The sequence below is a fragment of the Micrasema longulum genome, unplaced genomic scaffold (genome assembly GCF_059751315.1).
Source record: "Micrasema longulum isolate JH-2025_06_02 unplaced genomic scaffold, ASM5975131v1 h1tg000846l, whole genome shotgun sequence".
Lineage (NCBI taxonomy): Eukaryota > Metazoa > Arthropoda > Insecta > Trichoptera > Brachycentridae > Micrasema > Micrasema longulum.
Genome location: NW_028278038.1, coordinates 195,324 through 339,502, shown reverse-complemented (window position 1 = coordinate 339,502; position 144,179 = coordinate 195,324). Strand labels below are relative to the sequence as shown.

Sequence of the window (144,179 nt, the reverse complement as noted above, 5' to 3'; positions counted from 1 at the left end):
GATTTAAAGTTCTCATTTCAGTATGTAGTATAATATCTTGTGAACATATGCTCTCGCTGTTTGCATTACGTCACAAATGTTATTTTAAACCTTTGCTTGAATGCAATGCTGAATTTAAATGGCATTACAGCCCTGAAATTCAAAGCCATGTGCCGTGTGCACTCTTCACACGCTTCAATGGCGGTAAAGTACCCCAAAAGAGAAGAGAACGAGAGCTTTACAGAATTTTAATTCTGTTGAAATGCATTCATTTTGTTTTGAATGAACAAAATACGTTTTCTTCAGCTTCAAAGGATTTTTTACTGAAGTAGATGATTTTTCTTTACTTCACTCCCTTAAAAAGATTATTTTTTATTCGTAAAGGAATATTTTTGGGATAAATTTTGAGTGTAAATAAAATATTTACTTTAAAATGTTTTTACTATCTGCCTGTGTGAAAAACTTACTTAAGTAATGCATAATTAAATTTAAGAAATGGTTATTATTATTTTATTTTTATATCAAGTGTTTTATACGAGACCAGGAAAACAAAACGAATTTAGTTTAGGAACAGTAATAGAAATTTGTTATCTTAAAGTTGCAGACGCCGTAATGTCGTAAATTGTGGCATTTTTTTAATATCAGACAGAAGTAAGTTAATAAATAAAATAAAACAAACCATGCATTAACAGTTTCTAGAAACATTATTCCTGAAATAAAAAAAACATTCGAAATTGAAGTGACCAATTATCTGCCTACTTATATCACCCCTGTTAGCACATAATGAGTAGGCGTTTATTTTTTAAAACCATTTCTTTTATCAGACAATGACTATTTTTTGTGTGTTTATTTTAATACTTGAATTTTTAGTGATCTCACCGAGAATCGAAACTGAAACTCTCCATACGTGAGGCAAACGTCTTCACTACTTTACCATAGGAGCCGGTGGATTTATGCGTATTACATTTTTTCTCAACTGGAAATTTTTACATATTGCTTTTTGTATTGTAAATAAATAGTTAAAAAACTGATTTTTTGTTTACTTTACAAGAAAACATTACTTATGTTTATATATTTCATTTTTTTTTATTTTTATATTTTCTTGGGATTAACTCAAACCTTTTATTTTGAAGGCCATTTTTATTTATTTATTTTATTTTCAATGAGCTGGAAATTAATCATTATTAGAAAATGGGAATCAAGTTAGGATACAGTAGGAATCAAACCACGGACCTGTGATACGTGAACCTAAGACTTTAGCTACGGGACCACAATCCGATTCATATAAATGCGCACCTATGCATTGTATTTGGTAAAATATTTGTCATTACAAAAATACGGAAATCGACCCAAACAATATTGTGTCAAGTTAATAATAATAAAAACTAATATTTTTCGGCAAAAACAAACAAACACAGGATATTATGAAATTAAAAAACAAAGAAAAATAAATATAACGAAAAAAAAAAAAAGATAAATTTGTTATTATCAGTACTTTACTATCAGTTCATGAATTTTTTTGGTAACTTTTTATATTTATTTTATTAGACTTGTTTGCTGTGTACTTGAAAAAATGAATATTACAATGTATTATAACCTATTTTTTAGCAATTTTTTCCCATAATTAAAATCAAGAGAATATTTTAAATAATCCCACTTCGCCTGTTTATCTGAGAGAGCTCTTAGAACCTCTTTCACAACACGGACTATATCTTCGTTCTAGTAACGAGAGAACCCTTTTAATACCCTGTCATCGCATTTTTGGCCTCCTCTTTTACAGTAGTAGCCGCTTGATTGTGGAATAATCTACCCACTTATGTTAGACACCTTCTTTATTTACATTTAAGTTAAGATTAAAATGTCAGTATCTAAATATTAAAATTGTTCCTTTATCCTTTTTCTTTCCTTCCGATCCCCTCTCCTCTCTTCATAGTAAAGTATTGATTTCTTATTTTTTTTTGTTTTGTTAATCTACGTTTTTATTTTTTATATAAATTTGTTAGTTTCAATATGTCCATGTATTTGTAATTTTCTCAAACTAAACGGTTAGGATAGGTAGGAAGAAAATGCCTTAAGGTTATATGCCCACCCTTTTATGTATATACATTGTATATGTATATAAAGTGTTAAATAAATAAATAATTTATTATTATTATCAAAAACATTTTTCACTTTGTGGTATGACATTTTAAACTTATTTGTTCATACATTTGTATAAACCACTTTATTTTGTATTATTACACTTCGACCGGTTTCGAGGTTACTACCTCATCGTCAGGAATTTAACTAACTTATAATTACACGCGTTGCTATTTATATAATAAAATATTGTATAAATAGCAACGCGTGTAATTATAACTAAGTTAAATTCCTGACGATGAGGTAGTAACCTCGAAACCGGTCGAAGTGTAATAAAAAAAATTAAAGTGGTTTATACAAATTTATAAACAAATAAATGTGAATAAATAATTGTTTTTTATTTAAAAAATAATAATAACTCCCTACGACTCTATTTTAGAGCCTTTCTAGTAGAGAACAAAGAAAAGGTTATGGTTAGAAACTACAATAATATATCATAACACTCAGACTTGTTAGAGAAAAATATTTCTTGGATATGTTTTTTTGCAACGGGCTGGAATCGAACCCACGACACCAGTTCCACAGTTGGAAGTCTTATTAACTGCATCACGAAGCCTATAATCTTTCACAGCCTCTGGACACCTGAGGAGTAAGAATGATCACCTTACCTTCATGTAGCATTTACCCCCGGCATCATTGTTTGCGGAAAAATATATAATAATCATTGGAAAAGGTTTGATACCTTTGAAAATCTCATTAACAGAAAATGATAATCATAATTTTAAAACCCTTCAATGAGGAAATTCATTGTTTTTTTCAAATATCTATTTGTTTTATTTGTTAAACAAAGACTATTAAACAAAGCAAAAAAAAATTAATCGTATTATCAGCAATAAGATTTTTTTAATTTTGTATTTCTGAAATAACTTCGCGTGAGACGTCAGGGGTTTTTCGCTGTCGGTTCTCCCGATTGGTTCGTTTACGGTAAGCAAACCGGATAACCTTCATAGCTCTCATATCACTGGTATTTATGCTTTATTAAGTCAGTTTATAAAATCTTAATAACTAATATTAACTTTTCAAAACATAATAATTTATTTTTTATTAATTTTTCAATAAAATATTTTTCCTAAATATTTTGACCTTTTCTATCTCCTGTATTTCTTCAGGTAACTCATTGTACAGCTTCAATCCCTTGTACAATGAGTTTTAAGATTCTGTTTTTCTCATTTTTATCCCTTGTTTCATATGTATGACATTGTTGGTTAAATTTCATGATTGTTTTTATTTTATTCATCCTCTTAATTATTTTATGTATAAAAATTGTTACATTTTATTTAATTTGCTGCTTTACTGTGAGTAAGCCGATTTTTCATGCATTATTTCTACATAAGTATACATATTTCTTTTGAGTGTAATTCTCGTCGCCTTATTTCGAAGAATTCGTTTATTTTTAATTTCTCCTTTATTGCATAAAAAAATAATAGAAGAACAGTAATTAATGTGTGGACATGTGATTGTCTTATATATAAGAACACTCCTCTTTACATCTACGTCGTTGTTGTGAGTTCAAAGTAGTGTATTTATTAAAATATTTTTTATATTTTTTTGTACATTTTCAAAAAACTATGCGTTACAATTGAATGCTCTAATTTTTACCACGCGCAAGAAAACATTTTTTATATCCAATTTCCTGTAAGGCTGAAATTCCTTTTAAATGAATTGAAATTCAGACTTTACCTTACTACATTACAGAACTTATCGAATTTATAAGAACAGTTAGTTGATGAGGATACATTGTTCAACTTAATCGAGAAGATGCCTGAAAAGTTGGTTTTGACTTATTTTTACTAAAAAGCGTTAAGTAAGAAAAACAATATAAAAAGTATAATTATAAGCACAATTCCATATTCACTCCCTAGTTGGAGAATATGGTATCACGGTGTTAGGTATCTCTGCCGGCTACCAGCGTCTGTGCATCTGCCCAAGCCAGGTTCGCTTCCCGTAGTTCTGTGAACTGTCGATAAACAGTCAGCAGCGGACGTCCACGCGACATGTTATCGACAGGTTTAAGATAATGGTTTATAGACTAAGCAACACTAACCATTTGTTTTAAAAAAAACTTTTATTAAATTCCAGCCTTTGTTAATTTTCGTAAAATTCAAGAGCTGCAACCTTAACTGATTCGGGTGAGAATAATCTGAATGAATTATTTCACCTACTAGGCAACACATTGCCTAGAAATAGTTTTCATTTTTTTATTTCTTCTTAAAACCAGTTGGTAGACTTCCATACTTTGTTCTGTAAAATGTTATCTGTTGTAATAACGTCGGCGATACTGCAATACAGCGTTACTTTAAAGGCAGAAGTGGCTAAAAAGCGTGTTGTTACTTACGATTGAAATCAAATAAAATTACCAAAATGATAATAATAAAAATAAAAACAATTTAAAACAATTATCAAATTCACCATTTAACCTAGGTTTGAACATCCATATATTTTTTTTTTTCATCTATTGATTTAAGTTAAGTAAAAGAGCACAAACATTTGGGTACACTCAAAATATTTTTCGTTAAAGTTTTTAAATACACTACATTTCATTTTGTTTAAAGCTGGTGAGGACTGGAATATGAAAAAAAAATGTTTACGAATAAATTCATTTAACTAATTGTTTTAAAAAAAATAGGTTTTCGTAAATCATTCAAAAAAATAATGACATTACAGTTTGTAAGATAACCAATATGGATTACTTTTTAGGTCTCCATCGCTTTTGTGAAACCTATAACTCGTATCTGTTATATCATCATCTATATTTGTCAGTAACAACCAGCGGGTAACATTTTAAGTACTAGGCAACACAATTTTTTTATAAAATCAAAACATTGGTAATTAAGTTACGTTTTTTACGCAAAAACAAGCCGCTTTATTACGTATAGCATTGGGCCAAAGCCGCACTGACATAATAATTTATACATATAGGATGTATACAAAAAGGCGTCTGATGAGATGCTTGGAGTAAGTTGGCCAAAGTTCTAAATGTAGGTAAATATGTTCATAAGACGAGGGCAGGTAGCTATATATAACAAACTTGTACCTTCACTTCAGAACGTCGGAAGTTTCTTGAATATTGCTCGTTTGCGCAGTTCACGAATCAACTCACATTTAATAAATAACATTGTTTCTGAACTTTTCAAGCGTTCTTGGTTAATCCATCATGTTAATTTACAGCCTTTTAAATGTGCATTTACTTAAATCTTACTCTAAAGATGGTATTATTGTCTTCATTTTATTTAAATAAATAATGTTCCTAAGGCGAGAGTTTTATTGTTTACTTTAGAATGAAAACTTCAGAGCTACGGAAAATTGGAAATCAAAAAAGTATTTCATTGTACTGTGAAGTTTCTCAAAAATATACATTTTTTTCAATTATAAATGGTTGTAAACTTATAATATTAGAAATCAAACACTGATTTGAGTCTACTGAACACTTGATTTTATTTTTACAAATATAAAAACAAAAACTTCGTGACAATTGTTTCGCCTTGTTAGGGCATTTTTAAACGAATGCGAAGATTAGATGGATTGAATGTCCTTATATAGTTATATAATTAAGGTACTTAAGTAGAAAATAAAAATAATATTATAAACTATAGCATGTACATTAATCATAATTGAGGGAAAAACCAATGGTTAAGGGCGAAGCTAAGTGTTTAATAGGTAATGGGCAATTGAGGTATTTATATTTGAATTTCGGGAAAAATATAACAGAGTAAGTATTTATTGACATACAAGTATGTATTTTGAGATAATTACTGAAGCTTTATAGTTTTGTAACTTGAGATAATTGCTATCGAAAAAATATAAATAATATTATAATAGGTTGCTGTACATTTTAATTTTAAAACGTGATTGAAATATTATGAGGAAATTGATATAAACATAAATGTATTGTTATACAATATTTCAATTTTTAATAATTTTTTAATGAACATGATTCATCTATTAGTTACGCGTCATATAAGCGTGTACAAAAATTAACAAAGTGAAGAATAACAGTCTTTTTAAATACATTTAATAGTGGTGAAGATATTAGGTTGGTTTGTTCATTTATTATTTTAAAATTAGGTTTATTTAGATATTTATTAATTTCCGATTGTTCAAAATTATTAAGTTAACGCCTTTTGCTTTCAACATGTGATGGAATATAATATTATAAGTTTAAATATGGAGTTCTACAAAATAAACACCAAATCAATGAATCAATCAAAAATGGTTTTAATAAAAATGAACCTCCTTGAATCGTCACAGGTTCATGTGAACAATAACCAATCAATTTTTGCATTTTTTTGTGTTGTGATAGATCACCAGTTTCAGAGTAGCCATGTTTTTTATGTTTAGTGTGTTTTTATAGGTACAGGGCTCTCTTTTTAAATGCCAGGAAAACTTAACGCCTAGATCTCGCAACTTCACGGACGGTGTAATTTCTAACCTATAAAAAATCATAGCGATGAAAATACGGTATAAAAAATACAAATAATGACATTGATATTTTTTGTTGATATTTCTTAATAAAACTTCATAGCTAATGATAATGATAAAATTCTTGTTAAAAACGTTTTACCATTTTGTTTATATTTAAGTGCACTTTTTTGCACCTATGCACTAATAGTGCATAGGGTACACCATTGCAGCGTATGTTGACCATTTTGTTACATGGAGGTAAAATGATCAGTCTCATGATTCAGGTGCCGGTCTAGGGACTATGAAATATTCGAATGTGGAAACACCCTTTTAAATAAATATTTTATATCAATTTTATTGGGAATCGAACTTGCATAGTAAGAAAACATGCCAACTATTGCACCACAAGGTCAAACTTCATATTTGGAATAAAACGAAAAAAACTTAATGAGTGTTAAGATCTTACATATTTCATATATACATATTTGAAAAATATAAAAAGTTGGAAGTAATATTTACAAATCAATTCTAATTAAAAAAAAACACTGTTTTTCAAACATTTCAGATTTTTGGTTAATCGGTTATGATAATTCACAACATTTAAAAACTAGGAAGGACCAGGCGAGCAACTAAGTTTCTAGGTTTTTTATCAATAAAAAACTGCAAATACAAACATTTGTTTATTCAAAGTATCACCCCTTACTAGTTAAACATTTGTGCCACCTCTCTGGCAATACGCGAATACCGTGACGATAAAACAATGCCGTCTTTGGACCAAAAGCATTCATTCAATTAATTTGCACTCCTTCAAAATAAGCGTAGCCCAGCTAAGCTATTAGCCATCGACCAGAACAAGTAATAATCAGCAAGGTCCAGATCTGGCCAAAACGGCGGGTGTAGTAACAGATCCCATTCCAGTGATTTTATGGTGTCCTGGACGACAAAAGTGCAATGGCACGGTGCGTTGTCGTACTGCAACATCACTCCTTCGTGTCTCGTGTCCCAATTCTGGGCATTTTTCGAGCAATGCATGATTCAAATTGATTACTTGGTAAGGTTACCCATTGACAGTTTTGTGGAGAGCAAAACCAAAAACCTTGAGATTGACGGGTCCAAACATTTAGTCCGCTGCAACGTCAACTCGGACAAGATATTTAACGCCGTGTATCGAAGAAAACTCATTACATTTTATCATGGCATTCCATGTTGCCCGGCCACTAGCTCTCCGCCAGTGTTTGCTATTATAAATCCCGTCTGTACAAAATAATAGGATGCAACTCATGTGGAAATGCGTAATAAATAACTTCAATTGAATGAAGTTATGCAGAAAACATCCAGCCATAGAAAAGTGAAACTGTGATAATAGCACTTTTGTGAAAATGGTGAATAATCGAATTTACAAAACAGTTAGAATGTTTTTCGACTTTGATTAACAAAAAAAACATTAGTTTTTTTTATATAATAAACAAGAATGCAATTATGTATTTGACCAGTTTTATTGATATTTAAAGTACCGTAAGATTTTTCTAGTTTTGTTGGTCTTTTCTGCAAATTGAAAAATGCCGTTTTTGAAATTGACACCATTTTCAAAAGGTGATTTTTACAGTTTTTTTGGGTGTAAGCGATCTGGCTGGTTTTATCAGAACATAGAATTGACTTTACTGTACCCGATAACATCAATATTTAATTTTTACAAAATTGTGGACTGGCTGCTTTCCGCAAAACTACGTTCAATTGTAATCCATCTTTTTCATTTAAACTCAAATCAACTCACGCGCACCCATCCTATAGTTTCACTCGTTTTCAGCAGCTCATAGTACACGATTCCTTTCTGAACTCACCAAGCACAGATATTGATAATTCATTGATAATTCATCCAACCATCCAATTTCTAAAAAACATGCCGTCTTTCGTTCGATGTTACACCGATTGGAATGGAAGGTCAATACTTTGCGTATTACGGTGATTGTAAAGGTGAAAGTGTATTTTAGTATTTGCATTTTGGTGTAGTGAGTGTCCGTCAGGACGAAGAGACGGGTACGTCTTGAAACCGGTAGACATAAAAAGTATGTAAGTTCTTATATTTGATAACATTTATTAAAATGTTTGACTACAAAGTTAATGCTTTGATCATAAATAACAGTTTTTTAAAAATGTCCCATTAAGGCAAAACGACTGTCCGATTTATATATCCCGAAGGAATGTGCAAGTTTGTGCGTAAAACCAGTGTTCCATTGAATATTAAATTGCGAAAATATTATTTTGTAAAATAATATAACGCTTTGTTATTGTAAACGTTTTCTTTACTAAGATCCGGCATGGTAATTATGGCGTCAAACAAAAGTGAAATCGTGTTTTAAAAAATATTTCAAAAAGTTTGGTTAAAAACTGTTATTGGATTGAACTAATTAAGCGTACGGAAAGCTCTCCCCGGCTTTTTTAGGCATTCGAGTGGCGGACAAATTAAGCAAGGTGATTTATGGTGTTTTCCTACAATACTGCTTAAATCGCAAAAAAATATCAAAGTGGGACTGAGGAGCGTGTTCGATCTGATATTCTACCTATCACTTTCTTAATCAAGGTATGATTTATATCTGTAATAAACGTAACTAATGAATTCAATTATCAGCGACTCGTTAAATAACAGCTCTGAGTGTTAGTTACAATTCCATCATTATTTTCACGTCAGATTTTTACTAACGCTTTTTTTGATACGATCTTAATTCAATTTTTACAACAAAAATATGCATCTTTTTTAGGTGATCTCGTGTAAGTTGGATTCGTTCTGACGCTTTGGCTACCATTGCCGGAGCCATCTTCAGCCAACTTCATGTTTTGTAGAAAAAATATGTGTTTCCTTCTTCTTCAGACTTATTTACTTCACTGATTGATTTTATTTATTTATTTAGTTATGACAAACTACAAGGTTTTTAGACTAAACATATAACACTATATTAAATATTATGTTCCCAATCAGCAAAAGTGCTATTACGGGGGATATTATATATAATAACACAATAGTTAAAATAAAAATTCAATAAAATAACATCTTATGTCACTCGTCACACGGGCTGTTAGAGCTGTTTTATTTTGGTGTTTTTTAAGTACAAACATGTTTTGTATATTTTTTAGATCATTAGAAAGTGAATTGGAAAAATTTATTGCTCTATACAAAAAACTGTTTATTTTCTGTTGGTCCTAGGTTGTTCGCAAGTTAAATTATTTGATGCTCTTGTATTTACTTTTTGTATGTAGTAATTAAAATAATATTTAATAATGTCTTTATTTTATTTTTTTTAATCTTAAATATCATTTATATTTTGTCTGTGTAGATCAATTTCTCTGGATTGAGCATTTTTGTGATTCTATATAAATCTGTGGTTCTAGTTTATTTATTAAAAATAAATGTTACTTTAAGTGATTTATTCATTGTTCTTTGTATTGATTCTTACATATGTTTACTACATTGCGACCATATTATTAATCCATATACAAATTGTGGAAGTATAAAAGCATTGTATATCATTAATTTTGTACTTTTGTAACAGACATCTGTTCTTCTCATTATTCCGATAATTGGACCTAGTTTTTTTATAACTGCTTTGATATGTTTTGTCCATGCTAATTTTTCATCCACTTCCAAACCCAAGTACATAATTTTTTCTATGTTTTTAATTTGTTCATCTTTAATTATTAGGTTAACTTTTATAGGGCGTTTGGTTTTTTGTTTTATTATCATATATTTAGTCTTATTTGTATTTATTGTTAATTAGTTATTATCTAACCAGTACATAAATTTATTCAGATCCTCATTGATGTTGCTTTGCAGTTGGGTTTCATTATCACCACTTTATATCAATAAAGTATCATTTGCATATACAAAATACCTCCCTGATATATTTGAATGTCTAAGGTTATCAATATACAATAAATACAATAGGGGGCCTAATGTAAACCCCTGAGGGACCCCTATAGTTATAGGTATTTTATCACTCATATTATTAAGATTCTTTTTCATTGCCTTTCTTCCTTTTGTATAGCTATCTATAAGCTTTAAAAAATTTCCCCTGAAACCCAATCTTAATAGCGAGCATAATAAAATGTCATGATCGACAGTGTCAAAGCCTTTAGATAAGTCGATAAAAGTTGGAATCACGTATTTACCTTTTTCTAATTAATAATTTATGTACTTCATAGCGTCTACTAACATTGCTGTCGTATTAATATTTTTCTGAAAATTATATTGGTATGGATTGAAACCTCCATTCTTGTTAATAAATTCGACAAATCTATAAAGGCCTTTTCCAAACGTCTCCATTCCTTTTTATCACCTGCTTTCATTATTTGTGTTTTACTGGTTATAAAAATAATGCCATTGACCCTTTGAAAGCCCCACCCACTTATCCGGATCTATTTTAAAAGCCTTGTGGCCTCGTTTTAGATCCGCACATTGCAAAAACAATCATTTTTTTTACAAACAGTTCTTGGTTTTTAAAGAATTTACATCTACTCCTTAAATGCCTCTTATCGCCATCAGAGCAACCTTAGGATATACAGTCAATTTATCTGTCACCCTTAATTTTATTTTCCCAATTCTGACGGTTATAAACCAAGACTGACATTGAATTACGTGTATAATCATCAGAAAATGTGTTCAAATTTTGAATTAAAAAGTTTACATAATTTTTTTAAGAAAGTAAAATTATTTAACTTTGTATTTTTAAACGTAATCTAATAAAGAAAAAAATATTCACGAATTTCTTAGTGTATTTTTTTTTTCTGTTTACTTATTAGTCATTTGGTATGATTATTAGGTTTGCTTATTTTCGTGGCTTATTTTTTTAATGTACAGCATTAAACGTATTTTTAATAATAACCTTTATATATTATTATTTTTTTTATTAATTATTTTAATGTTTTGTTGTTTTGACAATAGACATAAGAGGTATAAAAAAAAAGAATAACTACATGGTCATTTAATAAATATTAACAAAAAGATGAGTAAACCAAAAATCCCACAAAGACATGGCCTGTTTGTGGATATGCGAGAAATGTTGCTTGCTGAAAATGATTTTTTTCTTTTGTAATTAATAGACAGATTTTATATTTTAGAATAAGAAAATCTTCTGTAAAATATAAAGGGGTACTTTTTTATTTTAAAGTTATTGAAAAATAAAATAAATAAAATAATTCCTTATTACTAAAGGGCAACAAAATATATGACAGAAAAAAAGAGTTCATATTTTTAGTTTGAATCCAGGATAGTGCGTGTTTTTTTAAGGAAGAAAATTTTGAAAATTTGGGATTACGAAATATTATCAGTAAAAAACGAATTAAAAAATGTTGACCCTATAAAATATGAATGTCTCTGTGCTAGCCTCGTTTCACAAAGTGGTAATTCTAGCGCACGAATCCTTCTTAGACTTGATATATATTTAAATTACTAGTAAATACATTTTGGTTCTTAAATATATGATGATGTTCTTCGACGATTTGGGGACCATGAGTTGAAGTACTCTTTTATGGTGGAGAGGACTCAAAAGGAATTTTTTCGGTTTCTCCACATGAGGGTTTGCGGATATTATCCATGGCTTTGTCCCACTGAGCTCCTCCAGGGTATGCTTGGTTACAGCAGTTTAAAGGCCAAAAATAATGTGTTTTTATCTACGCACTTCTTTTGATTATGCGAAGCATCAGCTTTTATGTTCCGGATAATAATCTTAGACAGCGTCAGCATAGACTGTTTCACATTCCGATATACAGGACTAACCTGTCAATGATTATGCCTGTTGGAAGGGTATCTCTGTGTTGAACAATATAACTTTGGACATAGACATTTTTCACGTCTCTGACGGATTTTTTCGTTACAAGATGCTCTTACTTGTTTAACATATTATTCTCCGGATAATATGTATACTAATGTGTTATTTTTATAAATACCTAATTTTATCTTATTCTTCGCATTATTGCTAAACGTATGAATTAAGACATTCCATTTTGACATTTAACATGAATTTCAAAAGACTTGATATATTTAAAACTCCATATAATAGATACAGAAGAGAACTAACAAACTTGATTCAAAATAATTGAGAATATACGGTGTCTTTTTTGCTCTTTATTTCTCGTCATTGAATCAAATGCAATTTTCCACTCCTACTTTCCTTCATTCATCCTTTACCACTCCAAATCAATTTCCTTCTTTTGCTTTCCACCATCTTTTTGTTTTGTCTCAATGTTCTCTCCTTTATTTTAATGTATTTGAATTAAATTGTTTCAATTACTAATCATATTTTTTTATAAAGTTTAAACCGCCCCTTATCTTCGCCATATTTTATTACAATTAAGAGAATACTCTTAATTGCATGGCAGACACTACTGTTTATATGTGTTTATTTTATTTTCTCTATGTACAAATTTAATAATTTAACCTGTACTTCTATTTGTATTGTTTATAAATAAATCGCAATAAAAAAAATATTATTTAAAAAACAATATTTAAAAAACTGTATTAATATAAATATGTAGAAATACGGAAATACTTTAGAAATTAATAAAATTTCACAGAGTAGAAACTATTTATAAAATAAATTGTATTTTACAAATTTATTAAAAAAAATAAATTGAAATGAATATGTCACTCAAATACCAAAATAATATAACGATCCTCGGATTCTACACAAGTCATGGTCAAAACAGCTATGTCACCAAAGGTGTCAAAAATTACAATAATCTCCCAATGAACTAAAATATCAATAATGACGGACAAAAAAATTATGAAAAAAAACAATACTTCTGCTCCCAAAGAAAAAAACGAATTATTAACAAAGGCAGTATAATTTTCTGGACCCTAAGCTATACAACTTTTTAAGTATGGACATTTCGGTAAAAACAATGTTTTTAAAACTCTTGTCCTTTAATGGATTGCTAAAAATACTATACAGGAAGCGGAGGAATATGTTTCACATATCAGTATATAATTTTAATTTCTTGAAAATCTTTTCTTATTATATGAATGTACGTAGGTTTTAAAATCTTTTTTAATTTTTTTTTTTGATTTTTTACACAAAAATTTATGTGAAAGTGTGTACTTTTATGATGGTATAAAATAAATAATACACTGACACTCCGGAACGTGCCTGCGGGCCAGTGGAGTGGCTACATCCATAAATAAAAAGGAAATTATATTAAATGAACCTATTGTTTTCACATTTTTTTTGTTAACTATGTATTTGTATTATATATTGGATTAAACAAATAAATAAAAATATAAAATAAATTCAAAGTAAATTTAAAGAAATTGAAAAACATGTAAAAAGTGCTTTCAATTTTAGTGAGTATAATTGCTTTATTATTTTCTTTTGTATCCTATAAGTTTTTTTTTTCTCACCTACTAGTATATTAAAAATTATATAAATTCTAACAAAAAATAACTATAACAGTGTAAGTCACTAACTAAGCGCAGGAGTTAGTCTCTTTTTTTGGTGAGTTGCAGTTACAACATTTACTAGATGTATTAAAGTAGATTTGTATAGATTAAGAAAAACAAGTACCATTTATGAAATATATTATTTATATAAAAATAAATAATAAAAAAATAGGAAATCAATTTATTTTTAGTAATTGGACTCATATTTCCGAATACAAAGTACTTTTTTATAAAAAAAATAGTAAAAATGTATGTTTTGTTATTCAATAATCCTTTGCTTTTGTTGACAACTTTACCGAATCCTATTTCGCAATTATTTTATCAAACGAGTTTCCTAAGAATGGTTTTGATCTGAAATAATCGCTGCTTTAACATTTAATCCTCGCTTAACTCTAAGTATATAAGCCAGGAAATCGCTATCGTTCCCCGTGTCACTTGTTGTACATCCCTAAAACTCTAATATCGACTTAAATTTTCACTTCAGGTTTTTCTCGCCACTTAAAGTTTTACGTTCTCCATTTTCAGGTAGACAATTATACAAGGGAGGAATGCGGCCGGAAGCTAAGTGACGTCATTACAAGATGTCGCCCCGTGGAGATACTTCCGGTGTCAGTGTAAGGCGCGAACTGCCATTAAATGGTCGGGGTTCGAAATAAATGCGGGAAAATTAAACGACGCCATTTTGTCGTTAGCGCAGATAAATGGATCTTGACTTTTATCTGGTTTATCGCCCCTACCGATTACATACTGTAATATACACTTACTTGTACATTTTGTTTATATTTTTCATTTGAGAAGATGCTTTTTCTTTTTTAAATTGAATTTATAATAACAAAAACACTCTTTTGATAATGTTTAAACAGAAAAACCAAAGTGAGATTCGTAGATTTTAAAGAAAACGAATGAAAACTGCAAATCCGAAGATTTTTATTATATTTTCCTTTTTAAGAAATTTTATATTTGCGTTCTTATTATTAACTCAATTTTGTTAATAACAAGAACATTTTCAACGAGTTGTATACAATTTACTATTAGAAAATGGAAATCAAGTTAGGGTATAGTTTGGTCTAAACTTCGGACCTCTGGTCCGTGAGTTCGGAACGCTTATCACGGGACTACAACCTGTTTTAATAATAAAACCTGTTAACATCTCTAAATTAAACACAATTAAAACTTTGTGGGCAAAACATGGAACTAATATACAATGATTGAAACCCCAGATAGCAAAAAAGCTGGAAAAAGTATGTGAAAATACGTCAAATGAAGAGGTTTTAAAAACTACTATTGGAAATTTAATTTTAACACTGCTGCCTTGAATTGCTGCTGTCGTTGAGGCAAAAATAGGGGCCACGAGATTTGACAAAAAAAAATTGTTTGACTTAAGTTGTTTATTGACCATTCCAAATCCAACCTGAAAATGCCCATTGGAGATAATAAGCGCTCATTGATGTAATAAATAAGTAGGAGTGGTTGAGAATTATGTGGATAAGCATTGTTAAAATACTGGCACAACTTCAACAACCTTTTTACCCACAACCACTGTTCACTTCTTACCTAAGTATCCTTTGACCATCTGTCACAATAAGACCTCGTGAAGTCAATCACGCGTTTATTTTGTTGAACGTGTGCCGCATTATAGACTTCGTTTCCACCAACCACCAGTGTTCAGATTCAGATTGGAGGCCTGTCCTAGTGTTGGTGCCGCTCGCAATCGACCAGTCGGACCACCGCAATTCTATCAAGGACGAACCAGGTTAGTGGCATCTATCCTAATCCATCTCATTCGTTGGGATTGTGACCGATTGACACTACATACAGCATATCAAGGAAATAAACTTATTTTTTTAAATTGAAATACAGTTTACTCCATTACATAAGATCATAGAAGCCCTATAGATTCGCCCCTCGCAATTTTTTGGACCGCATCCACGTAGAAATTTATTCTCCTGCCAAGAAATGTACCAAGTATTTATAATTTATGTTTAAATATATGTTATGTTATCATTAAAATGTTTGGTATTTTATGAAGATGTTTTATAAATTATTACAATTGAATAAAAGTTTTAAAAACTGTCTGTTTTTCAAATTAAAATTTCTAACAAATGTTAATGCTAGCCAACCTTATGTTATATTTTTAAATTATGTGGAGACTGATCTACCTATTTAAAAAAAAAATGTCGAATTTACACTTAATGCCATTTCTGAAAAATCTTAAAATAGAATATGATGCCACTTCTGAAACCACTTCTGTAGATTATATATTATAAATGTATTTTAGCACCTTACTAATTTCTAGAAAAGTTACAGGAATACATAAAATGGAAATTACAATAAATAATCTCAATACTTTCCTTTGCGTACCTATTTACAAAACTTAGCATGCTAATGCGTCGAAGTTTGTGTGTTTTGGGCTAGAAGTCAGCCAGGACACAGGTGCGGCAAAACACAGCTTATTTCATGAAACTTTTGGATTGATTGCTCGGGAAAAACTTTTATTTGCTCCAACTTAAATAATGGATTGTGGGATTTCCTATTTCTAGCGGGAACTGACTTTGAGCTAAATCTTTTGTTAGCTTTTAAGGCTGCCTTATAAATAAAATATTTTGAGTATATCCAAACGTTTTCAGATCAATACTGAAATTTAACCCTCATTTGATTTTTACCAAAAAAACCGATATCTAATAATTAGATAGACTAATGAATTTTTTGTATTTAAAAAAATTAAAACATATTTTTTCGAGCACAGATACTCAAGCGAAGACAACACAGTTTAAAAAAAAGGAAAATCGCATAAATAATAAAAACCAACAAGAAAAATTCAACATACGTCATCAGAGAGAAAACGTCAAATGATGTAAAAGTACGTCCGCCTTGGCTATCATCCAACTTCATAAAATCGTGTAAATTTTGTTTAATCCTGAGTGCAAAATAGAACCAGAACCCTGGTCTAGTGTTTCTGACTCGATGGATAATGTAAGATAAAAATCCTGAAAAAGATAAACGAGTGAAGGTAAGTAAGCCTTGTTTTGAAGTGTTTGCCGCGTCCGCCTAATGTGCTTGAGATTCTTGCTTCGATTTCTGGCAGAACGGACGTGAAGTATTGATTTTAAAAATGATTCTACGCTACAATGTTTCGTTGATGATAATGATAATTGAATTTAGTCAATTAATCGAACGCCAATGCTAAAATGCTCTTTCTCAATTATGTTTGTACTATTTTTGGGGCATTTGTTATTTTTGACGCAAATATCCAATACGCAATAACTTAATTATATGATCATTTTTAAGGCGGTTGCATTTTTTAACACTAAAATGTAATTACTTTATGGGGTAATATTTTTTTTAGATTGTTGCTTTTCTTTATACCAAAATGCAATTATTAATTTATTGTGCACTATTTAAATGTGCTGTTTTCGTGATGTTTAAATAGTATTTTAAGTGTGATGTAAATATCTTATTAGTGCCTTGTAAAAATTATAAAGACGTTGATAATATTTTTTCTTATAGATGATAAAAAAATAAAAATTGTTCACGCTTAACATTTAGAAAGGGACATTTTGTAATGAGCCAAACAATAATATTGTAGAATTTAATAAATGTTAAATTAATAATATTTTTTTTCTGATAAAAAGAATAACTGTATTTTGAGTGAAAACATATTTGAATTCCATTTTCTAGTAAAATAAAATAATCTAATGGGTTAAAGGACACAAAAAAAATAAAATCAAAATAACTGTATCAAAAGCTCGTAACAAATTAGTTAAACCATTTCGGTTACCTTCCCAGAAGTTTGGGCAGCACAAAAAAGCTTTTAATTTTTACAAATGTCAAACGCTAAAATCCACCCTTAGCTTGCTATGTTAACAACACAAAGAGGTATTGTAAACTTGTTATCCTTGTGGGCGAAGGCTGTACGTGATTTTTTTCTTCTGGTAAAATTTATGAGCAAGATTATCCTCATTATAAAAAAGCATTTTTCATTCTCTTACCCCTAGGGGTGAAGTGGGTAATATTAAAAACTTTAAACTCTGAATCTCGGGGTGGTTTTTTTTTCACGAAATTTTGGCTCGCATTTTGGATATCAATTTTGAATTATTTTTTGATTTTTGATAAAGAAATTTTATGAATTTCACAACGCTTTACGCTTTGCGTTGATCTTGTTGTTGACATTTGGTTTTCAAGCTCATTGAATAGGTTAAAAGGATTTTTCGTAGCCTTGCATATTGCACTTCGGTAACGTCTAATTAAAAAAAATTTTTGAAGGTAAAAATGAAATTTTAAACACTTTGGAAATATTCGTTATTTTATTTTATTTTATTTTTATTTTTATTGAAATAAACGGCACTCAGTGCCTTTTACATATTTGTTACAAATACCATTAAATATACATAATTATAATTGTTATAAGTCATACAGGGCATTTATAATAATATTAATAATTAAGAAAGTCTAAAAAAGGTAAACTATTAAAAAAAATACTATATTACCAATTATAGAATTATCGATAAGAATGTGAATTTGGTATTAGAAAAACTTTGAACCAGTTAAAAAAAAAACTAAGAAAACAATTTTGAATAACATTAAATGATAAAAAAATAATTTATTTGTATTTTTATTTAAAACTAATACTTGGGTAAAAAGTATATATATATGTTTTAAAATATATAATGATATTAGAAAAAAAATGATGAAAATAAAGATTTTGTACTTATATATATATTCAAGAAAAGAAACGAAAAATGAAAAAAAAACACTAATAAAAAAGTTAAAACAATTTTAAACAATAGTAACAAATAATTATCTCGAACTATTACCAATGAAATACGGGAGAAGAGCCGTTTTCTATGTACTAAATTTCATGTGAAATGAGTTACCAACGTCCTGGTACTCTTTGCCTAGAGTGTGACGTCAATTGATGACTTCATGTTTACCATATTTATTTATTTTTATTTATTTTCTTTTATTTAGGAAACATACAGTACAGTTACAAAGTTTAATATTTTTCATAATTAGACTTAATTCTAATGGACCAGTGAAGTTTCCATATTATAAAGCAATTATATGTAAGGTTTATTATGAAAGTATAAAAAAGAGAAGGAAAAACAAAAACATAAATGAAAGTTATTTTTATCTTAAGGATCATTATCAAAAAAATGTTCTTTGGGTTAACTAATGAGTTGATATAATGCTATTTTAATGAGTTTAAGTATTTGATTTTATTTTTAGCGTCCCATCCTTTGTGAGTGTGGTTTTGTAAATAATACGTATAACTTTGAATTGTCTATCCTTACCTCTGTTTTGTATAATACATTTAACTCTTTAAAAAAGATACCAGTCTCGAAGATGTCGCGAAAGCGATGAAACCGGTCACTGGATATTCCAAATTTGTGGATTAAAGTATCACTCGTGTTTTATTTATATAATAAATTACAATGAACTTCCATCGAGAATTTTCACTTACAAACTTAAATGTTTTAAATGAAAGTTGTTTAAAAATTAAAATTTAAGTGAAAAAAAGAGATTTTAAAGTTTGTAGTTTGTAGTAATTATATGATATCGAAGTATTTTTGCCACAGTATTGGTAGGTTTTCCAAGTTGTCCTTTTCAGTACATTAAAATTAATTAGTAATAAAATTGCAGGAGTGTCAAACATAGAATGGATAATTTTATATAAATTTAATAAATCAGTTATAACTCTCCTATCCCTTAGTCTTAATATTTTTAAAATAAATTGTAATAAATTATAATTTAAAAATTCAAAACCAACACGTTTTTAAAATGAATCAATCGTAAACACTTTTTAAGTCCTAACTTCGTAAAGCGCCGTATAAAGGTGCGCCAGTAGGCCTTACAATATTTGTTATTCATAATGCGTTGAACGCGAAAAAAGTATTAAAAGGATGTAAGTTTCTTATTTATGTACATGTTACTAGGGCGTATGTTTTGCTCCAATTTTCTTAAGTTATAATAAAACGCAGTTGTTTTTCATGTATCATCAAACAGTGTGTTTATTATTTTCATTTTTCTGAAACAGTGTTTGATGCGGCAATGTTTAATGAAAGACTGTTTGTTTAAAGAAAACACAATTTAAAAAGCCATTTAAAATAAAAGCGTCAAAATATATAGCACCTTTTAATACAAATTTATTGCAAACGAGAGTGAAAAATATGTTTTGACTCTATAGGGTCTTGAAAGGGACCGGTCTTTTAGCCATTTTACTCACCATGTTAAATCAAAAATTTGATTTTGCAGAGTTATATAAAAGTTTTGGTTAAAAAAAAATAGAAGCAGGACTGTGCAACTCTGGAACAAATATTATTTGAATGAGCTCACAGAACACGTAACTAAAATGCTCCTTCCTATAAGTTTTGATGACTTTAATTTTAAAACAAAGCAAAGTTTAAGATTCAAACTCACACAAATCCTCACGGACCATATCTGAAACTTTCCAAAATCAATTATTGTACTTATGATGACGAAACTCCCGAAGTTTTTTTCCGAATTGTTGATGCATTGCCCTCTTTTCAGCGCCGAAAGGCAATTCAGAGACGCGATGCAGAAGTGTTGGTAAAGATCAAAGGTACATCTATTCCGCAATAAGTCACTTTAATTTATGACAAAATGTAGTATTTTAAATGAATAGGATAGCAGTAGACTTATTTTGTCACAATTTTGTTTCGTAAGTTCGTTGGTTCGTCATAAATCCATCTTATTCTAACGCAATCAAAACCATGTCTCGCTTTCGTTTCCTTTCATACGATACGAATAAATTGACGAAACGAATCAGTTACAGCATAAGGCTACAGGTAATAAGGGGAGTAAATGATTACAAGATACAAAAAGCCATGATCTTTTCAAGTGAAATAAAAGGCCTTTTAATGTTTTTTAATAGCCTGGCTTTTCTTAAGTTTTTTATTGTTTTCTCTTAATTAGACAAATGCGGTGAAGCTCTTGTAAAGGTTAACAGCTGGAATTTTCTCCTATTTTCAACACTTTCCAGATAAAAGTACCCAGGAAATAAAATACAATTTCGAAATATAAACCTTGTTCATTATTAATCAAGGTCAACGATACTCCAACCAACATATTCACAAATTATTTATGTATTTCTTAACATCTGTTTTCTTTTTATTTATTTTACAAGTGAAAAGAAAGAGCTCAAACCTTTATTAATTATTATAACGGGTAACTTTTAAAGCTTTTTTTTTCTCCTTCTTTCTTCTAACATAAAACCTCAAGGGCTTTAAATTGCGTCAGATTAATCTGACTGAATTATAAAATCTAACTCAAGGAACGGCTTTTGAATCTTTTTATATGATTTTACTTCTTTTTAAACCCAATAGTTCGTGTATAAAACCGATTCAAAACAATTTTGTGCCAAAACACTGCGGTGTATACAAATACGAGTAGAACTGATGTGAGTAAAGAGAAAGATTAAACAAAGTCTGGATGATTGAATATAAAAAGCCTTAAAATCAATGTTTTAAAAACCTTTTGTGCGGATGTTTGTGAACACATTTCCAAATAAAATACACACTTATAGGGAGTATTCTTGATACTCTCATCGGATCTTTATTTTTTTAGTAAAATTACTAAATACAGTAACTTAAATAGAGTTCCGGGTTTAACAGCCTTCTTTCTCTCCCGAGGATGCGGCGTTTTTACAATATCTTAATATTTTCTGCTTTCCTGGGTTAATTTTATATTTCTTGTATTTTAAACTTCAAGTTCACGTTCTCAACTTTTTCACTAAAATTGGCTCGTTCCAAAGATATACATGCACTAAACGAGCGGCGAGCCCACACAAGCCCAAATTTAGACCTCCTCGGCGCTGTGAAGTCACCTAGCAAGCTCCGCAAACTCTATTTCCAGCGGTTGATAGAACGGCTATCCAGTCATAGTTTTAGATATTCTGTAATAGGAAAATATCACATGCTACGAACACCAATAAAAATATATGAAATAGATCAAAATAATAATTGTAAATTCAAAATCCATATGGATATTCAATTGTAAATTTCAAATCAATATGGATATTTTGGAGAAATGTTTTCATTTAAAAATGTAAAAAAGAAATTTAATATAAAAACTTTCGTTGAAAAACGCGACGTGCTTGGCTTTGGTTGTTGTAACGTCAATATTCGTGAATCGAGTTGTAGTCCCGTGGCTAGTGTTGCGGACTCGCAGATCAGAGGTCCGAGGTTTGTACCCCACTCTACTCCAACTTGATATCCATTTTATAATAGTCAGTTATTTACAACTCGTTGAATATGGCCACCAAAATTGAAATATTTCTGTAATTTATAAGAACGCGAATATTTCGTTTACCTTTAAAAAAAAATTGTTCCAAACAAAATTTAATGGCTAGGAACAAATAGACATGAATTGTGAAGTGTTACGGGCGTGGCCGAAGGAATGACCGTTTTGGCGGAAATTCAAAATTACAAATTTATCAAAAGTACCTTTTACGCTTATAATAAAATTAGCAATTTTTTTATTTTATTTACAGTACTTTATAGAACTTGATTATTTCAAAAATGTAAAAAACACCTGATACTTCCCTATTCTCACAGTTTATGCACACGAAGCCCTAAAAAGAATAACAATATTGGTCGCGGCAAAACTTAACATGACACCGAGAACGAACCATAAGATGTTCATTCGCAGTCTTAGCTCTCGCAGTTAATTTATTTTTATTTTTTATTACTTTGTTTATTTTATTCATTATTTTACTTCGTTTTTCACTTTGTTTTTTTCTTTTTACCAGATATTTTGCTACGTTTTTTTTGCTATATACATGAATTTTTATTGCTATGACCATAAATATGTTTCTGACTATGTATTTTTTTTTACGACGTATTTAATTGGATTTTTAAATATGTTTCTAACCATATACTTTGTCTTTACTACGTATTTTACTGAGTTTCAAAATATTTTTCTTCTCTGTTTTTCACTACATACTGTTTCTGTTTATTGAGTGCTGTTTTTTTTTACTGTCTTAGAACGGATAATTAACCTTAGTTAAATGGTCAAAGCAACTTTGTATAAATTATCATTTTATGTTTATAATGTGATGAAAATAATAAAATAAATAAGTCACATCAAATGTGTAGCTTTTTATTTCTTGTATAATAGAACAATAAAAGACAACTGGACATACAAACATAGATGGATAATGATTAAAAATAAACTATGAAAGCCGACTTAAGGTCAGTTGCATCGAAAACAGTTAAGTTAAATGATTTTTAAATTTTAATTATTGTTACATTTTCGTCAAAACGACAAGAGTTCTCACGAAAAAAAAAACAAAATAGCTTATTTTGCACATTTTGACAAACACGCAACAATTATTAAACTTGAAACTTTATGTAACTTCACATTTTTTATGCAACAGGCCCAAATAGGTAGATGGTAAATAACTTTTCAGTTCCGTCAGCGAATTATAAAAAATATCCTTATCTTTCGCATTGTCTTTGTTAACCTTATTGTACTGCCTCCCCATGGCATAGAAGGGATTATGATACCCTGTATTTGATCAAAAGTACTTAAGTAAAAAAAACACAATAAAATGGGATTCAAAAAGCATTCAAAGAATATTTGTTGAAAACATTATTATTTCCAAAGGACATGTACGGAGCACGGATCCATTCTTTTTTGTTAAAGGGGACGGAACGTTTTTTTATTTATTAAAAAAAATACATATTATTACTACTACTACTACAAATCTTACTACTTCTACCATCACGCCGTTTCTCCGTAGGTCTAAGCAAAGATAATGGACCGCTACGCACGCCTATTTTGATTAACATCCCTTCCACATTTATACATCTTGTCATACATGCCTTTTGGTTTTGTTTACTTTTGACATGACCAGATTAAAAATTTTAATTTATCTGATCATGCCACGTCTTCCTTGGTTATCATTGTCTCATTTTACCGTTAGTTTTCACCATAAATACTTGTTTTACCATTCTTTTGTCGTCCATTTGTTTTACATAACCAAATCATTTCAAAAACCCCCTTTTAATCTTATCAATTAAACTTGACTTAGATTTACACTCTTGGTTGATTATTTCATTTGTAACCCTGCCTTATGCGTGATTTTCCACACATTCGTCAAAAAACCGAGTGAACGCGGTTTAAATGCGATTTCTTTAACGAAAAACATATGAGTAGTATATATAACTTCCAATGATCAAAGCTTACCCAGAAAATGGCTCCTGCAAAAGTAACCGAAAGGTAGGAATGAATCCAACTTACATGCGATTACTCGAAAAGATACATATTGGTTACTCCCTATAAGATTTCGGAAAAACTTCTTTATGGAAAATAATACAAAAACATTCGTTTATCGACATGTTTACACTTTTGCATTCAGTGATTGTGAACAAAAGAGAAATTAAACCCATGAAAAATAGAAAATTAACAGCTCAATAAGAAAAAATACATCAACAAACTATAATCATTTTTAAAAATATCAAAAATTGCGTAAACAAAATAAATACTACCTAGATCGACCAAAGCAACAACTTTTATTCTTAGTCACTCTTAATAAAATACTTTTTTAACTCCCACGCTCTGTTCCTTTTTTTGAATTTAGTACTTTAAATCTTTGTAAAAATTTATAAAACCCTTTGAAACCTATTTGATGCAAGGATCAAGTACCAAACTTCAACAAAGAACTTATATGGATTTGTTTGTTTTTTTAAATTTTTTACGTCCACGATATATCCACGGGACCACAGGCTGGTTTAAATTTACCGAAAATTTCATTCGACATCGCTCCAAAATCATAACACTAGCGCCACCCTTGTCCCGCGATTAAAGCTCGAAGCTTGAGCCATTGCGCGCTCAAAGGAGCGCATGCGTATACCACCCCACAAAATCGGTCCCATATTCATAGTCAGTATACAACCCTCTACCGTTCTAGATGGTTGTTAAGACGTTCTACTGTTGAATTTTACAAACGTCATTCGCTGTTCTACAGATGTAATACTAGAGCAAACGAATTGAAATCATAAATCAATAGAAACACAAGTAAAATAAATATAACATACTAATTTATTCCCGTAAGAAACAGTTTTCCGATTTTCTTAGATCTCGTCTTATTACCAGTGCGTACTTCCTTAATTCTTAGTGTTTAAAAGGCAAAGTAGTGTTTGGGTATTTTTTTTTAAAATTGTGACATGACGTTTTTTATATTATCTAGAATTTTTTAATAAAAGTGGAAAGTGTCACAAGCAAAAATTCCATTTATTTTGATGTATTGTTTTTTGTGAAATGTGAAGGAAATTTTAGTTAAGGAAATGAAAAACTAAAGCGTGGATGGTACGTATTTTTTTTGTTTTTATATTTGTTCTAAATAAAGGTACACATTTAATTATATAATTTACGTCTTCCGATACTAAGAACATTAAAATCATCATTTCCCTTTATTCATCCAGTGGTGCATAGGGTACTATAATAGTTAACAAAATTCTGCGCATTTTTATCACCTGTTACATAAAGGTAAGGTGATCAGTCTTACGCTTCGAGTGCCAGTCCCGGAACAATGAAATATTACAGTACAATTAATCTTTCCAATTAATGTTTCGTTTTTACTTTACCTGGAAACGAATCCAGAACTTTAATAATAGCTGACGAACTAGGCGAACTTATTTCCAGTCGATTGGTCTTTTAGGATTTTAACCTGAGAGCGCCCATTGAATCAAAAACACTCGTCCAGGGTGCTGGATCTATTTCAAATACATAAGTGTATTTAGTATTTGCCTGGACGCAATGTAATAAACAGTTTATCAAAAAGGTATATAAAAGAAGGAAAACAAAAAAAAACACAAAAAATTAGATTTTTCTCAAGTCTGCGTATTCTGTGCCGTAATTTACCAATAAAAACTCTAGGTTTGGTTGTAGTACAAAAAAATTTTTATCAGACTTACGCATTATGGATCAATCTAGAAAAATATATGCTTTAAGTTGATGTGGTATCTTCCTGTCTTCAAATATTTGAATTGTTTTAAATGCAAAGATCTTCCTTTTTTTTATTTGTCATATAAAGCTTTTTAAAAACTGATTTAATGTTTTAATCTTGGGTTTTCTTCGGTTTTCTCAGTTTTATTATTTTGCCTGAATATAATATATGTTCCAACAGACACTTATGACTAGCCATTAACCAGTACGAACATAGGCAGATTGTTATCAAAAGGCGTATAAAAGAATCACTTTAAAAAGGAATTCAAAATAATAATAAATTAAATGAGTGTATCAGTTAAATTTTAAAATAAAATGCAAATTTTTCAGAATACGGTTTTGAAATCTAACAGACTTTGAAAAAATACAATTTATAACATTTCTTGGTTTAAATTATAACAAAAAGGTTTCAAACTTTTTACCACGCTCTTTCTTGTACCATTTTTAATATATTCACAAGTTGTACACAATTATTTTTTTATACTTACGCACCCACACACACGCACCCTCTCCTTCATTCATTTACGCATACACACATTAACATACACATGAATACAAACGTCACACACATACAATTACGTTAGCTCTTTTCTTATATATTATGTGTTATTAGATTTACAATGGATTTTTTAAATTAGCTTAAGTATTGTTAATATTTTTCTGCTTATTTTGTTTATGTAATAGCTGTAAAAATCCCAAATAAAATAAAATAAATTCAAAAACATTTTGAGTTTATTTAAATGTTTGCAGGCAAAAACTGGATTTAACCTCCAAAGGGGTTATTAAGGTTAACATAAACAAGAGATTGAGAACATTTTAGAGGAGAAAGTATGGCTTATGACTTTTCATTGAATGGTAAAGTCCAAACAAATGTTTATCGCAAGAGGCTAAACTAGCAGTTTACAATGGAGTTCTAGTGCCGATTCTTATGTATGGAAGCAAAGTTTGGAATTGGAAAAATGATGATGAAAGTAGGTTTAATGCTGTTAAAATGCGATCCCTCAGGCAAATGTGTGGTAAAATGATGTATGATAGGTGCACAAATGTCGAGATCCGTGAACTGTGTAAGGCTGAGATATGCATTATCGACAGAATCAAGAAAGGGGTGGTGCGTTGGTTTGGACATGTTGTAACGCTTATGGTCAGTTCCGCATTTCAGCGCCACATTGTAACGCTAAAGCTCGTCCCACGCATGTCGATGCTAATAAGACCACCTATATGGTATGGACAGCCGCTGAACAAAAATCAACCATATAAATCTAGCTCACTTGCAAATGGGTATAGACAAAATCACAATCTTATCCTAGACCATGAAAGGGTTGTTTCTTCAAAACGTATAATCGCGCTATTATAAATAAAGATTACTACTTACGTTTTGCTAAGAGACGTCCATTTTAATGAGAAATTACATCTTTGATCTTTTTCTCCTTGTGTCAATCAAATCACGCCCGCTGAGCTTGTTTCGTCACGGTTTTATGTTCTCGAAAATTCTTTACAAGTCTCACAGTGTTGATATTCTCAGAAATTACAATTCGCGTACCGGCGATGTGTAAAACGTTCACAACCACATAAATTAAAGTACCTACGCGTCGAAATTTACTCGTTACAATGCAGAGCGAATGAACAGCGAAATAATGGCTAAAATGATCTACGATGCAAGTGTTAATGAATGCAGAAAACAAGGAAGACCAAGAAAGACATGGCACGATCAAGTCTATCAAATACTTGAAGATGGACATGTCAAAAGTAGGAATGAATTTAGAGAAAGCAAGGTATGTATGCAAAGATAGAGTGATATAGCGTTGATGTAGCGTTTTATCATATCTGCATACCTCTTCGGGGAAACGGCATGAACTGTTGTTTGTTTGTTTGGTTTAAGTGACCATTTTAGATGCTGCGTAACATTTACCATCATGGCTATGTTTGAACATCGATACTTCTTCGATTCTTTTATCTGGTAATTTTTGTCAAGTCATAGACCTAAAACCTTTATTCATGCTGGCTAGATTAATCTGACTGAGTTATTTCACCTACGTACTAGGTAACGCCTGAAATAAATTTCCATTATTTAAACATGGCCATTTTTGTAAAATTTACCACAAGGGTGTTATCCAATAAATATCTTAACACATCTTGCAGTTACAAGACGCATGGATGGTGAGAATTTTTAATTCCTCGTTTCCAAGTATAATTGATTTAAATCACAAATGGAATCTAGATTATAATAAGTCTTGCAGCTATAGAGCGCATGAACGGGTGGTTTAATTCTTGAACCCATTGACAGTATTTATTTTTTGTTGATATGTCAAGCACAAGCAATAATAAAAATGCAACTGTATCCAGAATTGTTAAATGTTGTAAGGATTTCAAACTTAAGAAAATCGTCTGCATTTTGGTACAATGCACACTCTTATATTGGACAGCGAATACGCAAAGAAAAAATGATTTTTTTGGTCATTGTTATGCTGTAATATATTTTTTGTGTAAAGCAATCGATAAAGACAATTTACAATTATCCATCACTCAGTTCATAGGAAAAATATGTGAGTGGATGGCTGAAAATCGACTTATCACATTTGCATTTGATAATATACCCAATGTTAAGTTTTGAGGTGTTCACATTGACGCTAAACTTTCACTTGTAAAGCAAATCAGCAGTCAGTACATGTTTTTACTAGCCAAGGTAAGTTAAGCGTATCCGAAAACATTGACATTGACACGAAAAATTGAGGCCCGTCAGTTGGTGAACGCATTCGTGATATGAAGAGTCGGTTTACTTAAATAAAAAAATGTGCGGTTGTTCATTTCATTCTGCATGCAGCTACCAGGTTGGTGTATTAAAATACAACCACATTACACCATGGCTGCGAATTCTTCATTTCTACTTTTTTCAAGAAGGGTCGAGTACATGCCGCAATGGCTTACGTTAAGGATATTATTAAAAATTGTGAATATATTAAGGAACTCTTCGTTCCAGACGAGCTGGCAGATAGGTGCCTAACTCTCCGCTCAGCCTCCTGTTGTAGTAGGGAAGGTGATTCAACCGCATTTACGTGGCTAAAATTCCAAATTTGACAAAATGGCTTTTGCAATAGCCGGACCAGACCTTTGGCGTGAAACGCTCTTCCTCCAGAAGTTTGAAATTGTACAACAGTATCGTTTTTCAGAAAAAAAAAACTTGTTTATTTGTGAAATCGTTTCCTGAATTGAAAATTTTTGCATGTACAAACGTTTTATGTGTATAACATGATTTTTAAAATTTAAAGAGTAACTAAGAGTTGACCCATATGAGAAGGTTAAATGCAAAACCACCACTTTGCATTATGACTATTTATAGGAAGATCAATAAAAACCAGTACCCAAATGACTTTTTTTTAAGTTTGGTTTTGTACCCAAAATAAAACACATTTGTTGGATTTTAATTCTACTTTATTTTTTAAGATAAACAAAAGGGTATATTGTGACGCGTTTCGTTTTGTTAGGGTATTTTCAAAAGTTTCAAATATTTCAAACGTTTCAAATGTTTAATATATCCTTACAATACAAAACGCGTCACAATATATACCTTCTTGTATATTTTTGTTTTCTTGTATATTTTTAAAAACAAAGTAGAATAAAAATCCAATAATCGTGTTTTGTTTTGGATACATTACCAAATTTAATGTGGAATTCTAACACCTGCGTACACAATAAATATTTTTTTAAAGTTCTATGTGCACATTTAACACAAAATGAAAAATATTATCGCGCTACCTGTTATACCACGCACAAGCTGCACATTGAATTTAAATGTTTTTTTAGTAATCACGATTATGTAGAAAACTAAAGTGAAGAAGTCAATTTTTTTTTGAGGGACACAGAGAAAACAAAATCATTTTTTTAAAGGTAATATGGAAGTCTGGGCATTTACAGGGCTTATGACATGACGTTGGCAGATTTAAGTGGCCACTTTTGTGAAGTATAAGAGCTGAAAATTTTACACAAGTCAACAGATGGAAGAGTTCGGGAAACGTGGATGTTTAAACAAAGGCAGAATGGTAAATTAGCCAGTCAAACCAGCCAATGACAAGTCATAAGCCCAGTAAATGCTTAGACGTTTTATACTCAAGGCGCGACGTGTTTGCCCAGAGTATTTTTAATTGTTCCAAACATTTGTAAATTAACACAAAATTTCAACCTCTTAGTTTTTCAACAATATTTTGGTTTTGTCCAAATTTTCGCACAAAAGGACTGGTTTTAATTCCCTAGGGAGCTGTTAATATAACAGACAGAGTTAAAGAACATTTTAGAAAAAGTAATCTTGAAGTCTAAGCATCTACAGGGCTTTCGACCTGTCATTGGCTGGTTTAAGCGGCCACTTCTGGTTAAAGTGGAAGGAATATAGATGGTCAAATATGGGTGGAATGGTGAATGTTACACAGTGTGAAAAGTGGCCACTTAAACCAGACAATGACAGGCCATCAGCCCTGTAGATGCAAAGAATTCTTTTTTACCTTCTCTAAAATGTTCTTCATCTCTGTGGCTATAAGTTTTTAATTATAACAAATTACTAAACAACCAAAATCAAAAATTTGGCGCATGCAATTATTACAAAATAGTTAAAATAAATAACCTGCTCTATCGGACTTTTACAAACCGTGATATATATTTTTCTTTTACTAAGATTCAATTAATCAAACGATTTTAATATCCAACTTGTTATTCAAAACATTGAGAAGATAGTACGGATATCTTGTAATTTATTGTTAACATAGCTTCTCCTAATTCTGATTAATTTTAAGGGCTCGAACTATGAGCTTTCACCTTTCTTTAGCATTCCTTCCCCCTAAACTTACTTAACTTCGTGTTTGAAACAATAATTATTGACTGTCATTATTGAGGTATTGCAAAATGAATAATATTTGAATACCTTTTACTGAACAAAAAGGAATTATTCGAAAAATTAATATTGTGTTATTATGCTGTTTCTCCCTTGTGTGGCTGAAAAATAATATAAAAATAAGTGTATGAAAAAAAATCAGAAGTCTAGACGAGTGTTTTTAACTACATGGTTACAATTGGAAAAAAAACATGAAAAATGAAATCGAGCAATGTACTGTGAAGGTGTTATAAATTCTTGTCTACTTTGTTGTAAAATAATGAAGGAAATACACAATTAACTAGCTTGTTGTAATTTTTTTGTTGTTATGTTCTCTTCATTTGGAGAAAACCGTGTCAAAAACACCTGTGTAAAAACCGAATTTTATAAATCCAAATAAAACTAATGTCTAGAATAATGTCAACGTGACTATTTATTTTATTTTTTTGTACATAATGTTATTTGTACATTGGCGAGTTTATTACAAAATGGTAATTTCTTCCAATCAACCCATAAAATGAAAGTTTAATTTTTATAATTCAAGTTACAAATTATGTTCAATAAAAAATAAAGATTAAAAAGCTTAAAATATATAAAAATAGAAATCGACGTATTATTTTATAAATTACCTTAAAACAATAATATTTTTCAATGGGAAAAAGGAATAAGGAAAAAAAAGAACGTAGTAGAGATTAAGGAAGAGAATGGAGATGTTTCTTCAGACGTGATTTAAACAAAGATACTGTAGTAACATCTTTGATGCTGGATGAGAGATGATTTCACAGTCGAGCCGCATAAACACTATATGAGTTAGAGAAGAAAGAGGAATTGTGGATGAATATAAAGAGAGTGAATTGAGAATTAGAATGAAGAGGTAAACAATGAACTAATAAGCGTTATTTTTTTTCACGCAGGTATATAGGAGCGTTAGGACTATGAAGTAAATTAAACAGAATTGAGAGGGAGCGATAGTCTCTCCGCTGTCTAATTTTGAGCCATTTCAGTTGTCTACGATAATTAAAAATGTAGTCATATTTCCTTAGACCAAAAGTGTACCTGCATGTTTTCTGAAGTTGTTTAAGTTTATCGAGTTGCTCACAGATTAAATCAGTCATGGAAACATCAGCGTAATCTAGAATGGGTAGTAGTAATGCCTGTACTAGAGTGCATTTAGTATTAATAAGTAAATTTTTTTGCAAACTTCTAAGTGAGCGTAGGCTAAAAAATATTTTGTGATTTAATTAATTAATATGAGCTCACAAAATTTTAAACTTAAATATGATCATGAAATCTTGGCAAATCTCTAAAAAAAACTAAAATCATCTTTAATTTTACTAACCTTTAAAAATAATTCTGTAATCACAGTTTTTTAAGACAGGTGCCAGAAAAACGAAAATTAATCACCCTTTCTTAAAATTATAAAAGCTTATTTTACGTCAAGTTCTTATTTAAAAATATCTCATTAACATTTTTATACGAAGGAAAGAGCTTTCAATTAGTCATGAAATTATGAAAATCCTCCAAAGCTCCGGCCAACGGCGCGGCGTTTACTATCACTTTTACCTGCGAAGGATGAAGCTTATTATTAATATTCTAAGCAAGGGAGTTTATTGAGTTTTAACAGTGCGCTTAATAGAATGCTGAACTAAAAAAAAAAAACAAGTTTTCTCGAATATTGTATTCCAATATTTCTACTTGCATTTTTTCTTAATGAACCTTAATAATTTATTTTACATATTTGCAAATCAAAGAGAGATAGAGAAGATAAAATGTGTTTTTTGATGCAAAAAATCATTCCTTTAAAGAATTATATTATCACAACACAAATCGATAAAACAAAAAACAAAAATAAAACTAAAAATGTTATAAACTCAAATATATCACATCCAGTAATTGAAGCCTTAGGCTGATCGCCTTGTTTTCATGTTACAAAGACTTTTGGCAATTGATATACCAGTGCAGTAATTTATGTATGATTATATGGAAGGAATATGAGAATTGAGTGAATTTTTTGGCTCAACACAGGACCAAATTCTGTTCTCACCGCCAATTCCCCGTCAGAGTAGGTAGAGAGGGTGGACCGTTACATACGTCTATCATGACATACATTTCTTGTTTTTTTCTACATTCGTACATATTTTTATACGTGTCCTTCAGTTGTGCCTGCTTTTAACATAGCTAGACTTGAATTTTTTATTTATCTGATCATGCCACGTTTTTCTTGGTCATCGACGTACTACGTTGCAATTTATTCTCGCCATATATATTTGTTTCACCATTCCGTCATCCATTCGTTCTACATTATTTAATCATCTAAGACACCCTTTACAAATTTTATCTACTAAACCTATCTTTGATTTGCATTATTGTCTAATGCCATCATTTGTAACCAAGCAATGCATTCATTTCTCACAAATTCATCGAAACCTCGTTTCAACCGCATTCACTCTACTTTTGTTTTTTCTTTATCAATTTCATGTTTCACTTTCAAACATAGGTGTTAGGATTAAAACCCCGTCGTGCACCGCCAGTCTAGCTTCAAATGACATATTTTTTATTGGCAACAATAATAGTATATAAAAAAATAATCTTTACTCGTCTTTACTATCATATTACAAATGGTTTGTGGTTCCGTGGTAGTGTTAAAAATATGTCATGGATCAAAGATCTGAAGTTCAAATCCTATTCAACTACACTTCGATTCACCTTTTTCTGTAAAAGTTGTTTACGACTTTCAGGAAATTTTAAAACAATTAAATATACTGAATAATAACTGTACAGGTGATTATTTGAACTTTACAAATCAGTTATTTTTAGTGGTTCGATGTGATTTTTAAGTGTTTTATCCAAACAAATGTAAATTAACAAATTACCAAAGGAATTGAGAATACCTTAAATAAGGGAATACGGAAGTCAACAAATGGAAGGATTGAAGAAATATGGATGTTCAAACATAGGCAAAATGGTGAATGTTACACAATGTGTAAAGTGGCCACATAAACCAGCCAATGACAGGTCATAAGCCCTGTAAATGCCTTGACTTCCATATTCCCTTATTTAAGGTATTCTCCATCCCTGTTGTAATTTGTTAATCTTAATGACCCCCGGGGGGGTGAAATCCAGTCTTTTGTCTATGAACATTTGGACAAACTCAAATATTGTAAATGTAAATTACTTTTCTACCGATTACCTGCAGACTTACGCAGTACTCCAAGAAAAATACATTTTCACTAAGACGCGCGTTATTCAAAACATGTATTAAATCTCTTTTCTGTTAACAATTTTTGTCATTCAAACTACAGAGATATATAATTTGTGTATGATTATTTTTTTTTTATCACTATCTAAAATACAACAAAAATAGTTAATTGTAATTTTACAAAAATGACGACGTCGTATTTTAATTAAGGCGAAAATGTTTGGGTCAATATCATTATGTTAACAATTAAACAAAAAAAAAAAAAAATTAGTGCTTCTATGGTCACCAAGAATGTCACTCACTAAAAAATATTTAAAAAGATATTTATTAAATAAACTTGACGAGATAGGAAATTTGGAATGGAATGGAATACTCGCATAAAGTATATTGAAAAGCATATCGATTTTTCAAAATCCCGTTTTAAAAATTGTACCCGTCATAAATAACAAAATGACTCCATTTAACCCTAGAATTTGTTATTTTTAAGGCGATTGGATCGCAAACCTTCGGAAATTTAGACTAAAGTAGCGTGTCAAGGAAACATTAAGCAGGGCAAATTGTTGGGAGAATCCGAATATATTTACTATTAACACCTTCAATGGAATTTTCCACAAACTAGGTATTCCATTATCAAAGCCTTTTTCGGAACTACAAAGGTATGAAACTCTGAAGTTACGGTTATTTCGTATACAGTATGAATAATTCATTTTCTTTCGCTGTTCTGGGGCAAAATGCCCCGTAATCTTTGTTGCAAATTTAATTGTGCCTCGAAATTATGTGCAGTTATCAAAATTGTACTCCATAAATGTTTCTGTGTGTGCTGATATATCTATTTGAATATTTTTAATGTTTGTAATAAAACAGTACTTACAACACATTATTTTTGATGCAGCATTTAATTTTCCATTCGGTTTCAGCAAAAAGAAAAATAAGGGTAGATGTTTAAAAATATTATCACACGCCATGTGCAATACAAACGACTTTTAATTTGTGTTTTTTTTTCGGAATATATACTTGATAAACAACTTAATTTTTTAATTGATTAAAATCATGTTTTAACGGGGCCAGTTAAAAAACCTTCACAGCGCTTTCCAAAAATGACACAAGTTGCATTAAATTGAATTTAACTTTAAATTTAAGTAATGCATTGATGTTTTCAAAACAAAGGTACTTGTGGGTTAATCAAAATTATTTAGAAAGCAGGTGGGTTTAAAGTTTTTCTTTTACGAAACATCATTTCACTCTTACCGTCTTGCACATTTACTGGGAAAGCATTCCATGCCATGGACCTTACAATTCCGAACGCGAGTTCAATGTTTTAGCGAGCAATACTTGAAAATATGTAGATGATATTACAAAATATCATAGTGACTTATGTCAGCATATAATATCAGCAGCGGAAGAAGTCATTTGGCTAGAATAATTATTAAATATCTGATCTACTAAAATACTTCTTATAAGTAATAATTATTATAAATTTATTCTATAGTTTTTTATTTATTTTTAAACGTTTTGTAATTAGGTTAAAGTGCGGATAGTTGCCCCACATTTCATCAAATGAATGTAAAACGTGCTTGTGATCAAATAAATTGAAAATAAATCCATACTTCGTGTTACATTAAAACAAACTCAAATATATATAAGTGAAATGTATTGAAACGACTGTATGCAAATGCAGGATACATTTTATGCAAGTACTTATTTTAGCCATATGTCCTCCTGAGTACGATAAGATGCCCCACTTTTGTATTAAAAGACGACCTTATTCAAAACAGTTGTTTTAAGGACATACCAAATAAGCATCTCATGAAACTGTAAAAGAATCATTTTAATCAAACTACAGATATTATAACAGAGATTGTATTTATTGGAAACATATTTAGGTTAATTAAAAAAATAATAAAACTTAACTTGTTTTCTATACCAAAAGTTTAAAATGTTGTTAATAATAAATTTAAATGCAAAGTAAAATAGATTTTATTAATTGTTTTGATTTATCCAGATTTGAGTAATAAACATCAATCAGCACTACATTTTTGGCAAAAAATATTCTTTGTGCTTACGAATGTTTTTTTGATGAGGAAAAAATCTTTGTTTTTCTAATTTTTGTATTTTATCATCTTAACATATTTTTTTGTTGAATCCTCCAAGCTTATACAAAAACGAATTGCCTGTATTGATTCATCTTGTCAACGTTCTTGATGTACTGTTACAAGTTTTCTTTACTTGATTAGCTCCCATTTCACTATTCCGATTTTTTTTCAAAAAATTTACAAAACTTAACTTTGGTTTGTAAGATTTCCGTATTTAATAACGCGGCGTATTGTTTTTTACAATTAAAATGATGTTTATTTTAAATGAGGCATCTTTCCATATATCATATACTTACACAATTTAACTAATAAACTAATATTATTTATTATTTTATTTATTTAAATTTTTATTCCAGTAAAATGGCTATAAAGTGCAGAGCCAATTCTACCATATGAACATATAAACATGAACATAAATATAAATATAAATATAAACAAAAATATAACAATAAACATAAATATAACAATAAACATAAATATAAACATAAAATAAAATTTTATATTGCAGCACTTATGGTGGTCTTAACATATCGCGCCATCGCTTGAACAACGGTGATTGGATCCACTCTGCAGTGGCTTGGAGAATTTCGTTATTAGATTTTTTTAGGCGTTCCCATAGGCTCCAGGCTCTTTGGCGAAGCAGGGTAGCGAAGGTGTTTATTCGTCCAGCTGTAAACATTTCAGAGGCACTGCAGTACCTGGGCAATCCGAATAATTGTCGGTATGAGTTGTTATATGTGATCCTTAATTTATTCCACGCTCCTTGCGTATAGTTGTTCCAAAGTTCCGCTGTATACATGGACGTCAAATACGAAGTAAATATGATTTTCTTCTAATACTCCGTTGGTCCCTTTTTCTCTTATATCACTCAAATTACATACATTAATATAATTATTATGAATCAAATTTCTCTTTTGAAATTTGTATTACTACTAAAATAACTTTAATGAAATTTTATCGACTGATCTTGGTTTAAAATCTTCTCCTTATATTGCTTTTTCAAATTTTAAAGATTACTTGCTATACTTGTTATTCTTTCTTTATTTTTTCCTTTTCTCTGCTGCATTGGCATGTTTTTATACGTTTACAACTCCTTTTAATTACTTAAATTATATGTGTAAATAAAATCAGTATATTGCTGCTCTTACTATAATGTGTCATTAATTTTGAAGATGTTTTTTAAATTGACCTAAATTTACTATCTTATATTTCACTTAAAGATTCTTCTCATCGTTTCTTTGAATCCCTTAAAATAAATATCTGTATATTTATGTTTTTCCTTTTTTTTTAAAAATGTTATTACTATTTTATTTTATTTTTACATCTGAGCATGTTTTTCATTCTTTATTTCAATTCTTAATTTTTAATTACCCTTACAAATTTTCTTCATTTTTAATATTATTTCCATTTGTAAATACTCACTACAAACTACAAACTTTAAAATATCTTTTTTTCACTTAAATTTTAATTTGTAAACAACTTTCATTTATGTTTTTCGAATAGGAACAACTTTTTGTCTATTATTATTTTATTTATATATTAAATATTTTATTACTTCAAAACATGAAATGAATAAGCAGAGTAATTAAAACATGATTTGCAATTTGTGATATTTGTAGAAATCTCGCTACGCTAAGTTTTATTTCTGCTATCAGAAATCTAAGACACAGCTTTGTCACTCTATATGTTTTAATAATGTTTTGCAAAACCATATCATAAACGAGAAATTACTTTGTTCAACTATTATTCAGAGAATTTGAAGCTTGAGCATTGAATGCTTATAACGTCATCCAGCTTTTAAAAAAGGCGAATTTTGTTTTTTGACGAAATTGAGTTATGAATATTAAAAAAAAAAAATCAAATATAATTATATAAGAAATGAGCGTTATACTGTCTTAAGATAATAATGTAAAAATACAATTTTTTTAAATATTTAATTCAGATAAAAAAAATACAAATTTACGATATTGCTATTAAATACGATTTTTGTATTAATTTAACACATATATTAACAATAACGTTTCTCGCTTCGTAGAAGAAAAAAACAATGCAGAGTGATGTCTTACAGTTATTTTTTTATTTCAATTTCAATTATTAGTTTAACATGTAAATTGCAAAAAAAAAAAATTAATTTTGTTTTTAGTCAGCGCTATAAAAAAATATGCATTTAAATTTTCGGATCAATCTTAAATATATCGTTTTTCTGACTGCAGTTTTTCTTCCTTCGTTCATTTCATCAAATAAATAATACAGTAAGATTATTTTCAATAATCTCTTAAATCTTCGAATTCGAGAAACGCCCTATTGAAAGATGGATGATAATATGGGCGTCAATTCTGTCTATGGTAATGAAATAAAGCGAAGTGCAAATCGTATAGTGGTAGGTTTGTTCCCATAGAGAAACTTGGTTTCCAAACTTTGAGTAATATGGACAAATGGTAAACTTGCTAAATATTTTAGTGAAGTTTAAGTTGAAACTATGTAGGTACAACAATGTTACAGAGTAATTAGAAAGCACTTTTTTTTTTTTTACTAAAATCTGTGTCCGGCGGATGAAGAATACAGTTTTGTGTGTGAAATAGAACCAGAATCTTGGACGAGTATTTTCGACTTGAGGGCTTTTCTCAAGTAAAAACTCCGTAAAAAGAAATCGATTGGAAAAAAGTCCGCCGTAAAAAAGAACTTAACGCTTTCGTTTATTATGCTTGAGGTTCTGGGTTCGATTCTAGAGATGAACCACATAAAATATTTGTTAAATATATGTTTTTACACAGTAAGTTCATAAAGGGGATGGTTTAGTCTGTTATGTTATCTGAATAACAATTGGCATTGACAAAGGGGTTAGTATTTTAAATTTTAGTTTTTTACTATCAGGGGCGAATTCTTTTAATAACCAATTATAATTATGAAAAAATATGTCACAAGCCATAGTTTGCATTTCTTGCTTCAGTAAATTTGCATTATATTTAGTTATAAAACTTCATTTCGTACAGCAATTTAGTGCGCCTCTATCGGCCGAAATTATTACTATTGGATTACAGGAGCTTGCGCAGCCAAAGATAAAACATGAATTTTATTACGTTTTTAACGATTACGATACGATTACTGTTTAATCTTGCAGCTTTCCTTAATGCAATTTAGTCTTTTGGCACTTATTCATAAGGGCTATTATTCTTTAAAATAAAACCGTTTGACTTAAGACCGTGCAAGGGAGGTAACATTATACGCACCGGTTATATGTGAGAAAGAAAAGTAAGATTAGAATAATTCTTGGCAAGTCTTGTTTCAAGCTTTAAAAGTGAGTTTATTGTAAAAGAATTCATGTTATAAGCTGACGTTTTAATCCTTAATATAACCGTTTCAGTAAAAATCCTATGATGGATTTTGAAAAACAAAGATTCGCTAAACAAAAAATGAACTGTACATGAGAAATAAAATGTTTTTATGCAGACAATGACAGTGCAATTTTAGTTTATTCTTCAGTACCTGCTTAAACTTTAAAAATATGTTTGAGTTATGATAAAAACGTTACTTGTAAATAAATAGTAAATAATGCTAACAGTAAATATATGTAAAGAATTACACAAAGTATAATTTACATAGTTTCGTGAATAATAAAGTGATATAAAAATCGATGAATTAATGATTCTATAGAGGAAATAAATGTTTTTTTTACTGGACTGTAGTGCTGGGTGAGGAATATTTAAAAAAAAAATAGTTTTGATCATTATTCACTCGGCAATAGTGTTTTATTAAGACGAGTTACAATAGTCGCAAGTGTGAAAATATAAATCGGTACGCTAATGAAGAATTCAATTTTATTTATTCCGTTTTTTGTCAGCTAGTTTAATACATGAATAAGCAGCGTGGGTGAATCGTTTGCTTTGTAGTAACTAGGGTTTGGGCTCGTATAATTTATATTTAGATATGAGGACTCACCCGTTTGCCAATTCTTACTTTTGCCCAACCTGCTATCGTCTCAAAGACAGTCCAGAAGATAAATAATGCATTTCCCGTTCGTAAACATCAAAATAATCAAAACATTAAAAATACTGATTATTTTTTATTGACGGGATTATTGCCAAATGGCAATTATTCCCAACCAACCAATGCATAAAAGTTTAAATTATATAATTCAAGCAACAAAATTTAATCAATAGAAAATAAAAATTAAAAATGCTAAAGATATACAAAAATGTAAATAACTGTATTTGTAAATAAATTATCTTAAATCAATACTTTTTCTCAAAGAAAAAGGGGAATAAAGAGGAAAGAAGGACGGAGAGAAGATTAAATAAGAAAAAGGAGATGTTTCTTCAGACGCGATTTTAACAAAGATACTGTAGTAAGATATTTGATATTGGATGGAAAATGATTCCACAGTCAAGCCGCACGGACACTTAATGAGTTAGAGAAGAAAGAGAAATTATCGATAGGTATAAAAAAGAAGAATTGATTACCTAGCATAGATGTCAAATTACTGACCCTCATTTCTTACTAGACATGAAAGAATTAAGGTCAGTTTCATTTCGTTTTCGCACGCTTTTTAACTAAATTCTACATTTTACTCTAAGTGTAATAGAACTACATGAAAGCATTGACACAATTTCAAAACTGCTAATGTTTTCAAGCGATCGACTCGTAAGAGGATGGCCACCTGCTTTAACATCCTTAATGGAGCCAACGGTTTTGAATACACTAATTCAATTCTCCACAGCGTACATACGCTGATTTAAATGATTTAGGCGGTCGAAATTATTTTACAGTGCATTTTGACTTTGAATTATATTTTTTTGTGTAAAGTATTGCCTTTTGTAAAATTAGAATGTTTTTTTCGCAAAAAAGTGAAATGAAAAACAAGTGAACGTAAAAAACACAAAATTAATTTTTAATGACAAATTTCACGAACAAAAAAATATTTTAGGCACAAACTAATATTTTAAATGCAAATGCGTATTTTTGATTTGATTATTCATTAATAGATAATTCTTGATTCGTGTCTGATATATAAAATTCGATATTTGGGTCAGCTGGTAGAAACAAATTGATTATTTTAGGGCAAAATGATCTTGGTTTATTTTTTTTTGTTTGTTTCGGGCTACTTAATAATAATGAGTCTAAACTTAACAGTAGTCGACTGTATATATCAAGGTTACATTCCTCCCTCAAGAACATTCTTGTGTAGTTTTCACGGTATAACCAAAAGTGCTTATTTCAGGCTTCTTCTGCCTCTTATGACAACTGTCCTATGGGTATTAAGGCATTTTCAATTATTACTTCTAACCAAGTTTCATTGGTTTTGAGAAATAATGCTTCTTTTTATGTGATTAAGTCTATTTTTTTTTATTGGTGTTTTTAAGTACGCAAATCTTTGTTTTGAAGTGCGTAAATTATCTAATGTATCTAATGTATCCATTACTTGACAAAAGGTGATTTTCCAAATATGTATTTACTTTTTTCATCAAAATTAGGCAAATATTGCTGTTGTATTTCATCGTTAAGATATTTACGTCTCACTGTTTTTGTAACCGAGGTACCGAGTGTACCTAAAATAATAAAAAATCGCAGTTTATTACATTTTAAACAAAAGTAGTTTTTTTATGTCATCCTTACTCGACCATCCGCAGATATTCAAACTCAAATTTGAAGTAATTATTTAGCCTAATATATAAAATATACTACACAATAACAAACACTACGCAATAAGAGGTGATAATATAACAAAATGTCTTATAAACATGAAAATAAAAAAATAAAAATCATCACAAAACAACCTTTTTATGAAAATCTACAAATAATATAAAATAAAGTTAAAAATCATGTAAAAGTATAAAGAAATATAAATTATTATCGCATTTATTTGAATCTATTACAATAATTTTAAAAGTTGGGTGGACATCACAAAATGTATATTTGTTTAAACGTTTACACGGAGCGCTAAGAACAATGACGACTTGCACGCGAGACGACCAAGTTTCGACGAAGTTTACGACCGGCTGATTCTTAAAAATCAATGTTTGTGCAACGGATCAAGAAAGTGCATAATGATGATTAAAAAAAAATAAGGTTCGACACATCAAACCATATCTGTAAAGTTTTCACGATTTCCGTGGGTAGTGAATTTTCACAATTCCTTTGCATTGCTCGACTAAAACATACTGTATTACTAAACTCCAAATTTTTTTATGATAATTGCAAAATATTTACGTTCCATGTTTGACACAACAAAAATTATTTGAAATTCAAGTAAATTTTGAGACACCCTTTATATTCGTATAATGTAGTTAGCTGTTTTCAGTGTATAAATGATTTTATTATATTGGACGTCCCAGAAGTTTTGTTACTTAGCGTTTATCAAAATAAAGTATTCTCTTGCACATTATAAGGAGTTTATTATTAATCATGTTACTTTGATAACTCTTACAATAGTCGAAATATAAATAATATAAATGCAGACAACACTGATTGAATCTAGTCGTTTTAACGAAGGCGAATTGAATTAACGTTTGCGTTGAATGTCGTTAAGTGTTTCGTGTTGGTCAACCGGTACCAATGCTGAACGGAAAGAGACTGATTTACGTTTCCGTTTTACGGCAGTTGGTGACGTTTTGGTTTGGCGTGTTGGTGAGCCTGATACTTGTGCCTAAAACAATTATATATTTTTTTTGGTTACGATAAAACCAAGTGACTGATGAAAAGCTTAAATAGTTTGATGAAACTGAATACATAATTTTATTAATAATAATAAAAGCAATTATGTTTTTCATTCTACAGGAATTAATTAAGGCTTGAAAGGGTTAAAAAAGAACAAATACTGTTTTCTATTTTCACGGTCATTAACCCATTGTCTAAATAATTATTGTCATTGTTTCAGAAAATTCAGCAAGAGAGGTGGCCAGGGATGTTGCGCTGGGGGGGCGGGGGCGGGGTACTGTGCAGGGGGATGCCCACGCTTTCGCCCTTATATTTAATCATTCTCGTTATAAGCACAGGTAATTTCATAATAATGAGCCCATTTTCTAGATTAATTATTTACTAACTGTAAAATGATTCTAAGTGTCCGAATGGAATGAAAAATACGGTTCATGGCGTGAAAAATAATAAGACTCCTTGGCATGTCTCGACTTCGTTTTGTAAAGTCGTTCGTATTCCATACAAATAAATGTCCTGCGCTTAAGCTCATGTTGCATGGTTTAGAAAATAGTATCAAATCTTGCGCAAAATTTGTTTGACTTAAGGATAGCTCAAAAAAAGAGAAGTCAAATAAAATGCATATTTCAATCCCAATTTTAAAAAAAGAATATTAAATAAATCAACAATGGGCAACATTAGTTGAAAATGAGTAGGCCGTACGGTAGGATGTCAAAAAGAATCAATTAAAAAAAAAACTTTCTGTAACTTACTTGTTTTATCTATGGTTTGTTTGGTTTGTTTTTCATTTTGATTTTGGAGTAGGATTTTGGATTTGTAAAAATAATAACGATGCCACGTCACCATAGACTAGGAGCTTGTCCAGAAAGGGCGAATTAGCTGCGATTCTCTCGTGCGTAATACGCACGAGTGTTGCGTTGAGAAGGAGCGTACCAACGCGCGAGCATTTGGGGACGAAGTTGTAGAAAATATGAAGTTGAACGAAGCCCATTTGATATTTGCACTTGCTCTGGATTTCACGCGTCAACTCGACGCAACAAAAGGTCATCAAGCGCGGGTCGAGAGTCTGGCAAAGTGCACGCGATTTACGCGCGTATTTTGAATTCGCGCGATGCTTGTGGACGCGATGTATTGGCGCCTAGTATCTTGCTAACGCGCAAATGAACTTACGCGAAACGTTTCGCGGCGAGTTCGCCCTTTCGGATCGTCGTATTTTATTCCGTGATAGTTTGAGAACGGGGATTGATAAAAGCTATGTATCCCTATTCATCATGATGAAGGTTTGTTAAGGAATAAAGGAAAAAATGACAGTTAGTTACCTACGAATTGAAATGCAATAGACTCTGCACTTCAAAGATGTCTTTTAAATTATGCGACTTTGATTTAACGATAATTTTATAACCGATAACATTATTCTATTCTAATGATGTAATAACTTATATTTCCATATAAGTTATTAATTAAAAAAATACTTGGTACACTTCCACTTATTTATTTTGACCAATTAGCGCTTTCACCCTCTAATGGGCATATTCAGACGGGTATAAGAAATATAAGTTATTACATCATTACAATGGAATTCCATCGAGAATTGTAAATAAATACTTTAAATGAAATAATTATTCTATTCCATAAATTTGAAAACAAATGGTCGTTGGGTTTGGGTAGAGAAAAGTCAACAAAAAAATTTAAACTCGTTGATGAACAATAGTATAAATATTACAACTAGTTTAACAACAACACTAAAAGGTAGTGATTTTATTTATTTAATTTTATTGAACAAATTAACGGACCATGTCCAATTTAAACTTATCGTAAAATGAAAAACAATAATATTACAGTAACAAATAATAGAATCAATACAACAAAAAAAGGAAAGACAATTTAATACATTAAACAGGCATTATGGAATCCAGGTTAAATTTACAAATATACAGTCAATATATTAAAAATAATTTTTCAGTCTATTTGGAAAAAAAAAACTTAATTTACAATCAAAACAAATTAAATCTTGATTTTCATTTACAAATCTAATCATTCTGGGTAGAGGCGCATGGAAACCATAATTAGTCTTATGATGACCGAGGAACAGAATTTCATTATTTCTCAGTCTACGTGAAGGAACATTAATAGATATTTGTTGGAGAATAGTAGGTTCATCAAATAAACTATTAGGTATTTTAAACATGCAAATTAAATCAACATGAAATCGACGTTGTGAGAGACTGGATATATTCAAGAAAAGTTCCATGTCGGTATAGTTATAGTTATCTTTTGTGACTCCTAGTTTTTATGCAATTTGTCTTATAAATTTATGCCCAACTATTATATTATTATTTACAATTTATTATTATTTTTCAATGCATGTAAAAATATCTGCCTTAAAACAGGATATACCAACTAAGCAGACAAAACACATTTATGAGAAATTTATGGCAACAAAAATAAAGTAGATCATAGGAATAGTTATGGTTACTTTTGTGTAAGTATGATGTCACGTAAGTCTACATAGAATACAAGATTTTACATATTATCTCTCTAAAAAACCAAGAAGTTTTTTTCTATAACAGGCTTTATTAATACAAACACATTATTAAATTATGGGAAATAGACCGCAAACAGTTTATAAACAGTTTTAAAATACATGCTAATTTTTTTGTTTTTAAATGCACGTCTTTTATAAAATCTCGTATTTCGAACATCAATTTATTAATTTTTTTTAATTACGTTATTTATAGCTCGAAAATAATTAAATATTTTTTTTCGTTTTTTTTTTAAATTTTTTTTTATTCAAAATAAAATAGTGGTACTTATTGGTATTTTCAAAATTTAAAACAAGCATTATAATCAAACCACAAAAATATTTAAATAAAAAATAACTTAATTGCTATCATAATTTTAATATTGAGTCTGGTAAAGGAATGGTTATTTTACATAATCAAACGGGTGACAGCTCTACGAAAAACTGATTCCCAGAAGTCATTTTTTGGAAGTAATTCCTCCGAAAAGGGCGAAATTTCTCAAAAATGACAAAATATGTACCAACAGTGATTTGTTACATCGAAAATGCATTTTCATATAAGTGATATGTGAGTTATTTGGACTTGGATAAATTTGAAACTAAAAAGAGCTACGATAGAATCGATGCATATTTGGAGGACAAGACAGCGAGACATTAGATTGGCGATTATTGATTTTATTTAATTAGTTTTAGTTTTTTGATTTCCATTCGTTTGATAAGTTTAATTTACTGATTATTGAAATTTTTTTCAACAGAGAGAAAAAACATTTTTCAGAAGGGTATTTTTTTTTTTATTTTTTATTTTCTTTTATTCAGGAAACATACAGTACAGTTACAAAGTTTAATATTTTACACAATTGGACTTAATTCTAATGGACCAGTGAAGTTTCCATATTAAAAAGCAATTAAATCTAATGTTAATTATGAAAGTGTAAAAAAGAGAAGGAAAAAGAAAACATAAATGAAAGTTGTTTAAAAATTTAAATTTAAGTGAAAAAAATATATATTTTAAGGTTTGTAGTTTGTAGTGAGTATTTACAAATGGAAATAATATTAAAAATGAAGAAAACTTGTAAGAGTAATTAAGAATTAAGAATGGAAATTAAGAATGAAAAACATACTCAGATGTAAAAATAAAATAAAATAGTAATAACATTTTTTTTTAAAAAAGGAAAAACATAAACACATATTTATTTTAAGGGATTCAAAGAAACGATGAGAAGAATCTTTATGTGAAATATGAGACAGTAAATTTAAATTTAGGTCAATTTAAAAAACATCTTCAAAATTAATGAATGGAAGTATGGGCATTTACAGGACCTAACCTGTCATTGGCTGGTTTAAGTGCCCACTTTACACACTGTGTAATATTCACCATTCTGCCCATGTTTGAACATTCACATTTCCTCAATTCTTCCATCTGTTGACTTTTGTGAAGTAAAAGAGCTGAAACCTTACTTCATTAAAATCAACAGATGGAAGAGTTGCGAAAATGTGGATGTTCAAACATGGGCAGAATGGTGAATGTTACACAGTGTGTAAAGTGGCCACTTAAACCAGCCAACGACAGGTCATAAGCCCTGTAAATGCCTAGACTTACATATTCCCTTTTTTTAAATGTTTTCCTTCTCTGTTGAAATAAATTTAAATATGCATAACTCCCTAGGGAGGAAATCCAGCCAGTCTGCAAGCATTTGTATATACTCGAACATTGTACTAATTACTGATTTATATTTTAATTATTTATATTTTATTGATTTATATTTTATAGGTATAAAGGGTTAGGACAAAGGGTGTATGTAACATGACGTTACGACACCGTTTACGAAGGAGTTTCACATTGATCATTTAATGCCACAATATTTTTAATTCGGGTAACTCTGCGTTCTTTGAAAAAATACTCAATTGGATAAAGGAAGTAGAATGTAGGAAAATAACCTACTTAGTACTGAAAATTCCCCACTACACTCTTGTCAGATACTTGTAAAATTTCAAAGTGGGTTAAACCCCTCAAACTAGAGTCAAATGGCTTGAAAAGCGATTACGACGAACTATTCTGTCTCGAGTTCTAACTTGTTGTGAGCAAGATCTCCGAGGAAAGGTAAAATGAAGGATATTGGATTGAGTAAAGAAAATGTCATATAAGTTACTTAAAATAAAACTTAAAGCAAAACTTTTCGTGCAAGATAAAAACAAATGACATAACTAATCGTATTTCAATATTAAAAAATATTACTTATTTTAAAATACTACAAATAGTTTTAATGTTTAAAAATGTGACTAATCGTCTTATTGCTTTGTGTCCAAGTGAATGAAGAATACAGTTTTGTGTGTAAAACAGAACCAGACTCCTTGGAAGAGTATTTTTAATTCGATGAAAAGGATGTTGAGTAGGAATAAGTGACCTGTGTAGTGGTTGGCGCGTTCGCCTACCATTTTTAAGGTTTTAGGTTTGATTCCTGGCAGAATGAACGTGAAATATCGATTTTTCAGGACGTATAAGCTTTAATTTTTCATTGTTTTTGGACTGGCACCTGAAGCGTACAACGTAACAAAAATGATCTAAGTACACCATAGTTGGAGTATCTAATAGAGTGCTGATATTATTATGATTAAGATGATCGTGAAAAAAAAATCAGCCGCTGTTTATTTTTCAGGAAGAGGGATCAAAAATAGTAATGTTTCAATTATTGTAATTAAATGGGCTCAAAGCTTGCGTTTGGCATGCTTATCAATGGAAAAATATGAAGTAAAATCCAATTTCGCATCATTTGTTAGCGATAAGGGTCTAAAATTAGGAAAAAAATACAAAAAATGCTGATTTAATTTTTTTAAACATAACACACAAATATATCGGTACATTTATATATTTAATATCATCTAAGTTTTGTCTAAAATGTCGAAATTAGAGCAGAATGCAAGGCTGAGTTAAGCATTATCGACAAAATTAAGAAAGGTCTTTTGCGATGGTTCGGTCATGTGGAGCGAATGAATGATGAAAGAACGGCTAAAAAGATTTATGATGCGAATGTGTCTGGTTGTAGAAGTCGAGGAAGGCCGAGAAAGACATGGCATGATCAAGTACAACAAATTCTTGAAAGTGGTCATGTGAAAAGTCGGAATAATCGACGTGCGTGCATGAGAAGATGTATGAATGTGAAGGAAGCAAAGGAAGTGTGCCAGGACAGAGTGGTGTGGCGTTCTATCCTCTCTGCCTACCCCTCTGGGGAAATGGCGTGATGGTTAGTTAGTTAGTTAGTTAGTCTAAGTTTTTCGTTTAAGTTGTCCGGTGACATATAAAGTTATCTTGAGTATACGCAAAAGGCAATTTTTTTTTATTCGTTTATTCTTGTCATAAATCCAAATTGTAAAGAAAATATATTTTGGACAATTATTTTTTTTAATATCGCAAAATCTTAGTTTGGATTGGAAATAATTTAAATCTTGGTGAGGTTTATTTGAAGCGCAATGAACAATATTTTTTCTATGACAAAACGGTCGCGTTCAAACAATTCCAGCAACGGCGTGTTTTTCTGACATTTAATAACCCCTGCAATCCCATCTGCTCTGTGACCCATTTAATTTTCAGAAATAAGTGTGTTAATGATACCTGAGGCAGGTGAGAATTGTTACTAATATTACCATCTCCACGTACCGTGAGCCGTTTACGCGACGTAAATATTTTACGAAGGAGTGGCGTAATGTTTAACAATGCTTAGCGCGTTTAATTTTACGCGGGACCCAAAGGGTTCATGACAGAGAAACGACTTAGGTACTGTTAGCATGTTTCATTTTTATTTTTTGTATAAATTACATGTCCTTTTAAAAGAGATAGACATCAGTAAGAACTTGAATCGTTTATTTATTTTTTGGAAAACATTTATAAACATAAACTATTTATATACTATATTCATAATTATTTTTATTTTGTTTATTTTTATTTTTATTTGGGAAATCAACAGTTCTACATACATATTTTTAGTAAACGAACAGATATAGTGTATCAACTCAGAACTAATAACAGATTTCCACAAAGTATACAAAGTTAGTAAAGAAAATATATTACATATCAAATAAATACATACAATTTATGCAAATAAAAATGTTATTTTCATGTACTCAAGAATCAAAGATTTTTAAAATATTTATTTTAAGAACATTAAGTTACTGTAAATGGGGCGGGATAAGGACAAGAATGCTTGAAGAGAGGATAAGGAGGGGAGGGGAGATGTACATTTTGATTATTATAATGTCTACAAAGTTACAAAATACATTTTTAGTGTAAATTTTAAATCTGACAGAGTGATGTTTGTGTAATCTATATTTTTAAATTTTGTATTGTACATTGAAAAAGTCCTACGAAAAAAAGCATTTTTAACAAACGATGTTTTACTTATTGGTACATGAAACAGGTGATACCGTCTACAAATCCTGGCTGGCACATGTATTGTTATTAAACCAAGCAGCTCTGTACAGTCAACCATTCCTGTCATAATTTTGTAAAGCAGTAGTTGGTCCGCACACACTCTGCAGTATTGTAGAGAAATGATTCCATGGAAGGTGGAGGCAGTGAGAGTAGATACATAAGAAATACTGGTTTTGTATTTAAGGTACTTTATAATTTTTTTTTGAATATTTTCTATTCTACTTATATACATGGCATACTGGAGATTTCATATCTGAGAGGCGTATTCCAAACGGCTTCTGACAAATGTATAATATAATGAAACTAGGGCCTATAAGTACTCACAATTTAAATTGCTATTGAGAAATGGATAGTGGAGGTGGGTTGCGCACGGATCGATGAGTGTATCAAGCCAAATAGGTAAAATGTGTGTACTGTTTATGAAATTTGAATGTTTTTTATTATTTTTTTTGTTTATATTGTTTTTTTTATTAATGGTAATTAGGTTAATTAGATTAATTACGTTTTTTATTATTATTATTATGATAACTTTGTTAAACAACTAATTTAAGGCATGTGCCACATTTTGTAAAATGTTTCTCTTGGCACGGGACACCTCAGTGAGGGAACATTTTTCTCTATGAAAAAAAGAATACAAACAATGTGAAACTTTAAATAAATAAATTAGATAAATATACATATAAGGGGGGGCATATTGCCTTAAGGCAATTTCTTCCTGCCAACCCAAACGTTCAGTTTGAGAAAATTACAAGTAAATGGACATTTTCTTTCTTTTCATTTCTTTTCTGCAACTAATGGTTCATAAGGCACTGTTTTAGTACACCAATCGCAGCGTATCTTGATCATTTTTCTTATATGAAGGTATGATGATCAGTCAATATTCAAGCGAAAAAACACCTTATAAAATAAATATTTCATGTCAACCATATAGGAAATCAAACCCGAAATCTCTTGCATGGCAGGCAAACGCGCTGACTACTACACCACGAGGCCGACTTGAATATACTCTAGGTAATTGATTTATTCATTCAAAATAACACTCGTTTACATATAAATTAACTTATTAAGCCTTTTTAGGCTGTACCCGGGATATACAAAATCTTATGATTTTACCCAAAATCTTTATGAACTATTACAACTGTCACCAAAATTCTCTTGAAAGGTCCAAAAAAATTTTTTACGGTAAATAAATTTGAAACTTAGAATCAGTCATGAACTTTTAAATTACGATTTTGTACTAAAGACATTAAGTTTGTTAAAACTTAACGATAGAAGAAAAATTATAGACCTTTTAAATTTATTCAAAATTGTAAATTCAATATGGGATTGCCCTGATCTTTTATCTGTCGTCAACTTCAGGGTGCCTGGAAGAATGACTAGACAGGTGTCACCGTTTTGTAGCAATAATTCACGGACAGTGTATACTTGTAATGCCGTATTAAATAGACTTCATGAACTCGGCAATAGTTATTCCCAAGTATCTGATATATTTAGTGTAGGGTATTGTTCCTATAGAACAAACCTTTTGAACTTTTTCAAAGATGGTGAATGGTAATTATATTTATTTATTCATGCATTTCTTATACAATTTTTTGTTCACTTTGCCTAGCTGTGTGAAACAGTACTTATGATATCCTTGTTGTTTTACTGTAGAATGTTTTATTATTTAAAATTTCTACTGAATATGCTGTATAATTTTTACGCTAATTTTTTAAATATAAATATTGTATAATTTTTGGTTTAACTTTTTTTTATAAATCTTGGGTAGGTATAAGGTTTTTCGTGTTAAAAAAAAAAAAAATTGCCAAATATGTTAATATTATTAATGTTTGTAACAGTCAGATTTGCCGTTTATGTTTATAACCAAAAAATAAATAAATTTAAACAAAAATGAACTAAAAATCTTCACTTTACTATAAAAAAGGAGAGGGGATGGTGATATACGTTTACGTCTCTAAACAAGTAGACAGAAAATTTGGTAAGTGTTATGTACAAACATTTGCGAACATTAATTACAAATTTTAACCGCAACGTTTAAGCTTTTAATTATTTTAAAAATTATCTCCTATAGTTATTATAAAATTTGTATTCTCTTTTCAAATAACACCTCGAAAATGCACTGTCGTATATCTAAACTTGGCTATTTTGAGTTATGAATACTGTTTAACCACATTTTTTCCTTTTAAGGAGAACACTTACGTATCTTTATGTTTTTTTATCGAGATACATGAAGTATATCACAAATTCAGTATTTTTTTTAATCACTTAAGTCAAATGTTGAAAAAAAACACAGTGTTTTTTCTCATATTTTAACACAAATGAGAAATCGCCATAAATATACTGGGCATTATTAAGTCAATACATGTATACATTAAGTTAAAAACATTTATAATTTTTTTAAAGTTTGTTGCTCTTCAGCAAACCGGCAAACTTTGACAAAACACATTGTACTCTTGGGTGCAAAATCTGAAAGAGCTTTATTTTAATTTGAGATAAATTACTGCCCAATTTCAAACATATTTATCTGTAAATGTCATTCCAAGGAAGAGATTTAAAAAATAAGTATATTTGCTGTGTACGTATAACACTCTTTTATGTAAATTGTTTAGTCAGAATCAAGTTTATCATCCTTCATATTTTATCACAAAATTGATTGCCCATTAAAATTACTCTTTGGCATGTGTTGATATGCAGAACTCAACATAATAGAGTCGTATAATAAATACTTGAGGCAAATACATGACAATATTCATTTATCTAAAATTATTTTTCCTAAGACTTACCGCTGACATTTATTCCGATTGAGCAGTTCTCAAACTCATAAACTTCCTTATCTTTAGAGAAAAGCATAGCTCAATATTAATATAAACATGCGAACAACAATTGCCTCGAATTGTGTATACTAATAACCACCCGGAGAAACGAGTTTTATTTTTATTGCCTGTTTTATCGCTTAAATAATTAAAAGTGTTATGATTATTTCATTTTGATGAAATTGCTTTTATGATCGGAGTTGAATTATCCCGGTGAAACAGGCGTGCTTAAAAAACACATTTGCTTTCTAAAAAAACAAAAAAAAGAATAACATTGAAATATTTTAAAAAAACATTGTTTTTAAGTAATTGTTATTTTGGCTTCGTGGATGTTGTAGTTAGCGCGTTTGCCTTAAAAAAAGTATTTGGTTGGATTCCCGTCACGGTGAACACGCATTATTTATTAAAAAGTGTGTTCGTTCTCTACTCACTGATCATCATACCTTCATGTAAAAAAATAAATAATAATGATACCCTGGGATTGGTGTATCAATGCAGTGCTCTATGCACTACAAGGTGAGAAAATAAATACAGATGATTATATTATTTAATCAAAAACTGACCAGTTTCGACCAGTTGTAGTTTGTTTATGTAAACGTATAAAGTGAAGTTGAAATTAGATTATTTTCTGTTGTTGTAAAATAAGACAGGGTGGGCAAACTATTGAAAATATCTTTTTTTTTTGTTGTCTAATTTTAAAAACCTTAACCTAATTGTAAAACCTTTATCCCAGTTTCAATGTTAACTTAAAAAAATATGTACAATATCCCTTTCTTGAACGTCTTTTATGAACGTCTTGAGTTTGAGTATTTAATGTAGATGTTATTTGAAATAAATGAGTTGAATAGAAATTGTAAATATTTTCTATCAGACGTCTTGCGATTTTGAAAAAATGATACCCTCTCTTTTTTCATGCTAATAATCCTCCGTTAAAGAGGCTAAGCTGATCATTTCTTTCGAAATTGTTAAAATTGTTTTTTTTTGTTTAACTTTATCAAATAAAAAAAAAAAACATTATGCTTTGTTACATAACTTATAATTTTGATTAAATCATAAATAAAAAAATCACTTGTTACGTTTTGCGTTATTTATTTTGATAAACGAACTCTTTTGCCTTTTAATTGAAAAATAACCAAAGATTACTTTATTGATGATTTCATCACAATTATTTACCATAGAGTTTTTTCAGAAAATATTGATGAAAATGACCAATCAATTCAGATTCAATTTTTTATTGATTTTTTTCAAATTAACTATATTCACTCTTTTCATATATAATGGTTGCAAAAACTGTATTTACTTTTACCAAATTCAGTTTCAAAAGTTAATGTACATTGAATATAATTTTTGTACATTAAATAACATTGTTTAAGACTAAAATCAACAGATGGAACAATTGAAGAAATCTGGATCTTCAAACATGGGCAAAATGGTAAATTGTAAACCGGCCAACGACAGGTTATAAGCCACGTAGAGATCCATGTTTCCGTCTCCAAAATGTTCTCCATTTCTGTTGAATATAGTAAGGTAAGGTATTATTTTTTTTTTTTAAAGAAATATTTGCGTTCTTATGATTTACCAAAATATTTAATTTTAAGGACCATTTTCAACGAATTGTAAATAACTCACTATTAGAAAATGAAATCAAGTTGGGGTAGAGTGGGATTCAAACCACAGACCTTTGGTCCGTGAGTCCAAGACACAGGACCACAACCCGATTCATTAACATAAAAATCAGATAAAAAGCAGTCAAATCAAATAGTTGATTTAAAAATTTGTTTTGATTACCTTGTCTACTGTTTATCGACTAAATTCATACAGTTTTAACAGAATTAATGACTTGCAAAATCGTCCATTTCATTCAAACGTATGAATTCAAAGTCGCTCGCGTACTGTGTCTTAATTTTTATAGTCAGTAGCACCCTATAATTCTGTTCCCGGCAAATACTATTACTCTGGGAGGGTAAAGTCTGTTTTATAATGATCAAGCTTCGTGCTACTTTATTTTGAAACATAGATGTTGTAAGAATATATATCAATTCATTGTTCTCAATTTGTTGCAACAGAAGAAAAACATTTTTGAGAAAGGAAAATGGAAGTCAAGGCATTTACAGGGGCTAATGACCTGTCGTTGGCTGATTAGGTGGCCACTACACACAAAGCAGAGCAGCCCACCTGCAAACATTTCGACAGACTAAAACATTTCTGTTCAAATCACTATTATTCTATTTTTATTACAAATATCAGCACGTAAGTGTTCATTGTAACACTTAGATGTCTTCATGTTTTTAGGTGATTGATTCTGTCGGCTTACAATTCACTTTTTTTTAACATTATTACTATTATTTCCTAGCCGCCCTTAATCTACGTTCTACCTTCTATATATATATATGGATAAATATAATCATTATCTCGTCATCCAATTGTTCAAAACAACTAAACAAAATTTATGATTTTTTTTCTTATCTTATTTGTATTCAATTTGGATTAGCGTCTGATTTCATTTTATCACCGTCATACATCGATTTCCCACATCAATTACAGCAAAGAACTTAACAACTGTTTTGAGACGGTATAATCAACTATTTGAGGTATCTGAAACTATTTTTAACTAAAAAATACTACCATATATGTATGTGCATATATACTTTTAAAATATGTGTATTTTTTATTCGACATCAACTCTCTTACAAAATGTTGGCAAAAAAAACATAAATCTAACATTGGCTCTTTTAGACCCAAGACGCAGAGTTTACGACGCGTTTCTGTATGTTAGCAGTTCTTATTCATATAAAACGGACTTTAGTGGTAGTCCCGGCTACCTCTACATAGGGTGAATAAATAACAGGGCTGACTATAGGAGTTGAATAATTCAAGCTTTTATGATTTACTAGTCTGAACACACGCCGCTGTATAATTATGTTTCGGTATAAAAAATCCACCCGCAAAATTTAGTTTTCACGAAAAATCCCTTTTACCTTGAAAGAGTTATGGCTATATTATTTTCACACAACGCGGACCATTTGTTCACATTTGGCTTTAAGCAGTAATACATTTCGATTACGTCAGAAACGGTTTTTAAATTTTGTTTAACTCTGTATCAACGGCGGCGCGGGCGCAAAGAAAAAGACTAAATCACTTTGGTGAATTTCTCAGGAGATAAATGTATTTTTATTTAAAACATTCAAGTTTGTCGGTGAAAACTGTTGTTGGAAGTTCAACTTTATTTACTATGGATAAACAAGTAGAGTTGAATCCAAAAATTTGGAATGACAAGTGACCGGTTTTACCGCTTTCGCGATATCTTCGAGGCTTAATTATGTAACAGTAATTGGACAGGTTCTTTTTTATAATTCAAATGTCAAAAATTTAAGACAGATTATTTTTTGTTCCTGAGAATTTGTAGCCAGAACGTAAAATATTGAACACATGTTAGCAGATTGTGTAAATTAGATATATTGTAATATTTTATTTTATTTTCTTCTTTTCTTTTTTTCTTCCTTTCTATTATTATTTTTTACTTTTTTTATTTTATTTGTCCACTTTCGGTCTTAAAAAGAACATGTGGACTCAATCAGATGCCTCCAGGGGACCTTGTTGCTTGCTAGTACTCTCGCCTGCTCGTATGTCAATCCCGTGACCCTAAGTTGCGATGAATAAGCCAAGAGATCATCATCACCGTCTTTCTAGGACGGCTGAATCCCACAAGTGTGATGAAGACACAATTCGGGTGAAGGTTCTCCTGAGGCGTCCGCAGCATGAGCCCAAACCAGGTCCACTGCCAAACTCTTACAACGCTCGTTATAAGATACTGTTGCGTGTATTCCCGAACTTCAATGTTACTCATGAAATCGAAACCTTATGCCTAATTCAAGAATTGACTCTCAAAACTTAGAAGTTTGGTGTTTTGAGTTTAAGTAAGCACCTAAGCATTTGCACCTATATAGAAAAACTGGTATTATAGAATAGTCAAATAATCGGCATTTTGTTTTGACCGGGCTAAAGTTCTAGACAGTGAACATCGTGTTAAAAGTTTCTGTGGCAATTTTTAGGCTGGTTGAGAGCTACTTGTGCAGGCTACCGTGCTCAGTTATGTGAACTCATTAGTTTTAAAGGTTGCCAATTTTCTAGATTTTTTGCCCAATTTTATAGACAAGACAGGATTTGTTACACATCGTTGGAATATTATTTGTTTTGATATTAAGATCCAAACGAGCGGAGCTTTCATGCAGTTTGTCAACAATTTCCTGAATTGATAGTCCAGCAGATAATTCAAGAAGAACCACACCGTCTGTGTATTTAAAGTTACACAACTTTAGAGGAGAGTTGACTTCTATGCCTTAGTCAAATATATACAAATATACATATAAATTTGGATAATTTATATAGCGCCATATTTGCGAAAATCACCTCAAAGGCGCTGTACAGTAAATAAATATTCCAGCGCGTCTTGCAGCTACAGAGCGCATGGACAAAAATAAATCCAGCCGATATTTTTTTTTTTATTTGACAATGAAGTTAAGAGTTTTAGTGATATATTTTAAAATGAAATAAAAAACAAATTTATAAAAATAGAAGTAAGAGTATAACAAGTCTTGCAACTACTGAGACATTTACCAAATTTAGATATTTGATAGTTGATAACATTTACCTATTGAAGCTAGATTACTAATCGTCTTGTAGCTACAAAGTGCATGGAAGAGAGAAATTCTAGCAAATTAAAATTATTAATAAGTCTACAAAATGAACATCGAACATAATAATATATTTTTTAAATGTTCATTCTTAAAAGTGATTATGATATATAGGAGCTAGATGACAACACGTCTTGCAGCTGCAGAGCGCATGGACAGTAAGAAATCTAGCCTCTATTTCCATTTTTTTCACAATGAAGTTAAGAGTTTTGGTGATATTTTAAAAAATGAAAAAAAAAAACAAATTTATAAAAATAAAAGTCAGATTACAGCACATCTTGCAGCTACTGAGCGTTTGGACGGTTGGAATTCTAGACCCCATTTACTGTGAGATGGTACTGATTTGTTAAAGATAAAATGCATAAGTGTGTTAATTTGTTTAAATGGAGATAGAAAACAATTAGACATACTCAAAACATTGTTGATTTTCATCAATGTGATTTATGACGGAGCGAGTAGAGAATAACTCTGCCTCGCTCCAGTAAGAAATATTTGGTATCAGTTTATTTTGAAGCATTGATAAAAAAAAGCTGTTTTCTGAATCCAGTCTTAATATTAAATTTATTTTAATAATTTTACAAGAAGTTATTATTATTAATTATTTTATTTACAAAAAAACATATTTGCGTTCTTATGATTTACCCAAATATTTCAATTTTGGGACCATTTATAATGAGTGGTAAAAAAACTCACTAATTGAAAATGTGAATCAAATTAAAGTATAGCGGGGTTTGATCCTAATCTTTGAGTTTGCAGAACCCCCGACGGGACTACAACTCGGTATATGATATAAATAATAAACACAACTTAAGTTATTCACGTTGACGCCAATATTATATTAATGTGCCAAAATTTAATACTTAGCATATTGAAAAAAGTTATTTTTATCAGGGAATTTTTTTTTTATCAATTTTCCAGACGAAATAAAAATTAGCAATGTCGTTTCTAAATTTAAACTAAACCTTAAAATATTTGTTTATCAACCTCTTTAATTAAATGTTGCTTTTACTTTATTTATTTTAAAATTAAAGAAATATGTTTTTTCTTTTTGGAAATGTTTTTTCTACAGTACTTGAAGTTTTTTTGTTAAGTAACTTGAAAACCTTATTTTATAATTTTTTCACCATGTTGTATCATGTATGTGGATAGATGTGTATGTGCGTGTGAGTGAGTGTGCGTGTGCGTACATACATGCGTGTGCACGCTTGCTCATTTGCATGCATATGTATATGAACTTATTTATAAAAAAAAGTTTTGTACACGTTGATTTATTTTTTTAAAATATATGTGTATTTTGTACTTAAATTATTGATATTGCACAAGCACAAGCACAAGAGGTTGCTTCTTTTTTGGTGTGGTATTTTGTTTTGTTTTTTTGTTCCTGTACTTCTGCTTTATTATGTTTTTCTTTTTGTTAACATGTAGTAACTTTATATTTTATTAAATAAAATAAAATACTCAATAAAAAAATGTCAATAAATATTTAATTATAATTTTAGTTGATTCAACAAGGAATATTTATAATAAAAACGTAGTCAATCATAACGAGTACATTGTTATATAAGTAATCAATAAAAAATAAATTCATTCTTAAGTTATTTCAGTTTGGCGTGTTAATTAGTGTAGGTACCATAACAAATTCTACCAATTTTTTCAAAGAAAATGAATTTTCTTCCCCTATATATTTCAAATTCCATTATTTGTTTGCATTACACTTTGTAGTCGCGTGACAACATTTAGCTCGAGTGCTTTTCTTACGTACAGTTTTGAATAATTTACTTTTTTGATAAGACCTGCGTAGTTAGGGGCGGAATTTATGCGGGAAGAATATAATTAATTGGTCCTATTAAAGCGACTTTTACAAGTTACAGGCACAAACTGTTGCATTGTTTAATAAAGCATTAAAGAGCTGGCAATTTATATCGTGACAACCGAAGAAAGCACAATAATAATATAATCATCATCATTATTCCATGTCCGCTCCCTAGTAGGAGCATATGGTTTTTTTTTATTGTTTTTTACAATATACATAAGAGGTAAAACAGAGTTAAAAAAAAATAAAGGACAATTACATAGCAATGAAATACATATTAACAGTAAAAACAGTAAACGAAAAATCTCACAAAGGCATGGCCTGTTCGTGGGTATTCAAGAAATGATTATAAATATTTTTTCCTACAATAAATGAGCAGGTATAATATTTTTGTGTCATATCTTCTTTTTGTGGTGCCTTGTTAGGTTCTCCTGACGTTGGCGATCACTATAGAGAAAGCATCTCGGTCCTGCGCTACTCCGCAGCCAGGACAACTGCTTATATCCTCGCCAAAGAGATTCCTGGGAAAAGATTACCGGAGTGGTTTCCCGTTGCCTCCTCTGGTGGATTTTTCTCTTTGGGTTACCTTCTCCTAGCTGGTTGTTTATTATTAGAAAGAGAAAAGAAAATACTCTGGAAAAGATTACAAGGTATTTTTTTATTTTATAGTATCCACAAAGAGCCTCCATGAATCTCAATTGGCTGACAACTTCTTCGCGTCCTCCTAAGTCAGGTTCTCGTCCCTAAGTTTTGTCATAAACTGCAGACAAATAGTCAACAGTAGACGTCCTGGATGTCAAGAACCTAATACTTTGTAAAGTAGACAAGCGTGCCTAAGGCTTTCAGGAAGCATCCGTAGTATATGGCTTAGCCAACCATATCGCCTCCGCTTGACGACGGTTTTAACCGGAGTTTGTCCGTTCTCTTATATGCTTCATGAAGGTCCATGAAGAAGTGTAGAAATTGAAAAAATAATATTTTCAGGCGATGCCTAGTATGTAGGTGAAATAATTCAATTAGATGAATCTCACCAGCATAAATAAAAGTTTTAGCTAAAGAGCTTTGCAAGTTAAAGAACTTCACAAACATCAACAGATGGAAGAATTGAAGGAATATAGATGTTCAAATATAGGCAGAATGGTCAATGTTACACAGTGTGAAAAGTGGCCACTTAAACTAGCCAATGACAGGTCATAAACCCTGTAAATGCCTAGACTTCCATATTCCCTTCTCAGAAATTTTTTTCCCTCTCTGTTGAAATAAATTTAAATCAAAATATTTGTATTATTTACTTATTGATCCCCCTTATCTACTTAAAGGCTTCCATTCCGTGTGCCATCTAGACTGACCAGACAAAATTTTCTGTTTTACACAGACAACGAGTCAACGAACTATTCAAAACATAAACAATTCTGTTTGATTGTAATTTTTTAAGAAATATTATTTTATTCTTTGTCAAAGGCGTAATCCGTCAAAATAAATAAATATCTAAGTATGCCAAAAGTATAACTACAGGTTTACCGAGGCTGATAATTTTCATGACAGTGAACGTAAATTTAAGTAAAATGTAGGAATGTTGATAGAAGCAGACAAATCGTATTATTTTTTACATATTTTTTATTTCTTACCTTTTACATTTATTATATTCAACATAATTTTAATTGTCTTCAGTAAAAAAACATTTTTTTGTTTGTGCCTGGGTGTTCTACGCTAATATACAAAGAAATCAAGTATATTTTGTACACTTTGTTTGTTATTTATAACAAATAAAATAAAATTAATAAATTATTTTGTTTTACAGTAATAACTGAATCAATAAAATAATCGTTTCATTTATTTTTATTTGTTATACGCGACAGTTTTTCATCAAACTAATGGTTATGTAGCGTGCAAGGAGTAGCTGCGATAAATCCCTTATTCTTATCATGCACTGCATACAATTTATTCTGAACCGACATGTGACATGAAGAGTGAAGGATTAAATATAATACACATATTCTTCCGTCATGAGCAAAAATACAGTTTTTTGTTAAAAACCATATATTGAGTTAAAAATGAGGTGTTGTACAAGCAATTTGAAACCATTTGGTATATAGTAATGAGCAGTAAAAAAATGTTTTAGTTCGAAAAACGATATAATGTTTTTCACAGTTTTTAATTTATTTTGGCAATAACACAATATCTAGAGATCCATCAACAAAAACTCTATGACATACACAGGTTTTATGCATTCTATACATTTGACATGCTTTGTTTTTGCTTGTGATTATTAACAAAAAAAAAATTTAATTTGAAGTTGATAAATTCTAAAAAGTTTCATGTCTCAAAATATGCCTTTAGCAAATAACTGCCTTTTAGCTATAAATGACAGTTTTGTTCAATTTCGTTTGACACTCTCATTCTTATCAATTCTACATGCCTTAGATTTGCACTCTTGCCTCATTTCATCATTTGAAATCCTGTCATACACTTTTCTTTGTGTGTTCACGATATGTTAAACAGAAGGATATTTAATGAATAAAAACAGATTCGTTGTTCATCCTTGAAGTTGCCATGAAATATTTGTTTCAAAGGTTTTCATCTTACTTTTCTGTCACAAATAATCGAGACACGCTGCATTTGATTAAAAAATACAGCATTCTCTTTACCATTGGGTATGAATAAGGGTATAATGATGACATAAGTACGTTGTGTATTGCTAAGAATTCTACCTATTCTCGTTTTTTTGAAGACGGAATGTGAATGAAACGAAAATATTATTCATTATTTAAACTATTTTTCAATATATAAATATAAACTTCAATTAATATATTATTAGTAAATCACAGAAATGCAAATACGTATTTAGACAAAACTTATATACTTTTGATGTCTAAATTTTTGATGTGATAACTGGAAAGTTAAACTCCTCAGAAGAGCAAAAAAACGTTATACGAACCCAATTATTTAGCTACACAACTTATATTATGCGAAATCGTTTATCATAGAAAGTTTTTTTTATTTTATCATCATAATCATAATTCTCTTTTCGCACCTAATGGTGCACAGGGCGCTGCATTGGTACACCAATAACAGCGTGTTTCGATTATATTTTATGTTGTGACATGAATAAAATATGATCAGTCTTACGCTTTAGGTCCAGAGACTATGAAATATTATTTTTATTAAAATAAATATTTCATATCAACAATGCCGGGAATCAATCGCGAGACCTCTTACTAGGTAAGCAAATGCAATGATCATTTCACCACGAGGCTGACTATTTATTTTATCTGTGTAACCATATTCGTGTAATTTGTACAAATAACAGGACTATTTCAGATAGATTCAGCTTAAACCATTAAATGTGAGACAAAAATAAGTTTAGTTTCATATGTTAATTACTGTACGTGCTGTGCATATTTAAATATCCACATTCCTTTAAAAAAAAAATTGTCAATTCCTTTAAAGAAAATTAGCTGAAACTTTTACTGATTTACTTAAACTACACTAGAAAATAACTTGTAGGTGAAAATTTAATGTTTTTGTAGATATTCGATGAATTTGCATTATGAAAGCGAAGATTTATGTTTTAAATTATTTAAGATCGTATTTGTTTGAGCTGAACTGGGATATTTTTTTTTTTAAACTTACATAAAAACATATCCCCAGTTATTTGATTTAACAATATTTTAGGGATCTTAGAATATTTTAAGACATACGATACTGAATGTAACCCTCTATTTAAGTGTATTAAAATTTATACACATTCCAAATAATAGAGCAATTTGTTACGTAAAAAAATTAATGTTGAATGTTACATTATGTGTAAAATGACCACTTAAACCATAGAAAAATATTGAAATTTGTTGAAACAGAAGAAACACATTTTTGAGGAGGGAATATTGAAGTCTAGGCATTTACAGGGTTTATGACCTGTCGTCGGCTGGTTAATAAATCCCTAAAGAGGAAATCCATCCAGTCTGCGAACATTTGGACATACTGAAAACATAATCATGCAAAAATAAATTATCAGAACTCCTATATTTCTTTATTTATTTATTTGACACTTTATATATACATACAATAAATATAAATATAAGGGCGGGCATATTGCCTTAAGGCGATTTGTTCCTATCTACCCAAACCGTTCAGTTTGAGAAAATTATAAATACATGGACATATTGAATCTTACAATTTTATACAAAAATTAAAAGCAAAGATTAACAAAAAAAAATTAACACTATACTATGAAGAGAAGAGAGGGAATGGGAAGGAAAGAAGAAGGATAAAGGAACAATTTTAATATTTAGATAGTGACATTTCAATCTTGACTTAAATGTAAATAAAGAAGGGAGCGTCTCTAACATTAGTGGGTAGATTATTCCACAATCGAGCGGCTACTACTATGAAAGAGGAGGCAAGAAAATTAGAGCGATGACAGGGTATTTAAAGTTTTCTCTCGTTACTATAACGAAGAGAAAGTCCGTGTTGTGAAAGAGGTTGGATGAGCTTTCTCTAATAAGTCTTCTGTATTATTTTCTGAAAAAGTTTTGTTTTCCTGTTAAAATTTTTATCGAATATATATTTCTTGTTTATTTAAGTCATTAAAATTTACGCAAAAATGATACGGCATTATAGCTTTTAACCCTTCACGTTAGAATGACAAGAGGCCATCCGTCAAGCTGATGTTAAGCCTTAAAAAAGGTTTACAGTTCCGACTCCGCCCGCCATCGCGCTGCGTAGCGTGTTGCATGCTAAATGGATCCGCCAGGAAAAGTAAATTATTGTTAGAAAAAATAACTAAAAACCTTTTTAATTTGACATTTAATGTTAATGTAACGCATTAAAATATCTTTTGTTTCAACAAATGCGTAAATTTTCAATTTTGAATGTGACGTAAATATCTCGTCTAGATTTCGCTATCGACACACATACACATATGTCAACTATCTCCTTCCGTACAACGTATTTTGAAATAAACAGTGGATTTTTAAAATTTGTTCTTGTTTTCTGAACATGTATGTTTCTTAATTATAATGCTTTAGCTGTCAAAATCCTAAATTAAAAATGATAATAATGAATAAAAATAATTATAATATTTGGCTGATTTATATAGCGCCATTTTCGTAAAACATAACCTCAAGGGCGCTTCACAATTGTAAACTTCAACTAACATTCAAATAATACATTTCCTTATTTAAAATTCAGGTTATTTAAAAAAAAATTTAGGAAAAAAAACAGTTGTTTTATACGTATAAAACACAAAAAAAAGTACATACATCAACTAAAGTTTTTCACAAATATAATGAGAGAACGTGTTAGACAATTAAGAGAAAATTAAATCTTTTTTATTGAAAAACAAGAGAAAAAAGAACAAAACGGGTGTTTAAGTAATATATTTCTGATTCGCCTGTTAAAAGTAGTTACAACATTTGATATTATTAATGGAAAAGAATATTAATGGAATAGAATTTGAAAGAACTGAAATACACAAAATATGAAAATTTCTTCCGGAAAAATTAAGTAATCTTAAGCAAAATTATTTACATAAAAGCATGGCGAGAATAAAAAGCAAAAAGTTATGACTAGCTAACAAAGTAAGATTTTTGTTGGGATTTGAACTGGCTCGGACTGTCGATGATCGGTAAGTTGAAGGAAATTAGTTTCAGGCAGAGGGGCCGGTAACGGCAAAAGTTGAATCGGGTTGTGGTCCCGTAGCTAGTGTTGCGGACTCACGGGCTAGAGGTCCGAAGTTCAAACCCCACTCTACCACAACTTAATTTCCATTTTAAAATAGTGAGTTATTTACAACTCGTTGAAAATGGCCACCAAAATTTAAATATTTGGGTAAATTATAAAAAACGCTAGTATTTCTTTTACAATTAAAAAAAAAAACACGATCTGCGAATTTTGTGTTTGGGGAGTGCCGGATTTTGATAAGTTTTTCTCTGATTAAATCAAATCAAAATCAAAGTTGCCTATGACACTGGATAAGTATGAAAACCGCAGCGAATTTTTTGTAATATGCACGTATTTGATTATCTATGCGTGACATAAAGTTTTCATACAAAACATAGTTGTGTGCGGAATCCAACAAATGAAAATGTCATGTTTACTTGTTTCACTGACAAGCACTAACACATTAATATGTGTCTTCAAACATTCGAAGGCACTGTGCCTACTTTAAACATTAATGAGTTCAAGGGATCGGACAATTTTCTGAATACTTCATAAAATTTATAGGGAATTCGCGTAATTATTGAAAGGAGATTATTATAAATGCTTGTTGGATTTTGGCGGGAAACTATAAACACAAAAGCGCGGCAAATTAGAGTTTGAAAGCGGCCATAGAAAATAATCAACAATTTTGATTGTATGTCATGAACACACCGAGACTTCAGCAGTCAACGCTTTTCGGCACCACTTTTGATCACCAATAGAAATTCAGTATTCATAGTGCTTTTCATTTTTGCGTGCCGACAAGGCATTATTGTAAAAAAGGAGAGGGAAGAAAATTTAGCTTTGCCCTTCGAGGTCATCACCTATCACGTGACTTTTATTTAGATATTGAATAGACGTATTAAAAAACATACATCCCTAACAAAAACGTATTTAAGTATTAAATTTTTTGCACAACATGGACAATGATGTAAATTAAACGGATACGTTACAAACGCTTATTCTACGGCATTTATATGAGATTAGATAATTGCTTAAAAATTTTTGCCGTGATCAGACGCAAATTAATAAATGCTGTTGCTTTTTACGAAAAAATAGTTGAATTAATTGCAACCTAATTTCATACAAAAATAAATACTTTGCACCATAAAAACAGAAGAGATCATGCATTTTTCTTATTATTTTACATATATTTTTTTAATTTTGCAATATGTATTAACAAATGGTGAATGTTTTTTTTATTCTAAAATAAATATACTTTTCTACATCTAGAAAATGTTTTAACTTTCAATCTCCAATAAAAGATAAAAAGCGAGTGACTTACACTGTTATATTTATTTATTTACAAGAATTTATATCATTTTAAATAAACGAGGACATTAGGAAATAAAAACCATAAAAGATATAAAAATAAAAACAGAAAATAAGAATACGTTAATACTTATCAAAAAAAAAATGCAGTTTTTAAACGGGTTCAAAAAATTTCAATATATTTACTTTGAATATATTTATTGATATATTCGTTTCAATAGTATTAATTCATTAGAAAGACTATTGTAATTTTTGATACTTTCGATGACAATGCTATTTTGACTATGGGTTGTGTGGAATAACGAGATTAAAATATTTTTTTGGTATCTGAGTGACTTACTCATCTCCAATTGTTTAATTTTTTTTAAATAAATTTTTATGCTGGATTTTTTTTTTATCAATAGTGTCTACTGAATGTCCAAACAATCTTATTATGGAAATGTAGAAAAAATTACCTTAAAGCAATGTGCCCATATTGATTTGAATATAAATATAATAACCATGTACGAGAGTGTTTAAATAAATAAATAATAAATATTTTATAATCAGAAAATAAAAAGTAATATTCTATTGTATGTTTTTTACAATTTTAAGTTGATAAATAAAAATAATTTAAGACTGTTTCGTAGCAATGATAACAAGTTAAAAAGAAATATATTTTTCTCACACGAATTCCTACGTACTGTGGATCATTACCAACTGCACATAATATGTTTAATTGGGTTGTCATTCTGTGGCTAGTGTCTTGGACTCAAGGACCAAAGGTCTATGGTTCGAATCCTACTCTACCTCAACTTGATTCCCATTTTCTAATAGTGAGTAATTTACGACTCTTTAAAATGACCCTCAAAATTTGATATTTGGGTTCATCACAAGAAATCAAGTGGGGGTTATCGTTAAAGTTCTTACTGAGCACTGCAGATTAATCAAACACCTTGCTAAAATGAACCTTTCCGAATCTTCTAGATGTAGATTCTGCAGTGCAGATGAGGAAACATTCGTACACATTTTATGTGAATGTGATGTTTTACATCATAAAAACAGCTTCATCCTCGGGAGATCACTGGTGAAACCTGAGGATATTAAAGAGCTTGCCTCCTACCTAATAGCCCGATACTTTAAGGACTTGGCTTGCAGGGGGAGATTTAGCAAAATGTAAACTCTCGCCTCCCAGACAGAAACCAGGTTCTTTATAGATCTGGGCTTGGAGGGGGCTAATTATTCACGAAGACCCACCACAATAGATCTTTACAGGTCATAGTGACGTCAGAAACTTAAATAGCACTGCCTTTCCCCCTGTAAGAAAAAAAAAACAAAAGAAAGCATTTTTTTTTCTTTCTAAATTTTAAGGACAACGTAAAATTTTATACAGTTGAATGAAGAGGAATTAAGTAATATATATGCAAAGACAGTGAAATAGCGATATATTCTCTCTGATTTACCCGTCGGAGAAAAAGTCTATTGGTTTATTAAAAAATGACTTTATAGGTATTTCGCTCATAGCCTTTTATATTCCGTTTAATTCATTTGTATTTGTAAAAGTCTGTTTATATAAATAAATTAAATGTTCAAATTAAGAATGGAGACTAAACATCGAAAAGCGCGGGGTCATTCTGAGCATGTTATAAAAAATTAACCTGTTCTATTCTGTCGTTCCATTGGATGGCATAATAGAGTTTTCGATATTGACATTATATGAGAGCAAACACTATTAAGTAGCGATTACCAGATCCCTCTGCCGTATCTACTGATCTCTATCGATTTTCCATTAGCTAGTCCTAGTGGCTTTTGTAGTAGCCTATACCGTGTTTGCAAAGCACGCGACCGTTTTTTCGTAAAACCCAGTAAACAACATTTAATGAGAAAGTTCAGTGGTTATTTTTTATATAACTATTAAATTTAGCCGATTAAAATTAAATTTTTATTTATCGTATTATCAGCGGTAAAGTTTTGTGTTTTTAAAATTACTCCGGGTGTGACCTCTTCAGTTTTCTTCCGTTTTTTCTCGGTCAGTTCTGCCGATTGACGGTAAATAATCCGGAAATCATCAAATATTAATTTTATCGTATAAAAAAGACAACAAATATTTTAGGTCGACTATGCAAAATTCTGGGAAAAGTCTTTTAGGTAAGTCCGGATATCAAAATCAGTACTTGTGTTTCAAAAGCTTACAACTGTGGTTTATTAATAAAAACAAAACAAAATAAATCGGTTTTTTTTTGTATTTTATCTGCAGATGCAATTTTATTTTCAAAATTAAAACAAAATTTTTAAAGAAATCTAACGATTTATAGAAATTAATATACATGTTTCTGAAAACAAATGATCATATGTGTAATATATGGTAAATGAAATACATATAACCATGATTTAGTCAAATTTCTGTTGTGAAGTAACTCCACTATAATCAGGATTAAAATATATAAACTTATAATTTTAGAAATCAAACTCTGATTTGAGTCTACTGAACGCTTTATTTTATTGAAACAAATATAAAAATATAAAAATAAAAACTTCGTGAAAATTGTTTTGCCTTGTTGGGGCATTTTTAAACGAATGAGAAAGTAAAATGGATTGAATGTCCTTATATAGTTATATAATTCAAGGTACTTACGTAGAAAATAAAAATAATCTTATGAACTATAGCATGTACATTAATCATAATTGAGGGAAAAACCAATGGTTAAGGGCGAGGCTAAGTGTTTAATAAGTAATGGGGAATTTAGGTATTTATATTTGAGTTTCGGGAAAAACATAACAAATTAAGGTATCATAAACTCTCAGCATATCATTCTATGATACACAGACTAATAAACATACCTCTAGATAAAATTGAACACGAAAAAGAATTAAATACAATAAAAATCATAGCCAAAAATAATGGATTTAGTGAAAAGACCATTGATAAAATAATAAACAGAAAAACATATGAAAATAGTATTAACTTAATAAATCCTTATATCAAAAATCAGTTAATGAACAAGTTTGCGTGCATAGAATTTTCAGGTCCAATTTCAATAAAGATTTCCAATATTTAAACATATTGAAAAATACTGTTATTCTTCACTTTGTTCCTTTTTGTACACGCTTATATGACGCGTAATAATTAGATGAATCATGCTACAATTGCATTTATATATTTTGATAAGAAATTCTTAAAAATAGAAATATTGTATAATAATACATTTATGTTTATATAAATTTCTATAATAATAATACATTTATGTTTATATACGTTTCCTCATAATATTTCAATCTTGTTTTAAAATTAAAATGAACAGCAACCTGTAATAATATTATTGATATTTTTTCGACAGCAATTCTCTAAATTTACAAAACTATAAAGCTTCATTAATTATCTCACAATACATACTTGTATGTCAATAAATACTTACTTTGTTATATTTTTTCCGAAATTCAAATATAAATACTTAAATTTCCTATTACCTATTTAACGCTTAGCCTCGCCCTTAACCATTGGTTTTTCTCTCAATTATGATTAATGTACATGCTATAGTTCATAAGATTATTTTTATTTTCTACTCAAGTACCTTAAATTAGATAACTATATAAGGACGTTCAATCCATATAATCTTCAATTCGTTTGAAAATGCCCTAACAAGGCGAAGTTGTCACGAAGTTTTTATTTTTATATGTTTATATTTGTAAAAATAAAATAAAGTGTTCAGTAGACTCAAATCCGTGTTTGATTTCAAATATCATAAGTTTAAATATGGAGTTCTACAAAATAAACACTAAATCAAGCAATTGAAATATATCACTTGATTTAAACAAATACTAAAATATCTAATATATTCAAATATTAGGCGATTTGTATTTTTCATGAATGTTGTTAGTAAAGAAATAAATACCGTTTACTTTTTAAAGCACTGAAAACTAAACTATTTAGTTATTATAAAAACCGTTGAGTTTTTGTATTATAAAATTGATTTCTCGTATTTTTATTTTTCGTAATAAGTAAATGTGTTGTTATTTTTAACATATAACAACAGAGATAAAGAACAATTGAATTCTTCAATTCTTTTTTCTGCTGATGTTTGTGAAGTAAAAGATGAATGAATTGAAAGAATATGGATGTTAAAATATAGGCAAATGGTAAATGTTACACAACGTGTAAAGTGGTCACTTAAACCCGCTCATGACAGGTCATAAGCCATGTAGATGCCTAGACTTCTATATTACCTTCTCTAAAATGTACTTTATCTCTGTTTTAATATGTTAATGTTAACAGCTCCCCAGGGAGTTGAATCCAGTCATTGTCTAAAAAATTTGGACAAACTCAAAATATTGTAGATAAATTTGTTGTTATATTATATGTGTATGCCAGTATTGTATTATGTAAATGTATATATTTTCATTACTTGAATGATTGTTTATATTGTCCCGACTTAACGTGGATTTATTTTGCAAGTCGAGACATTCTAATATATATGTAAGAGCAAATAATATGAATGAATAAAAATACATTAATCATTTTTTACCAAAAGGAAAAAAAAGAATAGCTTAACTAGCTAAAAAATAAACCACCACGCAATTTATCCGTAGGGGTTGTCAGATTACAGATAGGCTGGTATGCCACATCACTTTGTCTTCACATGTAGTCGTAGTTTCCTCTAATATTCATACATCTTATGCACGCAAGGTGATTATTCATACCCTTAACAAGTCCACCTTCAAGTATTTGGTGGGCCATATTTGTATCAGTCTTTCTCGTTTTTTATGTTCATCAAAATTAGCATTTGATAAGTTTAATAAATTATTTAATTTATTAAAATAACATTGCTATGATTTTTATGTACCGCCATATTTCTTAATTTAATAAAATACTAGTTTTGGCATTATATTATATATTTTTTTGTGTTAATAAATGAATTAATAAGTACAAAGAAAATGATCAAAAATGTAGAAAAATAAATATAGAAAATAATGCACACAGTGAGGTTGTGTTAAGGAGAGGTAGAGTTTGCGAGAGAAAATTTATTCAAAACAAATTGCTTAATTTATTTGATTTTAATTTTTTTATTACTCATTTATTAAAAGAAAACAACAGCCATTTTAACAAAAAATAAATGTTCACAAATAAGTCTAAATTATAGGCCAATTATATCTTTCTTTACATTACTAAATACAATATCAAAAAAGAAGAAAAATAGCATACCTTTAAAAAGCCACTCCGCATCATTCCACACCTAAAAAATGAACTAAATATTTAAATAATTATGAAATCAAAAAAATTAAAAAAAGTTGTTAGTTTACTCGGACCCTTAAATCCTTTCGCCGGCGGATCAGCCCTCCCTCCCTTCTTCTTTCAAACAAGATACAATTATTACAATATTAAAGTGCACAAAAAAATAAAATATTAGGTAGATACTGCTAAATTTAATTAAATTGATTGTTTGCAATAAGGGTTCAAGCTTTCTTTTTTTAAATTTGATTAAATTGAGGTAATAAATATCGATTTCAATAAAAATACGTGTTATAATTATTAAGAATTCTGGAAAAATATTAATTCTCAATACTTTTTGTGCTTGAAATACCAACATAAAACAATTGTTGCAGTCAAGTTGTACGTTGAGGGATACAAATTTTAATTTTCTTAAGCAATTGAGAGCAATCTTAGTTATTGAATATTTTGTAAAGGAAAACGGTATCATTGATGATTCTTTTAGATTGTAGGGTATCGATTTTGTAATGTACTGCAGCTTCTTCATAGTAATTGAAATTTAAATGTTGACGATAGTAATATGTTATAAGTTATTTACTGTTTTTTTAGTTTCTAAAGTTATTTTTATCTATTTACAAATAATGTTCTACGAAGTAAGTGCTTAAAAAATAAAATTAAGTAGATAAATAACCTATTATTTTAAGAAAAAAGTATATTTAGTCAGTTAAGTCACCTACATGTATTTATTTTCATTAAGAAAAATATATAAAATTAATTTTATTTCAAGACATAAATGTACTAGCGGTGCTTTGAAGGTAGACGGACGCATTTAGGTCATTTGAAGATACATGTGATATATTTACACATATGTGGTAAATAAGCATCAAAATTAATCAAAAAGAAATAAATACGTCAATTGAATTTCACGTATTATGTTAAAATTCATAACTGAAGGTACTACTTGCAAACCCGGCAAAATGCAAATTTAAAAAAAGTGAGATATTAATTGAAACTTGTTCAGAATACAATTTTTGACAATAATTTTCAAAATTGTCAGTTAAAAATACGGTTTAATTTGTAAGACTTGACTTTTAAATTATCGCCTTTGTTGCAAACATGGCAACCTCTACTCTAGTAGTGCAAAGTTGGTAATGTATAAAATTGAATTTATTATTTTACTACTGTTTCTTGATATAATCATGCTTATGTCACCACTGCTTACGTATAAAATATTTACTGATTAACAATATTTTGAGTTTATCCTAATTTTTGTAGACAAGGACTGGATTCAACTCCCTGGGGAGCTGTTTATATTAACATATTACAACAGAGATGAAGAACATTTAAGAGAATAAATAAAGGTTTCAACTTTTTTACCTCACAAACATCAACAGATGAAAGAATTGAAGGAATATAGATGTTCGAATATAGGCAGAATGGTGAATATTACACGGTGTGTAAAGTTGCCACTTAAACCAGCCATTGACAGTTCATAAGCCCTGTAGATGCCTAGACTTTTATATTACCTTCTCTTAAATGTTCTTCATCTCTGTTGTAATATGTTATTTACTGATTATAATCAAAAAAATTAAGTTTAAAAAAAGTTGAAGTTAAGTATTGTATCAGTTTTTTTGTGATTTGTTCAAAATAAAGAAAGATAAATTTTTCCGGGTCGCAAGGAGTATCGTTAATTATGTTAATGTTTTTTTTTATTTAAAAGAGTAGAATACGTATTAAGAAGTGAAATGTTTATATATTTTTTTAATTAGTACTGTTATCTGAGCGCCATCTACAAATAAAAGGCGAAGAATTTAAGATCATGTGGAAACGTTAAGTTAACCCGGAAATGAATGCCCACTGACCTACTATCGCAGAAACGAAATCACATATTTCTTCTATGTAAGCAATTGATTAATAAAACACCTTAATAACCGATGACAAATTATTGCGGATATGCGCGGATATCAGCCACATCGAAAAAAACGCTGACAGCCAAGGAAGTTGTTCACGAATTCAAGTTTTCACCAGGAATTAAAGTGAACACTTAATATATACAAATAGTAACACCTTCACTTACACAGTAAGATAACACAACAAATCTGCTACAACGTGTAGTTCAGTAACTCAGTTCATAAAATGCTAGTAAATATTTGTATTTAATCAATTACCTACTTTTTATATCTACTTAATGGGACCTTAATTAAACAACATGGAGGTATTTTACATCAAAAAAGAATATTCCCCTTAAAATTAATAAAATATTTTTTCAATATAGATCACTTTTTGATTTAAAAATTAACCAATAGTGTAACGTTTAACCTCTTAGCTCCGCCTCTTCCTTATCCACACCCCTATAAACATATCGCTGAATATTATTTACTTAATTTCAGTGCATGCTCGGACATGGTGGTGTTTGCATTCCATTTAACTCTGCATGTAATTAATGTATCTTTTCAAAAATACTTTCTATGCGTTATGATATGTAAAATTGAAAGTGTACTTTAGTATTTGTACGTTGGTGTAGTGAAGGTTCTGACGAGGAGATGGGTAAGTTTCAAAATAGGTAGACACTAAATGTCGGTAAGCAGTTAAATACAAATATTTAGTTAGATAAATTAATATTTTTATATTTATTCAACCATAATGAATATTTATAATGTATTTTGCTTTCTATTATATGTTATATTTTTTTGATTGTTGTTTTTAATATTACATCAAAAACATTTTTTTTGTGGTTGTTTGTACTCAATAATAAAAGATATATTTTTGTAATAACTTTTTATTTTTATATGCCTATAAAATAATATTTTTGCACAATATGTTAGCGTAAACATTGTATGAACTTTTTATTTACGTTTATCTACTATTTATTATTTGAAGTGTTTATTTTGACCCACTTTCTATTTTGTATGGTAGAAGGCACTGCGTGCCGAGTTTTATAAAAAAATCAATTAATATTTCTCGCATATTATAGGTATTGTAGATTGTTTTAAAAAGTTAGTTTACGCGTTGTCATGTTTGACAAATATTTAGGTAAATAAACAATATAATTATGTATTTGCGTGTATTAAAGATAGTAAATATTATACAAAAGATAGTATGTACTAAGTCAAACATATAAACGAAGCCATAAGCCCTGTATATAACTACAATCGTCTTCTTAAAAATGTGTTTTCTATTTTTCTCACAATGTATAAGTTATTTGAAAATAAATGTTATCTGTCGCAGAATAAAACTAGTGAACCAGAGCAATCAAATTATAAATAATTGTCAAATACGACCGGCGTTTAAATAAATGCAAAACACATATTTCTAAAGTTAACGTTTTAAAAGCACTTTCAGAGTAATTTACTCTCTTTTCAAATATTTTATAATAAGCGTTTCTAAAGAAATAATAACGCAAAAAAATATTTCACAATATTTTATGAGTAAACGACGCCTGGAAAATGTTATTATCGCTCGCAATAAAATCCTGAAGCGATAATTTAATTTATTTTACAGCAAATAATAAAATTGGCTATTAAAAACATTCAAAGCATGCACTTTTTATCATAAAGCATTTGCTTTTTTATGTGTTTTGTACAGAAACAATTTTGTGGTCTAAAGTGGCCACTTACATTATCCAATAACAGATCATAAGCCTTGTAAATGCCTCAACTTCCAATTTTTCTTCTTCTAAATGTTCTCGATATATGTTGTAATTTGTAAATATTTCCGATCAATTTTCGGTTTTTTCATAACGGTCAAAACAGCAGTCCATAATGAACTGCTTTTTTCACTTCTCAACACTTTGCTACCCTCGCTTAAATATGGGTTCATCCCTCTCAGGCAAGTGTCAGAGAACGAGATGCGTGATAAAGAGCAATATTAATTACCTTCGCGTCCCGCAATAAGAATAAGTAATTCCCCCGATGCTTAACTTTAATGGAAAATTCATTTGGTGTTGAATAATTTATGGAGAATTTAAACGACGTTTCTATAGCTGACTTGTCTGTGTAAAATATTAAAAGTGAATATGATATTTATTTTGAGAGACAATTGATGCTCCTTAAGTTTTAAAACTATTTCTAAATCACATATTTGAAGAAGAAGATTTAGAAATCTTCAACAAAACTGAAAAATAAATTGACATATAGAGTTTGCATAAAATGCACCGGTTTCAAAAAGTTCCTAAACCACATAAAAACGCATTCAAATTATAACATTAATCCCCAATTACGCAGTCTTCATTAAGTCAGCATAACATAATTTAAATTTCGTAACCAGCCAATCACAAGATATTTTTTTGGTTATTTGCATGTAAGTAGCAAACAAAGATAACTCTTATGACGTAACTAGCAAATTTTGAAATGTCTACATTCTCAATATGAAAAACTAAACTAGATGTCTCGATGATCTGCTGGAAAACCGGCAATTTTCCTTATTTGAACAGTTATTTTATATGAAAATTTAATCATTTTATATGTTTTATGTTACAGTTATTTTTAAAAGTTATCCAACTAAAAAATACTATTATTTAATAATGTACGAGCACATGTTTGCACTTTCCATTATTCTGTATCCCAACTCAACACAGGCCTCTTGGTCTCATAAAGTTAAGGAAACAATATAATTTTTTTTTGTAATAAACATGTATTTGTTTGAATAAAAAAAATGTTTGAAAATATTTTTAAAACATGGGAAAAATAAAATTCGCATATTTATTTTCAGTGTTGCACAACAGCGATTATTATTTTATATTTGATGTAACATGTTTTCATTCACCCACTAAGTCAATTGACTTTTCGAATTTTTTTTAACATGTATTTTTGACACATGTACATATTAATAACCAACATTTACTAACTTTTACTTTTAGCAAATTACAACAGGGATGGAGAATACCTTAAATAAGGTAATATTGATGTCTAGGCATTTAAAGGGCTTATGACCTGTCATTGGCTGGTTAAAGTGGCCACTTTACACACTGTGTAACATCCACCATTTGCCTATGTTCAAACATCCATATTTCTTCAATTATTCCATTTGTTGATTTTAGTGAAGTAGGTTTTTACTAAGTAGGATTTTATTTTCAGTCCATTTTTTACATTTGAAAATCTTCCATGAAAATAATGGTTTTCGGGAGATTATTGAACAATCAAGGAATTACGCAGCTTGATGTTTATTCTCCTAAATAATTTGTGATTCGGAGAGCGACTAGAGAACTTAGAGTTTTAAATTTAACTCATTTTTTATATTCGGGATCTCTTAAATGATGTAGATGCAATATGAAGTCACGTTGTTTTCCCGGCAGGACATAAAATAATTTAAATTACATCTTTGCTAATATGTATTGCCTCACAGCTTACGCTATTCAGTACAATTCTTAATATAATAAATTTAACACAAACGAGTGTGAGATATCAAAATGCTTCGTACAGGTACTTTGTATTAAGAAATCTGTGAAATTTACAAATAATAATCATCATTTTTATGGCTTATTAACAAAAATCACAATTTTTTTATCTGAAAAAAAAAATACAATTACAATTTCTCTGGATTACATTTAGTCTGTCTTACTAAGTACAACTTGTTTTCAGGCAGACATTTTTATGCAAAATAAAGAAATATATTTTGGATCTTTGTAAATTTGTCATTTACTAATGAAAAAATATTGTTATTAGCAAACATTATGTGAAACTAACAAGTTAGTTATTAGTACAAAGGAATATAAATTGGATTCAATAAACTGTTTATTCAAAAATTTGACCTTATCAATACATGCTACCTGTGAGTATGTAAAAAGAAATTTTCCCAGGGTACCTTTTTTTTTCGACGCAGTGATCGGAAAATTGTAATTTAGGTAGGCCTTAAGAAGTCACGTGAAGGACCTTTTTTAAATTTTCCTGAAACGAAAAAAAAGGTTACTTCTAGAAACGTTTCCTCGAAAATTCCCATCGGTAAAGGAAATTTACGTAAAGCCAAGTATAGTAAGCAACATTATTTTTTATCGTTATTATTTACTGTTTGTGATCCATAAAGGGTTGCTAGAGATCTAACCCCGTATTTATACTAGAGTTTGGATGTTCTTATTGAATAATTCATAAAGTCTTTCCGTATAATAAAAATTATTGGATTCCAATACAAACTTGTCGTAGCAAATGTAACAAGAGCAGAAAAGGGAAGAAAATGAGTTTTGGTGCAATCAAATAAAAAACAAACAGCATTTATTTTTGCTCGAAATTGATATTAAAAGCGTGTGTATATATTATACTGATTATTAAATTTTGTTTACGATATTTTTACTAACGAAGAATATTAAAAATATTTAAGTAGAGCGGAGCGTGTGATATACACAAAGTTTCTCAACCAATACCATTTCCATTAAAATAAGGATCCAAATTTTAAAATCATATAAAACCATTTTTTGGTTCAAAGATTTTTTTTTTACATATTGTACAATATGAATTGTGTAAATGTTTGTTAACAATATTTATTGTTTTTAATTGAATTAATAGCAAAAAGGAATATTCTAACCATTTTAATAGATAATTTAAGAAACTACGAGATATGTTTTTGAAAATGTTTACAGGAAACTGAATACGTGTAGTAATAAAAAAATCATAATAAAAATAATGACAAGTTTTGGTTCTGCACGTGAACGCAAAATATGATTATTTATTATGAAATCCAATGATCAAATAGAAGACACGTTTAAAAAATAATGTGAAAAAGAGTCATTACAGGCTTTGATAATTTATTTTTAATCAAACCCGAGACCTCTAGCATGGTACGCAAACGCGCAGACCGTTACACCACGAGTCTGACAAAAGTAAGTTATACCAGTTACTATATAATAAAGGTTTCAGCTCTTTTACTTTTGTGAAAAAACCTTTTTGCTGAAAAAAACAGATTCTATTCAATTTAATTCATTTTCAATTTATTTCAACAGAGAGGGAAAATGTTTATGAGAAGGGAATATGGAAGTCTAGGCATTAACAGGGCTTATGACCTGTCATTGGCTGGTTTAAGTGGCCACTTTACACACTGTAATATTCACCATTCTGCCCATGTTGGAACATCCACATTTCCTCAGCCAGTCTGCAAGCATTTGGACATAATCAAACATTGTTAATCCAATTTCATTCATTTAGTTTTTAAAAAATAACATGCATTACGCACTAAATTTTTTGAAGAGTTTTGGAAATATGGATGTTCAAACATGATCAATATGGTACACAGTGTATAAAGTGGTCACTTAAACCAGCCAATGACTGGTCATAAGTCCTGTAAATACCTAGTCTTCTCTATTACCTTCTCAAAAATGTTTTCTCTTGGGTTTATACGGCGAATGATTATGGATGCGGAAAACAATCAAGATCGAGAAAGATATGGCATAACCAAATCCAATAAATGCTTTAAGATAAACGTGTCGAAAGTCGTGCATGCGGAGATGCACAAATGTAAAGGAAGCGAGGTCTGTACGCAAAAACCGAGAGACACGGTGTCTTATTATCTCTGCCTAACCCTACACAGTATGGTTGTTATTGTGGTCTTATATTATGAGACTTTTGTATAAACTTTTTGAATGATCAACTATTTATGAATTTTGAGTAGGATTGTTTGAATAAATTAACTTGTCTGAAATCCCGAAGAACCCTTTTTGAATCATGAAAAATTCATTTCACTTGGATAAACTCCTTCCGTGTTCTTTCATGCTTTGAAATATTTATACAAGGTAATCCAATAAAAGGCTGTCATATAAATGTCCCTTGAAAATGAATACTGCATAGATTCTGTAGAAACAAAATGGAAATATCTTCCGATAGGAATTGAAACGGATTGATAAAATTAACTTATACATGTTTAATGGACATAAAAATACCAAAATGTTATTACAGACACCTTTTATTTTCTTTTTTACCGTGAATAAAAAGAATTGGTTTATAGATATTAAATTTTTAAACAAATATTTGAGGTTAATTTAACTTTTCTTAACTAGACATCACAATAGTCGGTTTTAGGAGCCGACTTCACAATATTATGGAAAACGTTAACTCTTTCAGATCTGAATCAATTCCTTTGGATATAAAAAGGATTTAAATTAGTTTTTCCTGTTTTCCGACGTTATTTAAAATTGGATAATACCACAGCCAACTTCATCATGAAGCTCATCATTTGGGTTCAAATGACGGCATATCTTATTACGCTAAAATCCAAACAACTTTTTTAAATTTAAACATCATAAAATTCAGAAAATTCAAAAACAACAATAAAAAAATAAGTAAATAGTACTTCTATATGTAGAAAAATATTAGTATTAACTTCTATTTTGATATATCTGTCAAATCATAAGTTTTTTAGAGTTCATTTGAGAATGTCGATGAAGATAATTGATTTGCACCAAAAATTTGAGTTGGAGAAAAAAAGTTTTTTTTTTGTAAAAATAAAAAATCTAATTAAAATAATAACAATAAACAAGTCGAGCGAAAATTAAGGGATTTCAATACAAAATGGCAGTAAACTAAGAAGTAACGAGTGTTACATTTTGACTTATAAACGTGGTGGAGTTTGGAGGTTTGAATTTTGATGTCAAATCATCTGAAACCATTTTATGCATATTCAAAGTAAACGAAGATGTAAAATAGTTTAACCATTCAATTGGTATTTAAATCTCATTTTCGACAAAATCGGGAGTTACGAGATTTACAGTCTAGGGTGACGATAAAGAATTTTCGTGGAGGCCATTTTCTGTTAAAACATCATCATCATCATTCCCTTTCCACACCTATTGGTGCATAGGGCACTGCATTGGTATACCAATCGCAGCGTATCTTGATCATTTTTGTTATATGAATATAGGGTGATCAGTCTTACGCTTCACGTACCAGTCTAGGGACTATGAAATATTCTAATGTAAAAACACATTTTCAAATAATATTTCATATTGACTATGTCGGGAATCGAACCCGAGACCTCTTGCATGGTAGGCATGCGCTGACCATTACTCCACAAGGCCAACAAAACATCACGGAATATTATTATCATCACAATCTGTGCTCTTTGCTATGATCAGCTGGATGAAGTGTATTTTGAGCTCCTTAAACCCAATGAAATAATAACGGGATAGTTCTTCGGGATGCGTTTGAGCCAAGCATTGAAGGAAAAATGGCCGCAATAGACAAAATAATTGCTGCATGACAACGCTCGACCATATGTTGCAAGGCCAGTCAAAACACACTCGGAAACGCTTAAATGCGAAATCCTACCCCACCTATCGTATTCATCGGACACTGCTGCTTCTGATTACCACTTGTCCCGATCGATGACTCGTGGCCCGACTAAACAGCTCTTCCATTATCATAAAGATGCCCAAAACTGGCTCGATTCGTGGATAACCTAAAAAATGAGTCATTTTTTCTAGATGGTATTCGTTTGCTCCGAAAATGGGAGAAAATAGTCGCTAGTGATGGACAATACTTTAAATGACATTGATGGCTTAGAACTAATATATTGTAAATACCATTATTGCCAAAAATGAGTTATGTACTAAAAAGTATTAAGTTTAACCTATTTTTTTATGTGCTAAAATATTGCATCTCCCAAGCCCAATAATCTAAAGATATATATTTATTAAAATATGTTGTCAATCCTGTAGACAATATTTTTTAAAACACAGATACTGTCTCTTCATTACAATATATTTATATTTATGCCAAACATTAGTCCATGTCAAATGATTGTATTTACATCAGACACAAAACCTTATTTCTATTAAATAAAATCTAATTTTTTAAGATGTGAAAAATTTCAAAAGCGCTTTTCTCAGTATTATGATTAATGGGGGTACAATATTTTAGTACATCGAGTATCGACATGTTCTGTACTATGTTTTAAAAATAAAGCATTGATTTCAACGAAAAAATAGCAAAGACTTTTTCAAAACAAAATATCATTATTATTATTATTTAGTTGTTTAATGTTAAGTTCATGTTTATATTATTAATCAGCCCGGATAATTGGGTTTTTAATTTTTTAATTTTATTTTTTTCGAATAATTATAGACCACTTTGAGGTAACCTGTCGGCCTCATTTTGTAATGGTCAGTGCATTTACCTACTATTCAAGAGGTCTCAGGTTTGATTTCTAACATGATTGATATAAAATATTTGCACCAGCATATTTCATAGTCTCTGGACTGGTACTTGAAGCGTAAAACTAATCATCTTTCATTCATGTAACAAAATTGATTAAAATACGCTGCGATTGGTGTACCAATGCAGTTGCATATGCACCATTAAGTGTAGAAAGAGAATGAGGATGATTATTATCACCCACATATTACAACACATATGTGTAAAAAAGTATACTTAATGATTTTTATATCTTAATGTGGATGAATTATGTTTATTTCAGTGCCTGAAATATGTTTACTTAGATAGGGAATTGTTTAGTGATAATTAAAATCGTATGAGTAATAGATCCGATACGTACTGTTAGTTCCAGGATGCAGAACTAAGTTCAAACAGAAGCACTTCTTACATGTTGGTCCAAGACCCTTCAATCTTCTAACTAAGGAACTACAAAACATTAAATCACTGGTTCAGTTTAAAGTAGGTTTGAGGCATGGAAGAAACAGATATAACTTAAGCAAAAAATAAAATTAAAATAAATGTATACTGCAAAAAAATCGTGTTTTAGGATTATCAGCATATGTTATTTGGTTTTTCTTTTATTGTTCCTTTCTTTTCTTTTCGTGGTCATGTCATACCATATTAATATGCTTTAAGCTTTTTAATAATTAAGGAATGGCCTACACTTAGACGCTGAAGTCTTTGTGGGTATTTTTTCCAGTTTATGTTATTACTTAATTTTAAGATTTATTTTTCAAAGTGTATTTTTGTAATTTTATTCCTATGTAAATAATAAATGTATGGAAAAATAAACAAAAAATGAAAATAATAATAGTAAAAATACCTTATGTAAAAGAAAAATGTTATAAGATTTTGCGAGATACTTGTATATACAAAACCTATAGCGTGTGTTTTAAGAAGGTTATTCTAGAAATATTTAGAGTGTGGTATTGATAAATATTGTCAGTTTTATGACGACATAAATCCATCCATTTGCAATCGACACGTACTAAGAACTCGTTCCTTAACTCTTGCGTGTCACCTTCAGTCAGAGTCCGAAAAAACGAAAAAAATATTTTGTTAAAAATGCTTTGGACGACATCACTTGTTCGTATGAATCAACCAATGGTAAGAGAGTTGTGGAAGATTTCCGGTTTACTAACCGTCAACGAACCAACCGGCTGTTAAGACGTAATACGTGGAGTAATTTCAGAAAAACAAAACTTAAGAAATCATAGTTTTGATTATACGAAAATATAAACAAAAAAATAAGAAAAAATGGCTTAATTAAATAGTCTATAAACAAATATAAAACAATTTAAAAAAAACTCTGAACTTTCTCATTGTAATACGGGCGCTTGTATGTTTACTTAGAATGTTTATGTTTACCATAATAAGTTGTGAAATTAATTTTATTGGGTATTTTGTAAAAAAAAATATTGTTTTCTAAATGTATTGAATATTTGAATTGGTGTTTTTTTTTCAAATAAAGGTTTTACTATGTTATTGATCAAATTCTATCATTTATTGATAACAACGAATTTCTCCTGAGAAATCCCACTAATTTAATCATTTTTAATACAGGTACAGTTCATTTAAATTATTAATACCTTTTACTTTATGTATACGAAACAAAAAGTTTTCATATAAATTATTTTAGTGTGCCTACTACGAACAACAAAATGTATATTTTTAATCGATTCGCCGACAGACGCGGACACATTAACGTAGCATAATTAAATATTAAATTGCAGTGTTCACTTTGACATTTATTATTTGCTACTTCACAGTTTCTTTATGAAGTTTTTAATAAATACATCGATCAATCATTTATTTGTCGGGTATCGCCAAATCACTCTTTTTAAATAGCGATAAATTAAATAGGAGAAACTAAATAATCATATCACCTTTTATAGCCCACTCCTGTTTTATTTAAGAACATGTGAAAATGAGTGAATTTTAACCCTCGCCCTCCTTACTCTCTACCGTAAAAAACACAAAATGTTACTTGACATAAAGACAAATGTATTAAATTTAGATGAACACTTTCAACTGTGAAAAAAGTGTTAACAAAAGTGAAAACAAATTGCATTATTTTTATTACAAGTTTAGTTCAGTTAAAATGCAAATCTAGTGTACTGAATTTAATATCTAATCTGTTGTAGGCTAAATTATTACGGCACCAAAACATGACTTGAGACTCTTAAGCTGATTTTTTTGTGTTTTTAAAAATATTAACGATAAACGTCTTTGTTCGATTAAGAAATTTAAATTCAAATATATATTTTTTTTTACATATTATAAAGCATACCCAGGTCAAACTAGAAAATGGACATATTTATTCTAAAAAAATCTTTTTTTTTAGGTTTTATTGTATCTGCCGGAGGTTCTATAGCAGAGTACGAGAAGAAGCACTGGGTAAAAAGGTTTTCGGGGCTTTATACTGGCCCTTATTTTGACCCCACGACTCCTACGAATATAACAGCACAATTAGGGACCCACGCATATTTACCCTGCAAGGTAAGCTCATATTTTACTCATTAATAAAACAAAACTTTTTGTGTCTTCTTTTTTAATATGACAAATATGAAGTATTTTCTTATCTTTACTTATAAAATAACAAAATATTCAAAGCACTGTTATACAGTTAGAGTTTTTTTATACTTCTGTTTTTGTGAAACATCATCTGAAGGGCGCTTTACAATTTATTCCTTAACTTAAATTTTAACTAAGCTAACTTTACACGTTATATTTTCTGATTTTAAAATTGAGAGTATGATTGACGTTAAAAATAAGATTTGAATAGAGGTCTGAGCTGACTGGTACTGTCGACGATTTGCAAGTGTGAAAGCAATTGGTTCCAAGCCAAGAAGCCGGCAACGACAAAAACACAATTTTTGAACCTAGAGCGCAAATCTCGAAGATGTTGTGAGAATATTTTTTTACTCCTGTAATAAGCCATGCCATGGCACTGAAAATGTATTTTGGGAGATTTGCGTACATTCCAGTGAAGTAATTTAGACGCAAAACGATATAAGCATTCACAAGAGCTTTGGTTGCGCCTATTGGAATATTTCTCACAGAAAAAACCAGCAAATAATATTTTGTTGACCTGAGAATAAAGAAAATGATCTGAATCTAGAGTTAAGCTCACAACATGTGATTGAAATTGGAGATCAGTCTTAAAAGTGTTGTCACTTTTTTGTCACTGTCAGTAGAAACTAAATTTTAGATTGATTAAGTTAAAATAAGAAATAAATTTAAAATTTGTGTGCAATAAGGCAATTCTTTATATCTTAAAGATAGAAGTATACATAGACTTGTTGACCGTCCGCATTAAATGATGCATTGAAAACTGCGTTGGTACTCCAATTACAGCGAATCTAGATTTTTTTACATGGTGGAAAAGTAATCAGTTTTTCGTTTCAAGTGAAGGTCCAGAACCACAAAAATTTTGCAGTGTAGAAACATCTTATGCCAGAAATTACACCTAGGACCCCAAGCATGGTAGGCACACGCGCCAATCAAAACAGAGTAAAAAACGCTCGTCCAGGTTTCTGGTTCTTTTTCACACTCGAAACTTAATTATTTATCCGCTTGGACACAGAAAAATTAATTTGTATCAGCGAAGTTAAAAAAAAGATGCCACAAAAATCATCATGGCATAACAAAAGCAATATCTACAAAGTTAAAGTTATACCAGCTACCAGTTGAAGATAATTTTCAGTTTAAGCAATAATTAGAACTCAAACTTAATATTAGAAATCAAACACTGATTTGAGTCTACTGAACATTTTATTTTATTTTTTAAAATATAAAAACAAAAACTTCTTGACAATTGTTTCGCCTTGTTAGGGCATTTTCAAACGAAATAAAAAAAAAATTGTTCAGGAGACTCAAATCAGTGTTTGATTTGTTATATTATAAGTTTGAATATAGAGTTCTAAAAAATAAACACAAAATCAATCAACTAGAACTTAATTCAACAATACTAGAATTTCTTTAGTAATCATTTGTAATTGAGTAGCATCAAAAACATAACATCGTAAAATAGCATCAACTTAAATTGTGGGTGGTGTATTGCGCTCCGAAACAATAAAATTAAGACGCCGCATTAATCTTAAATGATAAAATATTATCACAGAAAGCCCTAAAAATCTGTAAGATTTTAAGCAGAATTCATAACATAATCAGTCATTTTTCTCTGCAGGTGAAGCAGTTGGGAAACAAATCAGTATCCTGGATCAGAAGACGAGATGCTCACATCCTCACAGTAGACCGATACACTTTTATAGCTGATGAGCGATTTCAGGCTTTTTTAGTAGAAGCCACAGATACTTGGACACTTCAGGTATTCCCATAAAATTTTTCTTCTTGTAAAATTAGTTGAAACTTGAATTTACACATGAAAAAAAACGTATTTTTGTTATATGACATTTTTAAAACATTGCTTAAACCATTGAATTTAAACACCTTATTTTCTTACAAACTGGTTCTCAGATTAAGCAAACATTTTGTTGTTATCAATAATTTAAAAAAAGATATAAACGTAATTTTTTGCTCATATTTCTAGTCATACGCTGTCATAAGCTGTAGAGTTATAACTTTAAAATTATGAAAATACACATACTTAAAAATTTGATTAGTTTTTTACTCATTCATCACTACATTACCGATTCTACTCATTCAATATTTTAGATAGTACTTGTACTTACGAACAAAATGAAAAATTTGTCATGTTGTTCACAGTTGAGGCCGTCAGCGCAAAAGTGGTTTAACCCTCAATTTTTCATCCCCTGAATTACTTGGTCGAAATTATTTGAAACGTGCTAAAATTTAATGTAAAACTGGCCTATTCTTGTTAAACAAAGTAACAAATTTAGTAATCATTTTTATCATTGCACCGGATATTTTTTAAACCTTAATACAGATATGAAAATTATTTTTCTATTTCAGTAAGTTATACATTACCTAAAAAGTATTTTTAAAAATACAATATTTAATTATTTGTATTTTTATCTAAAAAAATATTTTTTTTTTATTGGGGCGGGTGAAATATTTAAACAAAACAATTTTTTTTTTTCAATATCCGTAAGAATCTGAGAACCTGTATAAATAATAAAATGGAGAATAAACATTGCATAATTTTAAATCTACTAAACCAATCTCAAAACATTATTCAATTTTTTGAACCTCTCAAATTTATAAAATATTCTAAAAATATCTGTATCTATATATCTATATATTAAATTAGTAACATTGTGTTTGTTGATTTTCATAAAATTAATATATTTATTTATATATATAACTCCTCTATACGTGTGATGTCACTGAACTCCTCCAAAATGGCTTAACCGATTTACGTGCAGTTTTCAGAAAAATATAGATCTTTGCATTGTGTGTGTTCATAGATATTAAAATCTTTAATCTAGTACATAAAAAAGGAGTAAGGAGCATACATGTTTTATCATTGATCTACCAGGGTTGCATTCGAGGAGAATATTTTTACAAAAAAATGGAAAGATGTAGTTTTTTTGTGTCTAATTTTTTTTTTCAATTTTTACAAACAGCATTTGTTTATCGTGAATCCCAATCAGATTCTTTCCTTAAATTCCTTTTAATTTCTACCCATTTATTTTCATTTACTGGATTTTTGTTAAAACTAAAATAATATTAAAATCCAAACATTTTTAAAAATCGTATTTCTACATAAGTACACCCCTCTGTAAGTGAGAACAGAGATTATGGGTTAGAAGACCGGAGTTTGACTTTTGCAAAAAGAATGCCATATTTGAAAACGTATTTATTTTATGTTTTGGAATTCAACCATAAATAAGTACCTACGTACCTACTTAAATTCAATATTTGAATATCAACAATTTTTAGTTTTGAAATTTAATCACAAACAAGCACCTAGGTACCTTTTTATTAATCAAGAGTAGTTTTCCAAGCAAATAGCAGGCAAACCAACGTCGAAAATGATTAATTTCGTATTATTTGTAATTTCCATATCCTTGAGTATATCAATTAGTTAAAAGCAATTTTTAATTGTGTACTTGACATAAAAACGTTTGAATTATTAATTAAATTTGATACAAGTTTGACTAAAGGGGCATTATAACATGATACTGCTGGACGAATCGGATTATTTTCAATGTAAATTTTTAATAACCCATATAATTTATGGGACATTGGATTAGAGGAAAGTAATTTTTTATTTTATTTTAACATTTGATAAAAGTCCCTTTTTGAGTCTCTTTCTGCATTTTTTATATTGTCTTTGTATATATTCGTAAAATCTCTTTTTTTGTGAAATTGTTTGATAAGAAATCTTGAACTTTCGTATTATAGTATTTAATTCATTATCACTAAAGAATTTCCTTTGTCACCCTTGGTTAAATTTTATTTAAAAATAGGATAGAATGCTTAAGTTTAGTATACCTTGATAAAAAAGCTTGCGTTGTTTTAAAACTGAACGAGAAAAAAAAAAGTAAAAAGATCTTTTGTATTGGTCAAAATAAATAAGTGGAAGTGTACCAAGTATTTTTTAAAATTAATAACTTATATGGAAATATAAGTTATTACATCATTACAATGGAATTTCATCAAGAATTGTCAATAAATAATTTAAATGAAATTTTGTATTGTTGTTTTAAATGAATACTTTATTGATTATTTAATACAGGTAATGAGCCTTGTAAATGCTTAAAATTCGATTTTCTCTTATTTAAGGTATTATCCATCACTGTTGTAATTTGTTAATGATTAATTAATAGTTTTATATTAATCACAAGACATTTGTAAATTTAATAAAAATCGCGTTAGCTAAATGATGATTAAAAATTCATAATCGGTTGACGAAATATTTTTTTTCAATCATGTTCTACAGAAAAATACATAAAATGGCTATTTCAAAATAATTCGAAAAAAAATTTCCAAGTTGTTTATGCATTTACAAGAATTTGTATAAATCCGGTTATTTCAAGAATCCTATAACGGTGTTAGAATTAAAGAATACATATGTTTTAACTTTTTTTCTATTAAATAATTATATTTAAATGTACTTAAAGTACTTTAATTCAATAGCCGTAACAATTATGTCAGCTTTATTTTTTTTCTGGAAGTTGTAATATAAGACACCTTTTTTGAGTCTTGGAAGTTTCCAGCTACAGATGACGTAAGCAGTACGATGAGGACTGGATAAAGCACGTGCAACTTTACTTAACTGAACACGTGTTTAGCTGAACAGTCTTCTCTTTTCACTGCAGAAAATGGAAAACTGCAAAAATATTTTCATAAAACTTTCGGAAGATAAAATAATAACTTAGAACGTCATGTTACAAAAGTATCATATTCAAAATAAATTAAATAAAAACGGCCAAATTGTGTATGTTTGATATTCATATGAATTTGTCGTTTTGGGTATTCCAAATATATATTACATCAAAACAAAAGTTGACTTTTTATAATGTTATATGAAGTAAGAAAGTTTTTTTTAAATTCAAACAAACTTCTGACAACTATCATCAAACGGATGCGATACAATTGACTAGTCTTATACTTCTGAAAAAATAAATATTTTTATCAATATTTTGTTCTATAAAGAAATTATTAATAAACCAACAGTGTGTTCATATACCACTGATTTTCTCAAATAAAATGGTTTGGGTAGGTAAGAAGAAATTGCCTTAAGGCAATATGCCCGCCCTTATGCATAGGTTTGTAAACTGTATAATGTATATAAAGTGTTTAAATAATTACTGCGGATACCTCCTGAGAGCCCTCCCTAACAACAGGTTCTTGTCGTCCTGGACGTGCCCTCCTAACTATTCGTAGGCAGTTTATGTAAGAACTGCGGGACGCAAATCTGCACTGAGAGGACGCACAGGAGTTGGCAAAGAGATGCATGGAGGCTCTTTGTGTACACCATATGCTCCAACTAGGGGGCGGACATGGAATATGGTGATTGTTTAATTATTCAATTGATTCTACTATAGATTATACAAACAAATTGTAGTTTTACTATCGGAATGCGGCACCTCGAAACACTTTTTAAATTTGTTTGAGAAATCGCATTTTTACATTCAATGTTCTTTATTAAAATATTAAAAACATAATATTGAAAATACGTTTTTTCGTGTTTTTTTATTGAAAGCAGCTAATATGAGAGGATTTTTTATTTGAGGGGTGGTGGTAGTGATGATGGGTGGAGGTGTTGAGTTTTTTCAAATATGTATACATACTGTTTTATTATTTTAGGTGAAATATGTCCAAGCTAGAGATGCCGGACAGTATGAGTGTCAAGTTAGTACTGAACCAAAAATGAGCCATTTCATTTTGCTCAATGTAGTAGGTAAGTTCATATAATTCTGATTTTTTTATACAATTTTCAAGGGGTAAGGAATGCATGTTTGCTTTGCAAAATTAATTTTAATAAACTGAATTCGTTGATACAAAGGTGTTTTTTTTACAGGAAATTTCTTGATTATAAATCCAACTTTGATTATTTTAATAAGAAGCTCTTTGATAAAATATTATTTAAGTTTATGTCAAACATTTAAATGAATGTTATTAAATATTTGTATTTAACCACTTACCAACTTTTTTATGTTTACCGGTTTCGAGACGTACTCGTCTCTTCGCCAGGACATCAATTAAACCAACAAGCAAACCAATATGCAAAACCCACTATACACCTTCACCACAGTTGTTGCACAAAAATATAAAACCAACACGACATGCATTCTAATAAGCACATGCACTGATAAGGACAAACATGCACTGATTAAAGTACGAAAATATTCAAAGTTATTAGAGAAATAGTTAAATACATCAGTTTACCAATTAAAATGCAACTCTTATCCTTGAGCTTACGTTGAAATTAAAATGCAACTCTTATCCTTGAGTTTACGTTGGAAAAACATCAAGAAATGTTGATGTTCGTGCTAAAGAACATTTTATGAGGTGTCTTCATAATAATTATTTCTCTGAATTCACAAATCACCTAATTTATTAAAATCATGGCTTGAATAAAAATACAGGAGTGTAAATCTTACATATAAATAATAAAGGGTTAAAAGTAAATAATATGGAAATTTTTCACAATAGGAAAGCTTTAAAAAATAATGTTCATTTGATCAATGATCAAACGAACTTTCAATATAGTCCTTGATACGATGTTCCACTGTAATATTCCCCCTATCAAACCTATTAAGCTCATCCCCTCCCTCATACCCTCTATCTTTTTTCAACTATTTTTCAAACAACATAGAATATTTTCATTATTTAGTCAGTGCATGTTTGTCCTAATCAGTGCATGTGCTTATTGAAATGCATGTCTTGATGGTTTTATATTTTTGTGCAACAACTGTGGTGAAGGTGTATAGTGGGTTTTGCGTGTTGGTTTGCATGTTGGTTTAATTGATGCCCTGACAAAGAGACGGGTACGTCTCGAAACCGGTAGACAAAGAAAAGTCATACAAATTTTGAATAACATTTAGTAGAAGCTTTTTATTTCTATTGCAAAGAACAAAAGCATTTCAATTGTCTGGTTTGGTTTTGAGTTTAACAACAAACGAGTAACAGACACTTTAAGTTTGCACTTGCAATACTTGATCTGAACACATACGGTTCATTGTATTTCTGTAAACTGGAGCTAACTTTGTAGTTAAAAAACAAGGAATGGTTTTTGTCCGTATGGGCGGCCCTATAAGCCAGTGGAGTATTATTTCTCTTCTTAAAACCTTTCCGCTTTTCAAATTTCTGCGTAATAGTAAACAGTTTACTAATTAAGAACTTCAGCCTTACGGGAAATTGGATAAAAAAAATGTTTTCTTACGCGGGGTAAAAATTAGAGCATTAAATTGTACGGAAAAGTTTCAGGAAAATGTACAGAAAAAATAATAATAAATATTTTGATAAAACCGCACTACTTTAAATGACGTCACTGGTTCATGTGAATCAACCTATAATCTAAGAGCTTTGGAAGATTTCCGGTCTGCTTGTCGCTTCTGGACCAATGAGAAAAACTGAATGAAAATAAGCGTAAATGAACCTCTGACGTTACACGCGGAGTTATTTCAGAAATACAAAACTTTTAAAAAATCGTAGCGCCGATAATACGATATATAAAAATTGAATAAAAAAAATTGACTTAGTTTAACAGTCTATTAACAAATATTTTTTTTTTTTTAAAACCACTGAACTTTCTCATTATAAAAAATGTACGCTTGAGGTTATGTGCACCATAAAAGCTTTATTTTTCAATGTTTTCTGTGATTGTTGCGTTTTCGTCAAAATCAGAAAATTTAAAGCTTTTTCTTTTTCAAAGCAACTAACACTTTTATTTTGACAAAAACGCAACAACATTTTTTTCTTTAAAAAAGTTTTGTAAAACATGACGGGGAGCGAATAATTAGGCATATACTTTTAACATTTAAAACGAAACTTTAAGCATTTAAAAGAAGAAGAAAAACAAACAAGGTGTTTTTTTTAAGACTTAAAAAACGAGTAACATTTCGTTATAACTATGACTGTGTCTAGTGGCCTATTGTCGGGGTCACCAGTTGTGTTGGTTACCAATTGTCGACTCTACTATTGTCACTGTTGGGAGGTTGACCAGCGTGTATACGTTACGAGGAGATGTTTTTATTCCTGCACTGCAGGCTAAAATGTGGCGTAGGAAGTCGACTGAAGTCCTACATCCAACATCTCACGCGTGGTCCTCACTTTGCTCTTCAAAAGGTTGATCCAAACTTTATAAACAAAAATATGTCGGTACGGTACTTACATGAGTTTTGAACACAATTTATTAAAGCAAAAATAAAATACAATTTAATGAACGAGATATGTTTTAGAATATTCAACTTATAATATAGAAACAATGTTTGATTATGTCCAAATGCTTGCAGACTTGCTGGATTTCCTCCCTAGAGAGTTATGCATATTTAAATTTATTTCAACAGAGAGGTTGTTTGTGCAAATTGATTTGGTTAAGCCGGATGAATCTCACCCACGTGATAAAGGTTTCAGCTCTTTTACTTCACAAAAGTCAACAGATGGAAGAGTTGAGGAAATGTGGATGTTCAAACATGGGCAGAATGGTGAATGTTACACAGTGCGTAAAGTGGCCACTTAAACCACCCAATGATAGGTCAAAAGCCCTGTAAATGCCTAGACTTCCATATTCCCTTCTCAAAAATGTTTTCCCTCTCTGTTGAAATAAATTCAAATAATATAGAACACTGAAGTTAATATTATATGAATATTTTATACTACGCGGTTGACAATAATTTCGGAAGACGTAGATCTTGGATCATGGTAATAGGTGGCGGGCTGCAGAGGTAGAAAAGAAACAGCGATTAGTGCGTCGGTGGTTTTGTATGCTTGTCTACGTCACTGATCTTTTGTTTTTCTAACATGTCTTGTTGGTTATTTATGCTCGACAGTTGGTGGTACCTATTTCTGGGGCACCACAATTGCTAACATAAACGTTTTATTTAAACTCACTTAAAATAACGGACATTTAATTTGAAAATGTATTTTTTTTTATTTATGGGAATCAGAGAACTTCTCGGAATATAAATTTAATCAAAGAGAGACATCGGACTGCATGCAATTGTATTTTGTGGCTCAAATTTGCACCCACTCAAGCGGTTAACACTTTTAATCTTTCCACACGTACGATGTGGGTACAAAACTTTAATATACACGTTTTAAAATATGAAAAATGCGAAAATAACGGTTTTTAATATTATAATTTCAATGTTATCTTAAAACGTTAAAAAAACAAAGCGATGTTAACATAACTTTATTGTTTAATATTCGTTTATAGCGTTTATTAAAGCTTTATAATTTATTTGGCCATTTACATACTTGCAGTGAGCCATTAACTTTGCGTATTTAAATTTACAAGAAACGTCACGCAAAACTGTTTTTTATATTGCTATTATTATAAAATAACGTGACGTGTCAAAAGTGGTGACACCCTAATTATTCTTAATGATTGAAATACTACATTTTATTAGAGTGTTGCGCTTTCGCAAGAATAAATAAGTTGTAGTTAATTATTTTTTAAATTGCCATATCAACTTTTTTCCCCACAAAAAATACTGTTGCAAAAGTTACGCAGATTGTCATGTTTATTTTATTTTTAATAAATGTGTAATGAATAGACAAAATGATATTAATTAAAGTATATACTTATTTGCCTAGTTTAACTGCATCACCTATGCTATGTTTTTGTATGTATTTATTATTTTATATAAAAGTGATAGTAAGGTACTTTTACCCTTGGGAGTTTTTAATTTTTTTATAGATGTATGAGTAAAAATTCTTTGGTAACTTGAATAATAAAAATAATAAAAATGGTGACTAACATGCGATGTTTCAACCATCGATCAGAGTTTTGAAAAATCATAAGAATATAAATAAATAAACTATAAATGTTTAATGAAGTAGTTAAAATTAATATGTTTTAGTGATAGGAGGGAAATTTCAGGTTTATTGCTGCTTTTAAAGATATTAAATAATGTTCTTGACAGTCCTGAACTTTTTAATTATGTGTCGCGTCCCGCGACAAAAATAATTATACCTATAAGATAATCAGAACCGTTATAGTTTAAAAGTAAAATTGAATATAGAAAACAAATCAATCGCGTAAATAAACACTTTACCCGACAGCGGTCATTCCCCGGCGGTCACGTGATACCTCCCACCACACTAGTTTTTTGAACGTAGGGCCGTAGCACTCGCGCTGGCGAGCCAGCCAGTTGCAATCTGGTTCGCGAGCAGTGTCCACGCCGCGCTAGGCCAGTTTTCCCTCGCAAATAACTATGGGAGTTTTGGTATAATTCCCTATGCACCATGTTGAGCTGTGCCCAAAAAAAACTTGTATTCTAATTAAACCAGCTTCCGGTAAGTCTTCAACAACTTTCGAATATATAAGTCAACTTGTTTCGCTTATACAAATTTGTAATTTTTCGTTATTGTCCACAGATCGGATACGTATGATCATTTTAAGCTAGAATCCATTATGACGGCTGTTTAGCCTTATACACCACGTAACAACTAACAAATCTCCATTTAGTAAGTACAGTATACAGCACGGAACTGTTGTTTTTTTTTTAACTTACTTTCTCGAGCCGTTTGTAAAGAAATACATTTTTTTGTAGTATGGAGAGTCAGGTTACCCCGGAATCTCGCCCTTGAACCTGAGTTGTCGACATTTTCCTTGATTCATCCTGCAGAGGCGTGACTCAGCAGTTTTTCTCCTCAATGGCAAATCGACACAGGACGCCATTTCTAGGATCCTTCGTAATCGCTGGTGTTCCTAGTACTTCCTTCTCAAGTAAAATAATATAGAATGGTTCGAATCTCTCAGAGGATTATGTGAGTACCTCGCGTGCGTCTCTTCATAAAGGTTGGTGGAAATATACTTCGAAAATTAGTGACTCCTAATATAATACTACAGTGAACTAATAGATACACAGGATTATTCAAATCTTTATCCTCATTACGGGGAACCGCTGCCCAAATTATTTTCGGTTCTAGGACACTTAGAAGTAATCACATTGTAGGTTAATTTCGAATCCTTTTAATAATGGGCTATTTTCAATTTTAATTCTTACTAGGAGAGATCTCTGCTCCAATTATTATTAATCCTGTTTACTATAATTAAGTTCCTCATAAATAATTGTTGAACATTTTGAGAAACATGTATGTCCGTTGTTTGTAAAACTATATTTTACTGATTTGTAATAAATAAACTTGAAATGAACCACTTTATTCTGTCTTTTCCCACCGTTGTTCACAACCAAGCAAGAAATTCAGTATTTCATTAGAATTTTGCAATAATACCTAACGGAAAGTAACTAAGGACCCATGTTATCCTTCAAGGAACCTTGAGATCAAAAAGAACAAGTTCTACCTGAGACTATTAGCCGCAAGGTAAGATTTAATATTAAAAAAGAGTACGACATTTGGCGCCCATGCGTGTGGCAAGTTACCAGTTACTCTGAACTAACAAATTAAAAGTAAAATCACTATTTTATCTATTCGAATTCCTTGCTTGTTGGTGATAGCGGTGAACAGAATTATAACGATTTTCCCTAGAGTTTGTTAAAAAGCAACATTGTATTTTCCATGTTTATGACCAATAGGGAAAAAGAATTTGCAAAAACATAAATCTCCGCGTCTTAATAGGTAAAATTATGAAATATAGTACTACCGGTCACAAGCGAGTCAGTCCTGATTAAAATTTTACAAATAGTATTTTTTCCAGAAGTAATTTTTTTTATTATTCCTTTTCGGATTCGGCCTACACTAATTTAACAAGTTCAACGAATGCTCATTTTCTTCTTCCTTCCGGGTCACTCGCCAGTTGTTCTTAATTTATCCTCGCCGTTTTGTTAAAAATAAATAAATTTGTAAACAACAGCTGCAAAATGGAAATAATTCCTCGGGTGAACTCCGCAAACACTAAAACCCTGTCCAAGGCAGTTCGTATCAGAGGCTTTGAACCACGTTCTGCTATGCCGTAATCTTAATAAGATTTGCCGTGCCACGACGGTCCCGAATAAAACTTGGTGTTTTGAGAAACTCAAGTTCGTGGCTGGCGTTCGAATCCCTTTTAGCCAGGAAGTAAGAACCTTCCTTAATAAAGAGGCGATGAGTCCTCCTTGTTAGTCATTTTCCCTTCCATTCGCTATTCTTTGGGCCAACACACTTGCCAACGTAAATCTGACTAACTAGAGACGTGAGAACACTTAGTGTACTCAATAATTGTAGCCATGTCAAGGTGGCCTAGAATACAGCTGTTAGAAAGTTACCCTAATAGCCCTTGACAGGTGTGAACTCTTTGACCTGTAAGTACGAATCTTACGTAACCAAAGAGTGAGGTTTCTTCGTTTTTCCCCTGATTTTTGCTATACCAACTTGTAATTACCATCGTCGTGTCCATAAGCTCATACCCACTTCAAACTTTTGTCGCGCGTATAGATACCGAGACCGACCACAGCAGGGAAGAAACCGATTTTTGAAACTATGCTTTGATAACACCTTGAAGCTATCAGGTGTGCGTGAACTGTCACGTACGCTGAAACCGGGACTAGGTTTGTAAAAATTTGTCAAGGGGTGTTTTCTGGGACGCCAGAGATGCCAGGAAACCGGGACTAGGTTTATAAAAATTTGTCGAACGGTGTCCTCTGAAACGCCAGAGATGCCAGGAAACCGGGACTAGGTTTATAAAAATTTGTCGAACGGTGTCCTCTGAAACGCCAGAGATGCCAGGAAACCGGGACTAGGTTTATAAAAATTTGTCAAACGGTGTCCTCTGAAACGCCAGAGAAACCAAGAAGCTGGGACTGGTAAACTGACCACCCACCCTCAATGTTCTTATTGTCTAGGTTACGGTATTTGCCACCTGGTCATCCATCTTCCATTTACTACTGTCCTGTACCGGTGAACTGTCACGGGAATGTTAGTAATGTATCCCAAAGTACGAATGAAAATGTATATTCCCCTTACCCCTGTATGCGAGATCGGCCAGTGCTTGATGACGAATATTAAGTGTGTGTATGTTGTCTCCCTGTCACCCCCTCACTTTGAATGAAATAATGTTCCGTGCCAAGTACATCCTGACATCTTCCCACGGACCAATGGATTAAAAGAAAAATACCTAATGGAAATACCTACCTCACTTGTGTTAATAATGCTTGATTCACGTTATCAGCCCTCCTCTTTAGAGCTGATAAATATAGAATCCATAATTCCTCTTGTAACCCTATGATTGTTAATATATTACTATACTATGGTCTTGGAGACCATAGTAGGATAGTGGTGACGACCCTTTTGTGAGTTTGAAACTCAGGATTTCTTGGTGTAAGGTGCATCGCACGACCGGCACTTTAAAAGAAATTATAGACGGCCTCATGCGAAATGAGCCAAGTAACGCCAATTACGTCCTTTTTTAAGCTACTTGAAATGTGCTGTGTTCTACTGAGAGGTGAACTAAGCGCAAAAATATGATCTTCTCCTTTTTAACATTGTGTACATCTTAGTAGAGAAAAGAAAAAAAAAACCCCTGTCGAAAGGTTGGAAGAAGGATAAGGCGATTCTCGTTTTGTAATTTTTGTGTTATTCCAATGTCTCAGTCTCATTAACGTTCTTGAGTTGTTACAGGAATTTTTTTTTATCCCAAATGTACGGAGAGTGGTCAGGTCTTATACCTCTAACCTTGTCTTCATAATCTTGACTTCACCACAGTGTAGTAGTCAATAGGCCCTAGTGATTGTTGAAAGTTAGCCGAATTCAACTGGACTAGACAAGCCGTATTAAATGTACTTTTTAGGCGGTCCTGTAAATATTGTATATAAACACGTTAAGTGTCAACTTGTTTGAAAAATAGTATACATGCTCTGTGTACGCAAATTGCAAATTCTCCTTCCGTTGGTGTTTTTGCCTTTTCATGTTTAAACAATAGATAGGTACAACTAGGATAAGAATGTTTAGAAAATAAGTAGTTATATAACTTGTGTATACCGGTGTTGACAACCTTTGCCTTCTTTCCCTACATGTACAGGTGCGCACGAGAGTACTACACATTCCAAACACGATTCGAACCTTAACCAAATCGCTACAAAAAATTTTTTTTTAAATTTTTTTTTTCCTCGTACCATAAGTGGAGTGTCGCGTCCCGCGACAAAAATAATTATACCTATAAGATAATCAGAACCGTTATAGTTTAAAAGTAAAATTGAATATAGAAAACAAATCAATCGCGTAAATAAACATTTTACCCGACAGCGGTCATTCCCCGGCGGTCACGTGATACCTCCCACCACACTAGTTTTTTGAACGTAGGGCCGTAGCACTCGCGCTGGCGAGCCAGCCAGTTGCAATCTGGTTCGCGAGCAGTGTCCACGCCGCGCTAGGCCAGTTTTCCCTCGCAAATAACTATGGGAGTTTTGGTATAATTCCCTATGCACCATGTTGAGCTGTGCCCAAAAAAAACTTGTATTCTAATTAAACCAGCTTCCGGTAAGTCTTCAACAACTTTCGAATATATAAGTCAACTTGTTTCGCTTATACAAATTTGTAATTTTTCGTTATTGTCCACAGATCGGATACGTATGATCATTTTAAGCTAGAATCCATTATGACGGCTGTTTAGCCTTATACACCACGTAACAACTAACAAATCTCCATTTAGTAAGTACAGTATACAGCACGGAACTGTTGTTTTTTTTTTAACTTACTTTCTCGAGCCGTTTGTAAAGAAATACATTTTTTTGTAGTATGGAGAGTCAGGTTACCCCGGAATCTCGCCCTTGAACCTGAGTTGTCGACATTTTCCTTGATTCATCCTGCAGAGGCGTGACTCAGCAGTTTTTCTCCTCAATGGCAAATCGACACAGGACGCCATTTCTAGGATCCTTCGTAATCGCTGGTGTTCCTAGTACTTCCTTCTCAAGTAAAATAATATAGAATGGTTCGAATCTCTCAGAGGATTATGTGAGTACCTCGCGTGCGTCTCTTCATAAAGGTTGGTGGAAATATACTTCGAAAATTAGTGACTCCTAATATAATACTACAGTGAACTAATGGATACACAGGATTATTCAAATCTTTATCCTCATTACGGGGAACCGCTGCCCAAATTATTTTCGGTTCTAGGACACTTAGAAGTAATCACATTGTAGGTTAATTTCGAATCCTTTTAATAATGGGCTATTTTCAATTTTAATTCTTACTAGGAGAGATCTCTGCTCCAATTATTATTAATCCTGTTTACTATAATTAAGTTCCTCATAAATAATTGTTGAACATTTTGAGAAACATATATGTCCGTTGTCTGTAAAACTATATTTTACTGATTTGTAATAAATAAACTTGAAATGAACCACTTTATTCTGTCTTTTCCCACCGTTGTTCACAACCAAGCAAGAAATTCAGTATTTTATTAGAATTTTGCAATAATACCTAACGGAAAGTAACTAAGGACCCATGTTATCCTTCAAGGAACCTTGAGATCAAAAAGAACAAGTTCTACCTGAGACTATTAGCCGCAAGGTAAGATTTAATATTAAAAAAGAGTATGACATATGTTAATTTTTATGTAAGACAACGTGAGACGAGAAAAGATACTTATTTTGCTGTTCATTTGCATAGTTCAAACTATGCCAAATACTCACCTTTTCCATATTAGCAAACAAACATGGAAACTAAGACTTATTTAATTTATATTTATACCAATTAAAATCATTACTTTCTAATCACTTCTTCTCTTAATTTTAAAAATGTACTAAGTGTTATACTTATTTAACTGTTTATGCTATAATACATCACCTCTCTTACTTCAATACTTTTTTATTTAAACCCTTTATTTATTATTAATTTGCTGCATACCTATGTTATAATTTTTTATTTCATTTTTCTTTACTATTTCCACATTTTCTGCTGATTTTGATTCATGTTTCTATATTTTTCATATTGTGTTCAGGTGTTTTGTTTAATTATAATTGTTTTTCAATATTATTTTATACTTTTTTGAAGGCGTAAGCCGTCGAAATAAATAATAATCTTAAAAAACGAAGCATAAATAAACGAGTTGGTTGGTTTCACTCTTACAAGCCTATGCTAAAAAAAATCTATGATCGCGGTGATGTAATATCATGTTACCTTAAACAAAAGACAAAATATTCTGAATTTCATGATCATACTGTTGAATACATCTTTTTCTGTAATAAAAAAAAAATGTAATAGAATCAAACAGTGTTTTTGCAAAATAAAAGAAAAATGATAAAACGCCGGACATTTAACTGACGTGTACTTCTGCTAACCAATTGATTGGATGAATTTCATTTTTTGTTTTTGTATCTCTTACACTAGCAACGGCCACAGAATAGCGTCTCTATCTTCCTCTATTCTATTTTCGTGCTCTTTCTCATACAGTATAACAGATTTATTGAGGTATTGGCATCACTTTAATTTTTTTAATTTTTCTTCGCATTGGAAGGATAAATATTTTTGTATTAAAATCCAGCACAGGCGTTCAAATTTTACTTTCTTAATCCGATGTGAAAATGCGCACTTGAAGATTTCGGAAAATACCACCTTATCATTAAAATAAATAAACTAAATATATCAAGTCTTGCATTATACGTAGATTCGTGTTGCACCACCGCCACGTAAGAGTTAAAAAGAGGTTTAAGTTAAGACTTTGTGTTAATCACTCTTATTAATAAAATTATGTTTAATGTTATTTTATAGCACAAATAAAAATATGTTTTTGTTTACACTATTTCAAGATTCAAAACAAATTAGAATACAGTAAAATTCCAACTATCCGTATTTTCCTCAGACGTGATTTAAACAGAATAACTATTTGATAGTGGATGGGAGATGATTCCACCTGGTAGTTTAGTTAATTCGTCACTCAACTTGATTTTTTTTGGAATAGATCTTACTTTTTTTTTATCTCACCGCCACTAAAATAGTGTAGGATAAAGATGAATTGGTATGATTGAGCTCAAAGTTTTATATGTTGATCGGGTTTTTGAATATATTGTAGATCATTATTTTTTAGCCCTTGTTTGTCTTTATTTCATGGTTTTATGTTCTTGTTGTTCAGTTTATGTACATTTATTTTTACTCAAACAAAAGACATAACCTCAACAATACAACACATACAAATAATATAATGACTTGATCCTCAACACAAAGACAACTTAAACAAATACAAATTATTACCATTTTCGGATAAAGTGATTTTAAGTAGTTTGCTATTAAAATCTTTAACCTACTTCCACTGTCCATTAAAACGATTAGCAACGAGAAAATATTCAAACATGCCATGAAAAAATGTAAAGTAAAGCTGGGTAGAAGACAAATGAATTGTCGCATTCGGCCAAACCAATTTTGAATCACCTGCTCCAAAAATGCATATTTTATATTTTATATTTGTTTTTTTTTTATAAATGATAAAGATAAACATAAGTGAAATATGTACATAAATATTTTGTGTTTAAAACAGTCTAAACATTTTGTTATTTCTCTTTGTATATTAAGTCTAATATAATATATTCTCAAATGTAAAAATATATATAAAAGTATATTGTTAAGTGTTATCGGCACGGGTGAGATCACATTATTTTAATTATTTATCATTGTTTATAATGTAAAAAAAAAAGGTTAAAGAATATGTCTCTTCATAAAACTATCTAAGGCCATATATATAAAATAAATAAATCAAAATAAATGCTGAATTGTTTTTTTACAGATCTAAGTAGAAAATTATTTTACTAAATGATGATTAAAGTGGATCATTAATGCCCAAAAAGGTCTTAAAAAAACATCTCTATCATTTCTCTATATTTGCTAGATATTAATTATTCTCTTAATTTTTTTTATATTTTCATGTTTATTTATTGATTAAATTATTTTTTTTGTATAGATACAGAGCCAAAATCAAAATCCAATTTAGGAAAACTTAAAATAAAAATTAATCATGATTATAAAATGGTGGTTAATTTTGGGTTAAAGAATTCATAAAATCGAGCCCCGGCTAAAAATGGATATACCAGGTTATCATAAAAAGCAGGCGGCGCGGCGTTAGTGAAATCGGAAAAAAGAGTAGCGATTTACTCCGAGAGCGCGTTGCATTGCTACTTACAAAACTGGCGGGTGTGACCCGCAGCCCTTTCGTGCACATTATTTAAACCAGCATAAGGGCACTTAGAAAAATGTGCTGGGCAAGAATAATTATAAATGATATACTTTGCAACTGTCGAAAAAAGGTTTTCATAGATGTAGTTTTTTTAACTTCCTCGTTTATTTACTATTTCTAAAGAACCGTAGCGATTCAATGATCGTAATGATAGTTTAAATATTTGAGTAAATTTTCACGAAAACTGTTATCGATATAATTATTTTTGGGCGATCCCATGTAACATAAAGACGACGTGCTTAAATTTAACTTAACGTGGCTGTTGGCACGACACACGACAAAAATGACATTAAAGGTATCTATTGCTGACTGCAACACGGTGGAATCTACAAGTACATAAACACGGTTTAATTTTTATTGAAAAAAAAATAAAATATTTGCGTTCTTATGATTTACCACAACATTTTAATTATTGGACCATTTTTAATGAGTTGTAAATAATTCACCATAAAAAAATGGGAATCAAGTTCAGGTGGAGTAGGGTTCGGACCTATGATCTCTTTATGAGTCCGCAACACTAGCCAGAAAACTACAACTCGATTTTTCTACATAACACATGTTTTACTCTGAATACGGCTCTTGCAACAATAGCCGAAGCGTCGCAATGAATACAGCATACATGAGATCACTCACAAAAGACTATGCATATTAATTATTTTGCGTTTTATAAAATAAGGTAATTTCTTGTTTTTTTTTTTTTTTTATTTCAAAATACAAAAATTTACAAAACATAATTGTATTTCCATGAGTTAGCAAACTTATTTTTCTGGGATAGATACAATTGAAGATTATCAGATAAAAAAATATTTAGTTGAACATAATTAAAACAAAAATGGGCATATCTCGGAGTTATAAATCTTGTAGAAGGGCACACATAAGCATATTCTTACGTGAGCTCTAATAATATAATAAAATAAAAAATTATTTCGCGCACCGTTGATTGACACAAAACTGTCCGATTCGTGATAAATCTGGCACTGCATTAGCATACCAATCACAGAATATTTTGATAAAATTTTTTTGTAACATGAAGGTAAAATAGTTAGACTTACGCCTCTGGTGCCAGTCCAGGAACAATATTATAGTGTAAAAACCCTCTTCAATGTTTTTTTTAAATTAAATGAAACGTTAAGGTTTTTACGATTTACCCAAATATTTCAATTTTGGTGACCATTTTCAACGAGTTGAAAATAACTCACTATTAAAAAATGGGAATCAAGTTGTGGTAAAGGGGGGTGCAAACCTCGGACTTTTGATCCGTGAGTCCACAATAGTTGTCACAAGACCAGAACCGATTTAAATTAATATTTCATATCAACGATATTGGGCAACATTTAAAGTAAGGATTGTTTTGAGTTTTAGTCAGTCTCACCTTAAGACGTATGAAATTATCTCCACTTTTCATTTTATATCTATAGAAATCCTAATTACATTTAATTTTTTTGAATATGAATCAAGTGTCAAGGTTAATCACTTAGAGTAATAATTCGCCAGAGAAACCCTTCAGCTCTTTTGCATAGAACAAAAGCGTTCCGAATTGGATTAGTTTAAAAACAAACGTGTAACGGACGATTTTGGTGTGCGCTTGCAATCCTCGGCCTGAGTGCCTACAGCTTGTTTTATTTTCATAAACTGTAGCTAACTTCGTAGTTGATAAACATATTGGTGAGAAAACAAATTCTGACTTGGATGCGGGGCGAGAAATAGCGGGGGGCGAAACCCTAGAGCTTCTACGATATAGTGGACTGCATTTTAAATATAATATCTTAAGTGAATGAATACCCTCGATATGTAGAATGCAATGTCAATCTGTATTAATCCCGACAAATGAAATGGATCAGAAATGGAAGCCATTAAACTGGTTCGTTCTTGGTGAAACTGCGGTAGTCCGACTGGTCAATTGCGAGCAGCTCCAACGCTAGGACAGGCCCCACATAATCGACAAATGTACACTCACAAAATAAGCAACCAAAAATAATGATTTTTGTCTGAATGGGTGACAGTATTAGCAAGTGGCGTATTATTACTCTAAGATTACTCACGTATCGGGGAGGTTCTCATCCTTGTGGCATCTAGGTGCTGAATGTTAGATATGGCGTGCGATGCCAGGAAACTGACCGTTTCTCGACGTGTAATAAAAATCGTATTGAATGATTATCCATAATATTTTATTTCCTAACATGATCTTAATTTTTGCGACAGATAGAGAAAACACTTTTGAGAAGGAGACATGGAAATCTAGGCATTCACAGTTCTGATGACCTGTCATTGGCTGGATTAAGTGGCCACTTTACAATTATATATATATCATTCTGTCCATATTTAAACATACACATTTCCTCAACTCTTCCATCTACAACGAAAGCATCCACCCTTTTCCCGAAACTGTTCATAAAGACTTGAGTCTTTCTTCAGTTTCGCATATCAATATCAATTTTCTTAAAACGAATTAAGCGTAAATTTAATTTTTTTTTAAAAACTGAATCGTGAAAATAACAAAACAAAGAAACTTTAAAAGCTTTAATTGTACCCTTCACTGCAGTATTGACCATTTGTGATCAATCAAATACACATGGTCAGCACAATCACCTTTTTCTAATTTCCCAGTATGACATTGAAGGAATACAGTGTTAGTTCCAAATTGAGACCGCGGCCGCACGCTCCAGATCCCGCCATGGAAAGGAAGAAGAACTTAGCAATACAAACTAATCAAACAACGACACAAAACCCAAATACATATAGAAAACATGAGAATAATTTACACTATACAACATGCACTCAAGCAACAAAAAAAAAACAATACGTATCTATACCAAATCACAGAGAAACATCAAATCATCAAAACACTTTTCTATCTGATGACTATTGTGAAGCTAAAAAGCCGATACTTTTATTATGTGGGTGAGATTCATCCGGCTGAACCTATTTACCTACAAGGCAACGCCTGAAAACAAATTCAAATTTAATTGATGTCCGTTTTCTTATACCTGCTAAATATATATATATATATATATATATGCTTCTTAAATCAACTAAAGTTGATAACAATGTTTTGAGTATGTCCAAATGCTTACAAATGCATGATCAAAACATTGTTTCCTAACATTAATGTAATTTTTGTGTATGAACTTACTCTTTAATACTATTCTAAAAAAAAACAGTAAGTCTAAAATCTAAAATAATTCCCAAATAATTAATCTCATTCCCTCTCTTAAATAATTTTTCATCTCTCATTATTGTAGGTGAAACGGGGATTTGATATAAGATCTGCTCGCTCAATAATACTGCGCAAAACCATAAATATTATTTCAATTTAAACAGCGTTTAAAAGCTTTGAAATAACGGTGTTTGCTTCGGTACTTCAATACGAAAATACTTTAATAGTATCCTTTCATTTCCTATGCTCCTGGTACAAGGATAAACTATATTTCTCTACCAGTTTTCAAATGTCTGAAAAGGGGCGTAAACATCGAGTAAGGGCTATCATTTATGTTGGTTGTAAAGTTCGTTGCGCTGCCGCTAGGGGCGGTAATGGTGGAAAATAGCGGACTGAATGAAAAAAGTGAAAAAGTTGGCTGGATTGGATGAGAAAATGCGTTAAGCCACACAACCCTAAAACTAAGATAAAAATTAATGTTTTCGTCAGTTGCACTAAGTAAAATGTAGTTAAGTATTTATTGGCTTTGACGTTTTGTTTTTTTTTTTATATAAAGTAATTTAAATAACTACTCAATGTTATAGAACTTCCATATTTATTATTTATGGATAATAATATAAAAGGAAAATACTAAATAAATATATTTTTTTTTTTTAAAGAAAATATTTGCGTTCATTTGATTTACCCAAATATTTCATTTAAAGAGCGAATTTCAACAAGTTGTAAATAACCGACTATTAGAAAATGGGAATAAAGTTAGGGAAGAGTGGGATTTGAATCATGGACCTTTGATTCGTGAGTCTGAGACACAAGACACTAGGACCACAACCCGATTCATTTCATTTTTTACTTTCGCGATAAGAAAGTCGCAATAATTTTATAATATTTTTACTTTTCAGGAAAAATAAAAAGGGATTTAAGTATCAACGTTTTTTTATTTGTCAAATTATTCATACTAAGTAAATATAGTATTGCGATGTCAAATTTTTAGTAAAAATATTATTAAAATTAAATTTTAACGTTAAACATGTTGAAATAAATTATTTGAAAATTGTCCGATTACAATTTTATTTAAAACTATGGATAAAAAAAGCAGATTTAATTTTTTTAAAGAATAGAATTTACTTTTATTATATTTTCTCATTTTTAGTGACAAAAAATTGTAATCTAATAATATGAACACTTAATTTTTCACTTTTTGATATCTATCGTATTCTATCAGTAGTCTTTATTTAAATTTAAAATAAAGTGTATACGCACACATGTCTTTGTGTCATGTCTTTGTGGGATTTTTTTGTGTTAATTTAAAAGTTTTTTTTTGTTTTTGTAAATTGTATACTCGTATGTATTTCTATTGTAAAATGAAAAGAAAAAAATATAAGAAATGAAAAAAATCAAAGTTTTCTGGATTTAATTTATGTTTTATGTGTGCCTCTTTTCAAGATTCAAAACAAAATAAAATAAATAATAGGATATTTCCTTATCCTTCTACATACATCGTCAATAAAGTTTTTAGTCCAAACAGCGTTCAGGAAATTATAAAAACAGGATAAATCTTTCAGTACGAGCTCTAAATTTTATCTGAAATCTCTGAGCTTTCCTGCTGACAATGATTTTTCATCTGGCCAAAAACAGCAGAATTCTGTTTAAAATCTAAGCTTCTGCTTTGTTCTTCTTAATTTTATAATATCAGCATTTGTCCATCATTGTCTAGATTTGTCTTCATATTAACTTTGTCAAGATTATCTTTTCTGATATTTACCATATGAGTGTTTTACGAAGAAACCCTTTTTATAAGAATTGAACACAAAATAAACCGAATAGAATCCGGTACCCGTAAAATGGGAGGCTTAAGAGCCAGCCACTACACTACGAGGCCAACTTGTTCCTACTCGATTTCCTGCTCATTACGAAGCAATCTTATCTCCACTGATTTATCTTGTTGACAACTTATTTATTACTCCTGCAATATTAGAATTTTTTTTTTACAGTTTTAAATTAATAAGGGTCTAAGAAAAAAATAAGTTTACAGTACCTACTACTAAGAAGCGCAAAAAATATTTTTGAATTTATAATTTTTAATTCCCACGAAAACGGTCAATTACATTGGCGATGCCCTTAAAACGTCACGATTCACGTAAATTTTGAACTTTGTTTGTGATCGTATAAATTTTAATAAAACATCGTCACGAATCTTGACGTCACAATTATTAATGCCACACATGTCGCGTTTTTGTAGGGACATATACATTATTATTATTACTTTTTATTTTTTTTTAATTTTTACCTATATTGTTTTTGAAAATACAATCGATTTTTCTAAATAAGTTTTATTTTCGGTATTCGTAGTACCTATGTAATATTTCCGTTTTGAAATAAAAGCAAACATCAACACGCAATTGGCTGATATTTAGTGTGTTAGCAGGGTTGTATTGCATACGTCAATCTCATTCACACAATATTTCCATATAAAGGCCAGTTCAGCCTTTTTACATTTTGCAGTGCTGACATTGTGACAAAACTCCTTCATCGCTTTGATGAAATTGCACAAATATGTGCACCGGGCTTTCAAAAGAACTAAGTTACTGGAATTCATCAAATAATTTCTTTCGCTCTTCAGAACTAATTTTTTTCGTAGATTTTTAGGACAGTTGTACTGAATATTTCCTCTTAACGCTCGAGGCAAATTAAGTAACACTTGAGTACGAGTATTGATGTATTCCTTTTTTGTGTTAATGCATTTGTTTTTTTTTGGAACGGGACTGGTCATGCAAGAAAACATATTTTTTCAATATGATTTGTATATTGATCTCGATGGACACACATTTAATATTCCAGAAAGTTCGATTCTGCTCAACCTCTTTTATTAAAATTTTTCATTTTTTAGATTATGATGCTGAATCTAACTTTTTTATTTAGATTTTGCAGCTTAGCACATTATTGCATTACACTATTCAGTTTAACATTTTTAAAATGTAAAAGTACCGACGCTTATTGAATTAAAAACTTGGAAAAAAGCTTTTGTTACATTGAATAAATGAATTCAACTAAGCATTATTTTGTTATATTTTTATGTATAAGGTAAATTAATAAAATTATCAACTAGATTTTAACCGAAAAAAATAATAATATTCGTTATTATCACATCTTTTAATTACTTTTTATTCGGTAGCTTTTTAAACAGTATAATGTGTTTCTGATACCAATCATATTTTGTAAGATAAATTGGTTTATTAATTTTTAAACACTAAGTAATGTTTGCTTTTTAAACACTGAATAATGATTTACAGCCGGCCTTGTGGTGTAATGGTCACCGCGTTTTCTTACCATGCAAGAGGTCTCAGGATCGATTTCCGACATGGTTGATATGGAATATATATTTAAAAGGGTGTTTTTACACTAGAATATTTCATAGTCGCTGGACTGGTACCTGAAGCGTAAGACTGATCACCTTACCTTCATGTAACAAAATTGATCAAAATATGTTGCGATTGGTGTACCAATCGAAATGAAAGACGCACGCATGTAATATTACAGGCATATTTACGTTTTTTAATTTATTTTGCTATAACGGTACTAAATTATTTGTTTTCTTTTACAAATTATGAAAAAGGAATTATAAAACCGTAAGTCTGCATGTTTTTTTATTTAAATGCCTGAAATAACGAATGATCCGTCTTAATCCTGTGGTAAAGCGATGTCACATAATTGCGCGTAAAGAAATTATCTACCACAGTCTTTAAGAGTGAAAAACCGTGGGGCTTTCTATTGGTTTTACTCATACAAAAGCAATATTTTTTTTTTTCAATAAAAGAGTCATTCTTTTGAAATTCTCAATTTCATATAACGCGATTTTAATTGAATTTAACTTTACTACTGTCACTATCCCTTTCACTGTGAGTCATTGTCGGATATCGTCATTAATTCTCATGACCATATTACAAACACAAATGGTAGCAGAAACTGTATTTACTTGTATCACAATAGCCTATGTCTATTATAGTAATTTTATAAATTTCATAACTTATAGATTACTATTATCATTATTTAAAAATGTATTAACTTCGACGCCCTTTATAAAGGTTACCAAAAAATTAATTCCATAATCATGCATGGGATTTATCTTTAGGTGGAAGGATGGAAGAATTGAATTGATATGGATGTTTTAACATAGGGAGAATAGTGAAAGTTACATAGTATGAAAAACAGCCACTTTAATCAACCAATGATAGGTCACAAGCACAAATTTCTAGATTTCCATATTCCCTCCTCTAAAATATTATCCGTTGTTTTAATGCGTTAAGTACAAAAGGCCAACGCGCTAACCACTGAACCACGAGGCGGGAAATATAATTGGTGTAACATGAAAACTTTAGTATGACACACTAATGGACCCGACAGACGTTGCCCTGCCCGAACGTTGGCTTGCCTGCTATTAGCTGGTTCTGTAAACGTTCTTTCGATATTCAAATTTTCAATAAACCATAGACATTAAAATCGCAGCGCCACCTACCGGGTTCAATTGTAAATTTCAAGTTTTTAAAATATCATTCAAGTACTCATTAAAAAATTTCATCAAAATCGGTCGAGTCGTTTAAGAGGAGTTATAAAGATAAAAGAGAATATAAAGATTGAAATGGTTGATTAAAGTGTTATTTTTTTAAAAGATAACTAGATTTCATCCGATTTTGTACATCAAAATTAAAGAATACAAAAAATAACCAAACGATTTAAAAAGTTTTTCTATTTTCATAAAATAATTTGCTTTTTGAGTTTATTTAATGCGGGGTTAATATTCAAATTACGTGACTTTTTAAACAAATTTGGGATGTTTTTACATCACCATATTCTTGTCGCAAAAAAAATCCAAAACTCGATTTGTTCCTAAAGAATGTTAGGCCAGACAAATGTTTACAAGTAAAGTTTTCTTGTTATGTTGTTTTGGTTTAGCCCACAAAGCTTCGAAAACTTCTTTAGAATTAAAATAGAAAATCCAAGACAGAAACCGTCATATTTTTGTATAAGCAAAAAAGAGAAAATTATTTTTGACTTACCAAGCCATGTTTGATGTCAAATATATGAATACATAACTATCTCGAAGGTTTTCTTTTATGTTAAAAAGATGACAATATGATGCCGTCTTGGTAATTCGGTATTTATAATTCGAATCCCGACAAACAAATATCAATAAAGTATGCTTCTATATAAAAAAATAATTTAGATAAAAAATGTTTACTATTGCAATCTTTAAAGCAAGGTAATATTTCATTAACCTTTGAGTGGCTGTTTGTACAACGAGCAGTTCACAGTGGAGTTCTAGTGCCAATCCTAATGTATGTAAGCGAAGTATGCGATTGTAAAAAAATAATAGCGAAATTAGGTTGAATTCTGTCTTAGTGTCATCTCTCAGGCGGATGTGTGGTCAAACGATGTATAATAGGAGTACAAATGTCGAGATCCGTGCACTATGAAAGGCTGAGACAAGCATTATTGACAATATCAAGAGAGGGGTGTTGCATTGGTTTGGATATGTGGAGCAAATAGACAGTGAAAGATCGGCTAAAGAATCTCAGATGCAAATGTTAATGGATGCAGAAAACAAGGAAGACCGAGAAAAACATGGAATGATCAAATCCAACAACAAAAATACGAAAATACGTTTGCATGAAGAAAAGTCAGACCCCGTATCCTCTTAAAGACTTCTTCTCAATATTATCCTAAAAAACATAAATAAATGTGACATTTCAAAATATTCGATGTAAGGTTAACCTTTTTGTATTTTTTTATTCGTTAAGGAAAATAATAAATAGTTTGTCATTTAATCGTTGTTAGGAAAATCATGTTAGGTAAATTTTGGTTAGATTACTTTTCTAACCATTTTTGGTACGTTCATAGAAAAATTATAATTTATTTTATGAGGTAAAAAAACAGCATCTACAAATAAAAGAGCATTTAAAATATATTTTTGAGTAGATCGTTCATGCACAAACCAAAAAATCATTAAAACCGGACACATAATATAAATAAAACATTCATTCAACAGTATATATTGAGAACGGTAGTGGTTACACACATAAAGAGAGACATTTACCCAAGCGTCAACCACAACCATAATACAAGATACTCTAATAGGGATCTGATACTAAATGAAGGGGTCAACACTGTTCTGGCATCGAGACAACACTATAACGTAGGCAAAAAGGTCCATAACCTTTTGCCAGAATCGTGGAAAGACGGGAGTGTTGTCAAGTTACGGAAGGTGTTGACCTCGCTCTTTCATGACATTGGTCGTAGGGAGTCAGAAAAATTGATGCATGCCACGGATTGGAGAACATTACTGGATGTCAAAAATAAAATATAAAAAATAAGGAATAATTTAAAAAATATATATTTATAGATGACAACCATGAAGTTTCGCATAAATAAATTGTCTATGTTTTTATGAATGTATGTATGTGTATGCGCATGGGTGTATGTACGTGTGTGTGTATGTACATGTGTATATATGTGTATATTTATATATACATGTGTGTATATATGTGTATGTCTGTATGTATATGAATCAAAATGTGTATCCGAATAAGTTTATATTTTGTTTGTCTGTGCTCTATATTAATTTTTTAAGTATTATAATATATTAAAATGTAATTGCCTAGCTTGGAACGGGGTATGTAACCTTGTTAGCTGGGCAAAGTGAATATGGAATTGTATTTTGATAAAGAGTGTGAAAAAATAAATAAATAAATAAATCATTATCAAAACAAACGGAAAACAAAAAATATTAAGTTATAATCAAAACCATAATTTTGTCTGAATATTTCTTAGACTTGTGATTTTAATTCAAATATTGTGTTAATTGATGTGAAAAATATCAACTTTTTTTTGTATACAGTTATGTTGTAGCATTTTCTAGGTATCGTTGATAATTGCCATAAAAAAATATGGCCACCACGTGACAATGGAATAAAAATCTAAGTTTGATTTATAACATTTTGTAAACCATTAGTTCGAGGTTGTAATTATTCACTAATTATGTTTGTGTATTTTTCCAGTTCCCAAAATAGAAATAGTGGGAGAATCAGAGATGCATGTGAAAGCAGGTAGTACTGTCAGCCTTCGCTGCGTAATCACAAGGTCTTTGGAGGAACCAGCCTACATTTTCTGGTACAGGGACAGCGAGAGGGTCCTCAATTATGACAGAAACCTCTTGGATATACGAATGGAGAGGATAGGTCCTGACACTACAGTAAGAATACACAAAATATCGTAATTTATTAACCTTTTCAACCCGAATATCAATTCGAATAGACGAATTTTACGGAATCCCGTATCCACCGAAATTAAAAAATAGTGAAATTAATTATTGATTACCGATATCCAATAGTAAGTATTTTTTTCTGCGTATATGATTCTTTGGCTCTATATGAAAAAAAAAATGTTTTTTCTAGTCTAGAGCATGGCTTCTGGCTGTTTTTTTAGTTTGAAGCAAATTTCTGTTTTACTTTTAATTGATATTTAAAAATTTTAATCTTAGCTTATTTGATTGAATAAACATATTATATTGTTAGATAAATAAAAATGCTAAATGAAGAATGTCGATTTATTATCAGTTTAAAAACTGTTGTGTATATAAAAGTAACATCATGTATTTATTTTTTCATCTAAACTGCCTAACTAGGGATAGCTTTTCCGTTCTAAGGCAGTAAATTATGTATTTTATTAAAATATTAAAAAAATAATTACAATTTTATTATTATGTGTGCTTTTCCAGTCTTAAAAATGCTTAAGTAAAAGTAAAAAGTAAAATATAAAAATATATATATGAGTAATTATGTTCACGCAATTTAACGATATATTAAATATAATTGATTGTTAAAAAAACTGTTAGATAATATCAAATCTCCATTAAGATTAATTATCGTAATTGAATTAGGGTACCACATATATTTTTATCTTATTTGATTGATTTATTTTTATTTGTTTATTGATTCATATCAAGATAAATATAATAAAAAAATAACAACGTATCCCTCACTTTAAAAAAAAAATATAAATAGTCCTAATCAATAAACTAACAAATTCAACGTTTAATATGAATGATTTACTTTAATTTAATGATAATATAATTTAACTATTAATTATAACATTATTTTAATGCTACAAAAACCACTTTGGTTTTTTGTATTTTACTTTTCTTACATATATAATATTAAAAGTATACTTAATTTTTTTGCCCAAAGCTGTTATTATTTGTCAAAAACATTTAATTCTGTACCTATCTCCTTTTATGTAATATTTTACCTTTATTTTTGTAAAATAAATCAAAATGTAATTTAATACATGAAAAAAAACTGTTTTTTTCCAAACACATATTTTTAATTTTTATATTTAATTTTGAATCTTGAAATATGGCAGAAATAATTTTTTTTTTGTGTGTTCTAATAAAAACATTAAAAATTCATTTATTTAAATTATAAGTTATTTAACACATATGTATTTTGAATTTCTTAACCTTCTGTTTGAATTATTTTTCTTCATATTTTTTTTCCCATTCCGTAATATTTTTTTACAGCCTTTTATAAAATAAAATTTCGCAACATCGCCTTATTTCAACATGGGAGTCTCCTTTTCTGTGGTATTATAAAAGTGTAATTTTTTTGTTTTGATCAATTTTTTCCCAAAATTCTATTCTGTTTAAAAATATTTAGACTAAAATATATATTGAGTTGTTATGCATTGTTGAAAAGCCCACAGGGCGTTTATAATTGAATATAAAACAAAAATTAATAAATATTAGAATAAATTTGTTTTGTGTATTTAATAGATCGGGACTTTGGTGATTTACAATGCAAGAAGAGACGATTCTGGAAACTACTCGTGTAGCCCCTCGAATCTGGAATCTGCTAGTGTGATTTTACACGTCATAAACGGTAAGAATATAATTAATTTTATATTCATTATTGTTTTAAAATATACTTGTGTACTTTGCTTCCAAATATAATTAAATTCTGATTATTTTTTTTTTGTAAAAACATAATTGTTTATTTATATTTGTTGATTATTATTTTAAAATTAAATCTTTAATTTAATCATCATCATCATACGAGCAATCCATATGATACTGTTTTGGTCAACTAAATTTATCGTAATTCGACCGTCTGTTTTATGAAGTAAAGGTGGTCACTCGCTTCATGTACAATAAAAAAAATACGCTCCAGGAACAATGAAATATTGTAGTTTGAACGTCCTTTAAAATCAATATTTCACATTCACCTTGCCAATTTTATCTTTCAGTCTTTCTTGGCTTTTTTGGAGTATAATAAATAAAAAGTAATTTAACCCATTGTATGATATAGATGTATTCTGATTCTTATTATTGGTAGTGGCAGTCAGTACTATGTAAGCTCCTGACGTAACTGCGACCTGTGAAGATCTTATATGATGGTTCTCCGTGAATATATTTCGCCCTCCAAGCCCAGGTTTATAAAGAGCCAAGCTACTATGTAGACGGCGAGAATTTACATTTTGCTAAATATCCCCCTCCGAGCCTAGATCCGTAAAGCATCGGTCCGTTGTGTAGGGGGTGAGATCTTTAACATCCTCAGGTTTAACCAGTGGTCCCTTGAGGTATTCGCGCTTGGCTTTTTAAATACTTTATCGACCAAGGCAACAAAATGAAAAGTTTATAAATTCAGACATATTGTGTTAGTTTTCGTGTTTGTTTCTTGAGACATAATATTAAATTTTTCTCTCAAATTTACTTAAAAATTTGGCCCACCAAATATTGTCCTAATAATACATAACGTTAAGAAAGATGTATTGAATACACCATCGCGAATTAGGAAGTTCAAAGACCCTTTGGGTTCATAAAGTCAGCATAATAACAAAACCTTCTAAATCAATTATTACCTATACTGAAAGAAAAAAAAATTAACTCAAAGAGAATATTTTTTGTCTTCCTAATTCATATTTTGGAGATGATAAATACTCATTAAACGTTTGAATTGCTTCAATATATGAGATTTAAAAAATTAAATCATAATCCCCTTTCCAAACCTAATGGTGCATAAGGTACTGCATTAGTTCATCAATCGCAACGTATCTTGATGATTTTTTATATATAGGTAAGATGATCAGTTTTACGCTTCATTTACGAATAATTGTTATAGTGTAAAAACACATTTTAAAATTAATATTTAATATCAACCGTGTCGGAAATTAAACCTGAGACCTCTTGCATAAAAGCCAAATGCGCTGAATACTACACCGTGCGCTGACAAAATACATGCAAAAAAATATCGGGTTTAATGGAATGAATGGTCCATAAACCTGCTTTTAACTCGACCTATCTTGGTTTGATTTTTGGTAAAATTATAACAACTAACCCTCTCAGTAACAGAGTAATTTATTTTTTTGTGCATTTATAAATTCTATTATTTTTTCAAGTAAATTCAAACAATTTTTTTTAAGCTTGCATAGTTAACAAAAATAACATGCACTTCAGGAATGACACTGAGGCTCAGGGGGTGTAAAATAAAGGTACAGAGTACAAATGGCATACATTACTGTTCCATGTAAAAAAAAAATAGTAAAAAAAAAAACAAATTTAAACTTTTTATTTTTCTAATTATACATAAGTACACAAATTCTGAAGTTATTTTAAATTATAATATTATTAGGAAAACAATTGTTATAAAACGCAAACGTCAGAACATGCGAAAAAAACAATAAACCAACATAAAAATTGTATTGTTTTGTAAAAAAATATATCTTTGGCTGATGCATGCAAAAATGGGGCAGATTGGTGATGGAAATAACAAACAAACAAAACAAAACAAACCATCACGCCGTTTCACCGTAGGGGTAGGCAGAGAGGATAGAACGCCACAACACTCTATCTTGGCATACAGACCTCGCTTCCTCTACATTCATACATCTTCTCATGCACGCACGCCGATTATTCCTACTTTTGACATGTCCATCTCAAGTATTTGATGGACTTGATCGTGCCATGTCTTTCTCGGTCTTCCTCGTTTTCTGCATCCATCAACATTTGCATCGTAGATCCTTTAAGCCGTGCTTTCGCTGTCCATTCGCTCTACATGTCCAAACCAACGCAGCACCCCTTTCTTGATTCTGTCAATAATGCATGTCTCATCCTTACACACTTCACGGATCTCGACATTTGTGCAGCCATCATACATCGTTCTACCACACATTCGCCTGAGGGATCGCATTTTGATAGCATTCAACCTACTTTCATCATCATTTTTCCATACTTCGCTCCCATACACTAGAGTTGAAACTAGAACTCCGTTGTGAACTGCTAGTTTAGCCTCCTGCGATAAACATTTGTTTGCCAAAGTAGAATTTAGTGAAACGTTCACCTTGTTCCCAGCACTCACCCTCCTTTCAATATCTTTCTCGGCCTTTTCGTCCCTAGTAAACATACTTCCCAGGTAATGATTATTTTTCTTCGTGTATCTGAGGAATGACTCTGGTACTAATTTGATTTCTCTTACACGTAATTCTAAAGCCTTTTTTGTGTTAAAGCAAATATTTTGCCACATCACTTGTATTATTGTTTACAAAAACACCAAAGACCATGGTTAGTCTTCTTAAACACACAAACTGTGTAAAACTTGTAGCACCTACAAGCTTGTACCCCCAGGCAGCAAAACTTCCGTTTATAATAACACACAAAGTTGAGTACATGTATGTGTCTAGAGCACGTGTATTATACTCGCAGCATACAGTATAGTGGTCTAATCACCACAATGAAAATTAGATTAGTGCGGTAAAGGCTACGGAATTCCAGACTAAGCCGCCCCCACCTTTAAGTTTTAGAGTTCGTACATCGGGAAAGCTCAACCATTTCTTGGAACACTTAATTATTTGACTAACACGTTTTAAACATTTAAAAAAAAACGGAAATTTAAAACCCGTTTAAGATTCCGTGGGTAGTGTTCTTAACCCTAACTCACAAACCTTATATTCGAGTAACGGTATAACTAACCTTTTGTCTGTCAGACAATGAAACAGACCATCAATTGGTATTAAATTAACCACTTTTTTTTTTTTTTTTACAAGAAATATTTGCAATTTTATGATTTACCCAAATATTTAATTTTGAGGGCCATTTTCAATGAGTTGTTAATAACTCACTATTAGAAAATGGAATCAAGTTGGGGTAGAGTGGGATTTGAACCACAGACCTTTGGTCTGTGAGTCCGAGACACTAGCCACAGGACCAAAACCCGATCTTATTATATTTTTATACCAAATTGTCTTACATGGCAATCTTTATTTTTAGGTCATCAAATAGTTTAAACATTTTTGGAAATAACTAACATGGTGTTGCTACAAAAATACAACAAACGGTAAATTTTTAGATCACAGAATTCAATCACCTAATTTGGCAGATCACAGAAGATTGATAGTTAATTTCCATTTTAAGTGACAATTATTTCTGAATAGTTTAGTCTAGCTATCCGCAGACATTTTGGAAAAAAAGTGCATTTGTGCAAATGCCTTGCACGTGTTATAGGTCGGTGTCCTGGACATTGCTTGGAGACCATAAATCTACTTTACAATTGTCGCACCATGCCCTCCGGTAGCTAGGATTGAAATAGTCTAAAATCAGGATGTACTGGGAAGATAAAGCTGGCTCTTTTTTTCGTTGAGGTATCCTTTTACGTAAGCAGGTAATACCTACGTTCTCAGATGTAATCTTTGGCAGGAATTAGGTTAAACGTGATTGGACAAAGCAGACCAATCACATAACTGCATTCATATTTCGGGCACGGTGTATTGTTTTGAAAGGATTTTTTTGTTGCTGATATTGATGTTGATGTTTGTTATAATAAAATGTTTAAATGAAAGTTTTCCGGTCGTTTGATTGGAGGAGTGAAAGCAACCCCCTCATCTGAATACTCTGTCTGTGCTTCTATAAAAAAGTTATAGGACTACTAACCTTTCGTTTGTCAGACCGTCGAGTCGTTTGTAGAAGAATAAAAGAGCACAAGAATAAAAGAGCACAAGAGTGCATGCAAGTTGGGCTACCCGGATAAATCAGCTCTTGCAGAGCACTACATAGAAACAGGGCATGATTTCTCATTTGAACCAAATGTCCTTGGAAAGCCCAAAAATCATCAAGCCCGTTTAATAAAGGAAGCCATAGAAATATACAAGCATCCTAATAACATAAACAGGGATGATGGGTTACGACTACGAACCTCATGGTACCCGGTGCTTCCAAAGCCCACGGTACAAACTCCACACACTTAACCACATACATTGCCCGACTGCGACACGGTACAAATTCCTCACAATTAAACACACTAAAAACTACACTCATAAATTCAGCCCTGAAGATGGACACTGCAATGTGCTCCGAAACGTCGGCAATACAAAGCCCACAAACACGGCATAATAACCCAGAAAAACACTATCTGTAAATGGTAATCAAATTGTGGCAAAAGGGGTGTGAACCTTGAATCTTTGATCCGTGAGACAACGACACTAGAGACGGCAGTATAAGCCGATTCGTGTATTATTTATTAAGCGCGTGTACCATTTGCTGGCCAGCCCTGTCTCCATCAGTTGGTCCTAATAGAGAAGGGAAGGTAATATGGCCTGCGGTTTCCATTGTCCAAGAGCTATTTTAATTTTATTTGTAGTGTTTTGTATCACAAGTTACAGCCAATAGTGTGATAGTGCTCAACTAACCTCCATTGTGGTTAAGCACAATAAAGCCAGAATTAAACTGGTCATTCAAAAGCGAAATTAACTTCTAGTTAGAATTGACCAAACGTAATATATTTTTTATCGTATTTTGATGCAAACTATTTTCTATCCATACAAAAAAAAACATGTTACCACAAAACCTCACACTTATTTTTATGATAACTTTCCGTTATTTTTATTTGTTTTGAAAACGCGCGATATAGATGTTTTTAATTTTGGATAAATTTAAATAAATCAAAATTTTAAAATCCAAAAAATTTGAAAAAAAAACCTATTTTAGAGCACCACACACATATTTTTTTTTCTTGACAGTGAATGAGTTTTAATCAGTCACGCTTCAAAATGAAACGCTCATTAAAATTAATCAAGCGAAAACAGTCGAGTGAAGCGTGGGATAATCTTTAATGCGTACAATTTTTTTTGTACGGCAGTAACCCATTAGTCGGCCTCGTGGTGTAATGGTCAGTGAGTTTGCCTACCATGTAAGAGGTCTCAAGTATGATTTCCGACATGATTGACATGAAATATTTATTTAAAAAGGGTGTTTTCACACCAGAATATTGCAAAGTACCTGGACAAGTACTTGAAGAGTAAAACTGATCATCATCCCTTTATGTTATAAAAAGTATGAAGATACGTTGTGATTGGTGTACCGATGTAGTGCCCTATGCATCATTAGGTGCGGAAAGGGAATGATGATAATGTGAATATATCTAAACCGTCACGCTTTCAGGTAAAACATACATTTGATCGCGAGAGTTATGCGTTGTCTGCACTGCCAGCGTCGGCGCTCGGAATGTACCACGCTTACCCGTTAACTTTATTTTATTTTTATTTATTTGGAAGTTCAACAAGAATACATGAAATACAAACAATTTTTAAGTAAGCATTGCTAACATTCTTTATTCATATATCCTCAATCATAGAACTCCACCATCTTTCATAAATTATATAAAATAAGTGTGTAACTTATTTAAATAAATTTAAGTAATAATAAAGATAAAGTGAAAGATACGAAATAAAATTGAGTTTAACAAAAGAAACTATTTATTTTTTTACTTTGAGTGGTTTAATCTGAAAGCCAAAAGAGGAAATATTTTAAATATTGAATATTAATTGATCGTTTTTAAGTGTTTGTCATCAATACTAAGAGTAATAAAATAAAAACAGACCTGATGTCAATGCTTTCATTTTGCGTTTTTCAATACTCGTTAGTCATCGACATATTTATACTCATAGATATGCCCTGAGCCCTCTTAAATGGTGATATTTAACTTATGCCCAACCCATAGTCGTTCTTCGACCGCTAGCCAGGCGTGGCATTTAGAATCGAAACAAAAATGCATGTTTGTGTCATGAAAGCGTGTAATTTTTTTTCAAATAAACATTGTAAAAAAGGATTCAGTAATTTGTCATCAGTAAATCTTTATTCATGAGTGATTAACAAAGATCAAAATAATTAATATTCAAATAAAGGTTTTTTTAAAAAAACGTCATTCTATGCCTAATGGCACGAGACAGCTTTTCTTACTTACAGAACTGCACTGGTAAAAACACGTTTTTAAAATATCATAAACGTTAATAAATATTTTTTTGCGTAACCTTAAATGTAGTGAAAACAATTAATGGATCAAAATTATAAGGAACATAAGAAAAGAATCTGATTGGGATCCACCAAAAACGAATTTTGATTATTGATGTTTAAATACAAACTTTTTATGTACCAAAAATGAGTATCCTCCAATTTTTGGTAACATTTGCATGATCTTTGAATGTTTTCCTGGCACAAACAAACAAACTCGGTAACTATGTGTTCATTTTCGATTCACAATTTTAAAAATATTTTACTCTACATGGTATGTCTACGTATTTATATGTTAATGAAGTTAGTACATAACCTATCTTAGTGCTGTAATGTTGGTACTACAACAGAGATGGATAACATTTTGGAGAAGGAAATAAATAAAGGTATTAACATGACTTATGAACTGTCATTCGCTAGTTTAAGTGGTCAATTTCCCCCTTTTACCATTGTGCATCTGTTTAAATATCCATATTTCTATCGCTCTTGCATATATTGATTTACTGTAAAATAAAACAGCGGCTCTGATTACAATGGAAAGGTAACAGAGTTTTCTTCGACTGTTAATAAAAAAAAACAATATTTGTGTTCGAAAGTGAGTATATTTGCTAGAACATTTAAGTACCTTCGTCGGTAACTTATAATTGAACATGTTTTGAAAAAAAACTTGAAAACGTATTTTTTCATAGAAAAAACTTAATTTTACTTTGTAAATGAAATTGAAGATAAATGTTAACTTTCCGTTGTAATCAGGGACCTGAAACCTTTATTGATGTGGGTGAAATTTATCTGGTTGAATTATTTCACCTACTTGGGAACCCATAAAAATAAATTAAAATTTATATACTTCTTTTTAAACAAATGAGTTGAATCAAAAATACTTTGAGTGGGTCCAAACGTTTGTAGACAAATAGTTGCGTACAATTTACGCAACTATTTGACCGTGACAATGTCACGGTCACTGTGTTTAATATTATGTTTCTTTTTTGGGTGATCCCGTATAAGTCCATTCGTTTAAACGTTGACAAAAATGAGACGAAATGTGCCTACTACCGACTGCGACACGGTACAAATTACTAGTAAATAAACACCTATTTGCCTACAAAAAACCCAGTTTATCCTGAAAATGGCTTTTGCAATGGTAGCTGAAACGTCAAAAAACGTATCCAATAATACAGGACCACCCAAAAAAGAAACATAATTATGTTGGTAAGCAAGACTGAATTTCACTCCTTAGGAAGTTTTGAAGATTGAAATTTATTGCGACAAAGAGGGGAAATATTTGGAAAGTGGAATACGGTAGTTTAGAAATTTACAGGGCTCTTAACAAATTAACTGTGAATGTATTCATTTATAAACAGTTGAAGATATCAGAAAAAAAAATAATAACACCAAACATTATTCACCAATTATATGAGAACACCAACATTTTATTGAAAACATATGTAATTCATACAATCGAATAGAATTTCACTAGAATATGATAAATAAATTAAAAAGTCTCGTAACAATAATATGTTTTTATGTATAACAATAATTATAGTAATATTACTAACAAAAAAAAAACATGAATTCAAATCAAATTAACACTAACTTAATACTTAAATTTAAATTTAATTTAATTTAATTCGACAATATAAAATAAATCGTTTATACACATGTACATATTAATAATATGCGCATTTATATAAAATAGATATTAAAAAAATAAGGAATATGAAAGTTGGAAGAAATTGTTTTAAGGCAATATGCCCGTCTTTATATGTGTATAAATTGTATATTTATTTAGTGTTAAAATAAATAAATAAATATTTTAGTTAGCAGAAAGCCTAATATCTATCTATCTTCGCCATAACTCTTCCAAGAGAGTTTCATTGTTGAATTTAATTTATTAGAAACAGCAACTAGTACTCTCCTTCCCTTTTTACATGTTGACGCACTTGATTCACGATGATGCGATCGTCAAATAATTATCCACTAAATAATTTAGAATTAAGCCTTGTTTCAGTCAGTCACACTAAGTCAAAGTAATTATTAAGAATTTCATTTCATAAAGCATTTGTTTTAGACCGAAGCTTTAATATTTTGGTACTATATATAATGTATCATGGTTATGTAGAAGGACAATAATGTGATTAAAAATGTTCTCAGTTATCAGCGGAATTTTTCTTTTACCCATATCAAACAAAGAACTAATTTTTTTTCTATCTTTTTTTTAGGAGAGCATCCAGCAGCTATGCAGAGAGGAAAAAACTCAGCATCCCCTATTCCTGGTCGATGGTGGGCCCATTTATCCGCCGGTTTGGGGTTGGCATCCTGTCTACCACCTCGTGCAGTTTTCTTGGTGGTTTTAACTTTGGCAGTGCTAGCGCAAGCTCTACCCAATTCTTAAAATATGGTTAAAAGTGCGTCGATTTGTTAATAAAATATTTTTTAAAACAAACATTAGTGTAAGCATAGAGTGAAATATTGATAATTATACATTTATATGATGCAGTTTTAAAAACTAATACATTTGATATACGTATCGTCTGTTCCTAATATTAGTTTGGTGGATTAAAGTTTACTTCTATCAGTAGTTAACTTATTTAAAACAGGTTAACTGTAATAAGAAAAAACAATATTGGAACCGAAGACTCAAATTAACACTTCTAATTTAAATGAAATGTATGATATTTTTTTATCGAGTTCGCGTTTATTTTGTAAAATTCCGTTTCATAATCTTTGTATTTAAATTAATAACTCATTTGGATCTTTTAATTTGGTTTATTTTATTTAATTCAGAAATTTGTTAATAAGGAATTCAGTGCAATGGAATATAAGATCCGAATAAAATAAAATTATACTTGGTAAAAATAAAGGTATTTAATTGTATGGCAAAGTTTCTCAAAAAAATAAATTAAATGGGTTTTATAAAAATAAACTACTTTTCAACGTCACAGGTTTATGTGATCATATTTTTGCGATAGCCAATAAATTATATCGTTGTTAAGTTGCAGTGGCATCCGGCAACAGATTTCCGTTTTCTGGGGTTGCCATGTTTTTCAACGTTTAGCGTGTTTTAACGTTTAGCGGGTATAAATTATAATTCTACAGGGTTCAACTTTTAAATATCAGAAATAAAAAAACTGTTTTCGTACCTTTAATCTAATCCAAGTTTTTCAAACAACGTCTTAAAATACCGACACGTCAGCGGTTTGTATAATAAACGTCAGTAAACACATGATTTTTTTTTGCTTTTTGTCAGTTATGTTCCATAGTTCCAATGTGTTTTTATCACTCACCGATCATGACTCATGTTTTGCGGGCATTATAATATTGAATTCCGGTCGGGATTTTCAAAATGACAAAAAAAGACAACACAACAAAAAAAAATTCGGACAAAATTTACCAATCAACAAATTGGATTTTTAAAAAAACGACACTTTTTTATTGTTCCGCCATTTCAGGGCATTTTCAAACAAATATGAAGATAAACCCTTCCGTTGTTTTCATTTGTAAAAAAATAATCCTAGTCTAGAAAAAAGAACAAAAAACTAACAAAACATTATGAGTTTCCACAAATGATAACAAATTTTATACCCCCTAAGAAAGATATACTAAACAAAGTGCTTTCTGAAACTGTTCTTGTCCGATACCGTTTATTTATACCATGGTCTAATAAATACGTTTATCTGGGGACTGTTATTATTTTTTTCATTTAATTCATCAAAACGTTTATAGATTTCTTTTGATTTATATCAATTAAATTTAAAAAAATAGCACTTGCAACAAGTTGATGACAACTAAAATAACCCCACCTTCTTCTTTGTTAGCTCTATCTTCATGGGTCAAAAAATTTTAATCTGGAGGATAAAAATAAATATCCGCCTAAGCAATTTTTAAATTCTCCATATCACCATTGTCTGTATTTGTTTTCATATGTTCCAATAATTTGACGACATATTTTTTTATTCTTATTCTAAAAAGCTTCACTTACAAGTCTTACATTATAATTAAACAAATAAAAATCATTGTAGCCATATCAAAATAATAAAGGCATTTTTGTAGAGCATTTTTTTGACAATTGCAATGCATTAATAAGAAAAAAAATATTTAACCATAAACTAAAATATTTACCTTTGATTTTGAGAAGCTCATTTTTGTGGTAAAAATTTAAGCACGATTTAAAAAATCCGCCATTAATTTCACAAACCGTTTATTTCATTACAGCATAACACATACTAAACAACATATTTTTTAGGCCTAAAAAAAGTAAACGCAACCATTTAAAAACAGGAGTGATGAGGATAGTGTTTTGCGACAGTGTCTCCGGTGACCATTTGGTCTACTTGAATTGTAAAAAAACTGAATATTCTTTAATAATTATACAATGCATCATGATTGGCATGTTGTCTTATTTTGTCCTATTTTTTTTTTAAAAATAATAAAATAATTTTAATTCAAATCACTGTTTGATTTTGATATAAATATTTTGGCTGGCAATATTCAAACTTGGTGCAAGTATTTCCGTTACAAATTTGAAGCCTGATTTTTACAGAAAAAAAAATACATCATTTAAATAAAAATCATTTTACAAGCAATTGATCAGATAAAATGGTTTTAAAGAACTTTTACTTTACATAATCTACTACTTAAATTTTTGTTATAATTTTGACAAAGAAATAACAAATTATTGGATTAATGTGATTTTATTTCTTGAGCGTAGAAAAAATATAGGAAATAAAAATTTGTTTTTGATGTAATCAAATAATGTATAATGTTCTTCTGTGTTCAGTAAAATTTACAAATAATGTCACTTAAAGATAAAATACATTATTTTCCCTGTGATAACTAATTAAACTAAAAACAATAATACGCAATTTTATTTTTATGTCAAAAAATGATAGTTTTTAAGACAATATGTTAATAAATAATGTAATATTTGATATTTTTCCTAGCATGTGTTGATACTTAAATGGTGTTCTACATAATTTGCACATTTACAAATTAATTAAAACAATAGGTTGCTGATGGGCATTACTATTCTTCACAATTATAAAACATATTTATTTTACCAATTTAACACAAATTAACAGTTTTAAGACATCAAAATCTTTTGTTAAATACATTCCATGTAACAATTTTTTTTTTAATCAAATGTTTTAAGAAGCAGCCAAGTACAGCAAATAATAGGCAATAACTCGTACTTTAATAATATTATATTGCATTTAATTTACGAAGCTATATTGTTTGTTTGTTTTTACACTGTTATAATTTTTATTGATAGCTTATATAGCGCCTTTTTGTTATTAAATACCTCTTTAACACTTTAATAATTGAACACTTATTTTGTCATTTCAAGCATTTATTTATATGATTTAGAAATGTTAGTTTTAAGTTTTTTGTCCCACGTTACTGTTTATTCTCGCCATATACACCTGTTTTACTATTCTTTCGTCGATTATTCGTTCTATATGACCAAACCATCCCCGACACCTTTTTTTAATTGTATCAATTTAATTTGGGATTTGATTATGATAGAAAGATAAGGACGTCATACCTACACCATTACGGTATGGTTGAAATAAGTATATTTGGAAGTCGAATTGAATTCTGACATAACTATCATATTTGAAAACGAGTAGCTAGATGCTGTGGCTAGACTTGCTAGAAGCTGCGTTATTAACATACAAGAGCATCTAGCCTTAAAATGTTGCCACTGTATAAAATAAATTGAGTTATTATATTTTTTCCATCTGTTTTATTATCTTTCTGAGTGTACGTATCGAAACGTTAAAAGAGCCGGCCTTGTCATTGCTCAGTATAAAAATACAGACGATCGTTAAGCATACCGTCTTGGTGATTGTCAATAAGCATATATAAACCATGTTCGAAGCGAGCATGTTTTGCTTGACTTGGGATTTAGTGTAGTTTATAATCGCTTTGAAGTGATCACCTTTATTACAGAAGCCTATTTAAAATATAAATAATAACTATTTTCAATATTATTGAAGTAAGGAACGCAGACTAAATTTTCGGGGTCATTCATTAATTCTATTTGATCATATGACGTCGAGGTGACAATTTGGTAGAACATACCGAGGTAGATACATAGTACAGAAGTTGTGTAAGTATACCGTCACGATATGTACAAAAAAAGATAGCGTTCAAAATCGAAGCCCTGATTCAGATTCACACTCTCTCCTGATTTTATCATTTGCAACCCTGTCATACATTGATTGAATTTACAAATAAGGTCATTGCTTCATATTTAAAAACAAACCAATTGTAATATTGCGCATTGATTCTCTTTTATTTCTCTGAAAATTCTCTTTTATTTTATGGCACGTAGTTATGTTTAAAATGTATTTATTTGTTAAATTGGAAGTCACCGTGGAATAAACACATACAAAAACAAAAATGGAAATCAATCACCTAAAATAAAATTAAGGTTATAATTAATAAATATTAAATTTTAATTATGAATCTGTTAGAATATAATATAATATTAGTAACTTTTTACGTGCTATGGACTGTGATTGATATAAGGAATGAAGTTAAACAATAACATTGTATTTAATACGTTCTTAATATAAATATCAATAATACGTTTTTAATATAAGTCAGATGTTAATTTAAATAACAACTGTTTAAGATGAAAAAAATATATGGTTGTAATGATGGAAGAAAGACATAGTATTAAATTTTTTAAATGTAAATAATTAAATGCCAACTTTTATATGATTGTAACTGTTATTAATTTAACTTAATAGGGAAATTGGGCGTTTTTTTTATTTTTAATTCTGTTAAATTTTGAACTTTGTAACCGATAAGATGTAAGTAGAACATTTTCACGAATTTTGACGTCACATTTGTCAAGGATCATAAATGTACAGGGGTCACAAAAATGTCACGTCGTTGTAGACTTATTTTTGTAACAATTTCGTTTTAAAAACTATGTATTAAAACATTTCTCCACAATATCCACATTGATTTTTAAAATATAACTAATCCATTTCACAAGTTTTTATCGGTATTGGTAGTATGAGATATTTGCCTTTTATAAAACATCCAGTCATGTAAAACGTCATTGCTATGTGGATAACTATAGTTTCTTAGATGGATAAATATTGTCATGATGATGACAGTCAAGTCTCACCTGAAGTTTTTTAAAAGGGCTAAAGCTGTCAATAAGCGTCATCAAAACTAATTCAGAAAACATCGTATGTGCATGTTTGTATTGTGTGGTTACAGACATTGTTTTATACTGTTGCTCTGTGAATTTTTTTATTTTTATTTTTTCCTAATTTCACCACTATTTGTTGTGTATTTAAAAAAAATAAATTACAAATTTAATTTTCAAATACAAGTTTGATTAATTTGAAACTGTATTTAAGGACTATTGCATTTTCAAAATGAAATATATTTTACTTGATAACATAGTTGTTTTCCAAGAAAACAATGCAGATTCATTTCACGTTTTAAAAATAGTCATTTTGCTTTAAAATATAAACAATGATTTAACTCCATGGAAAACATATCATGTATTGAGTTAAGACAAACTCATAAAATGCAAAGGAAAAATATATATTAACCGAGTTCTGGTCCAGTGGCTAGTGTCGCGTACTTATGAACCAGAGGGCCGAGGTTCACACCCCGCTCACATCAACTTGGTTCCCTTTTTTTAATAGTAAGTTATTTACAACTCGTTAAAAATGGCCTTCACAATTGAAATATTTAGGTTAATCACAGAAACATCAATGTTTTTTTTTTTTAAATAAATAAATATATATATATATATATATATATATATATATATATATATATATATCGATGATCTATAATGATGTTTCCCAACTGCCAGTCTGCAGAAATACTTGCCGCCCATTTTAAAATTCATGTACTATAAAAACGTCATTTTTAATTTCTGTACCTGTCAAAATATAAAAGTTAAAACCATACAACAGAATACAACATAAATAAAAGTATTCATAGCAGTGTTACTGGTCCGCTATTTATTTCTACTATTTTTACGGTCCGGTCCACTGGCTTTAAAAGGTTGGGAAACGCTGGTCTAGAAGACAAACGTGCTTAGTTCAAAACATTTGAAATTAAAATGTATTTAATGAGTTGACGTACCATTTGTAATCGCTAGAATACTAATTTTTCGTTACTTCCTAAATTGTAGCATCATATACATAAGTGAAATGAAAACAATGACAAAAAGCAACTCGTCAAACTTTAAACTGCTCTCCTGAAAACTGTTCAATTTTGTAATTAGCAAGTTTTTCTTCTAGACCATTAATATATTTTTATTTTCCTTTTATAGTGAAAATACGACAAAACCTTTTTTTTTTGCTTTATACTAATCATATCCACGAAATATTATATTTTCTGAAGGTATAGTGTATAATTGTTTTTATTTAAATGTAAACTAATACACACAATTGTATTTATTTTTTATGTGAAGTTTATTGATATTTGTATATTTTGCTCAACAACAGGTCAAGAAGCCCAATTTTAGTGGTGTTTTACAGCATAGAACCCAGGCAAATCATATTTAAAAAGAAAATCATATTTATTATTTGTGATCTCACGGGCGACTCTCTATGAGTGAGGCAAGCGTCTCATCCATTACACTACAATGGCTACCAACGTAAAAACAAAATACGAATAATTTTACATTATTTTCCGAATTACTGTTTGTTAAAAAAAATCGTTTTAATAGAGTTATATAACATAATTTATTTAAAGACGTATTTACAATGTATAATTATTTATAATACTGAACAAAAATACATAAGTAAATTATTATATGCTTTTTAAATTTCCTTGTAAATAACATTTATTATGTAAATAAAGATAAAGTGGTCCTAAAATGCTTTTGAGCGCTTTGAATTATAAATAAAAGAGCTTTTTAGATTACATACGGTAGGTACAGAATAAAATTATTGAAGAAAATTGAAATAATATTTCAAGTTTAATTATAAGAAGAACGCTCATATTTTGTTAAATAATTCAAGGAAACCTTCATTGTTTAAAAACATATTTATGCATAGACACAAGAATCTTAAATAATATTTTGTAAAAAAAATTAAAACGTAGAAATGTTTGTCTAATAATAATACATTTTCTAAGCGCTTTCATACGAAAAATTATTTTCAGTTTTTATTTATATAAGGATATTCAAACTGATAAATAAAATTTATTTGAGATAAATCATGTTAACTACGTTGCATAAATCTCCTATTAATATAAATAAAAATAATAACATGAAATATTTGTTTTATTATAATATTAAGGTGAATTTTTTATTTTTTTGGTCTGCTGTTTTTTTAGGCTTGATAGAAATTTCGTTTGACATAAAAGAAGAAAACGTTTTTTCGAATATTTTTTTAATTGGATTTGAAAGAGTTAAAAATTCAAATTAAATTTTTGAAAATAATATCCGAGAAATATTTTTCATGACTAGAAGCTACCCATCAAATTCTGTCAGACCAATTTCCGGCAACTCTAAAAACCAGGGCGTTAATTTGAAATGGCGCGTATTACATTGGCTTTCAATGTTGGTTTATTTCCATAGATCACAGACTTAACTAAGATGCATAGGAAATAATCCGATGGCGTCAAATCACAGCATCGTGGAAGCCAGTGAACTGGACTATTTCTGTAAATAATGGCGTCGCCAAACTTTCAAACAGAACATTCATGGTTCAAGAATAGCCGATTTCTCAATTTGCAAACGTTGTTCCAGTGTACGGCGTTCTTTTACTGATGTATTGTTACATATCATGAATGCGAAGAAAATATGTCATCATTAAGTTTGAAAGTTGAAAATTCTATCACAACAAAAAAACCAACCTTTATATACGTATTTATAGTTTACTCGACGTTGCGTTATTTTTCACCATTCAACTTAGTTAAGCTAGTTACTAAGGTAGGGTGATCAGTTATACCCTGCAGGTGCCAGTCCAAGAACAATGAAATATTGCATTATAAAACCATATTTTGGAGTCATGCCAGAAATTTTCCTTACTCGATTTTCATTTCCAGGAATTTGACTTGGAAGGAGCTATCGTGTCGTAAACAACTATACAAAATACTGGTTGGAATTCCACATTTATTTTTATAAATTCAAATTTTTAATTTAATGTTCATTCATATACATATGTGACTTTTACAAAATTAAGCTTTTAAATTAATACATATAAAAATAATAAAAACAAATAGTCAACAAAATTAGGTATATATAATAATAATTCGTAAGCATACATAACACCTTGAGAGTAATATGTTAAAAAAGTAAGTTAATTTTGTAACCTAAAACGGGTCCCGCCATTTGCCGGTTGGCAGATGAACACTTAAAATGGCTTGGTTTGCGGGATGCGTTATCGATGTTTATTTTGCCACCGAACCCTTGTGCAATGAATTCAATTACCTTCCTTGTACTGGTGTTCTAGCATCTTATTATGGAACTTCTCTCGCGGCAGTCAGGATCAGATCAGATCCTTTGGTCAGAAAAGAGGGGCGTTTGACGTGGTTTATTGATTTTTAAATGTGATAACACGACACAGTGGATTTAATGGGTTATTGATAGCAAAAATAACCAATGTGCGATCGCGGTGAGAATATTAAAAGAAACTGCACACACGATCAGTTCAGTTGTTATTATAGGGCCAAGACAATATTGGCACCCGCGGTAGGCATTGCAACATCTTAAACAGGGCTCAGTAGGTAGCAAAGAAATTTGAACGCTTCAACCTATTCAATGTGCCATACACATAGAGTAAATGTGGCCTAACTACCCTCAGAGACGTGAAAAATGTCAATATTTAAAGTTATAAAGTTTGACATAGAGATAGCTCTTCTAACAGGCACAACCCTTGGAAGATTTATCTTGTATATTGCAATGTGAGATAGTCTTCAATGACTCTTTCTAAGGTATCCGGAACATAAAAGCTAAAGCTCCGCATCATTTTAGTGTTGTACCGCGCAACAATTGAAAGAAATGCGTAGTTTAAAATACATTCTTTATGGTCTTTAAACTGTTGTTACCAAGCATACACTCGAGAAACTCAGTGAAATAAAGCCATGGACCATATTTGTATTTTTTCATGTAAGGATACCGAAGAAATTTCTTCTAAATCCTCTCCACCATGAATGAGAACTTTAACTCATACGGTCCTCAAATCATTGAGCCACTCTCAATCTTGCTTTGCACTTACGAGTTACAAGCACATATGTATTACCAAAAACCATGGCACTACGCAGGACGAATCCTAACATCTAGTAACCGCTAGAAAGGCCCACGGTCTTTAAAACGGCCTTTTCAGGTATGTGGATGGAGCGTTTTTACAGTGTTTTGTATATCCTTAACGAGCACCTGAAGCGTAAGACTGATTAACGCACCTGAAGCGTAAGTACAAAAACGAACAAAAACAATCAAAATACACTGCATTTGAAGTAAAAATTAAGTACTCTGTGGAGAGCGGTGTGCGTATAAAATATTGATTGATGGTAAAATTCGGTGCGTAAAAGTAAGGAAAGAAGTACTGTGCGTTCGAATGTTCAATAATCCCATGTCGATGTGTTAATGAAATAACGTTTTTTAATCAAATATTCTAGTGTGCTTACTAACTCAAACGAAATTTTGGTTACAATATTTTTAGTTTATTCAAATGTTTGTAGACAAGAGACTGAAGAAGAAAATATTGAAATCAATGCATTTACAAAGTTTATGACTGGTCCCAGACGAAGTTTGAACATTGGAAAATATTTTTTTAATCGTTGCCTAGTAGGTATATGATATTATTAAATCAGATAAATCTCTTCACAATAATAATGGTTTCAGCTCTTAAACTTCACTTAAATCAACAAATAAAAGACATGAAGAAATATGGATAACAACAGATAAAAAAATGGTGAATGTAAAGTGGATACTTAAACCAGTTAATGACAGCCCAAACGCCCTATAAATGCTTGGACTTCCATATTTTCTTCTCTTAAATGTTCAATTTTTAGTCTTTACTTGGTTCACTGACAGGCACTAACATATTAACAAAGGTTTATTAAACACTTATTCGCAATGTAAGTAAATTTGTTGCCACATAAAGGGAAAACATTTTTGAAGAGAGAATATTGAAGTCTAGGCATTTACATGGCTTATGACCTGTCATTTGCTGGATAAATGGCTACTTTACAAATTGTGTAACGTTTACCATTTGCCCATGTCTAAACATCCACATTTCCTCAACTCTTCGTTCTGTTGACTTTTGTAAAGAACTGAAACTTTCATCGTGTGGGTGAGATTCATCCGGTTAAACTAATTCAACTACTAGACAACGCCAACACCTAAAACCTATTTTCCAATTTTTATAATACTTCTCAAAATTTTTATAATACTTTTCAATAATAAAGTTTTATTTTATTTTATTAAATTTTATCTCTATTTCTTAATATTTTATATATATTTATATTTTCGATACCTGACACCCTCTTTCCAATATAACACCCACACACCCACCCTCTCACTCACTTACACTCACACAAACACACTAGTATGTATTGTACGTGTATTTAATGTATTTCTGTGGATATCTGTCATTGGTTTTATTCTCTGTATATGTTATTTGTTATATTTGTATTACATGTATTACTGTTGATATCCCCAATAAATAAAAAAAAAAAAAAAAAAAAAAAAAAAAAAAACCAGTTTGTTAATTCAACGATTATTGAATATGACCAAATGTTTGTAGATAGGCTTCATATTCCCTTCCCAAAAATATTTTCCCTCTCCGTTGCAACAAATTTAAATCTTAATTACTCCGAAAGAAGGAAATCCAGCCAATTCGCTAACATTTGGACATATTTAAAACATCGTTGCATTGATGGTACCTAGGTTTGTTATTTTCATATTAACAAATAAAGCTGTCATAAATTGATTCCGCACCGAGGTCTAACGAAAGATAAAAAAAAAAAATACGTTTCATGTATTATATTCGTGTATGAAAAAGGTCGACGTATTGATATTACATATTTTGAGTTTGAATGGAAAGCTGACGTAAAAACTGTTTGGGTTTAATCTGTATTTCAATAGCATACTAATAGCGTATTTTCCCTTCAGACGAGGGATTCTGTACCAATCCCAAATGTATTCAAAGCATTCATCTACTGGAAAATCGTTTCCCTGTGACTCCTGGATAATCCGGGATAATCTCTTGTGTACCTACAGCAGACCGTGTTTCTCCTTGGGAGGAAACCGACAAGATCTTACAAGATTTAGATGTATCCAAGTTTTTTCAATGTAAAAAAAATCTAAGAACTAAAGCTCAATCTTCGTCTGGTAGATAACAAAATGGCTTTTTAATCTCACACATAAAATGTTTTTTTTATTTTGAACAATCTAAAATTAGCCGTTAGTTGGTTTGGACATGTATGGACAGCAAAAAAACTACCAAAATACAGAAAATGAAGAAGACCATAACTGAGTGGGTAAGACCTCACGGGTTACAAGGAAGTCACCAACAGACCTCAGTATTCGTAAATGTTGAGCTAATCATGTTGTCATTTTTAATTAATTCATTGTAAAACCATCCCAGATCGCTTCTGACACCAACATCTTTAAAATAAGTTGCCTCTGATTCCAAAATCTTACTTCAGTTTATTTTTCGTTCTAGGTATTCTCTTTTTCGACTCTAAGAAGTATGTTAGTAAATCAGTGTATATATAAATACGCGTATGTTTGTTTGTCTTTTATAAATTTAATAAATGGTGGACCAATTTACATGCAATTTTTAGCAGAATAATCTCATTTACATAAATTATGCTTTCAAATTAAAATATCATCAATATGTTCATCGGAATAAAGTAGGGAGCGAATTTATTTTTTTTATCAAACTTCCAGGGTTGCGTTCCACTAAAATACATATCCAGAAAAAAATCGGAGAATGTTGTTTTTTTGTATGTTGTTAAAGGTTGTATTTTAATGTTTTTTGTCTAAAAATCTTAGGTACCTAATTAACTTAAGTATTTGAATATTTAAAAAAAATAGTTTTGGTATTCAATCACAAACAAGTACCTAGGTACTTATTTAAAAAAAATAGTTTTGGTATTCAATCACAAACAAGTACCTAGGTACTAACTTATCGATGAAAAGTATTTTCCTTTTATCCGAACAGTTTGTGCGCGCCTTAACAAATTAGTCATTTTTCTATTCATTTATTTTGGTTACGAATTAAATGTCAAGCTCACGTCAAAACACGTCTTAAAAAGTGACTAAATTCACATTAGACATGGGTTGAGTGTCATAATTTTAGAGGGTTCATGGTAAATCACGCTCTGATATTTCTTCATTAACACGTATTCCTTATTTTCTTCCTAGATTATGGGCACTAGAGCAGTGATTTTTGTACAATTTTGATTTAAGCACGACGAGGACTCTAAGCCCTTATAACGAATATAAAATATGTCAAAAAGGCACAAAATAAATAACGTCTATCCTTTTTTACGAGAAAACGTTTATTCACTTAGCTTTGGCAGGCAAGCCAACGTTTGGGCAAGACAACGTTTGTCGTGTCTACCAGTAATTAATAAAAACAGTTTTTGTACATTCAAAGGTTTCAGTAAATAAATAAACTTATTTTAAGAAAGTTTACAAAATTGTGAGCCCCCTTAACGTTCCGCGGTGAGATAATTCTGTCTCCCCTTTCATCTTTAACATCTTATCTTTTTTTGGCTTTTCCACCTCCCATCTAGGGTACTTTTTCTTTGTTACAACTACTACTACCATCACGCCATTTCCCCGTAGGGATAGGCAGAGAGAATGGACCGCCACACACGTCTATCCTGGCATACATTCCTAGCTTCCTCCACATTCATACATCTTGTCATACATGCCCTTCGGTTCTGTCTGCTTTTGATATGGCCAGACTTAAGATTTTGGTTTATCTGATCATGCCACGTCTTCCTTGGTCGTCCTCGTCTAACGATGCCGTTCATTTTTGCCATATTTACTTATTTTACCATTCTTTCGTCGTCCATTCGTTCTTCGTGACCAAACCATCTCAGAGACCCTTTCTTGATCTTATCAATTATACTTGACTCAGATTTACACTCTCGCCTGATTTCATCATTCGTAACCCTGTCATACATTGATTTCCTACACATTCGTCTAAGAGATCGCATTCTAACCGCGTTCACTCGGCTTTTGTCCTTCTTCTGCCAGTTTCGTGTTTAACTTCCATACATAAGTGCTGGGACTAAAACTTGTGCACTACTGATATGTAAGAAAAATATCGAAATGTGTTTTTCATACCAAACGCATTAAAGTGACGTAACCGCAACACCGTTTCCAAATCATGGATAAACCAAAGGCTTTGCCATTAGTATGTATTGTACAAAATATATCCATAGATATGTGTGAATATTGTAAATAACAAAAAATAATAAATATGTAAACATGCAACATTTTTATCGCTTTGTTTCATTATGTGTCTGTAAATATTAATGCATATTCCTCTATGTAATTACTGAATATTATTTTTACGCGCTGTTTTTTGTAACGTACCTAAGTACTGTTATTTAAGAAATGCATATTTATCGTAAATAAATAAATATTTTTTTTGTTGCAACAGAGATGGAAAACATATTTGAGAAGGGAATATTGAGAATTTCCTCCCTAGGAAAAAAAATCATGTCTATCTACAAACATTTTAATATACTTAAAACATGATTAAACAAATATATTTAATTACGATTAATAATCTTCAAACTATCATTTAAAACTTTAATTATCAACCAAGATTAATTTATATGTTTTTTAGAAAAGAAAAGTAGCATGGACGATTGACCTGGAGAAGAATCATTAATCCGATTGCAGCATATGTGGAACGCTTTTATAATATGGAAGGTAAGATGATCATCAGTTTTACGCTTCGGGTGTCAGTATAAAGCCATTGAAAAATTGTAGTAAGCCATCTTACATTTCACATTAACTCTTCCAGTGAGATCTCAAGGATGCTTAGCAAATGCATCAACAACTACACTACGAGGTGACTCATCTCCACTCGATTTTATATTGTTTTTTTTACCTGAAAGTAGTCGTCGAATCGCAATCGATCAGTCATGGTTCTGGTTCAATTTCACAACCACAGCTGTTTTCTTCATCCGCCCAGATACAAAAATTTAATTTTACAGTGTTGTTTTTATATCGACGCTAGAAAAAAAAACGTTACCAAGCGACATGTAGAAACTCTACAGAAGAGCCAATAAAAGTTATTTTTTTCATTAATTAATAAGGAATCTTTAATTTTTTATTTTTTTTAAAAACTATGTTGAAATCATGTTAAACAATACAAATTGATTAGATTTTTTACTTACCCAATTATGAGCTCTTCTGTAAAGTTGCTACATGTCGCTTGGTAACTTTTTATTTTCCAGCGTCAATATGTATACTCTCTACCAATAATATTTATATAACATAACTTTGTCTACAAAACCTTATTTGATAATGTTTGTAATATTAAAACGCACATTTTTAATAGCCTGACACTTTAAAAGGAAAAGCGGTCTTCCTTTTCTTCATACAAACGTGGTCAGTGTTTTTTCCCTGGATTATGGCACTAGAACAATGATTTTTCTACACACTATAGATATTTATCATTAGCGTGTATCTATTGTTTTCCTTATTTGATCATTTTTGCAATATTTATGTCCACATTTTCAAGAGCCCGATACTTTAAGGGGAAAAACAGTCCTACTTTTTGTCAAACAAACATAGTCCGGTATTTTTTTCCTAGATTATGGCACTTTGAAAAAAAATCTACACACAATAGATTACATTGGCGTGTTTTTATTGCTTTGTTTTTTTGATAAATGGTTTTTTATGAGAGCTTAGACCATCATTATCTACCGTTTTTGGACGTACAATAAACAAATAAAATAAATAATTTTAAGAAACAGAAGAATTATTGAAATGGATAATTTTTTTTATACGCTTCCTTAAAAAATTGTCTAAATTTGTTTTTTTTTGAGGCGCAAAAAATGAGACAGCAAAACGTCGATTTTTATCGTTTTCAGTTGGCCAAAATCTATGGGTTGTGCAGTTGTTTTTTTTGCATTGCGTCGAGGAGGCATTTCCATAAAAGTGACAGAATGGCAATGTTCAAATGCAAATTTATTAAAAATTTTATCCATTGCCTACCTTCTTAGGCTTTGAAGAGAAGATTTAGCAAAAAGTATGAAATCACTCGCCCTCTGTTTGGTAGTCCGACTCATTTTAAACCTCGGCTTGGAGAGCGAAAACTAATTAACGGGGATACACAATACATTTACACATGTAGCAGTGATTTCATAATCTTGTCTGGAACTGACCTTAATCCACAAAAAATAAAATAGAACGATTTGCATTTATAAATAAGTCTAATAAATTACACAGTTTTAATTTGAATTAGAATATAAATGACGTAAATTGAAATGTACTCGGGCCTGAGTAAACACAAGTAGCAACAACTGTTTAACCTTTGATCGATAATACGAACATACTTCAACCCTTTTGAAACTAGTAACAAGGGTAGCAGGATTCGAAGTAGGAAGATAATCCCGTGTTTACGAAGATACCAAATTAACCCTTAAATAAATTGAGTACATACATCATTAGTTAAACGATGTATATGACTGCTGCGTATAATTTATCACACTTAATCGATACAATCGTGATAACAGATAAATGTGTTTTGCCAAACGCTCTATCTAACATGTCTCTAGCCACGCATATGCAAAACATTATAATTAAATATTAAATATTCTCGTTTTCATTGTAGCATCTCGGCTTCAGCATAAATGTATTTTAAAATAATTTGTCTTGTTTCGCTTATTACTGGGGTAGATAACACATCAAGTATCTCTATCCGACACGTCTGGTATTTACGAAGCCATTTATTTTTTTTGATTTTGCAGAATTTTATCTAAAAACGGATGATACAAAACGCATTTTAATATAAATTTTCAGCAATTTTATACGACATTTATAAGATGCCACAAATTAAACCACATTCAAATTCTTTAAAAAACTAAAAAAAATTGACCGTCTTAATTTTTTATCAATCAAAAATACTTATACTTTTAAATGAAATCGTAATCGAAAAGTCGACCATTTCAAACGAAAATGTCAGTAAACATTTTTTGTAGAACCCTTAAAATATTTATCTTGACTTATAAGGTGGGGTTTCGAATACCTATTACGATTCTTTATTTTTTGGATGGCCAATAAACGATTGCTATCCTGAACTCCATTCGGGTCTCTCCAATACTAGAACATTCCAAACCCTAACAATATCCAAACTCTCATATTCCCTTGAAAAAACCTGTGTGCAAAATTTTGTGTAAATATCTTGCCAATAATTCTGATGCAGCTATGATTTAAAATGAGTTGACATAGGATAGAAAACTTGGAACATCTCTATTTTTTTTTAAATGATGAAGTCATATTTTTTTGTAATCTTTAAACGAATATTTTTTTTTCAGAATATCCTAGCTTGTTTAACCTCCCGTTTCCAAAATCAACCTGTTTCTTGTCATACAATTAGGAAAAGCAGTTAGACAGTCAAAAATTATGACTTTGGAGGTCGACATCTTTTACATAAATGAAACTATGTTTAAGAGCGAAACACTTTTGCTATAAGAAAGTATCAGGCCATGGCTTAAATAGTTCTGGTCTGATATATTGTCCCAAATTAACAACATAATATTTTATTTTATTGGTCATGTTATTTTGGTTCGACACATCTGTGCCTTGGATCTAAAAAGGAAAACATCAGATTTCATATTTTTCTCGCCAACATTTTGCGGAGGGTCGATTTAATGAAAAAACTGGCATATTGAGTTATTTTATTTACACATACAAGCGTTGTAATGTTTTAAATCAATATTTGTTATTGAAGACGTCAAAGAATTCATAAAAACATCTCAAAATGGCTTAATAACTATACTCGTGTAATTTTACGATTTACGACCTTGGCCCTTATAAATCCAAGCCACAGAAATACTGAAATGAAAAAATAAAATATTTGTGCTCATATTAACACTTTTATATAATGGATAAATATTTGATACTGAATTTGTCAAACCAGATAAATATAAATTAGTTTTATTTAAGGACATAGAATATTCACGAGGAAATTTAAAAACATCATAAAATGATTGTAAAAAAATGAAGATAAGCACAAATTTTTATGAAAGAAAATAGCTAACTGAAAAAGGCAGCGAAAAGAAGTGTTTTTTTTCCGATATTTAATTCTACAAGAAAAACAACCTTTAATAATTTAACGAGAATATGTAAAATCCTAAATTTAACTTTACTTGAAACGGCGGAACACGTATACATATTTTGGCTACTGTTTATCTAACCAGCTATTAATCATACTCAGTAGGAAACATGAATAAACAGCTCCTTCTAACCTCCTCTTTTACCTTCTCTTCTCTTGTGATCCTGGGAATTTCAATGTGTATGCCTTTGTGTATGTAATTAAACCTTGATAAATGAGAATCTTTTTAAAATTAAAATATCCCATCCTTAAATAAGCTAAGCAAGTATATCATATATGAAAAAAGTGAAATGAAAACTTTGTAAAATTTATTAACCCATTTATTCAATTTAGTTATTTATTAGTTCAGACAAAAAAACTTATTACAAAAAAAAACGCATCGCTAATTCCATGAGGCCACGAGTCTTGTGTTGAGTTTGGAATACAACGTAATGGAAATTGGAAGCATCATGTTATTATTATACGTGATAGTACTTTAGTGGTGTTGTTACCACCTTTATGTAGGCACCTAGTTGGTGGCCTAATTTTGTGATGTACAAAGTTATGTGGGTGCACAGAATGAGAGCAAGTAAAACAGGGTACTTACGTTTTACACAAAGATTTATTCACGAAACTAAACTACTGAAGCTAACACATTGAAAGAAGGATTCTAATAACTATATTAGGCAAAATAAAATGAAGTTGGTAAATCTAAATTGGCGGTAATTTTGTGCCTCGAAGACGCGTGCGGTGAGGTCGGAATCCGGTAGTTTTCTCTTAGCCGGTTTGGCCCGTTCGTACGCTCTACGTCGGCGTTCGGCAATGTTCGGCTCGTGCCGTCGTTGTCGACCCGCCACACAGCCCCCTTCCAAGTTTTGAAATCTGTTTTTCAAAACTGACGCTGTATCACCCTCCTGCCGCTACGCGTTGTGTATGCCGGTTGTTCTGTTGGTGTTTCCGTTTCTGCTGGACTGGCTCGTTCTTCCGCTGTCTGGAACGCCGGCTTGCACCTGTCCAGCGAAACCTTTTTATGTTCGCCATCCACGTCCAGTGTTACCGTCTTTTCCGCCCTGGTGATGACCTTGTAGGGCCCCTTGTAGTTCGGCATCAGGGGTTTGTACACTCTGTCGTCCCTCAGAAACAAGTGTGTGGCTCTCTTTAGTTCCGGGTGGATGAAAACGTTGCCTTTATTGTGGTGCTCGACTGGCCTTGGTTTGACGTTTTGCATGAAATTTACCAGTTGCCTAGTGTAGGAGTCCGGGTCAATGTAGTCGTTCGTCTGCTCCAGGATGTCTGCTGGTAACTTTAGTTTGCACCCATACAGCATCTCTGCTACTGAGTGCTCTGCATTCGTGCGCAGTGTGGCCCTCAGTCCGAGTAGTATGGTGCTGATCGATTTTGTCCACGGAACAGGGTGGTGAGCTTTAATGGCCGTCTTCAGCGTTCTATGAAATCGCTCGATCATGCCATTACTTTGTGGATGGTAAGGCGTCGTGTTGGAGTGTGCTATGCCTGATCTGGAACAAAACAAGTTAAAGTCCGTAGACATGAATTGCCTACCCTGATCAGTTATAATTTTCTCCGGTACGCCGTATCTCGCAATCCAGTTGTCCCAGATGGCTCTGATGATTGTGTGGGTCTGGATATCTGCGATAGGGATTACTTCCGCCCATCGAGTGTATCGGTCGATACATGTGAGGCAGTACCTCAGTCCCTCTGATGGTGGAAAAGGTCCGATGAGGTCGACATGGACCACGCAGAATTTCTGTCTCGGCATGTCGATCTTGATGATCGGTGTCCTCGTGTGTTTGTTGACTTTGCTCTTCTGACAGGGTATGCAGGCCTTCGTCCAAGCTGCGCAGTCTGCTTTCATATTTTTCCAGACGCCTCTTTGACTGATGGTCTTGGTCGTGGCGTCGGCTCCTGCATGGTTGAGGTTATGCACTTGGTTGAAGAAAGATCTCTGTAGCGTTTTTGGGATGTACGGTCGCATGTTGCCTTTGTTGAGATCGAAGACGATTTCTTGTCCCTGCATGTTGGTTTTGATCAGGTTCAGAGCAGTGTTCTTGTCGTCCAAGAGTGCGAGTAGTTCGTTGTCCTGCCTTTGTTCTTTATGGATCTTTTCGAACGATATGTTTGCCTCTTGTTCGATCATGTCGATTCTTGATAAGGTATCGGCGACGACGTTGTCTTCTCCTTTTATGTATTTGATGTCCGTGCTGAACTGTGAGATGTAGTCTAGATATCTGAGTTGTCTGGGGCTTTCTTTGTCGTGACTTTTCCTTCTAAACACGAATTGTAGTGGTTTATGGTCCGTGTATATACAGAATTCTCTGCCCTCCAGATAATGTTGAAAGTACCTTACAGTCTCAAAAATGGCTAGTAGTTCCCTGTCGTACGTACTATATGAACACTGAGCCTTGTTCAACTTTTTTGAGAAGAAACTTATCGGTTTGTAGTTGATGCCGTCTGTGGTTTGTTGTAGCACGCCCCCGATTGCGTAATCTGAGGCGTCTGTCCCCACTGACATCTTGCTGCTTTCCTCTGGGTAGCTAAGCTTAGTGGCGTTGATCAGCGAGTTCTTGACCTCTTCGAAATCGTGTGTAGTGACTTCGTTCCACTCTACTTTTCTGTTGTCATTCTTTTTTGCTCCCTTGAGGTAATCGTGTAGTCGTATCAATTTGTGTGCTGCTCGTGGTATGAATCTTCGGTAGAAGTTTCCCATGGCCAAGAATCTTCTCAACTGCTTAATGGTTTCTGGCTTGTTGAGGTTCGTGATGGCTTCCACTTTTGTTGGCGAGGGTCCGATGCCTTCAGCCGAAATTTCATAACCAAGAAATAACAGTGTTTTCTTGGCAAACTCGCATTTAGATGGGTTTACCACCATTCCATGATCTTGAAGTCGCTGGAACAAAGCTTTTAAGTGTTCCACATGTGTTTCTTCGTCTGGTGAAGCGATCAATATATCGTCGATATATGCGTGTACTCCTTCTAGACCTCTTGTGACTTCGTTGATGTGACGTTGGAATGTTTGTGCAGCGCATGATAGTCCGAATGGCATTCTTACAAATTCAAATAACCCGAATGGTGTGGTTATAGCTGTCTTTTTAATGTCAGTTTCATTAATTGGAATTTGGTGATATGCTCGTTGTAAGTCAATTTTGGAAAAAATTTTACAGTTAAATAAGTCATTGCATATATCGTGGATATGTGGCAAGGAATAACGATCAGGTACCGTCTGTGCGTTTAAGCTACGGTAATCGCCACAAGGGCGATAAGTACCATCGCTCTTCTTCACCATATGCAATGGAGAGGCCCACTCACTCTTGGAGGGTCTACAAATACCTTGAGCCACCATGTGATCGAACTCTTGCTTCGCCTGCCTCAGTAGTTCTGGGGACAGCCGACGAGTCTTACACATAACGGGTTTGCCACGGGTATCTATATGGTGGATTGTGTTGTGTTTATCCAGCCCTGCGTATGGTTTATTGATATCTACTAGTTGTGGATACTTCAATATGAGTGAGTGGTAAATGTTGGTTTTGTCTGTTAATGATATGGAACATGTTATGTTGTTGTTTGTGGAGATGTCAAATGCTCTGACTATCTTGCCGTTTGTATTGTCTACTAACCGTTTGTTCCTAACATCTACTAACAGGTGGAAGTTGTGGAGAAAATCTGCTCCTATAATAGGGCGTGTCGTATCCGCTATTATAAACTTCCATGTAAACATTTGTTTACATCCCAGGTTCAGTGTTACCGTGGTAACTCCGAAATTCTGGATCGTAGTCCCGTTCGCTGCATAGAGAATTAGCTTAGACTTTTCTCCATGGCGTTTGTGTAAAGATCTAGGAATTAATGATATTTCCGATCCGGAGTCAACGAGGTATGACACACCGGTATCACGATCTTTAACAAAGAGACGTGTTGTGTTGGTTGGAATCAGCCGCCTCCGCTATGATTCGACCATCTAGTTTTTTGAAGCTAGATGCGGTTTAAATTCACATGGTGTGGACGCATTTCTTAGCTTGATCGCCAAATTTTGTGTGGAAGTAACAAAGAATAGTTTTCTTGTTATTTCCGTTGGCCCTATAGCTTGTTTTGTTGAAATTGTTGTTGTATTTGTTGTTATTGAAATTGTTACTGCTGTTACTTGTTGTGTGTTTGAATCTATTGTTGTTGTTGTTGTGACTATGCTGTTTGTTGATTGTGTGAAATAAACTCTCTACCTTATGGGTTAGAGCTTGTACGGACTGTTCTAAACTACAAATGTTATTTTTATTGTTGGTACCTACTACCGCTACATTATCCTGTGTGTACACCTGTATTAGGCGATCTGCTATCGTCGCTTGCCTATCCCAGTCATCTTCGCTTATGGCTAAATGCGCTTGGATCGTCTTGGGCAGTTGTTGTATCCACAAGTATTGCAACGTC

At 30.7% G+C, this 144,179-nt stretch overlaps 1 protein-coding gene across 1 annotated transcript; it reads left to right on the top strand.

The window, feature by feature from the left end:
* Nucleotides 1-24,853: 24,853 nt before the first annotated feature.
* On the top strand, nt 24,854-123,998 carry LOC148278668 (neurotrimin-like). The gene is made up of 8 exons (XM_088231043.1): nt 24,854-25,276; nt 42,940-43,057; nt 83,618-83,772; nt 85,463-85,603; nt 89,512-89,605; nt 112,187-112,380; nt 113,959-114,064; nt 122,682-123,998. Exons 1-8 carry the CDS (start codon nt 25,274-25,276, stop codon nt 122,852-122,854), a joined length of 984 nt encoding a protein of 327 aa, XP_088087169.1. The 5' UTR covers nt 24,854-25,273; the 3' UTR covers nt 122,855-123,998.
* The last annotated feature ends 20,181 nt before the right edge of the window (nt 123,999-144,179 follow it).

Bases quoted from the DNA above. Each gene is read 5' to 3' on its own strand.
- LOC148278668 (XM_088231043.1), top strand. The intron at 43,058-83,617 runs GTAATTTCATAA...CTTTTTTTTTAG, and splicing joins CATTCTCGTTATAAGCACAG to GTTTTATTGTATCTGCCGGA. The intron at 85,604-89,511 runs GTATTCCCATAA...TTATTATTTTAG, and splicing joins CAGATACTTGGACACTTCAG to GTGAAATATGTCCAAGCTAG.